This window comes from Cetorhinus maximus, chromosome 5, assembly GCF_964194155.1.
Source record: "Cetorhinus maximus chromosome 5, sCetMax3.hap1.1, whole genome shotgun sequence".
Taxonomy (NCBI): Eukaryota; Metazoa; Chordata; class Chondrichthyes; order Lamniformes; family Cetorhinidae; genus Cetorhinus; species Cetorhinus maximus.
This window is the reverse complement of record NC_135883.1, coordinates 2,146,785-2,290,963: the sequence shown is the minus strand read 5'-3', so window position 1 is coordinate 2,290,963 and position 144,179 is coordinate 2,146,785. Positions and strand designations below refer to the sequence as shown.

At 45.2% G+C, this 144,179-nt stretch overlaps 3 protein-coding genes, 1 non-coding gene and 1 pseudogene across 5 annotated transcripts; 1 reads left to right on the top strand and 4 right to left on the bottom strand.

The window, feature by feature from the left end:
- LOC144680267 (small ribosomal subunit protein eS28 pseudogene) overlaps positions 1–147 on the bottom strand; it is a 270-nt pseudogene extending 123 nt beyond the window's left edge.
- A 37,660-nt stretch (positions 148–37,807) lies between these two features.
- On the bottom strand, positions 37,808–84,593 carry rp1l1a (rp1 like 1a). The gene is made up of 4 exons (XM_078541393.1): positions 84,528–84,593; positions 79,760–80,380; positions 55,496–55,670; positions 37,808–44,022 (listed from the first exon to the last, which is right to left on the bottom strand). Exons 2-4 carry the CDS (start codon positions 80,372–80,374, stop codon positions 38,108–38,110), a joined length of 6,705 nt encoding a protein of 2,234 aa, XP_078397519.1. The 5' UTR covers positions 80,375–80,380; positions 84,528–84,593; the 3' UTR covers positions 37,808–38,107.
- A 4,147-nt stretch (positions 84,594–88,740) lies between these two features.
- Positions 88,741–88,823, bottom strand: trnal-cag (transfer RNA leucine (anticodon CAG)). Its single transcript has one exon. It is a non-coding gene; the product is annotated as a tRNA-Leu (tRNA).
- Positions 88,824–88,894: 71 nt separating this feature from the next.
- Positions 88,895–121,930, top strand: c5h8orf74 (chromosome 5 C8orf74 homolog). Of its 2 annotated transcripts, XM_078541422.1 has the most exons (4): positions 88,918–88,976; positions 97,362–97,554; positions 110,973–111,376; positions 121,666–121,930. In XM_078541422.1, the coding sequence occupies exons 1-4, from the start codon at positions 88,929–88,931 to the stop codon at positions 121,861–121,863; spliced, it is 843 nt and encodes a 280-aa protein (XP_078397548.1). In that variant the 5' UTR covers positions 88,918–88,928; the 3' UTR covers positions 121,864–121,930. The 2 variants fall into 2 exon arrangements, 1 of the variants encoding a protein (XP_078397548.1); XR_013576562.1 differs by lacking the exons at positions 97,362–97,554; positions 110,973–111,376; positions 121,666–121,930 and adding an exon at positions 93,846–93,980 and having other exon boundaries at positions 88,895–88,976.
- Positions 121,867–134,137, bottom strand: LOC144680457 (transcription factor Sox-7-like). Its single transcript, XM_078541421.1, has 2 exons — positions 133,789–134,137; positions 121,867–126,314 (listed from the first exon to the last, which is right to left on the bottom strand). The coding sequence occupies exons 1-2, from the start codon at positions 134,015–134,017 to the stop codon at positions 125,449–125,451; spliced, it is 1,095 nt and encodes a 364-aa protein (XP_078397547.1). The 5' UTR covers positions 134,018–134,137; the 3' UTR covers positions 121,867–125,448.
- Positions 134,138–144,179: the final 10,042 nt, after the last annotated feature.

Genomic DNA, 144,179 nt, shown 5'->3' with positions numbered 1-144,179 from the left:
CGGTCCTTTCACATTTCGAATGATGGATCGGTCGCTGTCACCCATAAATTCCACACGGACCTCAGTACACTATCCCTGGGATCCTGTCCTTCCAAGAACTCTATTTACCCGGGGCAGTTTGACTGTCTGAGTCCGTGGACCCTCCATGATGGTGGTGGCGGTGGAGAAGAAGCTGTAGTTGCACAGCCTGGGCACGGGTGTTAATCACCTGTACGTAATGTTCACTATTGTCAATAAACTCCCAAGAATGACTCCCTGTCTATGGCTCCTTGTTCTGATGAGCAGTGTTCGTGTCACTCAGATGTGAAACCTTTCTGCACAAGATAAAGGCAGGTGTCTCAGTCCAGGGTCTCTTCCCTGTGCTTCAATCAGCCTTCAGGCCAAGGCGATGATCTGGCCTCACGCTCCCTGTTGTAGGGTGGCCGAGTTTTACTATTAGTGATAGAGTTGATCTGCAGACACTTCCTGGGTGGAAACATTAAGTTTATTTACAATATACTCAGCAGCAACTACACATGTGCTTTCAACTCCAACTCTATCTCTATACTGACTGCTGAGGTTGCCTGTGCTACTCTCCTATTGGTTACCACACATTGTTTGACCTTCCTGAACAAGTATTATCCTTAAAGGTACATTACACACTAAGTAAAACCATAATTACTACATTCCTCCCCCTTTAACTCGGTTACACATATATTTACAAGTACATATTTTTCAAGACAACAGTAATATTTACACTGGGTAAGGAATTTACAAGTTCAGTCTTTCAGGCAGTTTCCCGGTACGTGTGGAATGTCGCAGCTCCTAAGCTTCAGATTCTGTGTCAGGAACCTCCTTTTCCAGAATTTCCTGAACATCAGGTGCTTCGATGGGCACTTGCAGTTCTGTATCCTCAACTCTTACAGGAACATCAGACATGTCCGTCCTGGGTTGAGGATCCTCAACAGGAAATGCAGACCTGGTCATGATCACTGGAGGAACAAAACCTTGGTGATTTGTCTCTCTTTTCCTTAAATGGCTCACATATCTACAGATGATCCAGCCTTCTTCCTCCACGTTGTAAGAAAGAGGTCCAATCACCACACTTTTTTCACTTGGTAACCACTTTGGCCCTTCCTCGAAGTTTTTCTCATATACTGGCTCTCTCCCATCTGGAGGAACTATCACTCGTGCTCCCCACAATAAGGTGCCATCCTGGCTGGTTATTTCATGTCTCCTGTTGAAGTACAGTTTCATTTAATCAGATATGGGATCCTGAGATCAACCATGTAGCATTTGTTGTCGTACCTGAGACAGGACAGGGTCCTGACTTGTCCAGTCTCTGATCTGTCGAGCACATACCGGTGAGGAATCTAAGAAATTTAACAGTAAAACAAGTTCCTGTGGAACTGCAATGTGCTCATCATTTTCTTGTAAAGGCAAACGACTAAGGGCATCGACGTTGGTGATTTGATTTCCAGGCCTACGTATGAAAGTGTATTCGTACGCTGACAGAATCAAGGCCCATCGTTGTATTCTTGCTGAGGCTCTGGGTGGTATAGCCTTTTCCTCACTAAACAAACCCTAACAGTGGTTTGTGGTCTGAAATGATTGTAAAATGGCTGCTGTGTACATACTGGGGAAATTTCTTGACACCAAAGATGATGGATAGGCCTTCTTTTACTATCTGAGAGTCTCCCTTTTCCGCTGTGGTGAGTGTTCTTGATATGTAACCTATTGGCCGTTCTGTGCCGTCGTCCATCCAATGAGAGAGCACTGCTCCCACTCCATAGGGAGATGCATCACATGTCAACACCAATTCTTTTGTCTGGTCATAATGCACTAATAGGTTGGACGAGCGCAGCAATTGTTTCACCTTTATGAAAGCTTCTTTCTGGGGCGCCTCCCAAGACCAACGTTGGTTCTTTTTGAGTAGAGAATGCAGGGGGGCCAGCACTGTGGACAAATTAGGTAAGGACCGCCCATAATAGTTGATCATTCCTAGGAATAATTTGAGCTCTGAGGTGTTCTTTGGTGCAGGTGCCTCTCTTATGTCTCTCACTTTCTCCTCAACCAGGTGAAGGCCCTGTGAATCTACCCGGTGACCTAGAGAGATTACCTCCCTCATTTGGAATGTGCACTTTTCTTTTCTTAAACACACTCCAGCTTACAAGAAATGTTTTAAGACTTCTTCTAAGTTTACCAAAAGTTTTTTTTCTGTGAATCCTGTCACCAACATGTCATCTAAATAGACTACAACCTGGGACAGTCCCTGCAGTAAGCTTTCCACTGTCCTCTGAAAGATGTGACAAGCAGGGGAGACACTGAAAGGCAATCGTGTATATTGGTACAACCCTTTGTGGGTATTAATTGTGACAAATTCCCGGGAGGAATTATCCAATTCTAGTTGTTGATAAGCATGACTCATGTCAAGTTTTTATACATTGTCCCTCCTGCCGGCTTGGTAAACAGGTCTTCCATTTTTGGAATGGGTTGCCTGTCCAGTTTGGTTACTTTGTTAACCATCAGTTTGCAGTCCCCACAAATTCAGACGCTTTGGCTGTGTTTAAGGACGGGGACTATGGGTGCTGCCCATTCTGAGAACTGAACAGCTTGTATAACGCCCAGTTTCTCGAGTCTGTTCCGCTCAGTGTAGTGGGCAGGGGTCACAGAGTTCCCTCATTCTCTCTGTGTGCTCTCAGCACCTTTAAGGTGGGGCTGGTCCCCATCCCTTCAGCATTTGTGACCAGTGGCGCTGTGCTCCTGAAGGGGTCAGGTGCTGAAGGCAGACAAAGGATTAGATGCTTTCAAAGATCACTGAGCGCAAGCGAGCTGCCCTCGGCCAGACAGGAGTCAGACATTTTCAGAGGCTTTGTGAAGATCTATGGAGTGTCTTCATTGCATGTTCGTCATGATCCTCCTGCAATCAAGTGACTATTAGAGCCTCCTTTGTGTCTCCATGACAGGAGCACTATCACAGAGGATATGTGCGCTGCCATATGCCAGTGAAGACTGTGGATGTCCAGGGAACTGGCCGGCACATCTGCCAGCTACTGCAGGATTTGGTGCCACAGGGACTGGAGGGCATCCAGTGCCAGTGGCCATGAAAGTGAGTACGGTGCTCAATTTCTATGCCAGTGGCCCCTTTCAGGGCTCCACAGGTGACCTCTGTGGGATATCACAAGCCTCCACCCACAAATGTATTTATGAGGTCACGAATGCCATCTTCCCCAAGGCACACATTTCAGCATCATGCCTGGGACCAGGAGAGCCAGGATGCAAGAGCCATTGGATTTGCCCAGATCTCTGGTTTCCCACATGTGCAGGGTGTGATCAACTGCACTCACATGGCGCTCAGATCTCCATCGCAACACACGGTCAACTATGTCAACAGCAAGGGATTCCACTCACTGAATGTGCAGCTGGTGTGCGACCACCACAAACACATCCTGCAGGTCTGCGCATGGTTCACAGGGAGTGTGCACAGCTACTACATTCTCAGTCCATCACAGATCCCTGAAGTCTTCCAGGTTCCACAGAGGCTGCAGGGTTGGCTCCTCGGGGAGAAGGGTTACCCACAGAGGCCGTGGCTGATGACACCCGTGTGGCAGCCTCAGACTGCAGCAGAGTGAAGGTGTAATGAGGCTCATGCAGCACCTCGCAACTTGGTGGGGTAAACCATCGAGGTGCTGAAAATTAGTTTCCGGTCCCTGGACCGGTCTGGTGGAGCCCTGCAATACAGTCCACAGAGGGTGTCACACATCGTCATTGCTTGTTGCGCCCTTTACAACCTGGTACTGCAACGGGGAGAGGAGCTGGATGAGGAGGAGATGAACGAGCTGGAGGTCTCCTCCGATGAGGATGATGTCGACGGTGATGAGGGTGAGGATGTCCTCGAAGGCGACAATGATGGCAATGAGGCCCTCGCACTGGCCGGACGAGGCAGGCGTGCTCAGGAGGCCCTCTTAGATGCTAGATTTGTGGACGATGATGACAACATGCAGGGAGGAGACACCATTAAAATCCTCACATTGCATTTATGAATGTTTGACTTCATCTGGTCACCTGTGGAGTCCTGAAAGGGGCCACTGGCGTAGAAATTGAGCACTGTGGTCACTTTCACGGCCACTGGCACTGGATGCCCTCCATGTCCCCGTGGTGCCAAATCCTGCAGCAGGTGGCAGATGTGACCGACCAGGTCTCTAGACATGCGCAGTCTTTGGTGACACTGGTTCTCGGTCACCTACTGGAACGAAAAGTGGCATCCATAGTCCCTGGGTCTAGCTAGGCACCAACCAACGATGGCTCGCTGTGGCTCTTCAGCAGCGTCTGTGGGAGCCCCAGCTGCCCCTTCTGCTTAAGGGCGCTGCTCCTTCCTCTGTGCAGTCAGGAGCCTCAGTCGCTCTCTTCTCCATCGTCTTCGCTCTCTTTATGCCACGAGATATACAGCTAGTTCACAAGGCTCCATGATCCTGATGGACTCCTCCTGCAGGATGAAAGAGAGAGATGCGTGGGTTAGCGTGGGTGTACTAAGAACCTCTCTTGGTGAAGTATGAAGGCCCCTTAATGCATCCCGGAGAGTGCTGGCCACCACTTGGAAGATTAGTGCCCTGCATGGCTGCCCGAAACCCCACCCTCCTCCGCCCCACTCCACCTGACCGATTGGTGGCAGCTTTGCCCATTGGGCTGCAGGCTGTGCTCTCAGCTCAGGCACAGACATTCTCCTAACCCGCACTGCAAGGCTGCACTGTTAGCTTGAACCATGGGGGAGACTGGTCCAAACCGGGATGATGACATTGCAAAGAGGCTGTGAGCGTCTCCACCAGTGACTGCTCCACGGCCAGATTTAGCGAGGAGATTGTACAACGTGCCCAGTCATTCAAGTGTTCTGCAGTCCACTAAAATGCCCATCAGTTTGCAGTCTGTGCCTGAGGGGTGAAAAGCTCTGGAACACTTGGTGGCTCTTTGATGCCTCTGCGTTGCTTGAATGGGCAGATCAGCTAGAGACCCGACTCCAATCAGATCAATGTGGCTGTGCCTGAACTGTCTCAGCTGCAGCGGAATGGTCGCTTTATACAAGGTGTCCCTGATGTGTGGCCTCTTCGCTTGTCCACCACCTCCTGACCCCGCGTGTGCTTGTGCATCACATTCAACAGTAGTGTAGCCTCCCCCACCACCAGAGTCACCTCAACCGCGAGGCAGCCTTTGCCCCAACCCCCACCCCCCACCCCCCAACCAATGTGCCTCAACCTTGAAGTGCAACAGGTGTCCCTCACGAGCGCTGTGCAACGTTACTGTGCACCCACCTCCGAGTTACTGTGTACCCACCTCCGAGTTACTGTGCACCCACCTCCGAGTTACTGAGTACCCACCTCCGATTTACTGTGTACCCACCTCCGAGTTCCCCTTAAAGTGCAGCCCGCCAAGTACACGCTTTTTATACACTGTTGTGAAACATGGCGTGAATACACGCCAACATGGGCGGACAATCCAGTGAGGGGGGGATGGGTCTGGTGGGCTAGCTTTATAATGACCGGCTGATGTATTACAGTGAGGTTCCTGACGTCCGATAGCGGGAAACAACCCACCATCGACAGGCTGAGCGGACGATCGCAAACTGGTTTCAGGACGTCGTGAAACTGATTTTTGGCCTTGTTGCCAAATTGTCCACTCACGCCACCCAACATGCCCAATGCCAGTGGGCATGGACGGTTCTGCCTAAAGTCTGTGACTTTTGACAATATTGAATCTCTGTTCATCCAATTTCTAAGTTGTTTTGCACACACATGCGAGGTATTTAAGAAAATTAATAATAGCACCAATTCTTGTGGAACGGGAGTATTTACAATACTATCTGGTAATGTGAGATGACTGAGTGTATCTGCATTGGCAATGTATAGGCCAGGGCGGTACATAAAAGTATACTCATATACAGCTAATGTCAGAGCCCAATGTTGTATTCTTGCTGATGCTATTGGTGGAATGGCCTTATTCTCACCGAACAATCCTGTTAATGGTTTAAGCTCTGACACAATGGTACAATGTTGCCCATGTAGGCACTGGTGAAACTTTTTTACACTGAATACTACTGATAATCTTTCTTTTTTAACTGAGAATATCCGTTTTCAGCTGTGGAGAGGATTCACGAGATGTTGCCACTGGGTCTTTCTGATCCATTTTTCACTTTGTGTGATAAAACGGCCCCTATGCTATAAGGAGAGGCATCGCATGTTAACACAGCTCTTTCAATGGGTCGTAGTGTACCAATAAACACGACGAATGCAGCAATTTCTCTGCTGTCGTAAAGGCTTCTTCTTGCCAGGAACCTAATGAACAAAGGTGGTTATTTTTAGCAATGAGTGTAATGGTGCCAAAACAGTTAATAGGCAGCAGTGGCTTCTCATTTACTTGCACTGTAATAGGCTCAGTTTTCACAACAGTTACATTATACAGAGTGTACACATCATTTTCAGCAGCTTCAGCCTTTGCCGTACCATTAACTCAATCATGTCTATTTGCTGTTTTGCTGGCTAATTGATCTTTGTTCAGCAGTGCCTAACCACGTGTCCCTTCTTATGACAGGAATGACATTCTTCCTCCCTGTATTTACAAGTATCTGCTCTGTGGTCACCTCCACGTTGAGAGCACTTTTCTCTTGAAGTCGTCGATGAAGCTTTTCTGTTAGGCTTCTTAATGTTTCTTACAGTGCACATTGAATTGTGTTTTAATTCTGCAGACTGGGCTTTCGCGCCACGCTCAGAGGCAGGTTCCCGCCCCAGGGGAAGTGCGACGCCATTATCCACGTGTTGCAAACTCTGTGAGTCTTTCGCAGCGCTTTCCATGGGGAGGGAGCTTAAATTCAATATCGATTTCGGCAAGCAAGCGGCGCTGTATGGCATCGTCCTTGACTCTGCATAATAGTCAGTCCCCCAGCATATCATTGAATGTTTCTCCAAAGTCGCAAGCACTCCGCTAACTGCTTGAGGTTCGCCATATAGGACTCTCCTGGGGCACAAACTCTTGAATTAAATATAAAGTGCTGCATTATTATTCCAGCTTTGGCTGGAAGTGGTGCTTTCACTAGGTCCACTAGCTCACTATATGACTTTGGGGTAGAGTTTTTGTGTCGGAGGGTGGCCATGATCGCTGGGCCCGGGAGCGGCCAGGGAATGGACTCCTGACTGCGATCGGGCCCCCGACCGCGATTTCATGCTGGCTGGCCAGGTAACGGCCGGTCAGTGTGCAAGGCGCGCTGAGAGTCTCAGTGCTGCTGGGGTGGGGGCGGGAGGAGGGCGAGCGCTGAAGTCAGTGCGGGCGTGGGGAAACACGGAAGGAAAGCTCCCTGAAAGGCAGAGAGCTACCACAGGGAGCTGGAGAATTTAAAATCAATAAAAACAAAATGTAAAATCGGGAAAAAATGTCCACACGTCCGAATGAGACACCTCAACATACGGATGATGAAAATAGTTTCAAAATATTTTAACCTTTTTTTAAATTAATCACAGAAACCTCATCCTGCCCTTGGCTGAGGTGCAAAGGCTGCCTGGCCGATTTGTACACCTGCCACCTATTATGTTGGACGGGCAGTGAAAAATCGCTGTCCACTGCTACTTTAATGGCCTTGATAGGCCTCTTAATTGTTGGCCTATTGGTTGCTCCCGCCGACCAGAATATCGGGCGCGTGCAGGTTGACATCGGGCATGTCGGGCCCGTGCCCACACACCGAGAGGAAAATTCTACCCCTGGAATCGGGCACACTCAGGGCAGTCAGGTTGTGAATCAGGTTGTATGTTTTACTGCCACATACACTTAAGAGGATCACTTTCCAGTCTTCTTCGGTGGTTATTTCATTTGCTACAAAGTAAAATCCGAGGCGCTTAACATACTGGCTCCAATCTTCAATATTAGCATCATATGGATTGACTTTTCCAAACAACAGCATGACTGGTGAGTAGTTTTGAACATTCGATTTACTCACAGTAACAGAGTGAGGTGCACAGGTGAAGTGAATCTTATCCTCGTCGCCAAATGCGAAGACTCTACGGAGCAGACAGGTTTTGTAAAGGAACATAAAACTTTATTAACGGAGACTTCTAGGAGTGCTTGCACTCTAGACCCGATCTCTCGTCTGAAAACCCCACCCCCCAGATTGCCCACGCTATAAGCTCAATGGTCGAAGCCCCTGCGGTAAATCACATGAGCTGAGATTGACAGGAGGGAGGGACAATACATGCAGTTACCACACACATTTATCACTCCCTTTGGGAGATACTGTTTTAATCGTCTTCTGCTTGGAATCGCCTGAGCACCCGAAATCTTCCAACACATTATGACAGACATCTTGGAGGGCCTTGTAGGTTTTCTCTGTCATATGGATGACATTCTCATCCATGGCTCCACCACACTTGAACATGATCCCAGTGTACAGACAGCACTGTGATGCCTGCAGGCTGCGGGTCTCACACTAAAACACAAGTGTGGCTTTTCCAAACGCACCATCAACTTCCTGGACCACATGTTCGATACCTCAGGAGTCAATGGAGGCCCCCAAAAGACAGCGGCCATCAAGAATTTTCTGCCAGACCTTTAATGTGACCAAATTCCAGCGCTTTATGGGATGGGTTAACCAATTGGGCAAGTTTCTTCCCACCCAGCTCACATCAATGAACCCCTGAGACAGCTTTTAAAACAGGGCCAGGCTTGGTATTGGGATGCACACCAACAACGGGCCTTTGATACAATCAAGCACTTGCTCACTACATCCCGGAACTCCCCGCTATTGTTGCAGCCAACGCCTCCTTCAGTGGTTTAGGAATGGTTTTAATTCAAATCCAGCACAATGGCCCCGACGGCCAGTCAACTACACCTCCAGGACACTAATAGATACTGAACAGCGGCACGCTGTCATTGAGAAAGAGACCCTGGAAGTCACATGGGCCTATGAGAATTTTTCTGTTAAGTTCTCAGACTCAAATACACCTTACAGATGGATCGTAAGTGGTTACTAACCCTCCTCAGTACCAAGGAGTTGGCAAAGATGCCACCCCAAATCCAGAGGTTCCGACTGCATCTTATGCGTTTTGACGCTACCACAGAATACGTTCAGGACAAACTCTAGACCACAGCTAGTCTCTATCCTGCATCCCTGTGGGGAAGCCTGTATGGGATGATGTCTCCTTTGTTGCGGGTGTAGAGTCCTATGCCTCTTGATCGACCAAATATCTCCTAGTGTCTGCTGAAAAATTAGAAGTAATTGGTACAGCTCGGAATGCCAATGCTGAATGTGCACCAATTCAGGATCACTGTATCACTGGCTATTCTGCATACGTTCCCAGTAATTTTATATTAAAATAACACTTCGGGTAACACCATCATCTTAGCCTTAGGGATGACCCTGCAGGTCTATAGGCGACTGCATTGTTATTCCCGGGCTCCTCAGGCTGGACATTTTCCAACGTTTACATCAGGGACACCCGGACATTGCCAAGTGCTGGACATGAGCCCACAACTTCATCTGATATCCGGGCATTTCAAAGGCCATTGAAGACATGGGCTGGAATTTTCCGGCCCCATTGGCGTCGGGGGGGGACAGCAATATGGCGAGAAAGCCAAAAATGGGTTTCACCCCATCATGAAAGCAGTTTGTGATTGTCGGCTCCACCTGTCAATGGCGGCCTGTCTTTCCCGCTGCTGCACATCAGGAACCTCATTTCAACAGGTTAGCATCTCATTATAAGCCCAGCCCACCGGAATCATCCCCCCCACCCCACCCCAAGCCGGATCATCCGAGCACAGTGGTGTACAATCGTGCCGACACGTTTCACAACTGTACAGAAGCAACGAGCACCTGGCGAGCGACACTTTGCTCAGGACTTTGAGGCTTTTTATCTACCTTGCTTTAGGCAGCACTCGCAGCCATCAGCGCCAGGTCTTGCTTAGCAACCGGTCCATACCTTTACACAGCAGTCTGACTATGTCGGAGTTCCTAATGGCTAGGAGGTTACGTACTTCACTCCCACATACTCTTCGACCAGGTATCACTGAGACTGATTTGGATAAGCTCTGGCAGAAGGAGAATCATTATTGCCCAAACCAGGCTCTCGCCTACAACCACTGCCATAAGTTGCAGGAACTGCCAGCCCCCCATCCTGGGCAGTCTGCATTGATTTGGGGCCGGAACCGACCTGGTCGAGCTTGGAGTCCCCTGGTTCACCCTCATTCTTACTTACTCAACACTAAGGGCTGGAGAGTAGGGGTACGATAAAAATGTAAATAGTTTATGAGTAGAATGAAAGACTTAAGGGGATGTGTAGTGTAAAGGGTTAATAGCTATTATGCTAATTGTTAGAGTACATCGTCAGTAAGGTCACATTACACATAGCTGGAATCTAAGAAAGATTCTGATGAAGTTCCTGTGACAGTCTACCTTGTAAATAGTGGAAATGGCCAATGAATGTTTATTAGTTTATAACAGCATGGTTTCCAGCTCTCTACTATCAAAGACATGCAAACCCCAGTCATGGGCCTGAATTTCACACTTGATGTGTGCACCAAGTCGGTGGGATCGGAAGTGGATGTGGAATCCACTCCCGGCCGTTTGGCCAATGAAGGTTCACCCAGTTTGAGACGTGTCTTCTGAATGGTCGGGAAGGGCCAGGTGGGGGTGGGGACCTGACAGACGCGGGTCCAATGGCGACTTGGCAGGCGCTTTAAAAGCAGCAGAGGCAGCTCCCTGAAGGCTGCGAGGGGAGAACCAATGGAATCGGCCTGGAGACTGGAACAATGGCCTCACCCACGGCTGGGACGTCAGGTGGGAGGGCAAGTCGGGTGGGCACTTGGCCCCCCATTTCTTGGACGAGTGCCTCGCAGTCCTCGTGGAGGAGGTCGGTGTCAGGCGGGATATTCTCGTTCCCAGGGGTGGCAGGAGGAGGCCACCCCATCTGAACAAAAAAACCGGGGAGGAGGCGGCAGCCGAGGTCAGCGGCCACGATGTTGTGAGGCGCACATGGGTGCAGTGCCACCTGCTGCCCTCAGCATGGGTGAGTACCGTGTTGGCATGGATCAGTGTGGAGAAGTGTTAAAGGCTGGCCACCCCCTCCCCCGTTGGAGCTCAGGGGTGTTAGAGTCTGAGTGCCAACTGTCAATGTCACCGGAGCTGGCCAAGGGGGTGAGCCCTGGCTGCTTGGACTGAGTGCCTTGCGGCTCGAGGGCCACGACTCAGATGTGCCCTGCAAGGTGCTCCTCAGGTGAGGTTGGCCAGGCTGCAATGGCGCTGCAGGTAGAGAGTGGACTAATCAATGCTCCTCTGTCCTTTCAGGAGAAGAGGTGCTATAACTACATAGAGAGGTCAAGGATAGGCGGAGACCCCCCAAACCTCCTAATCATGACGAGGTTTGAAATGGATGCATTGAAGCTGGAGAGCCACCACCCACCTCGGTCAGCTGGTCATGGAGAGGCTGGAGTGCCAGATGAAGGTAAGAGTGTGGTGCACTGAGGTGAGAGTTACAGATGGTGCAAACGTTCTAGTGTAGTCTCTTCATTGATGGGACCCTCAAAACTGGATTCCAGATTGATCATTGGAAGGCGAGGGCACCATGATGCAGATCCATTGTCTCACCAGGGTACCTGGAATGCACAGTGACAGAGTGATGACTTAAGCTTATGACATGTCCTCGTTCTCCCATAGATTCTCCAGCTCATACTCGAAAGCAGGACCCTGAAGAGCCACCCTTGACATCAGGGGACCACGGGGCTTTAGATGCACCTGCAACACACCCGCTCTCTGAACCAGGCACCAGTGCAGATACTGGCACCTCAGTGGGCATTAGTTCATCAGCTAGAATGTCGGTGCACAACAGTGAGGGCACTTCACACTCGCTTGAGGTGCAGGAGGATTTGCTGAACCAAAGGCAGATGATGAGCCTCTGGAGTCGTCCATTAGGCAGCAGGTGCTGGATGTCCAGTGGGAAGTGCAGGAGGATCTGGCGGAGATCCATGAGGATATCGTCTCTGCTGTGCAGGAGTCCATGCGGACTCAAAGCTGAGCACACTGCCTCCTCCATTGAGAGAGTGGCAACTCTCATAGAGAGGCAGCACCAGGGACAGAATGAGGGGTTTCTGGGGTTGCGCTTGGACCTGCAAGCCCTCACACAGGTGGTCAGTGCCAGTGTGGGAGATGGATGAGGCACCCAGTATGCCAGCTAGGTGCCCATCCATCAAAGGTAAGCAGGGAGGTCCAGAGTGTCCTCACATTGGCGCATGAGCTGCTTGTTGTCTCTGTGGGCTCCTCTCAGGGCACTCTGGATGATGACAGCAGCTCCTCCACCCCTCTGCCTGTGGCTGTGGCATCTGATGAGGCTGCGATGACTGGGGAGATGCCAACCATGGCACTGGCCGCTCCCTCCCAGGCGGGGCCAGCACAGGCTCCACGGGCCAGAGGACGCCCGCCAAGGTCATCAAGGCCAACAGGACACCAGAGTCAGCAGCTGTCTCCAATGCAGTGCCAGCGAGTGGGGGGCAACAAGATGCAGCACACGCAAACGCACTGTGAGCACAAGAGGGACTGTTCATGGGTGATCTTCTGTTCTGCCATATTTTGTTAATTTGTTTGCTGTTGTAGGCATTAACACCATATATAGTTATGTTCATTTGATGTGAGTGCCAACATGATAGAAATTTTGCTTTTGTCTTAATGGCCTGAGTATGTTTCACTTGTTTGGTAGGAGCAGGGCATGGCAGTATCTACAGGGCATGGCAGTATCTACAGGGCATGGCAGTATCTACAGGGCACGCCAGTATCTACAGGGCACGCCAGTATCTACAGGGCATGGCAGTATCTACAGGGCACACCAGTATCTACAGGGCATGGCAGTATCTACAGTGCACTCCAGTATCTACAGGGCATGGCAGTATCTACAGGGCACGCCAGTATCTACAGAGCACGCCAGTATCTACAGTGCACTCCAGTATCTACAGGGCACGCCGGTATCTACAGGGCACGCCAGTATCTACAGTGCACTCCAGTATCTACAGGGCACGCCAGTATCTACAGTGCACTCCAGTATCTACAGGGCACGCCGGTATCTACAGGGCATGCCAGTATCTACAGTGCACTCCAGTATCTACAGGGCACGCCAGTATCTACAGTGCACTCCAGTATCTACAGGGCACGCCAGTATCTACAGGGCATGGCAGTATCTACAGGGCATGCCAGTATCTACGGGGCATGGCAGTATCTACAGGGCACGCCAGTATCTACAGGGCACGCCAGTATCTACAGGGCATGGCAGTATCTACGGGGCATGGCAGTATCTACAGGGCACACCAATATCTACAGGGCACATCAATATCTACAGGGCACACCAGTATCTACAGGGCACACCAGTATCTACAGGGCACGCCGGTATCTACAGGGCATGCCGGTATCTACAGGGCACGCTGGTATCTACAGGGCACGCTGGTATCTACAGGGCACACCAGTATCTACAGGACACACCAGTATCTACAGGGCACACCAGTATCTACAGGGCACGCCGGTATCTACAGGGCACACCGGTATCTACAGGGCACGCTGGTATCTACAGGGCACGCTGGTATCTACAGGGCATGCTGGTACCTACAGGGCACGCCAGTATCTACAGCGCACACCAGTATCTACAGGACACACCAGTAGCTACAGGGCACGCCGGTATCTACAGGACACGCCAGTATCTACAGGGCACGCCGGTATCTACAGGGCACATTGGTATCTACAGGGCACGCCGGTATCTACAGGGCACGCCGGTATCTACAGGGCACGCCGGTATCTACAGGGCACGCCGGTATCTACAGGGCACGCCGGTATCTACAGGGCACGCCGGTATCTACAGGTCACGCAGGTATCTACAGGGCACGCCAGTATTTACAGGTCACGCCGGTATTTACAGGGCACGCCGGTATCTCATGCTGGACGTGAGTGGCTCTAAACTTTATTGCACTGGTACTGTGTGGAATTTGGGTTCAAAGGAAAGGGTCATTTCAAACATCCGGGATGGAGACGGTAGCCCTGGCACAAGGTGGAAGCAGATCCTTGGCAGCCTAGCTGAAGGAGCGTTGGATCCAGGCATCCCTGGTGTTCCTGCCTTCCTGAACAATATAGAGTCCTCACCGTGCTCCTCACCGTGCTCCTCACCGTGCTCCTCACCGCGCTCCTCACCATGCTCCTCACCGCGCTCCTCACCGCGCTCCTCACCGCGCTCCTCACCGCGCTCCTCACCGCGCTCCTCTGGATTCATCATTTGTGGCCTGTGGAGCTGCCTCAAGATCCTCTTCCTCCAGTGGGTCCCCCCTTGCTAATGCCAGATTGTGGAGAGTGCAGCAAGCAACCACTATGTGACATCCGCTCTGGGGGATATCGTAGTGCACCCCCTGAATGGTCCAGGCATTGGAAGTGCATCTCCAGAAGGCCAATGGTGCTCTCTATCACTGCCCTTGTGGAGGTGTGGTTCCTATTATAACACTGCTCTGACTCTGTTCTTGGGTGGCAGGGAGGTGTCATAAGCCACCTTTTCAATGGATAGCCCTTGTCACCCAGCAGCCATCCATCCAGCCGGGCTGGAGCACTGAAGAGCCCCGGCACCTGGGAGTGTCTGAGGATGTAGGCGTCGTGGGAGCTGCCTGGGTACCTTGCACAGACTTGTAGAATCAGCATCCTGTGATCACACACTATCTGCACGTTCATGGAGTAGAATCCCTTCCTGTTGACAAAGACACCCAACTCACCCGCTGGTGCCTTCATAGCCACATGTGTGCAGTCAATTGCACCCTGGACACGGGGGAAGCCAGCAATGGCCGTGAAGCCTCTGGCTCACTCAGCCTGGCTGGACTCATCTGTACAGAAATGAATAAATGTCAGTGCCCGCCTGAACAGAGCATCTGTCACCAGCTTCATACAACTGTGGACAGCTGATTGGGAGACTCCACACAGATCCCCCACTGAGCCCTGGAAAGAGCCGGAGGCGTAGAAGTTGAGGGCCACTGTGACCTTTAGCACCGCCTGCATAGGGTGTCCACCCACACAGTGGGAGCTGATCTGAGGCACAATCACCTGACAAATGGAGGTCACAGTCTTCCTGGAGAGGCGGAGCCTCCTTTGGCATTGGACCTCAGACATATTGAGGTAACGACATCGCCACCTGTATATCCTGGCAGCAGGATAGTGATGTCTTCTGCAGCCCCTTCTGCCTTGGACTACCCACTGGCCCTGCTCCCCTTGTGCCTGTGCCTCTCCTCCCACAGGTCCCTCCCCTGGAGGCTGCACTGGGACACCCGGCCTCCTCTCCCTTCTGCCCCTCTCTTCCTCCTCAGAGAAGGTGCCACCAGCGGAGACCACAATCCCCATTCCCAGGGTAAGGGGAGGCTGTGTGATACCTGGATGGGTCCACATGGTCTGAATCCTCTGGGGGCCTTGGAGACACCAATGAGTCCTGAATTGAAGCCTGGCAATAATAAGAATGAAGCTCAGAACAGAGATTAAGTTGTCAAGTTCAAATAAGCAACTGGCGTCAAACTGTCTTCTAAACTCCTCATTACTCACAGTGGCAATGCTGCTGACCCTTTGAATCCCGCCCTTGTCTGAGGTTTTGTTAAAAGTGGGCGGCCTGCCTGCTCGTTTTGCCTGTGAGACCAGCGCAAAATCGCTTGGGCGATGTGAAATGGTGAACAATTGCCTTTTTAAAGGCCTTCAGTGGCCTTATAATTGTAGATGGGCGTGGATCCAGCACCCGCCGATATGAAGATTGCTCGCCTGCGGGATAACATCGGGACGTTCGCCCAACGTCATCTCACGCTATTCCACGTCCATTAGGGTCGGGCGTGTGCCCGTCTGTGAGGGGTAAAATTCTGCCCACCGTATTTGTGCAGATATAAGAGAAAGAAACATTCCAGTACATTCTCAGTCCAGTCACTGAGCCCTGGTAACTTATTGCCGAGGGATGGAGAGAGTTTATAGGTAAGATGTACAATTAATGTTTGGGAAAAAATTACAAAAATCTTGATATTCTTCTGGATCTAATTGTCATCTCTTGATGGCTAATAATTCACTTTACACCAGCTTTGGTGCTTTGGTAAAGTTGCATTTAATAATTATAGGATATAAATGATGCCATGTGCTAACATGGTGCTAACTAATAAAAAGTCTAGTTTTTCAAAGTCAGAGTCATGGGAGCACATAGCCACACCCTGGCCTGACTTCATGGGAAATTTTAAATGATGACCATGCCTTTAAAAAAATATATATGCAGATACTTTTTATCTTTAATCTGTCAATTAGGAAAAATGAGAAAAATGATATTGTCTGGAACAGGTCATGGGAAATCAATATTTAGCATTCAGAACCTAATTCAACAGTGCTATGAAACTAATTGAATGTTTTTTAACTGAAGCACTTAGAGAAATTGGTTAGTTTATGTTCTATTCTTACACCTTCCATTTCTTCCTTTACATGAACCAGAGCAAGTGAATTGTTACTGAGTTTAATGTTGATATTTTTATATGGGTTTAGTCATGCTACTGATCTAATGTATGGACTATATATATATATATATATATATATATCAGAACATATACCACCAAAATTGTAAAAATTAAAGACATAATATTGCTCCATTGAAACAGTTATTAATCATGTTCACTTTTGTTTCTCCATAGACATGTTTATTGGTAAGATTAGATTGAGCCTGGGTATTATAGCTTATGAAATTTTAATTTACATAACCATGGTTATTTTACATGGACCACCTTACTTGTGATATCCTTGCAAACATTTATGAACATACAAACATACAAATTAGGAGCAGGAGTAGATCACTCAGCTCCACCATTTCAAAAGATCATGGTTGATCTGATTGTGGCCTCGACTGACCTTTCCTGTCTACTTAAATAAAAACAAAGTTCTGGAAAAACTCAGCTGACCTGGGAGCATCTGTTGGGAGAGAAACAGAATTAGTTGACCGGATCTTCCAGATTGTTGGAGACCGGATGTATGACCCAAGATGTGCGTCAGGGTCCCCACGTAAGTCTGTGGGAATTGCCTGGGTGGTTTTGTAATAAATTGGGGTCGTTAATAAAGGGGCATTTTCTGCATTTTACGGGATTAGCTAAAAAGCATCGATTCTCTCTCTGGAAAGAGGATTTCTAAACACCTTGACATCTAAACAGCCTTAGTTCAGGCTGCCATATTGACACCCCTAAGCTGGTAGAAAGATGCCTTGTGCACCCACTTGTCTATGCAAGTGTTTAGAAAGGACCAGTATATGACCCTCAGCAAGATGTAAACTAAAAAGCTGACCTCGAGCAGGGTGACGAACGAGGCAGATGGTAACCACCCTGATGTTTTGAGTACCTGCCCTGTATCCATTGGTCAGAATCGTTAGATAAATGATTAACACTGGATGAGCTGCCAGCAGCACCCCACCCCCCCTCCCCAAAAAGGATATATATATATTGGTGTCATACTGGTGGTCGGGGGCTGAGATGCTGGTGAGGTGTCAGTCCTTAGTGGGCAGCTGCCTTCTTCAGATTGAAGATGGGCCAGAGGAGGAGGTGGAAGATGAAGGAAAGCATTTCCTAACACTTTAACTAGAGAGCAGAATGCTGTTATCACAAGCTACTGAGATCAACACGCTCTGTGAACCATCCATTAGTCCTCCGGGATCGATGAACTGCTCTCAACTGTTACGGGTCGGATACTTTTTCAGCCTAACTAGTTAATGCATTACATCTAAACTGTTGCTTCTTAATAAACTGTCTTAAAATTGTCGACTGCCTGTTTTAGGTATCTGTGGCCCTAAACCCCAAAATCTTACAGTTTCAACTTGCGATGCTGTGGAAGTGAGAGTCCGATGGTGCTGAGGTGTCGGGCTGGGGCTGCCACACTGTCTGTTTGTTTTTAATGTTCCCACCTCGCTGCTTCCCTCTCCTGAACCCTTACTGCAAGTGAGGGCTTGGGAGAAGAGCAACAAGACAGGAGCAACTTCGACCGCCAATTAAAAACAAACATGCAGCCCCAGCTCTTTGTGACGATTTTTTTGTGAGTCCAATATTTTTGCACATTGTTTTAGGAATGTCAGCTTCCTTTACTCGTCATACCTGTCCTGAGTTGTTACTTTACAGTAATATTCATGCCTAGCCTTTGTGCTCTTTTTAAAGTCTTTTTTCAGGCCTCCTGCTGGTTTCCCAAAGTAGTGAGTACATTTCACATTCTCCATGGCATTTTACTAAGTATCAAATTTTCAATCTAATTACTAAGCCATTTTATAAAAATTTGGAGTACTTGGATCAAAGAAGTGTTATCATTTACACCTATGAAGTGGGTATGCATCTGCTTGAAAAGTGTTCGAATGTCATTAGATTACATAAAGTGGTAAGATCATATCGTTTTCTCAATAGTGATTGTTACTCTGGACCAGATGGATTGGTTTTCGCCATCGCACTAAAACTAGGGGTTGCTCCATAGACAACCTTGAAGGGTAATTGACTCCCAGTGGGTCTTCGGTTGTCCAATTTATCGAGGTCCCACTTAAGTGGCTTCTACTGTATTATCTATGTATCTATTATATCTATATACATATAGTGTATGTCAGGTGTGTGTCCATAGGGAAAGGGAAATAATATTTCTTAGGGCAAAAAATAATGGTTAGTTTCTGGGAAATGCAATAAAATCTATCACTATCCTTTCATTTTCACTATGCTTCTTGGTTCAAAGCTCCCAGGAAGTAATAAAACACTTCATTGTGTAATTTAGAGTCTCATCATATCTCTTACAAACTTTTAGCCAGTCCTCCGACTCACTGTGAGCAATGTCACAGGAGAACTACTGAAAATATGAAAGATAGCTGACCATATGTAGAAAGTGAAACTTAGGCACTGTTCACATCATTTGGAGATATGCTTGGGTGTTTTGAATATATTATTCTAAACTTCATATCATTGCTTTCCAGTTAAGCAATACCTCAGTAACTTCCATGTTTTATGGTTGGCACAGGGGTGAAACTGCGGCTTAGTTTATGGTACTGTCACCTCCTCGCCAGACAGCTGTGCGTTCACATCCCATTTCAGAGATTTGAGAACATAAGTCTAGATTTACACCCTAATGCAACATGGAAAGTGTGTAGAGCTGTCAGAAATATGTCCTTCAGAAGAAACGTTAAGTTGTCTGCTCTCTCAGGTGGACATACAATATCCTATGGCACTACTTCGAAGAAGATCAGGGGAGTTATCCCTGGTGTCCTCGTCAATAATTTCCCCTTAATCGGCATTACTAAAGAAATGGAGTGTCTAGTCATTATCAAGTTGTTGTTTGTGGTAGTTTTTCGTATGTAAATTGGATGCTGGGTTTCTTAAGTTACAAAACAGTGACTAAAGTTCAAAAGTACTTCATTGACTGTAAAGCACCTTGGGACCTCCTGAGGCTGTGAGCGCTGCCGGATAAATTCACATCTTTCTTTTTTTGTTTATGGAATGAATGGCCTCCTTATCACATATTTAAGCAAGGCATTCACTAGAAGGAATCTAACTGCAGTATACCAACTGACTTATTGGAAATGTTTTTTATTTATTAAACAGGATAATTAAAGATCGTAAATTCACTTACATTTTGAAGAATATGTGTCGTTTGTTGTTTTCACTGCCTGGGCTATAGTGGTTAGTGATAATGAGGTGTTTAAACGGAACCATTTAAAGGAACAGTTAATAGATTAGCATTTTAAAGGTGATAAATTGAGCTCATTAATCTATCTGCTGCTTAACTGTGAATTGCGTGCATGTGGTATAAAACTGTATATATAATTGGATGTGACCATTCACATGACCGGAAAAACTAAATTCAAGATATTTTGAATTTTAAACTAAGGCTTTCAACAGCATTTGACTTGTGTGAAATAGTCTGGAGCACAGTGATATTTATAGTGTGGTAAAGTTAAAAAGGGGTGTCAGTGCTACCTCCAGGGGATCACTGCATTACTTGGACGTGACTATTATGATGAAAATGATCAGGTAATTTTCACAAATATTTGCTAAAAGCAATGGCCCTGAACATTCACAGATTTGTAATCCCGACAAAGAGGCTGACACCATACTCATTGGGAACCTTATCCACAGTTCTCAGAGGTGGCCATCAAGATGACCTGCCTACTTTGGAGGGGTTACTGGATTCCCCTCAGAAAGTACATTCCCTGAGTAGCCCTTTTTGTATGGACAATATGTAATATGTATTTTGAAATGTCTTTTTTCTTCAGGAGTTTAGGCCACAGATCCTCAGGTAGGGGCATCCTGTGCCCTTCAATGTGTTGGGACATCAGTGCACCTGCCAATTCTATGCCAAGTGCAACTGAGGGCTGCAGATATGGAAACACACATTCAAAGCCCCAGCCCCCACCCTTGGCCCTGGCCCCCACCCCCTCTGACACTGCTGGCCTAATAAAGGATAAGGGCAGACTGCACTGTTGCTAATGTCCTGGAGAATCATCAACCTAAGCTCAGGATTCTGCAGTTTTTTGAGCCCTAGCCTAAGTTTCAGCCTTTCAATTGAGATCCAGTTGGAGTTGAGGCAGGAGCACAGCAGAAAAGCCAAGGATCTTTGGTGCCGGTGCATTTTAACTTGCTAATAAAATGTCCTCACATTGAATAGTTGCAGGCCTTAAAAGCGGAGTATGGTTTTTGGTGTGCATTGTTTTTCCCAGTTTAGGTGTTTATTTTTAGCCCTCCTCGGTTTCACAAAATTCAGTATTTTTTAAGTTTTCCAGGATTATCGCAACCGAAGAAAACAAAATTATTTTAAAATGTACTTCTTACTTGTGATTGTTGTGAGTGTGGGCATCCAGACAATATAGAGAAACAGTGCAAGCAAACAGGTGAGAATAGGTTGTTTCAGAAATCATCAGAGAGGGACAATGCTTCGGCAACTTGAGGGAGGGCCATTGATTGGAGGTGAAGAGTAACTTGTAACTCCATAGACAATCAGTAGGCTGATATGTCAAGTGTCAATGGTTTGTTAATGTTGACAATTCAAATAAAGGTATGAAATCATCAGACTAATGTAATAGTTACCTCTTACTGTGGTTTACACCTGTGAGCATGTTCAAACTCTAGCTCCTTAATAGCTCTCTCACCTCTGAGCCTGAGCAGTGTGGGCTTAAGCCCCACTCCAGAGATGGTGCTTCAATGCACAACTGAGAGAGTGCCCAGTTTTCAGAGGTGGCACCGTTCAGATGAGATGTTAAACTGTAACCCAGTCTGCTGTCTCAGATAGATGTTGAAGATCCTTTGGCATTATTTTGAAGAACTGCAGGGGAGTTCTGCCCAGTGCCCTGGCCAATATTTATACCTCAACCTGTGTCACTTAAAAAAATTGGATCAACTATTTACATACAATTTATTTCATTGTTGTTTGTGGGACCATTTCTTTGTTCTAATTGGCTGCCCAATTTCCCAATGTTACAACAGTGACGACGTTTCAAAAGTACATAAAGGCTTGTGAAACATTTTGGAATGTCTTGAAGTTGCAAAGGATGCTTTATAAATGCAAGTTATATTTTTGTCCAGTATTTGTGTAATATAATTATTTCTCAGGGTAATACTGTGATTGAAGGAACACAGTGACCCCAGTTTTAACTCCACACACCTGGTGGAAACATAGCAGGGGGGGCAGTTAAAGTGAGTCACTTACCCTTCTGCTTCCCAATGCCCTGCTGCTGTGTCATGTTAACCTTCTCTTTTGATGTCACTGGGACCCAATCTGCGGTTTCAGTTGGAGGCCTAAGTGGGAGCAATGACAGCTCCTCCATTAGGCCAGACAGAGGCAAGTCATTCACGTTAATTTAGGTTTCTTTGTGGGCCTTCGGCCTCTGCCTAATCACGCCCAGAGTCTGCCTGTTCAACACTTACAGGTATCCCCGCTGTGCCCTCCTGCCACTGCGTTCCCATTCCTGCCTCCAGCCAGGGATTGAGTCTAACCAGGTGAAGATGGGTCAGGGAGATAACTTACAGTGACAGCGCCCAGTCATTAAGATCAACTGAGCCTCCACATCCCTGAACTCTCCGCGTCCATTGATTGCTTCACATGCATTGGACCCACCACCTCCCCTCTCCCTGCATTAGAATCGGGGCTGAAAGAGTAGTGAAAGGGTTAAGGCAGCTAAAATACTGGAGAGAGCAAGCTTTCAACAGAGAGGGAGAGAAACCTCTAGAAAATGTCTCCTCATTCTCTGCTGTAAGCAGTCACCTCCAGTAGAAGGTGAAGTTGGCTGAGATCTTTACTTCAGTGAACTAATATTAAGAAGTGTTTTGTCAGCTTTTGGCTGTGCCAGCATTTGGCATATGATCAATAGAAGTGACACCAATTATTTGCGCCATGTGTCCACTGGAAGTTGGAGATATATGAAACATCAGTGGAAGACCATCAATCACAGGACCACTGGGGCTCCAGCCTTATCAAGCTGACAGAATATTGAGCGTGCTGGAGGACCCCTGGGGGCTGAGGTCTCCCCTGAACAGGAGATCATCAAAATCACTACTTCCAAAATCAAAAAGTAAGGTGAAAATAAAGTCTCTGACATAAAAGCTTTCAAAATTATCCTCAGTAAAAACAGTGCAATAATAGCCCAGAATGAAATTAATATAATGAAACAAAAATGCATTCTGCAAATCCAGCTTAACTAAGACCTGCACTTGCAACTGTTTAGTTTCAAGTTGATGTATAGTCCCAGAGTTATTATTAATGATTTTATGATTTTTACCTTTAAAATTTTGGGTGGATTATTTATTATGTCAGCACTATGTAGGCATGATCTATGAAAGGCAGCAATAATCTTTGTTCCTGGCCTTACCAATTTAATGCACTCTGGCTATTAATTATATTAATCAAAAAGGAGTGGGGGAAGCTGCAATATAGAGATAGGTGAATCCCATTACTATCACTTTGTAATATGTAGTAGAATTACATATAATTAAAACAAAATAAAATGTTATCAGTAAGTAAGTTTAAAAGCTGAGACACTGCAGGACCATTCTTCATGCTGCAAAGCTCAGGCAGCTCTTATAGAAGCGGGGTTTTGCCCTCAGTAAAAATGTAATTAAATTCTGGGCGGTGTTACTCCATTGCTTAGTCAGTGTTATCTATGTAAAAATGAACGGGGGTCATTTTCACCTTGCCTGTTTGGGTGGTTAGCTAAAGAATTACATCACCTGTCCATGGCAGAACTTGCCTTATGCCCTCTACCAGCTTACATTTCACCACATTTCTATATTTCCTTAGTTCTGATGAAGGGTCACACGGACTCGAAATGTTAACTGTGTTCCTCTCCGCAGATGCTGTCAGGCCTGCTGAGTTTTTCCAGCTATTTTTGTTTTTGTTTCAGATTTTCAGCATCCGCAGTATTTTGCTTTTATCTGAGTGTTTAATTGACTGCCACTTCTCTTCCAGGAATGCCAACCTTGAAGAAGTACTGCTCTTCTCTCTGACAGGATTTCCGCTTGTCTCTTTTGCCCTGTTCACCTTCATTGCTTTCCATTTCTCTCCTGGTGTTTGACAAGGTGTTTACTAAAACCCGCTTTCACAGCCATATTTCCTTTCTCAGTGACTGTCTCTGTCTCCGACTTACCCCACGTGGATTTCAACTGAAGTTCTAACCCTCATATTTCGAATCCACCCAGGATTACAGGTATCTCCAGGACATACAAAGCTCCTCGGACTGCTGTTCTCGTCGCATCCTGAGATCCACACTCAGTGCCATGCGCCGCCATATGAACACACTCGACCTCTCCCTCCAGCGGCACTGACTCATCCTATCTCTAAGCTGTCCTTGTCCCCAGTTTCATTTTATTGTTTTGTCTCATCCGACGCCTCAACAAGGAACTTTGTCTCTTCCTTTCAGATGCAAAGGAACGCAAGCTCCAACAACTCATTGACACCAACACCCATCCAGGACCCTCCACCCCTGCCTGTCCCTCTGTCCCCATCCTGTCTTCCAATCCCAGCCCCGGCCGTGTATTCACTATACCCCCTGACCTTCCCCCTCCGACGCTGAACGTTCAGTGCTCAGCAAAGGACTCAGTTTCATACCCTTGCGCCCTCATCTCAATGGATTTTGGGCTCGGCACGATGCTGAACTCTTCTTCCGCCGTCTTCGTCTCCGTGCTCACTTCTTTGGGCAGGAGTCCTCTCCCCGTTCAATGGATCCTTTTACCCACCTCCAATATTCTCCCTCCACCTGGACCCCTCCCTCTGGATTCTTACCTTCTCTTGATCTTTTCATTGAGAACTGTCGGCGTGACATCAGTCATCTCAATTTCTCTGCTCCTCTCACCCACTCTAACCTGTCTCGCTCTGAATTTGCTGCACTCCGTACTCTCAGGTCCAACCCTGACATTGTCATCAAACTTGCTGACAAGGGTAGTGCTGTCTGATGCACTGACCTCTACCTCGCAGAGACTGAGCATCAACTCGCAGACACTTCCTCCTACCTCCCCCTGGACCATGACCCCACCACTGAACATCAAGCCATTGTTTCCAGGACTGTCACTGCCCTCATCTCCTCTGGAGATCTTCCTTCCACAGCTTCCAACCTGATAGTCTCCCAACCTTGGACGGCCCGCTTCTACCTCCTACAAAAAATCCACAAACAGGACTGTCCCGGCAGACCGATCGTGTCAGCCTGTTCCTGCCCCACGGAACTCATTTCTCGTTATCTTGACTCCATTCTCTCTCCCCTTGTCCAGTCCCTCCCACCCCTACATCCGTGATTCCTCTGACACCCTACATCATATCAACAATTTCCAGTTCCCTGGCCCCAACCGCCTCCTCTTCACCATGGACGTCCAATCCCTCTACACCTCCATCCCCCACCAGGATGGTCTGAGGGCCCTTAGCTTCTTCCTTGAACAGAGGCCCGAACAATCCCCATCCACCACTACTCTCCTCCGTCTGGCTGAACTTGTTCTCTCACTGAACAATTTCTCTTTAAACTCCTCTCACTTCCTCCAAATAAAAGGTGTGGCTATGGGTACCCGCATGGGCCCCAGTTATGCCTGTCTCTTTATGGGGTATGTGAAACATTCCTTGTTCCAGTCCTACTCAGGCACCCTCCCACAACTCTTTCTCCGGTACATCGATGATTACTTCGGTGCTGCTTCATGCTCCCGTCTGGACCTAAAAAAATTTATTAATTTTGCTTCCAATTTCCACCCCTCCATCATTTTCACGTGGTCCATCATTGACACTTCCCTCCCCTTCCTTGACCTCTCTGTCTCAATTTCTGGTGATAGACTGTCCACCAATATTCATTACAAGCCTATTGACTCCCACAGCTACCTCGACTACAGCTCCTCACACTCCGCTTCCTGTAAGGGCTCCATCCCATTCTCGCAGTTCCTTCGCTTCCGTCGCATCTGTTCTGATGATGCCACTTTCCAAAACAGTTCCTCTGACATGTCCTCCTTCTTCCTTAACCGAGGTTTTCCACCCACGGTGGTTGACAGAGCCCTCAACCGTGTCCAGCCCATCTCCCTCACATCTGCCCTCACTCCTTCCTCTCCCTCCCATAACCATGATAGGGTCCCCCTTGTCCTCACTTATCACCCCACCAGCCTCCACATTCAAAGGATCATCCTCCGCCATTTCTTCCAACTCCAGCATGATGCCGCCACTAAACACATCTTCCCTTCACCCTCCCTATCGGTATTCCGTAGGGATCATTCCCTCTGGGACACCCTGGTCCACTCCTCCATCACCCCCTACACCTCAACCCCCTCCCACGGCACCTTCCCATGCAACCGCAGAAGGTGTTACATCTGCCCCTTTACTTCCCCCCTCCTCATCTTCCAAGGGCTCAAACACTCCTTTCAAGTGAAGCAGCATTTCACTTGCACTTCCCTCAATTTAGTCTGCTGCATTCGCTGCTCTCAATGCGGTCTCCTCTACATTGGAGAGACCAAACGCAGACTAGGTGACCGCTTTGTGGAACACCTTCAGTCTGTCCGCAAGCATGACCCAGACCTCCCTGTCACTTGCCATTTCAACACTCCACCCTGCTCTCATGCCCACATGTCCGTCCTTGGCCTGCTGCATTGTTCCAGTGAAGCTCAACGCAAACTGGAGGAACAGCACCTCATCTTCCGACTAGGCACTTTACAGCCTTCCGGACTTAACATTGAGTTCAACAACTTCAGATCATGAACTCTCTCCTCCATCCCCACCCCCTTTCTGATCCCCCTTTTTCCAATAATTTATATTTTTAAAATATATTTTTCTTTTCCCACCTATTTTTAAATCTATCGTTTTATCTCCACCTTTTAGCCCATTTCAATCCCTTCCCCCCACCCCCACTAGGGCTATCTGCCATTTGTTTGTCCTGCTTTCTACCCTTAATGTCACCATTAGCACATTCCTTAGATAATATCATCACCGTCAACACCCCTTTGTCCTTTTGTCTCTGACATCTTTGACAATCTCTTCTTTGCCTCCACCTATCACTGGCCCTCTATCCATCTCCACCTGTCCCACCCCCCTCAACCAGCTTATATTTCACCACATTTCTATATTTCTTTAGCTCTGATGAAGAGTCATCCAGACTCGAAACATTAACTGTGTTCCTCTCTGCAGATGCTGTCAGACCTGCTGAGTTTTTCCAGCTATTTTTGTTTTTGCTTATTTTCATTTCCATTGATTTCAATAGATCAGATAACTTCTATAGCAGACACACAATCCACTCTATCACTCTCAGGTGAAAAGTACCCCCTCAGTAGGATAAACAGATAAACTGTCTTAAAAATATTCCTGTGTCTCATCTCTTGAGTTTCCATCACACTGGATAACAAAATTGACAAAGATAACCTTAAGGATGAGTTCATAGAGCGTATTCAGGACAGTTTCTTAGAATAATACGTTGTGGAACCAACCAGGGAACAGGCTGTTTTAGACCCGGTTATGTGTTATGAGATAGGATTAAATAATGATCTCGTAGTAAAGAATCCTCCAGGGAAGAGAGATCATACCATTTTAGAATTTCACATTCAGCCTGAGATTGAGAATCATGAGTTGGAAACTAATGTCTTGAGCTTAAATAAAGGTGATTAGGTAATTACAAAGGTATGAAGACAGAGTTGGCTAAAGTGGATGGGGAAGTTAGATTAAAAGGTAAAACAATGGATGAACCATGGTAAACATTTAAGGAGATATTTCCTAACTCTCAGCAAAGATATATTCGATTGAGGAAGAAATACTCTTTGAGAAGGATGGACCATCAGTGGCTAGCCATCAAGTCAAGTTTAAGGTAGAGAAAGGAAGGAGAGTAAAGAAAGTACTAAGTGGTGAATTTCAAACGAGTAGAGTACCAGAGAGAATTAAACATGGATATAGACAAGTCTTTAAAAGTTGAGAGACAAGTTGAGAAAGCTGTAAAGCAGGCTTTGTCCATCCGGTGGTCTGCAGGCCGGATTTTGGCCATTCCATGTGGCCCCTCACTAGTGAGCCAATCAGCAGCAAATGTGGGAGAGAAACAACCTGTGACTGGAGGAGCAGTGAATGCCAATGGTGGTGAGTTTGCTGAGGAGAAAGAGATCTTCTCTCAGGGTTCAGCAGCAGACCAGACTGTTGGGGCCCCAGGCGGGTGGACTAAAATGCTGGGGCCTGGGACCAGAGTGGCGGGCCCTCAAAGAGGTTGGAGGGAGGGGGGGAGCGGGTGGTGGGTGAGGCTGCTGGGGGCCCCGGGGAGGAGAGGCTGGCTGTGAGGCTTGGGAGTGAGATGCTGTGGTGCCCAGGGTTGGAGGAGGGGGTGTGGGGTAGAGGCTGGCATGTGTGAGAGATTGAGTGAGTGAGTGAATGTGTGTGTGTGGGAGTGAGAAAATGAGGGAGTGTATGTATGGGATTGAGAGAGTAAGTGAGAGAGTTGAGCTTGTGTGTGTGTGTGTGTGTGTGTGAGATAGAGGGCGGAACTGTCTGGTCCCATTGGCAGTGGGCATCATGGTGGGCGTGAGCAGGCAATATGGCGAGAAGGCCAAAAATTGGTTTTATTTTTCATTGGTTTTACATCATTGTGAAACCAGTTTGCGATCGTCCGCTCCACCCGACAATGCCAGCTATGTTTCCCACCGCTGCACATTGGGAACCTAATTTCAACACTTTAGCATCTCATTATAAGCCCTGCTCACTGGAATCATCGCCCCACCCACGCTGGACCATCCAGGCACAATCATACCTGTTTCACAACAGTACATAAGTGACATCCACCTGGTGAGCTGCACTTCACTCAGGAGTTTGTTTGCCTACCTTGCTTCAGGCAGCACTCGCAGTTATCAGCGCCAGGCTTTGCAGGGAGCACCACATCACTTTTAGGGGGGCTCATGGGTGGGTTTCTAACTACCAGACCAGCCATAAGGTGGAGGTGGCTTTTCAATGGCTGCAGATCTAGGGCTTGCTTGGGGAAGGGGGAGAAGTGGCTTCAGGCAAGGGAAGAGGCTGCAGGTCAAGGAAGGGGGGTATCCCAGGATGTGCGTGGGGGCACATGTTGACCTGTTTAAGAGGCCTCAAGATGGTGAGGGCTGAAGAGGCAGTCTCCAGAGGAGATGTGAGGGTGTGTGTGAGAGAGTGAGTGGTGATGTCCCTTGAGCTGGCAGTGAGTGAGATGTCGGTGAATGTGTGATGGGCTTGTGAGTGTGTGAGTTTAGAGTGATGAGATGGCTGTCTTACCCTGGTGGCACGGATGAGATCATTCATCCGTTTTCTGCACTGGATGGCCGATGTCTTGTGTGCAGCACTGACCATCTCTGCCACCGCCTCCCAAGCCGGAGTGGTGAGACTGATAGGCCTCCTGCGGCCAGAGCGGGGATAGTGGACTTTGTGGTGGTCTCCACGGCACCCAGAAGGTGTCCCAGGGATGTGTCACTGAATCGGGGGGCTACACTCTTCTTGGCTCCTGGGGCCATGTCTTAGGAGCAGTCCCAGGCTGCAAATACTGAGAAATACGTGTGCGGCTGCAGTTTAAATATAGAGCCCAGCGTGAGGAATGGTAATGGCATGGCGGGAAAATCGGAGGCTGCCCGGCAGTCAGGCTGCTTGTTTTCTGTGACTGCATCATTAATGAGGTAGGACGGGGACGATATGATACAAAAGGCCACCATTGCGGTCAGCGGGTTAAATGTGTTTTTTCCTGCCTGTTACCGCACTTTGTGCAAATCTGAGAGAATTCTTCCCAGAATGTGTGTGTGTGGGGAGTGAGAGAGAGAGAAAGAGAGAGTGTGTGTGTGTGTGTGTGTATCAGAGAGTGAGTGTGTTTTTCTTATTATTCATTCATAGGATGTGGGCTTTGCTGGCTGGGCCAGCATTTATTGCCCATCCCTAGTTGCCCTTGAGAAGTTGGTGGTGAGCTGCCTTCTTGAACTGCTGCAGTCCATGTGGTGTAGATACACCCACAGTGCTGTTAGGAAGGGAGTTCCAGGACTTTGACCCAGCAACAGTGACATGGACTGCAATGAAAAATAAAACTGAATTGATGGTGAGTGACTTGGAGGGGAACTTCCACCTTACTCCCAGTCTCAGGTTTCTCACTCACTCTTACCACACACACCATCACATGTATATACCCATTTACAGTGGGTGAGAGTGTGAGTGAGCACCCAGAGGCTGGGAGTGCACCTGCCACATACACTTACCCTCCCACACTCTGGTCATTTTTATTAATTACTCTTTTTTATTGCTATGATATTGCTTTATTTTTACTCACCAATTGTTTCTTTTCTTAATACTTCAACTTTTTTTTGAAATTCAGTTTTTTTTCATTCATGAGATGAGGTTGTTGCTGGCCAGGCCAGCATTTGTTGCCCATCCCTAGTTGCCCTTGAGAAGGTGGTGATGAGTTGCCTTCCTGAACCATTGCAGCCAATGTGGTGTAAGTACACCCACAGTGCTGTTAGGAAGGGAGTTCCAGGATTTTGACCCAGGGACAGTGAAGGAACAGTGATATATTTCCAAGTCAGGATGGTGAGTGGGTTAGAGGGGAACTTGCAGGTGGTGGTTTTGCCATGTGTCTGATGTCTTTGTCCTTCTAGATGGTAGTGGTTGTGGGTTTGGAAGGTGCTGTCTAAGGAGCCTTGGTGAATTCCTGCAGTGCATCTTGTAGATGGTACACACTGCTGCTACTGTGTGTCAGTGGTGGAGGGAATGAAAGTTTCTTTTTTCATGGGATGTGGGCTTCGCATTTATTGCCCCTCCCTAGTTGCCCTTGAGAAGGTGGTGATGAGCTGCCTTCTTGAACCGCTGCAATCCATGTGACGCAGGTACATCCACAGTGCTGTTAGGGAGGGAGTTCCACGATTTTGACCCAGCGACAGTGAAGGAACTGTGATATATTTCCAAGTCAGGCTGGTGAGTGACTTGGAGGGGAACTTCTAGGTGGTGGTGTTCCCATCTATCTGCTGCCCTTGTCCTTCTAGATGGTGGTGGTTGTGGGTTTGGAAGGTGCTGTCGAAGGAGCCTTGGTGAATTCCTGCACTGCATCTTGTAGATGGTACACACTGCTGCTACTATGTGTCAGTGGTGGAGAGACAGAATGTTTGTGGGTGGGGCGCCAATCAAGTGGGCTGCTTTGTCCTGGATGGTGTTAAGCTTCTTGAGCGTTTTGGGAGCTGCACTCCTCCAGGCAAGTGGAGAGTATTCCCTTACACTCCTGACTTGTGCCTTTGGATAGTGGACAGGCTTTGGGGAGTCAGGAGGTGAGTTACTTGCCACAAGTTTACTAGCCATTGACCTGCTCTTGTAGGCACAGTATTTATATGGGTAGTTCAGTTCAGTTTCTGGTCAATGGTAACCCCCAGGATGTTGACAGTGGGGTATTCAGTGATGGTAATGCCATTGAACATCAAGGAGCGAGGGTTAGATTCTCTCTTGTTGGAGATGGTCATTGCCAACATTGTTTAATGTTGTGCCAAGCCTTATCTTTCAGAAATTTGTTCATTGGCCCCTTGAGGGAGAAAAAAATGGAAATGTGTCCCCCACCCATACCCTTCCCAAGTAATAGGCTTAGACAAGTCTGCTGTAAAAAAAAAACTCATAAGGGATCCTTGGTTTTATAAATAAGGGCATTGAGTACAGAAACAAAAAAATTATGCTAAATTTGGACAAAGCATTGGTTAGATGTGGAATTGAATATTGCAACAGTTATTGTATTCCTTTGGCATGGATGTCAAGGCCATGGAGAAGGTGAAAAAGAGATCCACTAGGAGTAAGGCACTAGAATAAAGGTGAAGATAATACAGAAATTATAGAGAAATTATGTGGCTCATTAGAACAAAGGTGAGAAGGTTTGATAGAGCTCTTCAAAATGATAAGAGGTTTGGATAAAGTAAACGAGGAATGACCATCTCTGTCGTAAAATTCATTAACCTTATACAATGGAGTTATATTAAGTGTCACATCTAGCAGCTGAGAATACTAAAAGATCTGTCAGCGCATGAAGGTTCCTAATCTGAGATAGCCTCAAACAGCTGAGACCAAGTAAGTCATTGTCAGCTGATCAACTGTTTTCTCCTTGTTCCTAATCCCCAGGATAAATTTAAGTACATCCGATCAGAAATACAAGAGATTATTTAGTCAGCCAATTGAATGCAACGTATATTAATGCAACTGACTTGATGATTTAGAAACATCAGAACCATTAATGAGTAATGACCGTGTTACCTAATAGAGATTTAGATCACATTTACATTTCCCCACAGCCTTTTATTCTCCGTCCTCTCCTGTTGGTGCTTGTTCATACTGGAATATGGGGATGGTTCGAAAGCTGCGACCATCCTCTGATGCATCATTCAAACAGCCAATCTTCAGAGTGAGATCTGACAACAGGGGGCATAATAATCACAAAAATACCTGGAAAAACTCAGCAGGTCTGGCAGCATCGGTGGAGAGGAACACAGTTGACGTTTCGAGTCCGCATGACCCTTCAGCAGAACTAATTAAAAATAGAGAAGGGGTGAAATATAAGCTGGTTTAAGGGGGGGAGGGTTGGGACAAGAAGAGCTAGGTAGAGGGCCAGTGATAGGTGGAAATAACCAAAAGATGTCACAGACAAAAGAACAAAGAGGTGTTGAAGGTGGTGATATTATCTAAAGGAATGTGCTAATTAAGGGTAGAAAGCAGGACAAGCAAGGTACAGATAGCCCTAGTGGGGGTGGTCCAAGGGCCCAAACACTCTTTTCAAGTGAATCAGCATTTCACTAGCATTTCCCCTAACTTAGTCTACTGCATTCGCTGCTCCCAATGCGGTTTCCTCTACATTGGAGAGACCAAACGCAGACTGGGCGACCGCTTTGCGGAACACCTTCGGTCTGTCCGCAAGAAAGACCCAAACCTTCCTGTCGCTTGCCATTTCAACACTCCACCCTGCTCTCTTGCCCACATGTCTGTCCTTGGCCTGCTGCATTGTTCCAGTGAAGCTCAACGCAACCTGGAGGAACAGCACCTCATCTTCCGACTTGGCACTTTACAGCCTTCCGGACTGAATATTGAGTTCAACAATTTTAGATGATGAACTCTCTCCTCTATCCCCACCCCCGTTCTGATTCCCCCTCCCTTTTTGTTTTTTCCAATAATTTATATAGATTTTTCTTTTCCCACCTATTTCCATTATTTTTAAATGTATTTCCATCCATTGTTTTAGCTCTACCTTTTAGCCTTTTTAGATCCCTTCCCCCCGCCCCACGCCCACTAGAGTTATCTGTACCTTGCTTGTCCTGCTTTCTACCCACCCCCCTTCCCCTTAAACCAGCTTATATTTCACCTCTTTTCTATTTTTACTTAGTTCTGTTGAAGGGTCATGAGGACTCGAAACGTTAACTGTGTTCCTCTCCGCAGATGCTGCCAGACCTGCTGAGTTTTTCCAGGTATTTTTGTTTTTGTTTTTGTTTTGGATTTCCAGCATCCGCAGTTCTTTGCTTTTATATCGGCATAATAATCAACCCTGATCTTGTCCCCCACCATGATGTCTGTAAACATGCACTTCACAGGGTAATGGAAAACCTGCCTGATTTCTACAAACCCTAACCTGGGTACATTGAACCCAACTGTGGTGCATCTACAGCCCCCTGCTGACATTGGCTAAAGCAGTACAAAGTGGTAATTGAACTTGAGAGCTTTCTGGTATGTTTACAGTGGAGTTGCTCATGTTTGTAGTGCATTGCCCCTGGCAGAACCCAAACTGAGCATCGGTGATCATGCTGTTGGGGAGCAAGTGCTGCTTGATAGTACAGTTGACAACACCTTCCATCACTTGGATGATTCTTGACAGTAGCCTGACCATCAGAAAGCTGTTTGAGGCTAATCACCTAATTCCAAGATGAACATGTACAATTAGTCCAAAAGAAGTCAGATTCCCATGCCTACTTATAAATTCTCTAATGTTCTGAAGATCTCTCTGGAGATTAGACAGAGGATTTGATTCAACAATCCTTTTCCTCTTCACACCCTCGGTTTGCCGGGTAAATTCTACCGAGTTTAAGGCAGTACAGAGGCAGGCTGGATAAAATGGAGGAGGCCTTCAGCCTATCTCTGCCAATTTTCAATCCCCTATCCTGCCATATCCGGATCTTCCCGCTCTAAGCCCCATCCCACGTTATGTAAATGAAGTGGGGGGGCTTTCTCCTGCTTTTGCACCAGGTTTTGTCTCCGGAAAGTGCCACCTCTATAAAAGTGCTTTTGAAATCAGTACAATGCCTCAAAGGCCGGAGAAGATGATGAGTGTCAGAAGTCAGGGAAGATGATGTCTTGCAGGACTTTGAATACTGTATGTGACTTCCATCGTGATATTGGAATTTAAAGTTAGCTGCTGGAATCCGTGAAGAATATAAAGTCAGATGCCTACACCCAAGGTCATATACCCATGTAAATGAAGGCTACAGTTTCCTCTAAAAACATTCAGCCAATTATACTCAACTGTTGGAACTAGACTTACATACTCTTTCTACCAGGGGTACAGCTCTCTTAGTGGCTGTGAGACTAGTAACAGCTTTAAGTTCTGACGCCAGCTGACATGTTCAGCCAGCTTCAGGTGATGGAAGTCACATAAATCAGTCAGCAGCACACGGCTGCATTATAAACAGGTGACTGATGGCTTGTTCAAACAGGGCACAAGTTTTCATCCCTTTCCTCGTGGACTCTCGAGAGCAGAGAGAGTGAGTACTGGAGTTTTATTGGCTGGTGAAATTCTCATGTTCAGGATATAACTGATGTCACCCAAGTGACTCCTTCCAAAGTGTTTCAAATCTGTTTTGTCTCAAGTGCAATGGATGCACGATACATAGATAAGAGTTATTTAGTTGCCCTGTAATCTTGATTAGTGTAACCACCTGGTGTTTGAGCTTTGAAATATTGTTAGGAAGCACACTGATCTGTTGCAAAAGAGGTTCCAATATTTTAGGAGTGGATTTTAACTTGCTGTGGGTTTGCACTGTGTGCTGGCAGGAGCAATTTTGACTCTCTCACCTTCGGCAGTCAAAACTGTCAGTAAGCCAGCTAGGGCCCTTAAGGTAAATTAACCACAAGCTACCTCAGGTGGGGGCAGGGGTTCCAGAAGCGTCGTGAGTTAAGGAGAACAGGGTAAGTCAAGGTCAGGGAAGACATTGCTGAACTCCCTGGCACCACAGAACTGTTGAAGAGTCATACGGACTCGAAACGTTAACTGTATCCCTCTCCGCAGATGCTGTCAGACCTGCTGAGTTTTTCCAGGTATTTTTATTTTTGTTTTTGTAATGTTTAACCTGCATTGTGACTGCAGAGCTAAATCATTCAAGTACAGAATTAATAAGGCTCAAGGGAAATTGGAAAGCAAAATAGTTTCACCTGGGCTTACATTGTTAACATTCAGGTCTCTGATTCTGAAGATTGTGGATTCAAGGCCTATCCGTGGGCTTAATCTAAAAAAGGGGGTCAATTTGCATAGGGTTGCTCCCATTGCTACATTATACACTATAGTGACTAGACTTCACAGCTCTATTTTGCCTATAAAGTGCTTTCAAAGGCCATGTGGTTGTCAAAGGCGCTATATATATATATAAAATGCAAGTCGATCTTCTTTGTTTGTTTGTAAGAGGAAAATCCATGTTTACAGCAATTTCCTGGGTTTCCACGGATCCCCTGCCAAAGCCATGAGAATGATTGAGAGAAAGCCTGCAAAAAGTTACCCTCATGATGTATAAGTCAGGTCAGTTAAGTATGGGAGTGTGGCAGTGTCAGAGATGTTTATGAATGAGATGTTACATAGAGATTCCATCTACCTGTTCCAGTTATTCAAGTGGATGAAAAAGACCTGACAGCATCATTTGTCACACAGAAAGTTCCCCAGTGTCCCAGCCAGGTTCCCCCATCAACCAAAAATACCAGAAGTGGATTATCTGGGCATTCATTTACCTTCTCAGAACCTTGCTATGTGCACATTGGTTGCTGTATTGGCCTGCATAACACTGAAATAATTTGAGGTGTCCCATTTATGGAGCAAGATGCAATATGGATGTATGTTCTTTCTTGCTTCACTGGTCAGCATTCTCCCAAATACCAAATGGACGATGAAATCTATTGCGAAACAACAAGATGTATGTGCTCGTGTGATAATTAATTTTATGTCCTTTGATGAGACACTTTATTGTCGAATCCACGAAACATTATTGTCGGCACCCTGGTAGTTGTTCATCTCAAATATCAACTTTCTGTCAGAGCTAATAAGGAATATTCAAACAATATTAGACAATTAAAAGACAAAGATCCATCAACGTATTTATTTTAAATCCTGAAAATGGAATGCAAATTCTAGGTAAAATAGTAGGACAAAGCTGCAGGAACTGCCCCTGTTCTTAGTTTAAAAAGATGTTACACACATTATTGTAGAACATATAGGATTATAACAGTAATGGAGATCAAATCCACTTCAACACATTGTTTCTGGTTAATCAGAGAAGAATCTACTGCCAAGTGAAAAACTATAAAGTCACACATTATTCCTCAGAAATAAAGCTATTGGGGAAGCAGCATTCCAATTAGTGCAATTAGATTATTAATAAAGAATCGGCGAGTTTAAATAATTATTGTCTAAAGCCCTGGGATGCTCATGTGTTTCTGAGTTTCCATTCATTGATTCTGAAGGGGGTTTGATGGGATGGACACTGAGAGGTGGTTTCCCCTGGCTGGAAAACAGTCTAATTGAGGACTGAGATGAGGAGAAATTTCTTCACTCAGAGATTTGTGAATCTTTGGTATTTTCTATCCCAGATGGTCATCAATACTTCATCCTTGAATACATTCAAGGATGAGATTGACAGATTTTTGATAACTCAGGGAGATGGGGGACTGGCAGAAAAGTGAAGTTGAGGCAGAAGATCAGCCATGATCGTATTGAGTAGCACAGCAGGCTTTTTTTTAAATCCATCCATGGGATGTGGGCATCACTGGCTAGGCCAGCATTTATTACCCATCCCTCATTGCCCTTGTTCAGAGGGCATTTAAGAGGAGTCAACCACATTGCTGTGGGTCTGGAGCTACTCGTAGGCCAGGCCAGATAAGGAGAGCAGATTTCCTTCCCTAAAGGACATTAGTGAACCAGATGGGTTTTTACAACAAGCAACAATGGTTTCATTGGTCATCATTAGACTTTTAATTCTGGATTTTTATTGAATTCAAATTCCACCATTTGCTGTGGTAGGATTTAAACCCAGGTCCCCAGAGCATTACCCTGGGTCTCTGGATTACTAGTCCAGCGACTATACCACTACACCATCACCTATTTCTTATGCTCTTATGTTCTTAAGTGCAATGGAGAGAAAAAGTAAGGAGAGACTTGCTACATCAGGTCTTCATGGGTTGTGTATGTTCCATCATTGACTATATTTAAGGCTGGGCTATACAGAACTTTGGTTTCTCAGGGAATGAAGGGATATGGGGAGTGGACAGGAAAATGGAGTTGGAGCCCAAGGTCAGTCATGATTGTACTGAATGGCGCAGCAGTCTCAATGGGCCCAGTGGTCCACTCCTGCTCCTAGTTCTTGTGTTTTGGTTCTTGTGGGACATCAAACATAAGTGTGTCCCGAAACATTGACAATGGCACCAATGTCAGGACATAACACAGGTAGGACAATCTTTGGAATACCAGGCACAAATCGAAAAGGAGCAGTGCACCAGGCAGGAACTCTTTTTTACTTAGGACCTTCTGGCTGCTACACTCCTCTTATGCTGGTTTCCCACACTCCTGTTTCTATCCTGGTTCCAATCCAACCTTTCACAGTGTGCATGAGACAGGAAAATTGGATGGACCGAAGTCTTGACAAATGAAACACATTTGACATGCAGTGCAATGACTTATTCCTGCAAGGAGCTAGAGGAAGAGGAAAAATGGCTCTATTGGGCTGAATTTTGTCATGAGTGACAGGAAGCCAAAGTCAGGGTCATTTCTGGGTCGTGAATGTGCTCAAGGTGGCAGCATGCCTTCTGGCTGAATATTATGGGAGGTGGCCAATTAGGAATGGTGGGCAGATTCCAGAGGCAAGGGCTACAGACAGTAGAGCCCACTGCCATGGAGGCCAGCAACACTCAGTGTAATCAGTGGGAGCAGTGTTGAGACTCAGGTAGCAGGAGTGGCAAGAAAGAATATTTGCTAGGACAATCCTGCTTTGAAAGTCCTGGGAAAATTCAGCCCAATATGTCTGGAAATTCTACAACCTAATCCACTTATTACATATAATTGGATGGAATAATACAGCACAGAAATAAACAGTTTGGTTCAAGCAGTCCAGGCTGATCTTCCTGCTCTACTTGGGCCTTATCCCATCCTTCCCCATCTGATTCTATCAGCATTATTATCAGCTCTTTTTGCAATTTCATTGGTTGCTTCCTTATAATCGAACAGGAGCTTCCATTCATACTTACATTGTGCTTAAATCTCTTCATCCGCTGTTTAATTACAGTACACAAAGTTTGAAGTACCACTTATTGGGCTCTCTTTGCAGTACAAACAGATATTCTACTATCGGCTGAAAGCATTTTTTAAATTGCTAAATTAAAATCCTTTAAATCAACATAACAATTCTGATTAGAATCACTGTCAGTTCCCTTTTTGAATACCTAAAAATCTAAATCATCCTCATCGAACGCACTGTTACCAGGTTCCTTTGATCTATTTTTCATAGAAGCTTTTTGATCTGCATCAGGATCTGAATTGTGCCCTGCACCTTTCTGACCTTCAGGTGCTTCAGGACTTGTGCAACTACCTTTTGTATCTTCATCTGATGAGCTTTCCGGGTACATTTGAGAAGATTTGTTTCCTCGACTGTTTGAGCTGCTACTTGCGGCTTCTTTAGTGTAAACCTGAATATTATCATCTTCAGTGTCCTCTTTTGCAGAATCCTCTGGTGTACCTGTGCCACAGTGCAGTGGGCAACGAATAACATCTAAGGAATCACTCTGTTCTAGAGGTAATTTTGCATTCATGATTTCTACCACCTCCTCATTTTGGTTTTTAATAACGTTAGATTTTACAAGACCATCAGAAAGTTCTGAAACATCATTATTCAATATTTTAGCCTCATGTAGATCTCTAATGTTACTCTCCACTGTTTCCCTTATATTGTTTCCTGGCATCTCGTATTCGTGTTGACTGTCAACAGAATGCGATTCTTCTAATTTGTTAGTATTTTCCATCTCGGGATCTGTAATGCTGCACAATACATTATTTTCTTCATCCTGCTCCTTGTATTCCTCAGTATTAGTGCTAGTCACTTCATTATTGTGTTCAGTGTTATCAGTTTCACACACAAAGCATTTAGAATCTTCTTTGTCATTTTTCTGTTCATTTTCATCTTTATAAACATCATCCGCTTCATCTTCATTAGGTTCTAGAACATCTTCTGATGTTATATTTAGTGATTCTCCTTCACTTTTATCTTCTAGATCACTTTTACATTTATCCACTTGCTTTCCCATTTCATCAATATCCTCCAAATTCGGCTCTACTACATGGTTACCAGTTGGCATTTGTTCCTCACCCTGATCTAGCATTCTATCTAATTTGTGATCTTGACATTCATTATTCACATCAACATTTTCTTGATTCAGATTCACAGGTTCATCATTTTGAATCACATGTTTTATTTCATTTTCAACATGCTCCATGGATTCTCTCTCATCATAATCATGCTCATTAATTTTCCTGTCCAATAACTCGTCAGGCCCATTTGCATCAGTGACATGTTTCTTTATTTGCTCATTAGGTCCATTCATTTTCATCCTAAGGATCTCTCTCAGGTCAAAATCTTTAACAATAGGAACATTTGGCTGCTTTGCATTTGTTGCAAGTTTTGGGGCCTTACTTTTTTCTGCGCAGGAATCACAAGGACAGAATTTATCAAGGTTAAATTGTTCACGTGCATCAGAATTGTCACCTAACATTTCACTAAAAATCGACTCCCCATCACTTATCAAAGATGAAATGTCTTTTGTGTTGTGTTCATGATCTGATTCGGTAGAATGTGGAGAAAAAGTCTGTGTTTTGTACATAGCTTTTAGCCGCTTCCGCCTTTGTCCTGTTTGGTCTGATGATTCACATCCACGTGGTTCCTGTGGAGGTGATGGCTTCTTTATTCCTGCTCTACATCGGACTTTGTTTAGTTCTCTTTCAATGCTTCCTTGGATTCTCCTACTAACATCTTCTCTTAAATCTTCGATCATCTGTTCTAATCTATAATCAGCTTCTAAATTCCACTTAATTTTAAATTCATTCATTGCATTAACATAATCTGTAATAAACTGCTTTTCCATTTTTTTCAGTAGTTTCAGTAACCAGGCTGGATCGGGATTAAATGATTTCCTTTTTGTTGTCTCAGGTTTTTGGGGGGCTATGACAGCTTGTGCTGCACAATGGTGACCTGATGTTATTTGCTGTGGTGTTTCTATTATTGCGGTATCAACACATTTTTCTGTTATTTTGTCATGTACACTTTTCTCTTCCTCTGAATCATCTACATCCACTGTCTCATTATGGTCTTGTGCCTGAATCTGATGAACTATTTCTTCCAAGTCAAAGCTAGCCCCAGCTGATGATTTCGTTCCCTCTATCTCTGAAGCGGATTGTTCCTTTAAGTTTTGGTTTATGTCCTGTGGGCTTTTCCCTGGGTTGTCTGTATTTTCATCCAGATCCTCACCAATATCACTTTGCTCCCCACTGCTCCACTGAACACGGCAAGCTATGTCTGGAGTAACTGGACTGGATGGCGCAACATCTGACTGCGAGATTTTTGAGTTTCTTGACAGGGATCTTTTTTCAATGTTATCATTATCCTCTGACTTGTTCTTTTCATTCCCGTTTTTTGACTTTGATTTCTTACAGGAAGCATCGGTCATGATTGAATCTGCAGATGACACTGAGTGTTCTTCATTTTTCTTATTCTGTGTAATGTGTATCTCAGAATTCTCATCAAATGAGTTTTTCATTAAAGAAGGTTGATTTTGTTTTGATGCATCATCCTCTTTGTTAGTATGAGTTTTTAAATATAAGTTACAATTTTTTTTCTCTGTTGCTAGAGAGGTATCAGTTGCTCCACCTATACTACCATCGCCTGAACCTCCTGACCCACTATTGATATCCACTCCAGAGGAAGACAGTGGGGTGACATTATCATCTGCCAAATTATGGCCTTTAAATATTTTGGAATGTTTTCCAGAAGTTTGTGAAACCTCTCCCTCACCTTCTTTCACAACATCAGTAAACCAGAGTGACTTTAGGATACTTAGAAGATCTTTTTGTGTAGAATTATTTGTATCATTCAGCTTGTTTTCAGAACCTGAGGAATCTTTGTCAAAAAATTGCACAATTTTTGCATTAGCTGAATGGCTTAGTTTTCTTTCAAGTGTAAGATTTAAACTTGGAAAGCTGTTTGACCTATCCAATTTTACTCCCTGTCTAGAGGAAAGGAGAACTTTTATAGCTTCAACAGAAGAATGCACATTGTTTGGCAAAACTTTCTCATGCAGCTGGTTGGTCGAAGTCAATACAGAACAGCAAGAACTCATTGGCTTTGACTGTAAAGTATCCGTCTCTTGGACAATCTCTTGGCCAGAACTCTTGTCTTCTTCTATTAGACTTCCATTGTTTTCCAACTTTACCATCTTCAAATCATTTTTCTCCTCTGATTCCTGATTACTTACAATAGGTTCCATTTCACATGGCTTCTCTTCTAATGTTGTAATTGCCTCTGTTTCACTTATTTCCCCTGCTGACACCACATCTGTTGCAGGTTTTTCGCACTTATCTTGGAATTCCTCTGTGCTGTCATATTTGATGAGCATGTTTTCAGATGGAATTGTCTTCAGCCATTCATGAACAATATCTTCAGATGATGGATTTGGCAGTACACTGGGTATAAGATCATTCTTCCCACAGGCATCTGCACCAGAATGCGTGGATTTTTTATTTTTATTCTTTTTGTTATTATTATTTGCCTTACATTTTTCTTTGCTGTTCAGTTTTTCACTGTTTCTGTCACTGTCACTTTTATTGATGTTTTCTTTGTGAGCTTTGGTACTCTTTTCACTTAGATTAGATGCTGATGTAGTTGGTCTAGAGGCAGGTTTTTCACCTGTTATTTTATCTGTATTTAAGCTGCTTTTAGACTGGGGACCAGGATCCAGTAATCGCTGTCTAGTACTTTTACCACCAGTCATTGCCCTTTGTGCAAAAGACTGAGGTATGCTCTCAGCAGAAGCACATTCTGTAACTGAGTTTGTTTGAGTTATTGTATCTTCATCTACTTTACAAGACAACTCTGCTAGATTTGCCAATTTTGAAATATTGGTTTGATCTAGCTCATCTACTTGTTTTTGTTCTTGACTTTCAGCTGTAGCTTTCTCTCTAGATGCTTTGGAAACATTAGAGCAAATGCTACGAGCTGTTCTACATCGCTTATGCTCCACTTTTATATCATTTTCTATTTGTAAAGCTTCTGAAAAACCTGATGTATATAATGTGGGTGTGTTAGCCTCATTGCTTATTTTTCCTTCTTCACCAGCTTCTACATTTACACCTGAACTACCAGAGATAGATGTGGAGAGCCTGCTTTCATCTTCGGACTTGACCTTTTTGCTTCTACTTTTACTGCTGGAACTGCTACAATTTAATGATTCAGAGTTTGAGGATTTCTTACTTTTTTTAACAGAGTTTGTCACAATGATTTCTGCATGGTCGCTCAGCGACGTTTGTTCAGAATGAATAGAAGTAGTCGGCTGAGATCTTGGTTTCAGTCCATTCTTTTCACTGAAGTCTTCTGAAACTGAAACATCGCCCTGTTTACCTGCAGTGAGTGATGGCAGCATCTCCTGTGCTGCTGAGGATGTAGATAAACAGGAGAGAACAGAACATGCACGGCCTTCATTTGCATCACTATTTTTTGTACATTTATTGCTCTTTTTGGAAGATGAGTAAGTTGTGTTGCTTACTGGTCTTCCATTAGTGTCATTATTTTGGAAATGTAGTTCATCACTGATGCCCTGGGCCTCAGGAGAAGATTGTCTCTCTGATATATTCAAGTCCTGCTTAATATGATTGTCAGTTTTGGATTTTCCTGAAGATAATGAAATATCACTACCTGGCCTAATGTCTTCATATATTTCTCTATTTGGATTATTATCATTGTCGAGGGAGCCACTGGATATATTTGAATATGCTTTGTCTTCTTCAGCATATCCAGCATTCCCTATGGCGTTTGTTTTACCATTGAATTGCTCAGAGCAGCTTGATGCAGTGCTTGAATGTAAATGGTTCAAAGCAACCGATTCTTTACAGCCATCAACTGAATGTTTTGAACAGCTTGAAGGTACATTTTGAGCTCTTCCTTCTGAATCACCCTCACCTTCGATTTGTTTGTTGCATTTTAAATGATGAAATGGTTCAGAGATATTACTTACTTGCTCATCAGGCCTGACTGTACTATCGACTTCTTTTAAAGCCTCTTCTGAGTTGGCGCATGATGTTGCTGGCCTGACATTTTCTCCTACATCCATTGTTTTGACTGCAGCCTTCCTCTTTGAAGAAGCTGTCGAATTGTTTGGTGAAACACCAGACAGCGGTCCATCAGGTGAGTTTTGGTGACTAACGTTTGTAGAAGAATGTGATGAAATGTGATGGTGGCTAATGGCACTGTGACTCCTGGAAATAGATGCTCTACTCTTGCGATATCCCCCAGATCTGGAAGTAGATGTGAAGCTACCACTTCGGCTACTACAGTGACTGACAGAACAATATTCTACTCCCCCGCTTCCATCTTCCACAGTCTCTGAGTGGTTTTCCATCTGCTGTATAAAATGCTCTGAATATTCCTCGCTAGATGTTGTCTGCATGCTTTCAGCAGAGTTTCTTTGATATGCAACTTTCTGGTGGGGTGATGGACTTGAGAAAGAGGAATGAGTGTATGTGTCATTTGTAGGGTTTGCTTTCATAGCTTGATCAGCATACATTGGATTTTTCCAAATGTTGTACCCCTGATCATGCTTGCAACAGTTCTCACAGTGGTTTTCTTCAAGTTCCGTACCATTCAGCTTTGAAATGTAAAAGCCATCAGTATCACATGGATCAAATGATCCATCAAAACCGTTGTCAGTATTTCTTTGATCGACCTGTTCCGTGGCACAGTCTTCTACTGAACATAAACGTTCATTATTGGTTTTCCATGCTAAGCTAGACCTCCTGATCTGTGTTGACCATTGAAGGCTCTCATGGTTGAGCAAACGAAAGCGCACCTTCATTTCCACTGAAAGGCTCCCATCTTTGTTCACGTGCACTTTTTTCTCAATGTCATCATCTATCAAAGAATCAATAAATTCTCCATCTTTTTTGTGTGGGAGCGAGTTGACGAATGAAGCATAACCACTGTTGCTTGGTGACATGCTCAAGCCCTTAGTGTAGGATTTATCTGGTGATGGTGAAAATCTGGATGATCGAGGTGATCTGGGGTGTATTACACTTTTCTTGGCCTCTAATCCAAAGTTAGCTATAAAATACGGAATGGTATTTCACCAGAATAATCCAAGAATCCCAAAAATACCATCGAGGTAATATGTTTGCCGAGCAAAATTTGATGTGGCAAAGGGAGCGAAAAAGACAAAAGGAGAGAAAATATATTTAATTTCAGAAATAATCATATAATTAGCTTGCGTTATGTTTAAACCTTACGTGAAATAATAATTTGAAGCATATTGTAAAGTGAAGCAAGGACAAAATTACAGATATGGGACACAAAATTGGATTCAGTGGCACTGCTGTTACCAGTGCTACAGAAGCCTTGAGGCAACAAGTGGCACTGCCAGTTCTGTTAGCACATGCAGCACTCCGTGCTGGGGAGAATTTAGCGTACATCTATGTACATGAACCACTGAAGGCCTGATAAGGAGGATGACTGCCTGTGCAGCCAGACTTCAGGTCACTGCTGTGCAAACACAATGGAATAAAGTGCAAATCTTACTATCGGGGAAATTAAATTCATATTTGCTGAGTGTGGCAAATAACGCATTTTGTGCAGCCTAATGTAACAATACCTCACAGAGCAGAGTAGGGTACGCTCCTGACCCTAGCCAGTTTTGAAGTGACTATTGGAGGGGGCAGCTGACCAGGTTACTGCTGAGAGCCCCCTGTTAGCCAGCTCAGTTCAGCACTAAAAAGAAGAACGAACTTGCATTTCCATAGTGCTTTTCACAACTCAGGATGTCCCAAAATGCTTCACAGTAAATGTATGTAGTCACTGTGCGCATGTGGGAAATGGTAGGACTGGTTCTATCGTGATGTCAAACAGCCAATCTGGCTGATTTGACTTTAGTTTCAGGGACTTGGCAGGCATGAATCCAAATCGCACCTGTGCTGATCACTCCCTGCAGATCAAACATTCAGCAAATAATACTAACGGCCAGGCACCAACTTCAGCTGAGGTACTTTTAACTTACTTCTGCTTAGGCTAAATTTATGAAAATACTGTGGTGTATTTTGGATGTCTTCTGGAGAGCTGGTGCTTAAGATCAGCAACGACACAAGATTAGGTGACCAAGGTATGGGAACATGGCCATTAAATGGAGCAAAGGTTGCAGAAAGGGGAAGCTCGGTGAAGTGGGAGGTGGGGGAGGGCTCTGCACAAAAGGTTGTACCCACCAAGGTTTTTTTTTTGGGGTGCCCTTCTTCTACCTCCACCTCACCCAGGAGCAGTGCTTGAGGCAACTTAGGCTCAACAAGCAGATGGTCACTCCTACAAATGAATCTGCAGCCTCATTGCAGGATGGGAATAGCCCTGCCAGTGGCCCTCATGGTAACAGCGGTAATCGGAGCTTTATGCAGCTGACTCCCTCCAGGCGGGAGTGGGCGACACCTCCAATGCACCACAGCACACTTCCATTGAAGTATCGGGGAGGTGACAAAGACCATTTACTGCAGAAGAGGAGACATGCCTTTTTTCCCCCTCATCAGGGTCAACCACGGTGAAAGAGCTTTGCTGAGATAGTAGGATTCCTGATGATACAGGGCATCATTGACTGTACACCCATGGCTCTGTGGAGTCCCATCACAAAAGGAAAAGGTACAGGAACCACAAGGGCTAGCAGTCTATCAATGTACAGTTAGTGTGCAACTCCACCAACAGCATGTGTCAGTGGATGCCCGCTATCCCTGCAGCAACCATGACGCATTCGCTCTGTGCCAGTCAGCCTTACCCACCATCTTCAGGCCTCCATGAAGAATTAGAAGCCGGCTCTTCAGGGATGAAGGCTACTCTCTGCACTTGTGGCTGGTAACCCCCTCCAACACTCAGCCATGTGAGGGAAGTGGGAATATGATGTGAGCTACAGAACCACAAGAAACACCTGGAAGCAGACAACCAACCTTGTTTTTTATTGATTTACGGGATGTGGGCTTCGCTGGCCAGGCCAGCATTTATTGCCCATCCCTAGTTGCCTTTGAGAAGGTGGTGGTGAGCTGCCTTCTTGAACTGCTGCAGTCCATGTGGTGTAGGTACACCCACAGTGCTGTTAGGAAGGGAGTTCCAGGCTTTTGACCCAGCAACAGTGAAGGAACGGTGATATATTTCCAAGTCAGGATGGTGAATGACTTGGAGGGGAACTTTCAGGTGGTGGTGATCAAGCGATCTTTCTGCAGCCTTCACCGGTCAGGGGTGAGGGAGGAGCTCTTCAATACACGCCAGAGTGGCTTTCAAAGTGAGTGGTGATCTGCTGCATCATTCATGATATTGCCAATATGAGGGTGCAACCATTTTCTCCAGGAGTCCAGAGATCACCTCGCTGGAAGAGGAGGGAGGAGGAGGAGGCAGGAGGCTGTATCCTGGATACCCTTCCTACTGATCATCTGCGGTTGCAATCCGTGCCAGATAACAGCATGAGGGTGAAGGGAAGTTTCAGAAAGGCATCAAATAGTAACATAGCATCATGTTGAATGTTCTAGGTGATGCTGGATACTTCATGCTCTGGGCAGGCTGTGATAGAGTATTTTCTCAGACTGCATTTTTGATAAAACTATGTCCTTTGACAAGCTTGGATCCCCACTTTCCCACTGTTATATCCTTCTGAAACGCTCTGTCACAACATCCCTTTTCCCACCATCCAACAATAAAGAGCCTACAAAAACATTCTCATTAATATCTTTATCCAACAGCACATCCTATCGTACAAACAGAAAATAATTATTCTCCCTTGCATAATCTTTCCGGAGGCAGCCTCCTGATTGGCTGCATCCGCTGTCCTATTAAGGAGCGTGGGCAGGCACAATCAGATAGCTGGCAACTCTGGAGCCACAGTACCTCACTGGGAGAGGTGGGTGCTGCTGAAACAGGTTGGTAACCATGAGGGTGTCTTAAGATGGAGGAGACCTCAGAGGCGTAGATCAAAAGAAAAAAATATGAGGGTTGAAGCCAGTGGGCCCCTCGGAGTGGAGGAGATAGCCATGGAGGTCAATGCCAGGAGTCTGGCCTCCAGAGCCTGAATACAAGAGCTGAGAAAAATGCATTGACCTCACATGAGTGGTCAAGGTCAGTGAATGCATCATCAATTTTTTTATTCATTCATAGGATGTGAGCATCGCTGGCTGGGCCAGCATTTATTGCCCATCCCTAATTGCCCTTGAGAATATGGTGGTGAGCTGCCTTTGTGAACCACTGCAGCCCCTGTGGTGTAGGTACACCCACAGTGCTGTTAGGAAGGGCGCTCCTAGATTTTGGCCCAGCAACAGTGAAGGAACGATGATTTAAGTAAAGATGTTAAGTGACTTGGAGGAGAACGTCCAAGTGGTGGTGTTCCCATCTGTCTGCTGCTCTTGTCCCTCTAGATGCTAATGGCCGTGAGTTTGGGACGCTCTGTCTAAGGAGGCTTGGTGACTTCCTGCAGTGCACCTTGTAGATAGTAAACACTGCGGCTACTGTGCGTCGGTGGTGGAGGGAGTGGATGTTTGTGGATGTGGTGCCAATCAAGTGGGCTGCTTTGTCCTGGACGGTGTTGAGCTTCTTGAGTGTTGTTGGAGCTGCACTCATCCAGGCAAGTGACTTGAGCCTTCTAGGGGGTGGACAGGCTTTGGGAATTCAGGAGGTGAGTTACTCGTTGCACGATTCCTAGCCTCTGACCTGCTCTTGTAGTCACAGTATTTATATGGCTAGTCCAGTTCAGTTTCTGGTCAATGGTAACCCCCAGGATGTTGATAGTGGGGGATTCAGCAATGGCAATGCCACTGAATGTCAAGGAGTGATGGTTAGGAACTCTTTTGTTGGAGATGGACATTGCCTGGCACTTGTGTGGCTTAAATATTACTTGCCACTTGTCAGGCCAAGCCTGGATATTGTCCAGGTCTTGCTGCATTTGGACATGGACTGCCACCTCATCAAATGCCACCTCTTACAAACCACACCACCAACTTACTGACTGCTCAGTGTACCACACCACCATCACTCACTATCAACAATCTGTAGCAGTCAGAACTCAGACCTAACATTCAGATACTCTACCTCACCCTCACACAACTTCCACTGCTATTAGCATCACGCCCATTTCTAACTGTTTCCATATACCTCCAGCTATAAAGCCATGGCAGGCAAATCATCCAAACACATTGCAACCCGATTACTGACATTCTTTCCTCTCCCTTGCAGGGCAAGATGTCCCAAAACAGGAGTGAGCAGAGCAGAACCAGAGAGGGACAGGTATGCCTGCATCACCTGAGCCCCCTGGAGGAGATGGTACTCTGCACCATGAGTATGGCTGTGACAGAGCCCGTTGTATCCGGCATCACCGAGGACATTTAGGATGATGGTACGTAATTCTCTGATGCCCTTTCTCAACAACCCTCTTCGCTCTCTTCCTACTATCCAGCATGACATGCAAGTTGCAGATGACGTGACCATGGACCTCTTGCTTTCCACTTCAACACTTTTCCCTCACTCCAACTCTCCACTTCTGCATTTAAGCTTTCAGTTACCCAAGATTGGCCAGGCCCATGAGGAAGGGCAGGAGTTGCTCCACACCCCAGATGAGGAAGCTCCATTACTTGATCTGACACTTGAAGCCTTCAGCTCAGGTCCGAGACTACACGTATTTTAGAGGGTAGTATCGAGTTAGGATTGGCATGTGGTCAGTCACCAGGCATGAGTGGGCAGCAGCTCGGACAGGCGAATGGATAAAGTGTGTGCCATCTCACCAAAGGGTGAAGAGGCAGATAGACTTTGCTTCAGGGGACTCAGCTGAAGCCCTTGATGGGAGGCATGCAGGAGAATGCTGATGGGCGTACACACCAAGATGCTGGTGCATTGGCTGCTCTGCCACACAGCCTCCTGCCACTGTCAAGGAGCGTGGAGGAGTCCAGCTCCAACTCAGCACAAGGCTTTATGCAGTGGTCGGAACCCATCTTTTCCAGTGTGGAAGTGGTGGCCAACTCCATGACTGTATTTACGTACCCAGCTGTGATGCAAAGACGAGTGGCTGATGTTTCAGTTATAACTGCAGCACAGGCAGAAGCCACCCACTGTCGGAGTGCTGCAGTGGAACTCAGACTGACGTTATGAGATCCATTCTTATTGGCATGCCAAGCTCAGTTTGGTATCGTGCAGTCTCAGGCTGCTGTCACCATGGCTAGTTTACATTGTTCAAAGGGACTTGCAATGTCTCACAGCGATCCTGCAATCTGTCCTCTAATAGATTACTAGGATTATAGAGGCACTGCCCCAGCAGAGTGCCAGTGATTCCATGGAACATGGACCTGGTTTTGGAGGTCCCACCAGCAGCTGAATGCTTGTTTTGTTTTTATCCATTCACGGGGTGTGGGTTTCGCTGGCTGGCCCAGCATTTATTGCCCATCCCTAATTGCCCTTGAGAAGGTGGTCATGAGCTGCCTTAGAACCATAGAAAAGTTATGGCGCAGAAAGAGGCCATTCAGCCCATCATGTCTGCACCAACCATAAAAAGATTTTAAAAAATATTAGCTGCTCATTTTTCATCCCACTTGCCAGCACCTGGTGTGTAGCCTTGCAGGTTACAGTATTTCAGGTACAGATCCAGGTATCTTTTAAATAAGTTGAGGTTTAAGCCTCAACTACCAATTTTGTCAGTCAATTCCAAATGTCCACCGCCCTCTGGGTGAACAAGTTTTTCCTCATGTCCCTTCTAATCCTTTCACTGATCACCTTGAATCTCTGCCCCCTGGTAATTAACCCCTCAGCTAGGGGAAACAGGTCTTTCCTGCCTACCCTATCTAGGCCCCTGATAATTTTGTATATCTCAATTAGGTTACCCCTCAGCTTCCTCTAAGGAAAACAACCCCAGACTATCCAATCTTTCTTCATAGCTGCAATTTTCAAGCCCTGGAAACATTCTTGTAAATCTCCTCTGTACTCTCTCCAGTGCAATTATGTCCTTACTGTAATGAGGTGATTGGAACTGGACACAAAATTCCAGCTCTGGCCTAACCAGCGTTTTATACAGCTCCAGCATTTACATCCCTGTTTTTGTATTCAATACCTCGTCCAATAAAGGAAAGCATTCCATATGCTTTCTTTACCACCTTATCCACCTGTCCTGTGGACACACACTCCAAGGTCTGTCACTTCCTCAACCCCTCTCAATATCCTCCCATTTACTGAGTATTCCCTTGCTTTTTTGCCCTCCCCAAATGCATTACCTCACACTTCTCTGGATTGAATTCTATTGCCATTTTTCCACCCACTCAACCAAACCATTGATATCATCCTGGAGATAACAGCTATCCTCTTCACTATCAACTACACGGACAATTTTTGTGTCATCCACAAATTTCCCAACCATGCCACCCACATTCAAGTCCGAGTCACTAATATATACAGCAAACAGCAAGTGCCCCAATACTGAGCCCTGTGGAACACCACTGGGAACCACTTTCCACTCGCAAAAACATCCATCGACCATTACCCTTTGTTTCCTGTCACTGAGTCAATTTTGGATCCAACTTGCCACCTTCCCCTGTAGCCCATGGGATCTCACTTTTCTGACCAGTCTGCCATGTGGCACCTTGTCAAATGTCTTACTGAAATCCATGTAGACAACATCCACTACGCTACCCTTATCAATCCTCCTTGTTACTTCCACAAAAACTTTTTAAAAATTAAGTTAGTAAGACATGATATTCCCCTAACAAAGCCAATGTGACTATCCCTGATCAATTTGTGACTTTCCAAGTAACAGTTTATCCTGTCTCACAGAATTGATTCCAATAATTTGCCCACCACCTAAGTCAGACTAACTGGCCTGTAATTTTTTGGCCTATCCCTCGCACCCTTTTTAAAATATTGGTACAATGTTCACAGACCTCCAATCGCCTGGTACCTTGCCTGTATCCAATGAGGATTGGAAAATGATCCTCAGAGCATCCGCTATTTCCTCCCTGGCTTCCTTCAACAGCCTGGGATACAATCCATCCGGTCCTGGTGATTTATCCACCTTCAAGGATGCCAGTCCCTCCAGTACTTCCTCTCTTATTATGCTTATTGTATCTAATATTTTATACTCTTCCCCTTTACTAGAATATCTGCGCCATCCCTCTCCTTAGTGATGACAGAGAACCCAGCCCACATCTTCAGCATCAAAGCACCAGTTACCATGGACATCTCTGATAGACCCTACCCCTTCCTTAGTTATTCTCTTGTTCTTAATGTACTGCTAAAACATCTTTGGCTCTTCTTTGATTTTTACCTGCCAATATTTTTTCGTATCCTCTCTTTGCTTTCCTAATTTCCTTTTTTACTTCACCCCTGTACTTTCTATACTCCTCTAGGCTTTCTATAGCATCAAGCTTTTTGTGACTATTATAAGCTCTCATTTTCTGAACTATCTTACCCTGTATGCTTCTGGATAACCAGGGGTCTCTAGATTTGGTGGTATCACCCTTTTTCTTTGTGGGGACAGGTCTACACTCTGCCTTCTTGAACTGCTGCAGTTTCTGTTTTTAGGTACACCTACACTGCTGTTAGGGAGGGAGTTCCTCGCTTTTGATCCAGCAACAGTGAAGGAATGGCAATATATTTCCAAGTCAGAATGGTGAGTGACTCGGAGGAGAACTTCCAGGTGGTGGTGTTCCCATCTATCTGCTGCCCTTGTCCTTCTAGATGGTAACGGTCATGGGTTTGGAAGGTGCTGTCGAAAGAGCCTTGGTGAATTCCTGCAGTGCATCTTGTAGATGGTACACACTGCTGCTACTGTGCGTCGGTGGTGGAGGGAGTGAATGTTTGTGGATGTGGTGCCAATCAAGCGGACTGCTTGTCCTGGACGGTGTCCAGCTTCTTGAGTGTTGTGGGAGCTGCGCTCATCCAGACAACTGGGGTTTATTCCAGCGCACTCCTGACTTGTGCCTTGTGGATGGTGGACAGGCTTTGGGGAGTCAGGAGGTGAGTTACTTGTCGCACGATTCCTAGCCTCTGACCTGCTCTTGTAGCCACAGTATTTATATGGCTAGTCCAATTCAGTTTCTGGTCAATCTGCCAGGATGCTGATATTGGGGGATTCAGTGATGGTAATGCCATTGAACATCAAGGGGCAATGAATGGTTGGATTCTCTCTTGTTGGAGATGGTCATTGCATGACACTTGTGTCGCGCCAATGTTACTTGCCACTTGTCAGCCCAAGCCTGGATGTTGTCCAAGTCCTGCTCCATTTGGACATGGACTGCTTCAATATCTCAGGAGTTGTAAATGGCGCTGAACATTGTGCAATCATCAGCGAACAGCCCCACTTCTGACCTTATGATGGAAGGAAGGTCATTGATGAAGCAGCTGAAGATGGTTGGGCCGAGGACACTACCCTGAGGAACTCCTGTAGTGATGTCCTGGAGCTGAGATGACTGACCTCCAACAACCACACCCATCTTCCTTTGTGCTAGGTATGACTCCAACCAGTGTGGTGGCCTTGATGTCAAGGGCAGTCACTCTCACCTGTTCTTTAAAATTGTAGAGGAATATCATACAAGTGTATTAATATTCATGCATGAACATTTGAACAGCCTCATTTTAAGGCAATGTATTTTTATAGAACTGTTTATGTTTAATAGAATCCAGGTTAATTACGCGTTGTTGCTTAATTTTATTTGACTCAACTGAGCTGCAATTATATTTATGCAGAATTACATAGAAAATACAACACAGGAACTGAAATAAAAATAGAAAATGCTGGAAATACTCAGCAGCTCAGGATCTGTGGAGAATGTTACAGAGTTAATGTTTGAGTTCGAAGAATTTTCATCAGATCCCACAGGAGCAGTAATTTGGTCCAATCAGTTCTCTACATGAGGAGTAGTCTCAATCCCACATGCTGCCCTGGTCTGTTACCCCTTCCCTTCGACCGCCCATCTCACCTGTTCTTAAATGTTGACATTGGGTTAATGTGCATGGCCTATGGGTGACAGGCTGGCTTGTGGGAGGGCTGGCAATATGACAGGGGAAGGGGGTGGGGGGAGGAGGGGAGCCATATAGACCGCCACTGGCAAAATTCCACCCCTGGGTCCTGATGACCACCAGAGCAGCGTTTGCTCCACTTTCGGCTCCAGCAGGGGACATCAGCATCCTCTGAAACATTCAGCCCATAGTCTCTGCTTCATCCATTAACCCTGGTACTACTTTCAATAGCCGCACAGCTATCAAGTTAACAAAAAAAGTTTATTTGCTGTCTGTCCTAAATCTCTTATACTTATCTTATGTCTATATTACGTTTGATCTTCTTCTCTCTTCCCACACCTAGAGGCACATGAGGCACACAAAGCACTTATGTCAGTTTCCATAGCTTGTTTTTCCTAGAACAGATCACTAGCCTGTCACCAGAGGCTATAGCTTGAGGGGCATCACTCCATATCAAGCATGGCTGACCAGGAGGCTCTCCTGCTCTTACTGCCTGTCATAGGCACATTGGAAGGATTTATAGATTGATAATCAAGCTGCTTGGCCATGTTATGAACATACATCCTGTGGCCATCAAGTCTGTTCCCTTTGTGTGAAAGGTCAGTTACCCTTTGAACGCAGAGCTTCTGGCTTGGAGGAAGAGACACTACCCACTGCACCTCAAGACTGCCCAGATTTGATCTTACTTGTATTTAGATACAATACTGTCCTGATGTAGTACAGCAATTTGTTTGTTTGACTATTTATGCCTGTGTGATATTAACAGGTATAGTTTGGATTGGAAGGTACATTTTAAAACTTTTCCTCTGCCAGTTGTATCCTTTCTCCTTCTCTTCTTTCCTCCTCTCTGGTACCTTGCCCAAATGGTCATTCTTCATGTGTGAGGCAAGAAAGTACAACTGAGATTTTGCGCCTTCTTGACTGCTGCTGATATATTTTCTGGGATTAGAGTAATTGGGCATGTATCCAGGGGGATTCCTACCTGGAGCAGGCGGCCCACCTGATGGAGACAGGAGTAGCGAGGCTCAGATGCTGGGCGGAGTGGGGTGGGACTGGCTGAAGAGGAGAGCTAATTCCTTTTTAAAAATTTCGAATTTGCAGGGTCCTGTAGTGCAATGAATTGACACATGATCAAATGAGGAAGGTTGCTTTGAATTTAGTCTTTGGCCCTTGGAGTTTTCCTAAATTTAAAAATAAGCATCTCATTATCCTTGATTTTCACCAGTGGCAGAGTCCTACATATGTCATGAGCCAATTTGCATCTTGCAAGGCATCTTTTGTGGAGCAGAGACCCCTCTCGCCAAGCATGAGCCTCATTTAAATGGGCTACTTACGTTAATGAGGCTTCACATTGAATTTCATGAGAATGGGCGAAGAATTTGCCAAAGCACAGCTCACTTACTCCTTTTGGGGAGAAGGGAAGAGAACATTGGGGTCGCAAATGGGGGATTGGGAAGGCTGAAAACATCCTCATGAGGCCTGGTGAGAGTACTTCTGCTCCTCTTGGCCTACAAGAAAAGAGCTGATCTTCATCAGTTATCCTGGCCAGTCTGCACCTCATGCCTGGGATCTGCTGCAGGGTCTCCCACAGGTCAGGCCTTCCTTTCACTTACTTTGAGCACAAATTAAAATCCAAACAGGGCCACCCCTTCATTGACCTTTCACACAAAGGGAACAGACTTGATGGCCACAGGATTGCAGTATTCACTGCAATCAAATCTTCAGTCACTTATTACATAACACCACAAACTATGTTGCTTCCTTCATTCAGTCTCCAGAAGTATAACTATAAGCAACTCGCTGTTCAAGATGCCAGCAGTCCTTTAAGAAATGCCAACTCACCCAAATTTACAACCTGCAGCAAACCAGCTTTCCAGATAGACTCACTGGGCACATTTTCCACACGCATGGAAATTATTGAAATGAAGTGAAAGGAGTTTGAAAATTCAGTATGGTCAACCAAAGGACCAGTACATCCCTGATTTTGTTAGACTCTTAAAACTGGGTCTATTGATCTAACTATGGTTTGAACTAACTAAGGTTTGAGAAACTCGGATTGTTCTCACTAGAGCGACGGAGATTGAGGGGCGACTTGATAGAAGTTTACAAAATTATGAGTGGCATGGACAGAGTAGATAGTCAGAAGCTTTTTCCCAGGGTGGAAGAGTCAATTACTAGGGGACATAGATTTAAGGTGAGAGGAGAAAACTTTAGAGGAGGTGTGCGGGGCAAGTTTTTTACGCAGAGGGTAGTGGGTGTCTGGAATTCGCTGCCAGAGGAGGTGGTGGAAGCAGGTACGATAGTGGTGTTTAAGAGGCAGCTTGACAAATACATGAATAGGATGGGAATAGAGGGATACGGACCCCGGAAGTGCAAAATGTTTTAGTTTGACGGGCAATATGATCGGCGCAGGCTTGGAGGGCCAAAGGGCCTGTTCCTGTGCTGTACTTTTCTTTGTTCTTTGTACTCCTGAATTAAAACCTTTGGTTACCCTTTCAGTTACAGCTTTGGTTTTGCTGAGTTGCATTCTGTTTTTACATTTTTTAAAATGAAATGAAACAAAATTACTAACCATTTCTCTTCATATCAACTGGTTCGTTATTAGCATTGGCATGAGATCGCCTTGACAGGCCAGGCAGCTTTTCAGGAAGTCTCCTGAATTTCTCATTCACAATAGGTTTGAATGCTTCATGTCCAACACACACCAGAATACTTGGGCAATGAAAGAGAGCTTGCAGGGTGTCAATCTGTAAAATACAAGGCTTATCTTTTTCAGATTAGGAAATACTTTCTCCTATAAAATGTGTTGATATTTTGTTAGATTATTATTTCTTTAGCAATATGTCACCTTCCAATGAATGAAGTGCCCATCTTCCACCCCATCTCCTTCACCCACCACCCCTCCCAACCTCAGCACAAGCCACAGAGCTTCTGATATCAGCAGCCTGCTCCAGACCACTGCCAAACATGCTTTGGCCAGAAACCAAGGAACACAGGATGAAAGCTGATGGACGTAGCATGGGTCTGAAATTCCAGGGAGCCTTTCAAGGGGTTGGAAGTGCAGTGGTGCAGGACTTCTGCCCACGGGTTTACCCTGTCAGTGAGTTTATCCAAAATCCCAGGGATGAAGTCATTTAAATGTGCAGAGTGGGGATGACACGGAGATGCCTACCTCATTAAAGCGGTGGAAATCAGAGTGAAATCCTGTCACTCCGTGAAGAAGATTCCAAACACTGAAGAATAGGGTCTAAGTTATTTATTTACAAGGAAATGCTTTAAAATGTGGTTGATCCCTCTGGAATTTTGCGACTGCAGTGGGACCTTCCTTCTGCTGGGCCTGAGACATTGCCCTTGAACCTAATGGGTAAAAGAAGCACTTGTTCCTTTAGGGTACAATTTCCAGCAAGACTTACAGTGGTGAGAGGTAGGGGGGAATAAATCCGGTTGTTGGGCTGTCAGGAGAATAGCATCACAGTTTTGCCTTTCCTCAACTTCAGGGCCGATCGTAATTTTCCTGGCCTTTCCCATAAACAGGTTGTCTCCTCTTATAATGTAGCTGGTACTGGGAAGTCACTAGATTGAGGATGTGAACTCACACACTGCACAGCATCACATCACTTTTGGACCATGATTTGATCACAATATATGACTTTTTGATGATTATTCTATATATGTAATGACATAAAGTCAAAATGTGGAAATGCTAGATTGCTCAAAATAGTTCTCACATTTAACTCCAATACTTGCAACGCAAACACACAAATAGCAATAGAATGCAATGCACCGAATGTATAACTTTACCATGTGACAGTAGCCAAAATTTATCAATGTGTATAGCTACAGGTGTAGATTTGGACCCACAGGAGAAGCACATGATGGAAGCAGAAAATTGAATGTAAGTTAAATTTAAAGCGGTTGGAACAATTCAAAAGGTTGACAATAATTCAAAAAGCCTTGGGAAAGGCACTAAAAGATGTAGAGAGCATTTGGAATTGATTCAGTAGGATGATGCCATGAAAGGAAGACTATATTTATGAAGAGAAATCTATGATATTGGTAGCATGTCCATTGGAGGGGAAGTGGCTATGAGGAACTTTAATAGAAGTTTTTTTTAAATTATGAAGGGTTTTATAGAATCATTATAGCACAGAAGGACATTCGGCCCATTGCACATATGCCGTCTCTCTCTATCCACTCTATCCTTATCCCTCATGATTTTGAACATCTCTATCAAATCTCCTTTCAACCTTCTCTTCTCTAAGCAGAACAGCCTCAGCTTCCCCAATCCACTCTCATAACAGAAGCCCCTCATCCCTGGAACCATTCTTGTAAATCTTTTCTGCACCCTCTCTAATCCTGAAGTGAGGTGCCCAGAATTGGACACAATACTCCAGTTGAGGTCAAATCAGTGTGCTATGAAAGTTCACCATAACCACCTTGCTTTTGTACTCTATGTCTCTATTTACAAATGCCAGGATCCCTGGACATATTATATAACTAAATAACCACTTTGGAATCTGCCCTGCCATCTTCACCGATTTGTGCACATATATCCTTAGATCCGTCTACTCCTCCATCGCCTTTAGAATTAGATGCTTTATTTTATATTGCCTCTTCTCATTCTCCCCCTAAAATGTTCACACTTCCATGCATTAAATTTCACCTGCCATGTGTCTGCTCATTCCACCAACCTGTCTATCTTCTCTTGACATCTATCATTATCCTCCTCATAATTCACGATGCTGCCAAGTTTTGTGTCTTCTGCAAATTTTGAAATTATGCCCTGCACCCTTTTGATAGAGTGAAGGTGATAAGATTATTTCCTCTGGGGGATCAGTGATAAGAGGACATCAATTTAAAACTGTCACTAAGAAAGTGAGAACAGTGATTGGAAGACCTTTTACACAAAAAGTTGCTGGAGCATTGAATGTTTTGAGACAGGGAATGGCTGAGCAAAGGCCATTGAATCTTATAAGCAAAAGCAGGAAAAGTATTTGAAATAGAAAAATATACATGGCTAATATACAGCTAAGCACACTAAAAAATTCCACTTGACATTTCATAAATTGCCATCTAACTAGGTCTACTTATTAATTTAGCACTACCTCTAATTCTGCATGAGTTAAATATGACTTTTTACATTAGGTTAAAGCGTTTTATGGAAGACTGAAGATATCACCTATCTAGCTTGGGAAGATGGTGGCGTAGTGGTCAATGGGATTAACAATGGGAATAATATTTCGGCACAGACTAGAAGGGCCGAATGGCCTGTTTTCTGTGCTGTAGTGTTCTATGGTTCTATGGTTCTATGGTAATGTCACTGAACGAATAATCCAGAGGTCCAGGCTAAGGACGTAGATTCAAATGCCACTCTACAGGAGCTGGTAGAATTTAAGTTCAACTAAATTCAGTTAATAAATCTGGAATATAAAGCCAGTCTCAGTAATGACTGGGAAACCATCATGCGCATAAAAGCCCATCTGGTTCACTAATGTCTTTTAGGGAGGGGAATCTGCCATCCTTACCTGGTCTGGCCTACACATGACTACAGATTCACAGCTTGACTCCTAACTGCCCTCTGAAATGACCTAGCAGACTATTCAGTTCAAGGGCAATTAGGGATGGGCAACAAATGCTGGCCTTCAAAGCGATACCCACATCCCATGAAAGAATAAAAAAAAAGTCTAGCTTCTAGATAATTAGGGCTGTACATTTTTCCAATGCGCCTGGAATTTCCTAGCCAGGGAACTTGATGAACTTCATAGAATTGTTCTGCATACATTTTAGGAAACTTCTACACATCTTGTTGGGTCCCCACAATTTCATTGTACTTCAGAGACTTCATGGAAAAATATTCTTTGTAAAAAACATATTCATCTGGAAAAAAAATCAGATAAGCTTTATCAAAAATCAAGGATTGACATTTTTCACCTGGTCCAAATCTTATTTCGGTTGCTTTTAAAAGTTATTGTATGATTTTTCCAAGTTTCCCTGGTGAATCCAATTTTCTTTTCCCAGTCAGCTCCTCTCATTGTCTATGAGAGTTTTTTGAGGGTCGAGCTAACAAGGTAGATAAGGAGGAACCGGTGGGTGTAGTACATTTAGGATTTTCAGAAAGCATTTGAAAGCTGCCACACAGATTAGTGCTCATGGGTTGAGGGTAAAATATTAGCATGGATTGAGGATTGGTTAACAGACATAAACAGGGAGTAGGAATAAATGGGTCATTTTCAGGGTGACAGGGTATAACTAGTGGAGTGTTGAAGGATCAGTGCTTGGGCCTTGTAAGAGTTAAACAGGTACTTCTATTAGTAAAACCAAAGGTCAGCAGAATTCTCGAGGCAAACCTTGTACATCATAGGACCGGTATTACTGGAACTCTCTAGGAAGACCTTGGAGATCACAAGTGATTAACTAGAGAGGAGACATAAGGGGGGGATAAACAGATGAGAAAAAGACAAACAGTACCAGACCAGAATGAGATAAAGAGGCCTTGTTCGGATAAGGATAAGATATGTACTTGGGACTGGGATTATGTACTGACAAGATTGGAATTTGAAAATAATGCAATGTGTGCAAGACTAATTCTATAAAAGAGATGGTTTTCCTGTAATCAGTAGAGTTCTGTTTTTAGCTTGTCTACGACAGACTCTCCCTGTGTTCACTTGAATAAAACGATCATTAACCTGTATCTGAGTCTCCTGTGGTTGATTTTGAGAAAGCACCGCAACAGGCCTCAACTATTTACAACCCACACCATTGACTTAGATGGGAGAATGGTTGGAATATATTCAAGTTTGCTGGTGATACAAGCTTTGTGTGAAAGTAAACTGTGATGAGGTTGTAAAGAAGTTGTAAAGGGATGTAGCCAGGTTAAGTGATTGGGAATGAAGTGGCAGATGGAAAATGATGTGGAGCAATGTCAAGTTATCCACTTTTGGGATGAAGAATGGCAAATGGGAGTATTTTTTGCAAAGGTAAGAGACTAGTAATCATAGATATTCCTAGGGATTTGGGTGTTCTCATATACAAATCACTGAACATGAAGGCACAGCATACTATTAGGAAGGTAAATGTTATGTTAGGATTTATTGCAGGGACTTGAATATAACAGTAATGGGGCTAATAATTGGTTTACCTCACTTTTTGGGTGCAGGGATTGCAATTTGCAGCCTGGCCACAATCATTCTGATCAAGATGGGCAACATGCAAATTGGCATGATTCTAGCATCTGGCCGAGCAGCTCGTACATTGCTTCCTCCCTCTTAGTGCTGACAGCTTCCTCTGCACTCAGCAAGGGACCTGAGCAGCATTACTCACAAACTAGGTGGTGCAGCCAGCCTCAAGGCAAGCTGTCCTTCTTAAAGGGAAGAAAATTGCTGCAACTTAAAACTTGGAAAAGTGAATGCCAGGGCAAAGAGAGGGTTCCAGAGTGATGCATGTGACACTGAAGGCATTGGGAAGGGGTTGGGGACGGGGGGTGAGGTTGGTGGTTGGAGGAGAAATGACATGGTTCTGGCGGTGTCAGGAGGCTCTCAAGGCTCAACCTCAGAAAGGAGTGGGAGTCGATGGCCAGGGAGGTCAATTCCTGGAGTCTGGCCTCCTGGACCTGGCAGCAGTGCCCCAGAAGGTCCGATAAACTCGTGGTGGTTAACATCAGTGAACACACTTTCACATGAATTCTCCTGCTCACCACAGCACCAGCCTCTCATGCTGCTCAATACACTACAACCCCATCACTCACCAAGCAGCACCACTGGAATCAGACCAGACATCCAGATACACCACCCCACCCTCACACACCAATCAATTCTCCCAGCTTCAAATTCACCTCTCACTGCCTCCACACACCCCCACCTATTCAGCTATGACAGAACATCACTCAAACACAATGCAATACAAACAGCAACATTCTGCCCTCTCTCTTGCAGGACAAGGTGAGACACAATAGATGGGACCAGGGCAGAACCAGTAGGGGACAAGGATACCTGCATCTTCTAAATCTAAATGCTATGGAAGAGTTGGCTCTCCACATCATGAGGTTGAATACAATGGTACCCCTGAAATCTCTGCATTTCTAAGAATGTTGAGGATGATGGTATGTTCCTTCATTATGTTTCTTCTCAGCTCCTGGCTCACCCTCAACCTGCTATCTGATATGATGTGCAAGATGCTGTAGGTGTGACCATGAACCTCTTGCTTTACACTTCACCCCCCTTCCCTCATACTAACCTTCCCCTTCTGATTTCCTTCTTTCAGACACCCAAAAACTGCCACATGCCCAGCCACGGGAGTGCTAGGAGCAAGAGATTGAACACCAACAGAGCGCAGGCAAAGAGGACCTGGAACTTGATCTGACACTTGCAGCCACCAGCTCCAAAACTGTCATGACACATAACCCGGAGGTTAGTTTAGAGTTAGGATCAGCACATGGTGAGTCATCCAGGCATGAGCGGTCTTTAGATAGGCCAGGGGTAAAGGATGGATCATTAGCCAGTGCACTGCAGGGTGGGTGGGAGGGGGAGGTTATGAGTTCTTGTGCAGGGGATGCTGAGGAGGTGACCTTGATGGGGTGGCACACAGGAGAACGTTTCTGGCCATGCATACCAAGATGCTGGGTGATGAATTTGCTGATCTGCTGGACAGTCATCTGCCATTGTCAAGGAGCACAGAGGAATCCAGCTCCAGCTTTACAGAACATGTCACAAAGAGCTTGTCCTCTCTCCACAGCCCAAACTCCATCTGCCCGTCATTCTGCAGACCCAAAGGCATTGCCACTGTTGTCCCCCTTACCTATTGCAGGCTTTGAGTGGACAGGCACCCGACTCCTGTGGACACAGCACCAGTCTGCAGCAATTCCAGGAGCCCAATACAAAGGATTTCCTGAAACATTCCGGAGTGCTCCCAGACACTTTGCACTAGGAAGAGTTGTGAAAAATTACCTTTCCTCCAATTTGAGTGCCTGGTCCTTTAAGGACCATCTTGCAGCTTCGTGTCAGATCTTTGAAGAGTGATGAATGACAATATACACAGGACATGTGTCGTCCAAATTTGGAATCCTGGCATCACCTCAGTTGGTTTTGTAATGTCAGGTAGCGCTGATGCAGAACCTGCCAACGCATGCAGGGAATGCACCTGCATGTGCCCTTCTCCATCTGCAACAATGCGTGGGCTGCGTAGGAAGTGGCCAGTGGTACAAGGCACACCACAAAGGTGCGCGAGGCCTCCATGGCGCCCCTGGAACTGGCGCTGTGTAAGGGTATTTCTCGCCCAGGAAATCTGGCTGCAGTTATACAGGACTTCGGCGAGGACACCTCTGAAGAATTGTGAGCAGTTTTTGTCTCTTTACCTAAGGAAGGATATACACGGCTCAGAAGAGGTGCAACCAAATTTGACTACATTGGCAGGGGGCAGGGCTGAGTTATTAAATTAATACTTTGCAACTGTTTTTACCAAGGAGGTAGATGCTGCCCGGGCCATGGTGACAGAGGAGAGAACTCTGTCACTAGAAGCGTTCAAAATTGATGAGGAGAAGGTATTGGATAAACTGCTAGTATTTAAAGTTGACAAGGCACCGGGACCAGATGAGATGCATCCAAGGATATTGAAGGAAGTGAGCGTGGAAATTGCAGGGTCCATAATCTTAGTGTCTTCACTATACTAAGGGGAGGTGCCAGAGGACTGGAGAATTGCAAACATCACATTCTTGTTCAAAAACGATTGTAAGGATAAGCCCAGCAATTACAGACCAGTCAGTTTAACTTTGGAGGTAGGGAAGCTGAGAGAAACAATTATTCAGGATATAATAGTAATGACATGGAAAAATGTGGGTTGATTAGGAAGAGCCAGCATGGATTTCTAAAGAAGAAATTGTTTTTAACTAAAGTTCTGGAATTTTTTGAAGAGGTGACAGAGAAGGTTGATGAGGGTAATGCTGTTGATGTGGTGTATATGGACTTTCAAAAGGCATTTGACACAGTGCCACACAACAGACTTATGAGAGAAGTTATAGCTCATGGAATAAAAGGGACAGTAGCAACATGGATACAAAATTGGCTGAGTAATAGGAAGTAGAGAGTAATGGTCAATGGATGTTTTTTGGGCTGGTGGAAGGTTTGTAGTGGAGTTCCCCAGGGGTTGGTGCTGGGGCCCTTGCTTTTCCTGATATATATTAATGATTTAGACCTTGGTGTGCAGGGGACAATTTCAAAGTTTGTGGATGATACAAAGCTTGGGAGTATTGTGAACTGCGAGGAGGACAGTGTAGAACTTCAAAAGGACATCGACAAGTTGGTGGAGTGGGCAGATAGGTGGCAGCTGAAGTTCAATGCGGAGAAGTTTGAGGTGATGTATTTTAGTAGGAAGAACATGGACAGACAATGGCCGGAATTTTCTGGCCCCGTTGGCGTCGGGCGTCACAGCAGGCGGGAGGGGACAATACGGTGAGAAGGCTAAAAATCGGTTTCACACCGGTGTGAAAGCACAGCGGGATCAGCCAATGGCGGATCATCTACCATGGAGGAAAGCAAATCCCACTGGAGGCCGGTGTAAACCAGCTTTGTGTCCCGCTAATGGGATGCAAATTAAGGCCCAATTGTCCCCGCACGCCACATTTACCATTACACCGGCATGAAAACACGTCAGCCCAGAACAGGTCTGGACAAGGGCAACGTGGCAAAATTTGGGACTTACCATTAGGGCCTTGCTCAGATTGTGGACATCCGGGGAGCAGAAGATGCTGGAGCCCTACAGCTACTGGACCCTGGAGGAACACGTGCATCACATGCTGGGTGGGTTCTCATTGACATGGCTCCGCTGCAAAGCAGCCCTTGGATGGTGGGAGGTCTCTGTTGAAGTCTTGGGTCTGCTTCGGAACATCACAGTCTTGGCCATGGGCTGTTACAGATGATCAGTTGGGGGGGGAGAGGAAGGCGTACCAGTGGGGGGTGAGATTGCGAGGGTGGGCACAGAGGTGCTGAGCGGGTAAGGCTGGGAGGGGGGAAGGAGGGCGTAGGGGGCAGGGGAAGATGTAACAGGGAAGAATGCGGCAAATGGGAAGGTAGGTGTAAGGGAAAGAGTTTGGAGAGGGGAAGGAGTCCGGGCAGGAGGAAGGAGTCAGGGGAAGGAGGGAGTACAGGGGGAGGAGGGAGTACAGGGGGAGGAGGGAGTACAGGGGGAGGAGGGAGTACAGGGGGAGGAGCGAGTATGGGGGGAGGAGGGAGTAGAGGGGGAGGAGGGAGTACAGGGGGAGGAGGGAGTATGGGGGAGGAGGGAGTATGGGGGAGGAGGGAGTACGGGGGAGGAGGGAGTACGGGGGGAGGAGGGAGTACGGGGGGAGGAGGGAGTACGGGGGGAGGAAGGAGTCAGGGGGAGGAGGGAGTATGGGGGAGGAGGGAGTACGGGGGAGGAGGGAGTACGGGGGGAGGAGGGAGTCAGGGGGAGGAGGGAGTATGGGGGAGGAGGGAGTACAGGGGGAGGAGGGAGTACAGGGGGAGGAGGGAGTACAGGGGGAGGAGGGAGTACGGGGGGAGGAGGGAGTACAGGGGGAGGAGGGAGTACGGGGGGAGGAGGGAGTACAGGGGGAGGAGGGAGTACAGGGGGAGGAGGGAGTCAGGGGGAGGAGGGAGTACGGGGGGAGGAGGGAGTCAGGGGGAGGAGGGAGTACAGGGGGAGGAGGGAGTACAGGGGGAGGAGGGAGTCAGGGGGAGGAGGGAGTACAGGGGGAGGAGGGAGTACGGGGGGAGGAGGGAGTATGGGGGGAGGAAGGAGTCAGGGGGAGGAGGGAGTATGGGGGGAGGAGGGAGTACGGGGGAGGAGGGAGTACGGGGGGAGGAGGGAGTATGGGGGAGGAGGGAGTACAGGGGGAGGAGGGAGTCAGGGGGAGGAGGGAGTACAGGGGGAGGAGGGAGTACGGGGGAGGAGGGAGTACGGGGGGAGGAGGGAGTAGAGGGGGAGGAGGGAGTACAGGGGGAGGAGGGAGTACAGGGGGAGGAGGGAGTCAGGGGGAGGAGCGAGTATGGGGGGAGGAAGGAGTCTGGGGGAGGAGGGAGTCAGGGGGAGGAGGGAGTACAGGGGGAGGAGGGAGTATGGGGGAGGAGGGAGTCAGGGGGAGGAGGGAGTACGGGGGGAGGAGGGAGTCAGGGGGAGGAGGGAGTACAGGGGGAGGAGGGAGTATGGGGGGAGGAGGGAGTAGAGGGGGAGGAGGGAGTATGGGGGGAGGAGGGAGTAGAGGGGGAGGAGGGAGTATGGGGGAGGAGGGAGTCCGGGAGGAGGAGGGAGTCAGGGGGAGGAGGGAGTACAGGGGGAGGAGGGAGTCCGGGAGGAGGAGGGAGTCAGGGGGAGGAGGGAGTACAGGGGGAGGAGGGAGTACGGGGGGAGGAGGGAGTACGGGGGGAGGAGGGAGTCAGGGGGAGGAGGGAGTCAGGGGGAGGAGGGAGTCAGGGGGAGGAGGGAGTCAGGGGGAGGAGGGAGTACAGGGGTAGGAGGGAGTACAGGGGGAGGAGGGAGTACAGGGGGAGGAGGGAGTACAGGGGGAGGAGGGAGTACAGGGGGAGGAGGGAGTACAGGGGGAGGAGGGAGTACAGGGGGAGGAGGGAGTACAGGGGGAGGAGGGAGTCAGGGGGAGGAGGGAGTCAGGGGGAGGAGGGAGTCAGGGGGAGGAGGGAGTACAGGGGGAGGAGGGAGTCAGGGGGAGGAGGGAGTACAGGGGGAGGAGGGAGTCAGGGGGAGGAGGGAGTACGGGGGGAGGAGGGAGTATGGGGGGAGGAGGGAGTATGGGGGGAGGAGGGAGTACGGGGGGAGGAGGGAGTATGGGGGGAGGAGGGAGTCCGGGAGGAGGAGGGAGTCAGGGGGAGGAGGGAGTACGGGGGAGGAGGGAGTACAGGGGGAGGAGGGAGTACAGGGGGAGGAGGGAGTACGGGGGGAGGAGGGAGTATGGGGGAGGAGGGAGTACGGGGGGAGGAGGGAGTCAGGGGGAGGAGGGAGTACAGGGGGAGGAGGGAGTACAGGGGGAGGAGGGAGTCAGGGGGAGGAGGGAGTACAGGGGGAGGAGGGAGTACAGGGGGAGGAGGGAGTATGGGGGAGGAGGGAGTCAGGGGGAGGAGGGAGTCCGGGAGGAGGAGGGAGTCAGGGGGAGGAGGGAGTACAGGGGGAGGAGGGAGAATGGGGGAGGAGGGAGTACGGGGGGAGGAGGGAGTCAGGGGGAGGAGGGAGTACGGGGGGAGGAGGGAGTATGGGGGAGGAGGGAGTATGGGGGAGGAGGGAGTCCGGGAGGAGGAGGGAGTATGGGGGAGGAGGGAGTATGGGGGAGGAGGGAGTCAGGGGGAGGAGGGAGTATGGGGGAGGAGGGAGTATGGGGGAGGAGGGAGTCCGGGAGGAGGAGGGAGTCAGGGGGAGGAGGGAGTACAGGGGGAGGAGGGAGAATGGGGGAGGAGGGAGTACGGGGGGAGGAGGGAGTCAGGGGGAGGAGGAGTACGGGGGGAGGAGGGAGTACAGGGGGAGGAGGGAGTCAGGGGGAGGAGGGAGTACAGGGGGAGGAGGGAGTACAGGGGGAGGAGGGAGTATGGGGGAGGAGGGAGTCAGGGGGAGGAGGGAGTCCGGGAGGAGGAGGGAGTCAGGGGGAGGAGGGAGTACGGGGGGAGGAGGGAGTATGGGGGAGGAGGGAGTCAGGGGGAGGAGGGAGTCAGGGGGAGGAGGGAGTACGGGGGGAGGAGGGAGTATGGGGGAGGAGGGAGTCAGGGGGAGGAGGGAGTATGGGGGAGGAGGGAGTATGGGGGAGGAGGGAGTCCGGGAGGAGGAGGGAGTCAGGGGGAGGAGGGAGTACAGGGGGAGGAGGGAGAATGGGGGTGAGGAGGGGGTAAGGGTGCAGGAGGGAGTCAGGGGGAGGAGGGAGTATGGGGGAGGAGGGAGTATGGGGGAGGAGGGAGTACAGGGGGAGGAGGGAATACGGGGGGAGGAGGGAGTATGGGGGAGGAGGGAGTATGGGGGAGGAGGGAGTACAGGGGGAGGAGGGAGTATGGGGGAGGAGGGAGTATGGGGGAGGAGGGAGTACAGGGGGAGGAGGGAGTACGGGGGAGGAGGGAGTACGGGGGGAGGAGGGAGTATGGGGGAGGAGGGAGTATGGGGGAGGAGGGAGTCAGGGGGAGGAGGGAGTACGGGGGGAGGAGGGAGTCAGGGGGAGGAGGGAGTACGGGGGGAGGAGGGAGTCAGGGGGAGGAGGGAGTACGGGGGGAGGAGGGAGTACAGGGGGAGGAGGGAGTACGGGGGGAGGAGGGAGTATGGGGGAGGAGGGAGTCAGGGGGAGGAGGGAGTACAGGGGGAGGAAGGAGTCTGGGAAGAGGAGGGAGTATGGGGCGAGGAGGGGGTAAGGGTGCAGGAGGGAGTATGGGTGGAGGAGAATGTAAGATGGGGGATGTCCAGATGAACATGAAGGGGAGGGATCTGTGGAGTCAAAGGTTGCCTCCTGGGGATCAAACTGAGGGTGGGCATGGTGAGTATGACAGGGGACAGATTGAGCTGGATGTGTGGGGGCTGAGGCTCGGGGGTAACAGTAGAAGGGATGGCGAGGGTTGTTGATGGGGATGCAGAAGCAGACTCGGACCCCGGGGTTTGGAAGGAGGAAGTAGGGAAGGGGGATGGAATGTGGATGGGGTGAGATTCTCAGGAAGGTAGGGAACGTGCATGTTCACCTGGACATCCTGGAAAGATAAGGGTTTGGGTTGGTATGTGACAGTGAGGAAGTGGAAGGTGATGCCAGGGGGGTCAACAGTGATGGGGGAAAGGAAAGGGTGACTGGAGGAGGGGAAGGACAGGGGAGCGCATGAGAAACTTGACTATGACCATGTTTTTTAAATCAAAAGTGAAGAGAGCCTCATCTTGGATGGATGCAGGTGCTGTATGGGAGTGTGGTCAGTGGGTGGGCGGAGACACAGGTCGGCTCAGATGGACAACTGAAAGTGAACCCCAGCAGGCAGTGGTGAAGATGCTCAGGACATTGGGATGAGTGTGGTGGGTGAAGGCTCCGTGTGTGTGGGAGAGTGCCCGCACACGTCTCCGAAAGGCCCTGCCACACAAACGCTTCTCCCTCCAGAATCACTGGTGGTCCAGCTGTGTGCAGCTGAACTGCTGGTGGGGTGGGGGGGGTGGTGGGAGGGGTGGTTGGGGGGGTGGCGGGGATACGGGGGGAGAACTCGCGAAACCTGTCGATGAAGCTGAGAGACACCATTACACACTATTCAGTGAAAGTGAATATATTTTCAGACTGTAAAGTGACAAAATGTGTTCACCTGTGCAAACATCTGTGATCAGAGTTTCTTAACTTTTCTAGACCTACCACTTCTTCTAGGTGCTGCCCTGACATCCGCAGCAGGGGTGGAGACAGCCTGTGCAATGGTTGGCCCTGTTGCCTCTGATGACTTTGGTGTATGTCCCCTGGAGACCCGAGGCCTTGAGGGCCCCGGCTTGCTTTGGCTGTCCTCCTGTGGGCCAGCGACTCCCTCTGCAGTGACAGAGGATGAGGTTGAGGGGGTCACAGGCAAAGGGGATTCGGAAGGAGAGGACAGGGTGAGATTCCTGAGTGGGTGACCCAGGGGTGTCCAGCTGCCGCTCCTCCTCCCTTCGGGTGCCCGGGGTCCCCGGCCTGACTCCTTGAGGGGAAGGAGCAGCTGGAGGGATGTCGAGGTGCCCTGTCTCCCTCTCGCGTTGCCACTATAGGAACTCACCCATGGCTACCGCGATGCAGTACAGGGCTGCATGCATCTCCACGTTGTGCTGGACCAGGGTCTCCAAGGCATCCTCCATCCTCCCCATGGAGACCTCTATACATGCACATGTGGGCACCACTTCAGAGAACAGACTGACGCACTCCTCTGACTCACAAGCCACCCTATGACAGCTTCCAACAGTTCTCCATGATGTTCCCCTATCTTTTGCTGACTCTCCATGATGATTTGGAAGGCTGAATCCAGAGGCTCGTCATCTGACTTGGGCCTGACAGATCCTCTGAGTGCTGGGGAGCTCAGCTGAACCCACCTCCTCCTGCTGCGGACTCGTGTTGATCACCAGATTATGAACCCGAGTCATGAGGTGTGTGTCTCTGCGCTGGTGGAGGGTGTGGGTAAGCGCTGTGACGGGTCTTCCAGGCTGCTTATTTCCAGCTCTTCAATGGAGGAGGTGTCCTCTTGGCTGGAGGTGAGGATGTGGATGGAACTGAGGGGCTGGCTGGCTGAGGGTGTCGGTCACTTGGCAGAGCTCCCTGTGAACCAAAGTAGAGAGAATTAGTGCCTGGCAGCAGAGTCAAAAGCAGGAGAGAGAGCACTCACAGTTGGTTTTAGAGAGGGATGATGTGGTGCAGGATCCCCATTTGGGTGTTCGCTGCTGACCTCACTGTCACCTCAGGCATGGTAAACGCCCTCATCAGTCAGCGCAATGGCCCACTCCTCAAAGTGAGTGAGGGGCCTAACGTGGGCCACTCCACTCCAGTCTGGGACCTCTCACTGTTGTTGTGAGCCAGCTTCTCCTGCATGGAAACAGATGGAGAGAGTGTGAGCAGGACACATGGCCCTGAGTGGAATGTTTGTGTGGTGAGTGGAGCCATGGATGAGATGAGGACATGAACTTGAGAGGATATGAGCCTGATGGAGATGTGAGGGGTGTGTGTGAGTTAGTGGTGGTGTCCCTTGAGGTGTGAGATCCCTGTGGGTGTGTGATGGGTTTGTGAGTGTGTGAGTTGTGAGTGATGAGGTGGTTGACTTACCCTGGGGAACGGATGAGATCATTCATCCTCTCCCTGCACTGGATGGCTGACCTGCCCTGCACTTTGATGGTGCTGACCACTGCTGCCTACGCCTCCCAGCCAGATTGGTGGACCCCCTGTGGCCAGAGCAGGGGGAGAGGGCATTGAGGAGGCCTTCCACTGCACCCAGCAGGTGCCCCAGAGAGACATCACTAAATTTGGGGGCTGTCGTTTTCTTCGCTTTCGGGGCCATCTGATGCCTGGTGTCGTCCTGGTCCGTAGACATGAAGTAGGCTGTGCTCTGATGTGCTTTAAATATGGTGCCCAGAGCGAGGAAGCACTGAGGCCATGGCATGGCGGGCAAATCCACGCCCACCTGCCTGCGATCCGGCGTGTTTCCCGTGAATGCGTTATTAACGAGGCAGGACACCCCGGGAATGGGACAACATGGCGCAAAAAGCAACCATTGCAGCTAGCAAAGGGTAAAAAGCCTTTTTCCTCACCCACTATCGCACTTTGTGCGAATCTGGGATAATTCCACCCAGTGAAAAATAAGGGGTACAATTCTTAAGGGGATGCAGGAGCAGAGGGACCTGGATGCATATGCTCATAGGACATTGAAGGTGGCAGGACAGTTGGAGAGAGCAGTTAATAAAGCATACCAACATACGAACATACGAAATAGAAGCAGGAGTAGGCCATTCAGCCCCTCGAGTCTGCTCAGCCATTCATTAAGATCATGGCTGGTCTATTTGTGTTTCGAGTTTCACATTCCAGTCTACCCCCAACAACCTTTAATTCCTTTGCCTAACAAGAATCTATCTACCACCGCCTTAAAAATACTCAGTGACCCCGCCTCCCCTGCCTTCTGTGGCAGAGAGTTCCAAACTCGTGCAGCCCTCAGAGAAAATATTTCTCCTCATCTCTGTCCTAAAAAGACAATCCCTAATTTTAAAACCGTGCCCCCTAGTTCTGGACTCACCCACAAGAGGAAACATCCTTTCCACATCCACCTTGTCAAGACCGTTCAGAATCTTGTAAACTTCAATCAAATCACCCCTCACTCTTCTAAACTCCAGTGGAAACAAGCCCAGTCTGTCTAACCTTTCTGCATGATACAACCCGATCATTCCAGATATCAATCTAGTAAACCTCCTCTGAACCGCCTCCAATGCATTTCCATCCTTCATTAAATAAGGAGACCAAACTGTACACAGTATTCGAGATGTGGTCTCACCAATGCCCTGTATAACTGAAGCATAACATCCTTACTTTTACATTTAATTCCTCTTGTAATAAAGGACAGCATTCCATTAGCCTTCTTAATTACCTGCGGACCTGCACTAGAACATCTAGATCCTTCTGCAGCTAGGAATTCAGCAGCTGTTCTCCGTTTAAGTAATACTCTGCTTTTTTATTCTTTCTGCCAAAGTGAACAACTCCACATATTCCCATATTATCCTCCACCTGCCAGATTTATCCCCACTCACTCAACCTATCTATATAGGTCTGCAACCTCCTTATCTCTTCTTCACAACATACTTTCCTACCTATCTTTGTGTCATCTGCAAATTTAACTACCATTCCTTCACCCCCCTCATCTAAATCATTGATATAAATTGTAAAAAGTTGAGGCCCCAGTCCAGACCCCTGCGGGACTCCAGTCATCACATTCTGCCAATCAAAAAAAGACCCATTTATGCACACTCTCTGTTTTTTGCCAGCCAGCCAATCTTCTAACCACGCTAATATGTTACCCCTACACCATGAGCTTTTATTTTCCACAATAACCTTTGATGTGGCACCTTATCAAATGCCTTCTGGAAATCCAAGTGCAGCACGTCTATAGATTCCCCTTTATCAACGGCGCATGTCACAGCTTCAAAGAACTCCAATAAATTGGTTAAACATGATTTCCCTTTCACAAAATCATGCTTGCTCTTCCCGATTACCTTGAGTTTCTCTAAGTCCATAGTTATAACCTACTTGATGATCGATTGTAACACCTTCCCCATGACAGACGTCAAGCTAACTGGCCTATAGTTCCCTGATTTCTGTCTCCCTTCCTTCTTGAATAGAAGGGTTATATTTGCTACTTTCCAGTCTGATGGAACTTTTCCAGAATTTAGAGCATTTTGAAAAATTAACACCAACACATCTACTATTTCATTAGCTGCCTTTTTAAGACCCTAGGATGAAATCCATCAGGACCCGGACACTTGTCAGCCCACAGCTCCACCACTTTGCTCAGTACCACTTCCCTAGTGATTGTAATTTCACCAAGTTTCCCTCTCCTTTCCACCTCCTGATTTATAGCTATCACTGGAGTAGTTTTTGTATCCTCTATAGTGAAGACAGAAGGAAAATATTTGTTCATTTCATCCGCGAATTCCTTATTATCAACTATTAACTACCCATTGTCACTCTCTAGAGGACCAACACTCACTTTACTTACTCTTTTCCTTTGTAAATACTTCTTGCTATCTGTTTTTACATTTTTAGCTAGCTTTCTCTCATACTCTAATTTCTTACTCCTGATTAACCTTTTAGTCATTCTCTGCCATTCTTTATAATCTGACCAATCATCTGACCTGCCACTCATCTTTGTGCAGTTATATGCTTTTTCCTGAAGTTTGATGCTTTCGTTAACTTCTTTAGTTAACCACGGATGGTGGATCCTCCCCTTAGAATTTTTCTTCATAGTGGGAATATACTTATTCTGAATATTCTGAAATGTCCCCTTAAATGTCTGCCACTGATTCTCTATTGATCTATCCTCTAGCCTAGTATGCCAGTTGACTTCAGCTAGCTCAACTTTCATCCCCACATAGTTGCCCTTAGTTAAGTTTAAAATACTAGTCTTAGACCCACTCTTTTTCCTTTCAAATTGATGTAAAATTCAATCATATTGTGGTCACTGCTACCTAGGGGTGCCTTCACTCTGAACTCATTAATTAATCCTGGTCACATTACACAACACCAAGTCTAATATAACCTGCTCTCTGGCTGGTTTCAGAATATGCTGCCCTAATAAACTATCTTGAAAGCATTCTACAACCTCCTCAAACAGGCTACCACTGCCAGTCTGATTTTTTGAGTTTATATGTAGATTAACTTCACCCACGATGATTGCCATCTCTTTATAACAAGCACCCAATATTTCTTTTTGTATACTTTGTCCTAAATTGTGGTTACTGTTAGGGGCCCTGTAGACCACTCCCACGAATCACAGAATCACAGAATTGTTACGATGTAGAAGGAGGCCATTCGGCCCATCATGTCTGCACCGGCTCTCTGAGCATTTTAACTTAGTGCCAATCTCCTGCCTTTTCCCCATAACCCTGCACATTGTTTTTATTTAAATAATCATCCAATGCCCCCTTGAATGTCTCTATTGAACCTGCCTCTACCACACTTCCAGGCAGTGCATTCCAAACCCTAACTACTCGCTGCGTGAAAAAGTTTTTTCTCACCTCGCAGGGAAAACAGTCCTAGCTTCTCCAATCTTTCCTCATAACTGAAGTGTCTCATCCCTGGAATCATTCTTGTAAACCTCTTCTGCAATCTCTCCAATGCGTTCACATCCTTCCTATAGTGTGGCGCCCAGAACTGTACACAATACTCCAGCTGAGGTCTAACCAGTGTCTTATATAAGTTCATCAAACCCTCCCTGCTCTTGTACTCAATGCCCCTATTAATGAAGCCTAGAATACTGTATACTTTATTAACAGCTCTCTCTACCTGTCCTGCCATCTTTAATGACTTATGTACATATACACCCAGATCTCTCTGCTCCTGCACACCCTTTAGAAAAGTATCCTTTATTTTATACTCTTTCCATGTTCTTTGTACCAAAGTGTATCACCTCACAATTGTCCACATTGAACTCCATCTGCTACCTATGTGCCCACCCCACCAATGTAGAGTGACTTCTTTCCCCAACTATTCCTCATCTCCCCCAAAACCGATTCTACACCTTATCTCCTGAACCAAAGTATTCTCTATTGCGCCAATGCCATCCTTGATCAATAGTGTTACCCCTCCACCTTTACCTAGCTTCCTATTCTTCTTGAATATCATATACCCTTCAACTGTCATCCTGCAGTCATGTCTCTGTAATGGCTATCAGATCATATTTATTTACTTCAATGTGCGCTAACAATTCATTTACTTTGTTCTGAATGCTACGTGAATTCAGATACAGAGCATTTAGTTTCCTCTTTTTGTTATCTTTGTAACATCTAGTTTTAACTATTGGTGTATTCTTAGGTTTTATCTCTCTGTCCCTTCCTGCTATTCTATGACCTTCATTTTCCATATGACTATTGTGGTTTCCTGCCTTGATTCTACCCTTTGATTTTCCACATCTACCCAAGCCTGATCCCTCACCCCCACCTTGTTTACTTGAAAATCCTCTCTACTTCCCTAGTTATGCAGCTCGCTAGATCACTGGTCCCAGCATGGTTCAGGTGTAGACAGTCCCAATGGTACAGCCCCCACTGTCCCCAGTACTGGTGCCAGTGCCCCACAAATCGGACCCCACTTCTCCCACACCAGTCTTTGACCCAGGCATTCATCTTTCTAATCTTATTTGCCTTAAGACAATTTGCACGTGGCTCAGGAAGTAATCCAGGGATTAGAGTCATAGAGGTCTTCAGCACAGAAAAAGGCCCTTTGGTCCATCGAGTCTGCGCCGGTCAAACAAGTACCTAACTATTCTAATCCCATTTTCCAGCACTAGGCCCATAGCCTTGTATGCCATGGCATCGCAAGTGCACATCCAAATACTTCTTAAATGTTATGAGGGTTTCTGCCTCTACCACCCTTTCAGGCAGTGAGTTACAGATTCCCACCACTCTCTGGGTGAAAAAATTCTTCCTCACATCCCCTCTAAACCTCCTGCCCCTTACCTTAAATCTATGCCCCCTGGTTATTGATCCCTCCACCAAGGGGAAAAGTTCCTTCCTGTCTACACTATCTATGCCCCTCATAATTTTATACACCTCAATCATGTCCCCCCTCAATCTCCTCTGCTCCAGGGAAAATAACCCCAGCTTTTCCAATCTCTCCTCATAACTAAAACTCTCCAGCCCAGGCAACATCCTGGTAAATCTCCTCTGCACTCTCTCTAGTGCAATCACATCCTTCCTATAATGCGGATTCCAGAACTGCGCACAATACTCTAGCTGTGACCTAACCAGCGTTTTATACAGTTCCAGCATAACCTCCCTGCTCTTATATTCTATGCCTTGGCTAATAAAGGCAAGTATCCCATATGCCTTCTTAACCACCTCATCTACCTGTCCCGCTACCTTAAGGGACCGGTGAACGTGCACACCAAGGTCCATCTGAACCTCGGTATTTCCCAGGGTCCTACCATTCATCGTGTATTCCCGTGCCTTGTTTGTCCTGCCCAAGTGCATCACCTCACGCTTATCTGGATTAAATTCAATTTGAGCACTGATCAGCCCTTCTGACCAGCCCATCTATATCCTCCTGTAATCTAAGGCTATCCTCCTCACTATTTACCACCCCACCAATTTTCATGTCATCCGTGAACTCACTGATCAACCCTCCTACATTCAAGTCTAAATTGCTTATATATACCACAAACAACAAAGGACCCAACACCGATCCCTGTGGAACCCCACTGGACACAGGCATCCAGTCACAAAAACACCCCTCGACCATCACCCTCTGCTTCCTGCCACTCAGCCAATTCTGGATCTAATTTGCCAAATTGCCTTGGATCCCATGGGCTCTTACCTTCGCTATCAGTCTCCCATGCAGGACCTTATCAAAAGCCTTGCTGAAGTCCAAGTAGACTTCACCTAGGCTATACACCTGGTCACCTCTTTGAACAATTCAATCAAACTGGTCAGACATAAGCTCCCCTTAACAAAACCACGCTGACTGTGCTTGATTAATCCCTGCCTCTCCAAGTGTAGATTAATTCTGTCCCTCAGAATTGCTTCCAATAGTTTCCCTACCACTGAGGTTAGACTGACTGGCCTGTAGTTCCCTGGTTTATCCCTTCCTCCCTTTTTGAATAACGGTACCACTTTGGCTGTCCTCCAGTCCTCTGGCACCTCTCCTGTGGCCAGAGAGGTACTGAAAATTATTGCCAGCGCCGCTGCTATCTCCTCCCTTGCCTCACTCAACAGCCTGAGATACATTTCATCCAGGCCTAGAGATTTATCTACTTTTAAGCCTGCCAGACCACTTAGAACCTCCTCCCTTTCTATACTAATTCCTTTAATTATATCACAGTCCTTCTGCCTGATTTCCATACCCATGACGTCCCTCTCACTTGTGAACACTGACACAAAGTATTCATTTAGAACCCTACCTACGTCTTCCGGCTCCACACACAAATTACCACTATGGTCCTTAATGGGCCCTACTCTTTCCTTTGAGGTTCTTTGCGATTATTGCCTTTGAGGTTCTGCTTCTTAATTTGGTGCCTAGCTCCTCATACTGACTATGCAGAACCTCCTTCCTTGTCCTGCATATGTCATTGGTACCTACATGGACCAAGACAACCTCCCCCTCCCACTGCAAGTTCCTCTCCAGCCCTCAGCAGATGTCCTGAACACTGGCATCGGGTAGGCAACGCAGCCTTCTGGACTCTTGCTCTTTGCTGCAGAGAGCAGTGTCAATCCCCCTCACTATACTATCCCCTTCTACCACCACATTCATGTTTGCTCCCCAATGCTTGAACGGCTTCCTGTACCATGGTGCCATGACCAGCCTGCTCATCCACCATGCAGACCTCGCTTTCGTCCACACAGGTTGCGAGTACCTCCAGCCTGTTTGACAATTGCAAAGTCTGAGACTCCTCCACTACTGTCTGCTCAGTCCCATTACCTGCCTCACTCACAGTCACATCCTCCTGTCCCTCACTACTGACCAAAACAGATGACCCCATTCTAAGAAGTATGACCGTCTTCTGGAACAAAGTGTCCAGGTATTTCTCCCACTCCCTTATGTTGCGCAGTGTCTGCATTTCAGCTTCCAGGTCAATAATCCTGATCCAGAATTCCTCTAGCTGCTTGCTTTCTGCAGATGTCCTTTAGGGAAGGAAATCTGCCATCCTTACCTGGTCTGGCCTCCAGACCCACAGCAACGTGGTTGACTCTTAAATGTGCCCCCTAAACAGGGCAATTAGGGATGGGTAATAAATGCTGGCCTTGTCAGCGATGCCCACATCCCATGAACCAATATAAAAAAAAGATGTGTTTGTCCTGGATTGTTTTGGTGTCCAAAAGTGCCCAGACTCCACAGTTGCAACATAACACCTGTCCTGCCATTGTTACTTATGTTACTTAGGTAACTTAATTTAATTATATACTTAATTAGCTTATAGCACATCTTTTTCCCACGTGCACTAAATTCCCACATGAACCTAATTCGCTACTTACTCAGTCTCCGACTCACTCCAGTGTAGTTGCCTATCTCCTCGCCTGCCCTTACTGATCCTTGGCTTTATTAATAGGGTCATACAGTACAAGTGCAAGGAGATTACGCTGAACTTATATAAGACACTAGTTAGACTTCAGCTGGAGTATTGTGTACAGTTCCGGGCACCACACTATGGAAAAGATGTGAATGCATTGGAGAGAGTGCAGAAGAGGTTTACAAGAATGGTTCCAGAGACGACAAACTTCAGTTGTGAAGATAGATTGGAGAGGTTGGGACTGGTCTCCTTGGAGAGGAGAAGGCTAAGAGGAGATTTGATAGAGGTGTTCAAAATCATGATAGGGGAGAAACTGTTTGTGCCTGTAAGAAGATAGAGAACAAGAGGGCAAGATTTAAAGTGATTTGCAAAAGAAACAAATGTGATGTGAGAAAATATTTTTTTACACAGTGAGTGGTTCGAGTCTGGAATGCACTGTCTGGAAGGGTGGTGGAGGCAGGTTCAATCAAGGCCTTCAAGAGGGCATTGGATGATTATTTGAATAGAAATAATGTGCAGGGTTATGGGGAAAAGGCAGGAGAATGGCACTAAGTCATACTGCTCGTTTGGTGAGCCAGTGCAGGCACAATGGGCTGAATGGCCTCCCTCCCACCATAACAACTCTGTGGTTCCTGGGATGATAGGGCTGTCCTATCAGGAGAGATTGAGAAGAATGAGCCTTTATTCGCTGGAGTTTGAATGAATGAAGCGTGATTTTATTGAGATGTAGATAATCCTTAGAGTACTTGGCAGGGTAGATACTGAGGGGCTTTTCTCCTAGCTGAAGATTCTAGAGCTAGGAGGCACAATCTCAGGATAAGACCATAAGACATAGGAGCAGAAATTAGGCCATTCGGCCCAACGAGTCTGCTCCGCCATTCAATCATTGCTGATAAGTTTCTCAATCCCATCCTCCCGCCTTCTCCCCGTAACCTTTGATCCCCTTACCAATCAAGAACCTATCTATCTCGGTCTTAAATACACTCAATGACCTGGCCTCCACAGCCTTCTGTGGCAATGAATTCCATTGATTCACCACTCTCTGGCTAGAGAAGTTTCTCCTCATCTCTGTTCTAAAAGGTCTTCCCTTTACTCTGATGCTGTGCCCTCGGGCCCTAGTCTCTCCTACTAATGGAAACATCTTCCCCACGTCCACTCTATCCAGGCCTTTCAGTATTCTGTAAGTTTCAATCAGATCCCCCCTCATCCTTCTAAACTCCATCGAGTATAGACCCAGAGTCCACAAACGTTCCTCATATGTTAAGCTTTTCATTCCTGGGATCGTTCTCGTGAACCTTCTCTGGACCCTCTCCAGGGCCAGAACATCCTTCCTGAGATACAGGGCCCAAAATTGCTCACAATAATAAGGGGTCAGTCATTTAGGACTGAGGTGAGGAAAAATTCCTTCACTCAAAGGATTGTGAAAATTTGGAATTCTCTACCCCAGACAGCAATGGATGCTCAGTCAATAAGTATATTCAAGGCTGATACTGATAAAATGTTTGGGCACTAAGGACAGGAATTTCCTGTCGGCGAGCGGGGGCAAGGCCCGCTCGCTGACGCATAAAATAACGCACTGTGATGTCGGGCAGAACTCCCGATGTCACCGCGCCCCATTTAAATTTTCAGGAATTTTCAGCTGTGCAGTCGCCGAGCCGTCAATGGCCAATTGAGGCCATTGACAGAGTCATTTAAGTAATTGATGGACCTGCCCGTCCAACCTTAAGGTTGGCGGGCAGGCCGGGAGCCCTCGCAGGAACTAGGAAAAGCATTAAACCTCATCCACGGGCGGGATCAGATTTCATGTAGGTTTTAAAATATTTAATTAAAGTGTTTTTAAAAGTTATGGACATGTCCCAACTCTTGTGACAGTGTCACATGAAGGAATATGTCAGGGGATTTTTTTTCTCTATTTTTAATATTTTTACAGTAGAGCCGATCTCCCTGAGGCAGCACTTAGCCTCAGGGAGACGAGTGCGCTCTTTTGTGTGAATTCGCGAAAGAGCGCACTCTCAGGTTTAGGGATTCCCCCACTGCCCGCATAGGGAGCGCACAGCGCTTTCGTGTGGACGTCACGCTGGGCGGGCCTTAATTGGCCCACCCACGTAAAATAGTGGCGATCGGAGGTGTGCCTCCAAGTGCCCACTCTTCAACTTCCCCACCACTGACGGAGGGGAAAATTCTGCCCTAAGAGAATCAAAGGTAATGCAAATAGAGCAGGAAAGTGAAGTCGATGTAGAAGTTCAACTATGATCTTAATGAATGGCAGAGCAGGCTCAAGGATCGCTTTGGTCTACTCCTGCTCTTATTTCATATATTCTTAGGATATTTTATATCCACACTGAAAATTGATCCATGGTTCCAAACAAGTACCAAAATAACAATACCTGCTTTGGCTCAGTAACATTCAGTTAGCTCTTATGAAGCTGACTCATTCATTACTCTGAAAAACTCGGATCAGCATCCAGGATGGGGAAGAATGCAGATCCCAAAGTCTTGGTTGCCGACTAACCTACAAACACATCTGTCAGCAGGATTGCTTTCAACTTATTTCCAAAATTTCTGTTTATTCCTAAGTGCATAGTCAAACTCAGATATACTTTGCAATTGTAAATTGTAAATTTTGCCAGAATTAGGTAGGTACTTACATTTATTCCATCCACTGTATAAAGTTTTCTCACACTGTACTGCATGAGCTCAGAGATTTCATCGAGAAAACTTCGGAAACTGTGTGTATTTCTCTTGTGGAGGACAATTGAGTGATGAATGCTGACATTCCCATTTTTAATGAGCATTATTTTTTTATGCGCCATTTGAGTACGATCCACGTGAGTGTATTCCTGCTTTGCTCTCTGTGTGGTATGTCGCCGGGCACTCATTGGTTTATTGTTCTGCCATGTAACTTTCCCAGCTGGGATTGGCTTAACATGCTTTTTATGAGAACAAATATATGAGCCTCCATCTTCCAGCTGCTCCAGACTGTTGATGTTGTGAACTCCATGAGGGGTTGTTATTGTCCTCACGGCAAATGGAAGTGAAATCTTCTGGGTGAGGTCATCCAAGAGGGCATCAAAGGTCTTGAAGGCCCGTTTGTTTACAGTCATTTTCACTCCAGTGAGCTGAGGTTCTCCACTCTTGTAGAAGGTTATTTTCTTTGCTGGAGTTACTTCAGTGAGGTTGGTGGCCCTGGTTGCTGAAGACAGAGGCTGCTCAAGGTTGAATGGATAAAAAGCAGAAGAATAACTCAGAGAAGCTTTGTTCATGTCGATCTGTTAGATAAACCCAAAAACAGAAACAGTGTTACATCTCTTAGATAAAAACAAATTTTACATCTCTTAGATCTTAATTCAAATGAATTCACTTTCTGTACATCCCAGCTTTACTGGCAGATTATGCCTGAATTTTTCTCCCCTTTTCTTCAACAGTAATAACTCACGCTAGGACCAGCAGTCATTCAGTAATTTGCTCCAATGGCAATTGTTTAGACATGAACCGTGATTTTGTGGGCTGAGTTTTCCTGGCCCATGGTGGCAGGCTTGGAGGCGGAGGGAAAATTAGGGGGGGCTGCATCTGGACAGCTCCCTTAAGCATTCCTGGCTGCCTGGGAACTTTCCCAGGGGCATCTATGAATAGGATCACTGGCTGGTAGCCAATTAAGATGGCTAAGGCCTCAATTGGGGCAAGCGTAAGGTCCCGCTGGCATTTTGCCAGCATGTAGCAGACCCCACTCTGAGCAGAGGTCACCAGCTCAACCAATGCACCAATTGGAATGGTCATTGGAGCCAAAGACCCCAATGATAGGGCCGCAAGCATGAAAGGAACAAATTCCATCTCAAACAATTCCTCTAGGAGGGTTTTTCCTCCACTCTGAGGGGTTGGCTGGCTTTGGTCCTCATAATTTTTGATTTGGATCCACACCTCCAACTGGCGCCTCCATGTTTGGGCACCCCTGAGATCTGCTACCTGCCCCAGCAGTGCCCACCTCTCCTGGTGGGGCTGTCAAGGGTCCAGGTCTGCTATCCCTCTGACTGTGCCGTCTGCATCGGAAGCCCATCCATTGCCCTTAATTATATGATGAATGTTGAGGTAACCAATTAGGAGGCTACCTCTGGGAAATTTGCAGAGTCAGTCAAGCTGCTTTCAAGTGCAGGCTTGGGACCCCATTTTGTCCCCCACATCAAGGTCCTGAAGCTCATGGGAAAACCCATCCCAGTGTGACAATAGATTATTTGGATCATGGGTATACAGGGAGCGTCATGCCCAACATGCAATGCTATGATTGCTGGATGCTCAGTCATGTGCACCTCCTTGCAGTGCTCACCGGAGAATAAATTAGAATTAGATTCATGATCATAAAGGTTGTGGATTGTCATAAAAACCCAAGCGATTCAATACTTTTCTACAAGGAGGGGAACCTGCCACTATTCTGAAGAAGAGTCATACGGGCTCGAAGCGTTCACTTTGTTTCTCTCTCCACAGATGCTGCCAGGCCTGTTGCGTTTTTCCAGCATTTTCTGTTTTTATTAACCCGCCATTTCTATCTGGTCTGGTCTGTTTGTCCTACATTATGTTGTTGACTTTAATGACTTAAGCACAACTAGAAATGGGTAATAAATATTATTTTGCCAGTATTGTCACTATTCCAAGAACAGATGAGAAAAAAAACCGTGCGGGATCAACATGTGGGATGTAGTGCAGGAATCATTTAGGAAACAGAATGTAGCAGTGGAGACTGCAGGATCCTTCTGGATAGAAGAACTCAGATGGGATGAATGGTCTTCTGTATCTATATGTATCTACTAACCTTGTAAGAAGTATGAATGAGAAAAGGCCATTCAATCCATTGTGTCCAATCCATGTAACGTTTTATTAATAAATTGGGATCTCCATGACAATGTTTCCAATTTTCTCATTTCTTAAAACAAATGTTATTTTTTTTAAATCTTGTTTATTCCTAACTTAGCTGCCTTCCTTCAGTTTAGCTGAAATTACTGAATGAATCAGCCTGGCAAAGCTGGCCCTGACAGGCTAACTCTGCCTCCATTTTTACCTTGGTGCCCATATTTTTTTGAATGGATTGATATTGCTGATGAAAATCTTTAGTTTTGCAATATAATTGTTCAATCAAATGTGAAAAAAAACTTCAGGCACGTCTTAGTATAAGGATAGCCGATGGTTCCCACTGTGATAATTATTTTACAGACAGTGTATCTAAACAGTGTTGGCTTATTGCTGTGTCGCTATTTGATGAAGCCAGTGTAAAGCCAGTTTTTCCTCTGTCGCCCACAACTCCTTTGATGGGTCACTTTGGAGACCACTAGATATGTAACAATGGTCCTCTATTGGATAAGGTTTACGTTGGGACAGTTGATGGTTCCTGATGTGATAATTATTTTACAACCTGCATATCCTTGAGCAGTTTGATCATGCTGACCTTCTCCATCTGCTAGTCTGGGTAGTGAATGTTGTCAGGTGTTTTAATATTTACCTGCAGGGGACACAAACCTGTGGATCCTGTAAATCCCACACACAAAAATAGCTGGCATTAAGGTAAGCCACTTTTTAATTTTTGCTGATTAAGAAAACCTGTCTGCTATGGGCTGCAAGTTTATCTTGGTCTTATTTAGTCCCCTGTAAACACTGTCCCTTATACGTATTTAAATTGTATGCACTGTCCCACTCCACTGTGATGTGAGTATAATTGTCATTTCCCTTTTGTTTTCTGCCAAAATTATATCCGTAAAGAAAATCTCTGCATAATATATTACTCTCGCTGAGGTTTTTGTAGTAATGATTGCAAGAACTTGTCTGTAGCATGAATTTCAGGGTGAGTTTTAAGTTAAACTGAAACATCAGGATTCCCGAAGGTTGAGGAATCTACAGTACTTATTTTCCGTGACAACTGATGCTTCTTTTTATGCTCATCAAGATGAGAGATGTTGGTGCATGATATGGTAATTAATACATTTCAAAATTGGCCACTTAATGTGAGAATCAAGAATTGGCAAAGTAGAAATAGTATGTACTTCTTTAGAGTGGAGCTCCCCAGCAACGTGCTTTAACATCAGAATCACAAATAAGCTGCTTTTCACAATGTAGTTAAAAATAACCTACAGAATCCCCTCAGAAGCAGAGGTGGAAATGCATTGCTCAGCCTACAGCTGGACATACAGATCGGAAAAGACCAATACTCCATATTCCTGTGAGCAAGCGGGCTACAATTATCCTAATGTCATGGGCAAAAAATATCATCCAGGGTTTCCGTATTGGTCGCTGTGCGCGGACCACGCTGGAAAGAGAACTGAGTGGGTATCCAGGATCAATTTGCCCACAATACTATTCACAGTGGAATGGCCTGCATGCAGTGGCACATGTTAGGAAGGGCCACCTGCGAAAGGCATCAGAGTATGACCAGCACCTTGAGTGCTGTGCCCCACCCGTGTCAGTGGCGTGACTCAGCAGAGCGGGGTTTTGTGGGGTGGTGAAGGTGGGAGGCCTGGGGTGGGGGAAGAAGAAAATTGGATAAAAATACAAAATACATCAATGTGATTCCTTGCACAATAATGCACCAATTGAATGTATCACAGCAGAAAAATGATGTAAGAGGTTCTCCTGCTAATGACTGCTTTATGGTGGGTGCCACAGATACCTTAGATATGCTTCACATATCAACCTGTATATCCTGTGACAAACCATTTCGATTATAACACTGTGCCTATAAATCAAAACATTCCTTTTGTGGTTTTGTAAGATTTACTTTTGCAACAGATTTTAAGGATTTTTGTGACTTCCTTTGCAACACAAATTACGCTTGGAGATGGAATTTCTGCACTTCTCCCACCTGATGAGCCAGGGGACTGTTCCATCGCTTCAGTCGCCGCCTCGAAGATTGTTCCCCACTGCGTGTTGAATATATCTGCTCAGGTCAGGGTGGGTGCTGAGCAATACCATCCAACAGATTTCTCTTCATTAAAATGCCTTAGGAATGCTAGGCATCAGGAACGCCCTGCGATCTTGGCATCAAACATCGCTAAGGGAAAGGAGGGTGGGTTTTAAATTTCGAGGGCTGCCGTGCCTGGAGCACTAAATCTCAATCTCTTTTTCGCTGGGTGGATCGCTGGCCATGTGTCATGCTGCAGCCAATTCCCCTTCTGGCAGGACCTGCACCTCCGGGATGGGCAACTCAGCAGCAGTGCAAGTACTGCCAGCACTCAGCCACCTGCTGAGGTCAGCATTTACCAAAACTGCTGAGCACAACGCCTGTCCCATCTCTAGCTCAGCAGGATTTTTGCCACATCGGAAAATTCAGCCCAAGGGCTTTAGAGGTTGATATATTCAATAATTATTTTGGAAAGTGCTTGAGTTAACATGGTAAAGATAATCTTTCATAATGATATTTGTTACCTTGATACATACCCGATAGGTGTTATCAACCTTTGAAGCAAGTGTGCTCTCTGGGTTACACTGTCATTTTCATAAGTCCTATTTTGTATTGAAATAGAAGTTGACCTTTCAAAGTGTCCTCTAAATATCAACATCATGAAACAGAAAATTAAGCAAACTGCGTTTTGTTTTTAATCTACACTGGCTTCATGAATACAACGCAAATTCTGCTCAATATAAGTAGTTTGAAACATATTCTGGAATTGCTTTAAAACATATCTACAGGGAAAAATGGATATGTCCATCGTGCAATGTAGACAGTATTACCATTGCTATGTTTTAATTCATGACAAATCGTTTCAAGTACACAACGCCCGCCTGCATTAAACAACAGTAAGAAATTACAGGAATGCTTTATATGCAATCTGAAGACTTGTAAAAACTGCTAAAATTGTATGGTACAATTCAACTTACATCACAAGTATGTTTCTTCAGTCATGCAATTTTACAATAAAAATTAATTGGCATGTTTCAATCTGCAGTGAACAGCTTCAACCTGATGTGCAGTTGCACAGGTGAAGGCCACATCCCAACTGGATCCTTCAACAGGGCTGAGAATCATCAGTCTGCTAATACCAGTCATAGAACTATAAATGACCTAATCTCTTAGCACAAGCTTCAAAAGCTCTGGAACAATTAATACAGTAGTTGAAAAACTGCAATCATGTGCAATGTCAGTTTACAGAAGTTGCGATGAAAATTTACTTTTCATTAATGCTTAGGTGTTTTTAGTTTATATATGTGAAGGCAAATTAACTCGAGGGTCAGTAAAAGAAAATGTGAAGTAAAAGCTATGCATTTAGTCATATCTTTGATAAAGAAAAGAAAAAAAACAGGTTACATTTGGTAATGTTGTTCATTATTCTGATATTTTGCGGATAGCTCTGTAACTTTAGGTCCCACTCACCTCTAATAAGGATTCAGTTCAGTTGCCAAGCCATTTTTTCCTCCATTGTCCTTTTCTGTGTGTGGCCACTGATCAGAATTAGAGCCCAGCTAAGCTTCTATTTAACACTGGGTGAATAAGTGCAAACTGTAACTCGTTTGGTATTCCTAGCTATGCAGGATTTTGCAACATTTCTAAATATAATAAAATATTTCTTTTAATCCAATGAAAAAATCTCCTAAATCATTAAATTCTTCCCTTATAAATTGGTGACAGTTCCTTCTTTGGTCAGGTCCTTGTGGAGAAGATTACCTTGCGCATAAAGGCGATTATTACTTGAGTCATCTGTACTTTGCATAATTAACCCATAGATTACAGCATCTCTATGCAGCTCCGTATATAAAGCCTATAGTCCAAGTATTCTCAACCTGTTTGCTTCTGAGGGCCCCTCTCATGTTATAAAAATTCCACAGACCCTCTATGATGCAACACCTGTATTTTTTCCCACGTAAAAATTCTCTCAGTGTAGTGTTGCTCCCACTCACCATGTTACTGCTCCTGCTGCACTCAGCACTGTAGAAAATACCGGCCCCATCCACACGAGCCCCAGTTACCTGACACCCTGTCTCCCACTTTCCCCCATCAAACCTCGACTCTTTCACTGACTGATTTTCAGCACAGCAACTAGTCCCAGTTGTCTGCCTGATTGCCGGCCAAACAAGCCTTTTACCTCATCTCCATTTTATTTTAAACTAATGAACAAGAGCACGTAATGAAAATGAAAAAGGCATGATTCAAATTGTGCACAGTAGAATCTAGATTAATGTTTTATTCCTGATGACTCCAGGACAACGTGAAAGGTTGAAATCCTAGCTGGATGGCAACATTGGATGTGAACAATCAGGTGTGTCTGCAATGTCCTCCTTGGTGGAGCTAGATTGCTAATGCTCAAGTTATGGTCTTTCACGTGAAGAATGAATGAGGTTAGGTACCAATGAACAACCAGCACCCTATACTACAGTGTGCCTCAACACTTTGAAGATAGCAGGAGAGAAACTGGGGGGGAGGGGGGGCGCGGAGAGAATATCTAAGTAAGTTTTTAACCTGTTTCAGTTTTGCTGGTACTCAGTTTCAATCCTAATAGTTTCCTAATGTTGATATATTTCACCCCTCTTTCTCCATGAAGACAGTGACTCACCATTTGACCCAGCAGCTCCTTCCCTCCTTGCAGCTATTTCCTTGCCCCTTCTTCATTTGATTGACTGCCGCGTCTCCATGAATAACAAAACAGGACAAAAAATATTCACACCTGCAATGGAACTGACATTGGTGCAGGCATGGAGCCACCACTAGCTGATTTTAATAGAAACATAGAAAGATTTATGGCACAGAAGGAGACCACTAGACATGGGATACTTGAACTGAATGGGTTATAATTGTGATAAAAGCAAAATACTGCAGATGCTGGAAATCTAGAACAAAAACAAAAATACCTGGAATAGACAGGCAGAAATCCTGTCGGAGAGAAGAGCAATACTTCTTCAAGGTAGGCATTCCTGGAAGAGAAGTGGCAGTCAATTAAACACTAAGATAAAAGCAAAATACTGCAGATGCTGGAAATCCAGAACACCCCTTTGTCCTTTTGTCTATGACATCTTTGGCAATCTCTTCTTGGCCTCCACCTATCACTGGCCCTCTATCCAGCTCTACCTGTCCCACCCACCCCCCTCTACCAGCTTATATTTCATCTCATTTCCAAACGTCTTAGTTCTGATGAAGGGTCAAATGGACTCGAAGTGTCAACTGTATCCCTCTCCGCAGATGCTGTCAGACCTGCTGAGTTTTTCCAGGTATTTTTGTTTTTGTTCTGGGTTACAATTGTTTCTGATGACAAATGGCGACAGAAGGACTCAGGGGCTGAGGGGTGAAATTAGAAGAGCAATTGCACCAATAAGGCCAGGGGAGGGGGAACGACAACCCACCCCTGGTTGGGTATGGGAAGTTCAGGGGTGATGGTGGTGGAAAGTTGAAATGTTCTCCTGCAGAATGCTAGCGAGGCTCAGCCAACTGAAAATTTCTAAACTGAGGCTGATAGGTTTTTGTTAGAACAAGCTATTAAGGGTTAAGGAACCAAGGTGAGTAAATGGAGTTGATACAGATGAGACATAATCTAACTGAATGATGGAACAGGTTCCAGGGGCCATGGTCTGCTGTCTTCCCATATTCCAATTGTGGTGTGGCCGAGAGGTACCATGGATTGTGTAGAAAGAATTTCGAGTACGTAATCTCATTTTGAGATCGAGGTGAGAGCTATAAATAATTTGAATTTTCTCTTGCTGTTGTGACATTGGCTGAACCGCTCAATGACTCACGATCAATTTCATTCTTCTCAATGTAGTTTTCAAAGCATTTACCAATGGTGCGTTTGAAGATTTACAAGGAATGAGAGTTTTACTATGATAGTAATTGTTTAAGGTTTTCACTGTTCAACAACTACATGTGTAGTACCATTAATTAAATAAGAAGTAAACTTTACACTTGCATGTACTTTTAGTGTACTTGCTGATCTCTGTGTTTACACATTCAAAGTAAAATAAATAGTCATTAATCTCTAGGGGGTCACTGTTTAAAAATAAGTGGGGGGGGGGTCTCTCATTTAAGACTGAGATGATGGGAAAACCTTTTCTCTCAGAGGGTAGTGAGTCTTCGGCACTCTCTTCCTTAAAAGGCGGTGGAAGCAGAGTGTTTGAATGTTTCTAAGGCAGAGTTAGATAGACTCCTGATTAACCAGGGGGTGAGAGGTTCTTGGGGACGGGCAGGCATGAGGTTACATTCAGGTCAGCCATGGTCTTATTGAATGACAGAACAGGCTAGAGGGGCCGAGTGGCCTAATCCTGCTCCTGACTGGTTCATGTAACCTGGCATTGACAAATATCCTGGAGCAGGTTAGTGTGAAATTGCAGCATTATGTGGATTGCAGGATTAACCATGTTATTGGGATATTTGGTGCACACCCTTTTCACAGGGGCTGCGATCAATCTCACCCACTTTCTGCTGCAGGTATTTAGCTCCAGCCCCACAGGAATATAACTAGCTCAGCGGGTCTGACAGCCCCTGGGGAGAGGGACAGACACGGTTAAGAGTAAAACTCCCGCTCCTTTGCAGGTTTGCAGACACATACAAGGACAAAAAGAGATTGGACCAGTTTGACCATTGAAACTAACACCAGCGGGTCGGGTCCCGGGGATGTTCTGGTTATTAATTGGGTCGCGGACGGTCTCTCAATGAAAAGGGATGTTTTGTCAGGAGTGGGATTCGAACCCACGCCTCCAGAGGAGACTGCGACCTGAACGCAGCGCCTTAGACCGCTCGGCCATCCTGACTTACAGGCTCAGGCTGAATGAATCGCTTTAAGACGTCTCGCGAGATCTGTCCCCACTCCCCCTCCACTGTCCCGGATGTGACGTTGACGGGGTGTCTTGGTAACCATGAGCGCGCTGAAGGAGGAGGATGTGCGCCAGGTGGTGCGGCTCCAGGTAACAGCGCCCGGGCCGGGGGTGGGGGAGGAGCTCAGCTCAGCCGGACACTGGAGTGGGGCTGGGAAACTCACTGACCCCCTCTCCAACCCCACTACACCCTGACCTGACTACACCCCCCCACCCCCACCCTGACCTAACTACACCCCCACACCCTGACCACCCCCCCCACCTCCACCCCCTGACCTGACTACACCCCCCCCACCCCCACCCCCTGACCTGACTACACCCCCCCCACCCCCACCCCCTGACCTGACTACACCCCCCCCACCCCCACCCCCTGACCTGACTACCCCCCCACCCCCACCCCCTGACCTGACTACCCCCCCACACCCGACCCCTACACCCTGACCTGACTACACACCCCCACCCCCCCAACCCCCACCCCCTGACCACCCGCCCACCCCCTGACCTGACTACCCCCCCCACCTGCCACCCTACCCACCTGCTGCCTCACCCACCTATCACCCTATACACCTGCCACACTACCCACATACCACCCTACTCACTTGCCATCCTACCCACCTCCCACCCTGCCCACTTACCTCAGCCACCTACCTACCCTACTACCCCTGTCCATTCACTCATTCATCCACTCACCCATTAACCCAATCACTAACATCCATCAATTAATATTTGCATTGCACATTTAAGCTTACCTTATGGTGGTTAGTGTCATAAAAAAGAGTGAAACTTGTCTTCCTCACCACCCCACAAACAACCCCCTGACATTACAGAGCTGTGACAGAGTTCTTCTTGGGACCGTTCGCTCCATATTACCTTGGAAGACCCAGCCAGAAACGCGGAGTACCGTCAGGGCATTGAAAAGCTCATGCAGAATGGCAATCCAACCTGGATTATCTGGGCCAATGTTATCAATCACCTTTGCATGGAAATTTCAAGAACAAACAGATCCTGCCTGTCTCCACAGCCTGACCATATCCAATTCTTCAGTTTTAATACAACAACCTCCCCTTTTAAATCAAAGTCACTTTTGCCTTCATGGTTATATATGTAAGCTTACAAAAAAAATGTTAATGCCAAATAAGTAACACCGTGGTGAGTAATGTTGTAATAATTTATAGGGCATTAACACATTAAAGTGAATACTCTATTGTTGATAGATATTTTTATTTAACTCTGCCTATTATTGACCCTTAATTAAGTGCAGGTAACCTCCTTCTAGAGTTTGAATATGGCTGAAAAGTGAGACGTTGCCAAAGCTTTTTGTCTCGCACTCATCAGGACACACAAGAATGCCAAAATTCAATCAATCACAACAATTGATACTACATGAGAAATGTGTTGTTGATGAAATCAGCCCTAACCTCCTACCCCTTGCATATTTCCGATACAGAGATGTTACATTTTGATCTTTGATTCTGCAGCCATGTGTAAGGATTTCCTTACCTTAATATACTCCATCCCATGCTTGAATTCTCTTTTGAGATGGAACAGTCTAAATCACCCTCTTTCCTCAAAGTGCTCATTGAGAAATCTGCTAATGGGTTCTCCACTACTGTCCACCGTAAGCCTACCTTCATCGGTCAATATATACATTGGAATTTGTATGGCGCCACACACTATAAGAGTGGCCTTATGAGCAATCTTGTAAATAGGGTCCTAGCCATTTTCTCACCTTGCAAACTGAAATAGGGTGCTTCAAAGCTATCCTGTGGGACAATGGCTATTCTGATCAGATCTTTGTCTTCTGTGTATCACACAAACTCACAAATGAGCCAAAGGCTGCCACTTTTGGACCTGAAAAGTGCCTGGTCTACTTCAAATTACCCTGGAAAGGCAAAGTATCTCAAAAAATTAGACAACAGGTTAAACAAGCCATTTCTTGCTGCTACTATGCAGTGGTTACATGAGCGTTTTTTTCCACTAACAGGATGTAGCCTTCAGTCCAAAAGGATGTTGTGCCTATACCACACAACTGAACAACGTTGTGTATGAATTTCAATGCCAGTGCAATGCCAGGTACATAGGCTGCATGTCCCCGTGATTGGTTGATCAAATCAAACAGCATGCTCCTTCGGTGGTACCATACTCAATCAGCCCACACTTTCAAAATCCAAAACAAAACATCTATTGTTAGATGTTATTCTGCTATTGGGCAGCAGTTGCTGAACAATCCTGTTGTTTAATCCTGTTACTACACTAAGGATCGATTTAAGATAATCAGCGGAGCTTGTAACGTGGCCCATTTATACTTGCTAGAAGTAACATGCACAGGGACCCATTCTCCGCAAACAAAAGGTATATGTTCAAGTCTTGTGTCTTTTTTGAATTACCTGGGAGCTTGGGGTGCTTATAATTCCCCATTGCTTTCTCCATAGCAATGCCTCAGCCAATCAGAGTTGACCTACCAATCAATCAGCACCCTTTTCTCCTGTGGTATAAATTGTTGTGATTGTTTGAAATTTGGTATTCTTGAATTTGCAAGATAAAAATGCTTGGCAACATGTCTCTTTTTAGCAAAATTCAAGTTCTGTACAAACAAGCAACTTTTTCTAGAAGGAATTCTTAAGAGAATTTTATAGATGCGGAGAAATTCACACTTCCTCGCAAGGTCTTTTTTCTAATTTTCAGCTCACAAACCAATATTGTATTAAAAGCAATGACAAGAGTATATTACCTTAGCCATCCTATATGATTAAAATAAACAAAATAAAAGAACTTAAATATAATTTTAAAAACCAAAAGCTTTATTGCAGTTCATTCACTGCCTTTCCTTCTTCTTTTGACTTCTCCCATTTTACTTGGCTTTGTCTCAATGCTGACTGATCACCCTTGTCCATCTGCTCCTGTCAGTCACCCATTCCCCTTCTAATCCCACTGTGTTTAAATCTATCGCCACCACATCTTTCCAGCTGGCCTTAGGCCATCCTGGCAGCCCCATCTCCATCACCCACCTCATCACATTTCCTCTTTTTCTCCACAACTGATGACTATACCATTTCAATCTCTTCTCGGTTACTTTCGTCGATGCACCCACAATCTTCACTCACCCTCTGAATTTGTCCTTTCCTTTCTCTCCACCATCCATCTCAGCATCCGCATATCATTAGTATTTGGTCGTTGTTTCTCTCTTCATGATGTTGCCAAAGTTGCACTATATAACCAGGCCAGACTCACAACTGGCTTCCTTTCAGTTTCCATAATACTTTTCTATCACATAACACTGCACTGCACTTGTTCCAAATACTCCAAACAGTCCATTGCTGAATTTCCACTTCTATACTTTCCACATCCACTACCTTTCCTATCAATCTTTTTTTCTCACTCTCCCCTCTGTTCCTATTATTTAAACTTCCACTTAACTTCTAACAAAATGTTTACAATTCCATAATTTGATTGGATTCTTTTCGTGCTCCAAAGAAAGTTTAAATACTTTTACTTACCTGATTCTTCTGCTTCGTATCAGTTTTGGAGGTAACATTCAAATTATTCAGAAACAGATTGCAAGATATTGAGAGGTGTAAATAGGCAACCAGTGATTAACATTGTTAGATATAATAAACAAAATAATCAGACATTTTTGGGGTACTATGACAGTAAAAGAATAATCCAAGAAGTTTAAAGGCAATGAACAGGGTTAAAATTAAGAATGAGCCTTATAAGTTTATAAATGTTTTTAAAAATCACCTTTTTAGCCCAATCCCTAGCAGCCGTTTTTTTTCTTCGGATACTCATAACAGAAACAGGTCAACCGAGATGCATTTAAAGCAGGATTAGATATTTCATTTGCTGAAGCAGCAGCTGGATTGCACCTGGACAAGATGAATTGTTCGCAGGATCCTGTTGGTTAATATGTTGAAGACAAGGTTATTTCATTTTATGTTTCTTTCTCTGTTGTAAACCTTTACTTGTTCAAGGTTTCAAGCTAGTTCTGAAGATATCTGATCTCCAAGCGGGTGTCTCTGTCATCACTGTGTTGACCATTCAGTCATAGAATCACAATGTTACAGAGGCAGTTTAACCATTAAGCCTGCACACGAGTCACTCAATCTAATTCCACTCTCCTGCCCTGCTCATACTTATGCCTTTTAATATTTCTCTTCCTCAGGCAACAATCTCATTTTTAAATTGTTACAATAATGAGCTTTCTAAGGTTATTATATTTTGGGACTGCAGCTTTAAAGTTAGGGTAAATGAAGGGGGCCATGTGACCTGTTTAGCAGTCTGCCTGGCAGTAAACCTGGGTGGTTTGATTGTTCGAGGTCAAAGGAAGCCTTTGATTGTTTTACTAATTTGAAGATGCAAGGTATTTACGCTTGGAGACAATGGCAGCTGTCTCTGAGTTTACAATGAGTAGAATTGCCAATGAATTTTCATCCTTGAGGTTGGTACGGAGAGTTTGGAAAATTGCTGGTTCAACTGCAAAGGTGGGATCTTCATTTCTGGGCCCAGATGTGAGCTGGGGTCAGGCCAGCTGACCGAGGAAGAAGTGCAGAGGCAGCCACAGGAGCTGCTGGGTGCCCAGGCAGGCTATTTAAAAGGCCTGCCTCCAGGCTGTGGAACTTTGTCCCAGTAAAAAAAATCAAAGCGCTCACCTCTCACACCCTTTCATCCTTCAAACAGTCTCCATTCTCCATCTATGCCACCTAATTCCCCCCACACATCCCTTCAGATCCCTCATGCCCCCATGCTAATCTCTGCCCTTCCGCCCACCCTGTATGTCCCCCCATGCCTTCATGCCAAGCTCTGGAACTTCTATTTCCTATGGCCCACTGCACACTTTTTGGAGCCAATGAACATCACAGTCTAAAGTGGTATGTATTAAAAAAAGCTTTGAAAAAATGTAATCATTTGCATGGACAACAGAAGTATTAATCATTTGGCACATAATTGAAACTGACTTAGGATAACAGTTCTTAATACTCTAAGAACCAGCCTGGAGAGAAGTCGGTCTGGAGACCAATGGGACACTAGAGGGACTATCCTCCAACAAGAAGAAAGGAACCCTGCCAAATACAACCAGTCAACCCAGGCAGTGAGAGAGGGGCAAATTTGTCCTCACCTGCAAGGATTCATCTCAACAGAAACTCAGCCATAACCTTCTCTTGAAACCCAGAGACATCCAAATTTCATTAATCTCCAAAGAATCTCCAAAGAGAGAATTCATCCAGGTTGCATCTTAAAAAAGGATTGATTCAAACATGTGATTTTTTTTTGCTTCTTGTTATTCCATTAAAAACCTAAGTGCATGATTCATCTCTAGAGTTCATCCTTTCCTGTGTGTGTGTTTCTGTGTTTGAGGGAGTGAGTGTTTTCGTTGTGTTTACATACCGAGGTGTTATGTGAATAAATGTTTATATTTTCTTCTGATTTATATTGATCAGAAAGCTTGTCTCATGTTTATTATTAAAAGTCACAACAATAAAAGGGTTTCAAAACACCCCCTTTAAATACATCTTGTTATGGACAACTGAGAGATGAGGAGCAAGGGGAGAAGTTATCCCACCATCTCTCTCCCATCTGTAACAAGTTCTCAAACATGCAATCTTGTCGTGTCATTCTTTCAGCAAGTAACTGGAAGCTTGAATCTTTTTAAAAGATGTCGGTCTGTACAGAGATTGTAACAAAATAGATTTTCAGAACTTGGTTTCACCAAAAGTTTGTGTGGAAAATATATAATTCAATTGACCCTCTGTGAGGATTTTCTTTTTGTTAAGCTTGCCTTTAATTTTTTATGATTATCTTAGCTGTTTTCCTTTCTGACTCTTTCTCTGATTAGCACTCTCAACTATCTGAAAATAAATGCTTTCGTCACCAGATATTATAGCAGTTCATTGAAAAAAAAAACCTCTGTTCCCCCAATGGCTTAGTGATTTGATGGAAATACTCAGTTACGTGGAACTGGAAGGTGCTGTGTTCTAAATGGAGACTGTGGTAGAGGAGCTACAATTCACCTCGGAATACCAGAGTTGGAAGGGAGGGAAATTTTTGGCATTATAGAGTCATAGAGGTCTACAGCACAGAAAAAGGCCCTTCAGCCCATCGAGTACCTAACTATTCTAATCCCATTTTCCAGCACGATGCCCATAGCCTTGTATGCCATGGCATCGCAAGTGCACATCCAAATACTTCTTAAATGTTATGAGGGTTTCTGCCTCTACCACCCTTTCAGGCAGTGAGTTACAGATTCCCACCACCCTCTGGGTGAAAAAATTCTTCCTCACATCCCCTCTAAACCTCCTGCCCCTTACCTTAAATCTCTGCCCCCTGGTTATTGATCCCTCCACCAAGGGGAAAAGCACCTTCCAGTCTACCCTATCTATGCCCCTCATAATTTTATACACCTCAATCATATCCCCCCTCAATCTCCTCTGCTCCAGGGAAAATTACCCCAGTTTTTCAAATCTCTCCTCATAACTAAAACTCTCCAGCCCAGGCAACATCCTGGTAAATCTCCTCTGCACTCTCTGTAGTGCAATCACATCCTTCCTAAAATGCGGATTCCAGAACTACACACAATACTCTAGCTGTGGCCTAACCGGCGTTTTATACAGTTCCAGCATAACCTCCTGCTTTTATATTCTATGCCTCGGCTAATAAAGGCAAGTATCCCATATGCCTCATTAACCACCTCATCTATCTGTCCCGCTACCTTAAGGGAGCGGTGGACATGCACACCAAGGTCCCTCCGATCCTCGGTACTTCCCAGGGCCCTACCATTCATCGTGTATTCCCATGCCTTGTTTGTCCTGCCCAAGTGCATCACCTCACACTTATCTGGATTAAATTCAATTTGCCACTGATCAGCCCTTCTGACCAGCCCGTCTATATCCTCCTGTAATCTAAGGCTATCCTCCTCACTATTTACCACCCAACCAATTTTCGTGTCATCCGCAAACTCACTGATCAATCCTCCTACATTCAAGTCTAAATTGCTTATACATACCACAAACAGCAAAGGACTCAACACCGATCCCTGTGGAACCCCACTGGACACAGGCGTCCAGTCACAAAAACACCCCTCGACCATCACCCTCTGCTTCCTGCCACTCAGCCAATTCTGGATCCAATTTGCCAAATTGCCTTGGATCCCATGGGCTCTTCCCTTCGTTATCGGTCTCCCATGTGGGACCTTATCAAAAGCCTTGCTGAAGTCCAAGTAGACTACGTCAAATGCATTGCCCTCATCTACACACCTGGTCACCTCTTTGAACAATTCAATCAAATTGGTCAGACATGATCTCCCCTTAACAAAACCATGCTGACTGTTCTTGATTAATCCCTGCCTCTCCAAGTGTAGATTAATTCTGTCCCTCAGAAATGCTTCCAATAGTTTCCCCACCTCTGAGGTTAGAACATTGCATTGGGGATCTCAAAGAAGGAAAAAGTGCATTTTAACATTGCGTACGTTAACTGTGAACAGACCAAGCAGTAAATCGGTATAGCATCACATTCTGCAGTACAGAATGGAATAGTCTTGTGCCTTGTGGTAGGTTGTATGGGAAAGGACTGATATTTGTTGCATTGGGTTATGTAATATCTTGAGACTTTGTGCACAGTTAGAAATGTTCCATGGGCCGGATTTTATGGAGAGCCGTGTTCCCCACCCGCCATGGCTGATAAGTTGGTCTGGAGCCCACTCACAAGAAAGCCGGCTAGCGACAGCCATTTTGCATTCAGTGGGGTGTTAATTGTCTCAGGGCAAGACTTCCGCCCCCTTCTGGGGAGCAAGTCCCACCTTAGTGAGCTGCTGGCAATCAGACAGCCAACAGTTCTGTAATTCCAGCAGTACCAGGTTTGAGTGGTGGCCACTGCTGGGACTACAGACAATCCCCGAAGAAGAGGAGGTTAAGGAAACTGGATTTAATGTAAGTCCGGGGTATCAGTGGGGCTGGGTTGCCAGATCCTGGTGAGGGAGGTGGAGGGCCAAGTTTGAGAGGCCAGTGGGGGAGGAGGGTTAAAGGGGGGTAAGTCTTTGGTGGGGGGGGTGCCTCCGACGGACACAAGAGATCCCCAAAGGTAGTCCCCACCCTTGCCTGCCACCAGCTCACCCAGTAAAAGCTGCCGGGTTACCCACTTGGCCTGGGCCTTCATCTACTGCAGGTAAAATAGCGTTGGGGTGGGCATGGCACTTAAATAGCCATTAATTGGCCAATTAAGGGCCTGAATAGGCCCAAGGACAGGCGAGCTGCCCAATGCCTTCACTCCTCCCCCCCCCCCCCATAAAATGGGAGACAGATCAGCAGTTGTCAGGAAGCTAGCGGACAGGCCAGGTGCTACATTCTATGAGCTCCCTGCCTTCAAACACACCAGCAAGTTCCCTAAAATCCAGTTTTATACTTTGTTATGTAATCTTAATTCAATTTAAAAATTGTTTGAAAAGTTTATCTCAAAATAAACTTTCTATTTGTTTGCTTTTAGAAAGAAGATGGTCGCTGTCTCTTAATTAAATTGCTAAAATGGGAAACTTTTGATGAAGAGAAAGATTTAAAACCAGGCATTCTTCTTGACTATCTGTACAATACTATTATATTTGCTGCTGAGAAAGGATTTCCGTGGCCCACTGTGGCACTGGCAGTGTGTTTTTCAGAGGAACTACTTCACGAAACTGAAGGTAATACTAAAATGCAAGTTATTGTCATGATTTTTTTTAGAATACTGTTGGCGCAGTGACATTGCTGTTTAAATAGCAGCTCCTGATTCATGATTAAGAGTTATGATCCCCAACTGAGGTTACCCCTGGACAAGCCTGAACCCAGAGTGGAACCCAGCTTAATAGATCCTAACTTTAAATTTATTTGTTTAGATACATGGAGAGTAGCTACTGAACAGAGTCACGGGAGTCAGCTGATGAGCTTTTAACAAAAGAATAAAACATTTATTCAACAAAAGAGATAAACTATATTATAATACCCCTTCACCCACAACTATACCTTTACAGATATATTCAGATTTGAAAGGATAACAGAAGTTAAAAGAGCTTTCTTATATTCTAATGTTCACAGTAAGCACACAGTCCATGCAAACCTATGGCGACCTGTGATCAGAAACACCACACTGAAACCAAGTGACAGATGCCACCTCAACCAGGTGCTATGGATCTCTCCTCAACTCCCCCCAGATGCTTGTCACACCATGGTCCAACCAGTCTCACTGATCTCTGTCTTTCACATGAGGGTTTTCAATCTCCACTCTTCAAGACCTCGTCTTGGAATCTTCTCCCAAACCGAAGCTTTCTCTCAGGTGCCTTCTGCAAGGGTTCACCTCCAGGGTTTCAAACTCTCCTTCCGATGTTCCTCTTCCCTGGGTCACCACATGCATTCAAGCTGTCTTCCATGCACTCTCTTTTACTGATCAGCCATCAACAGTACCACCGCTTCGCATGCCCCTAGCAAAGAGTTACAGACCGTCAGTTGTCTCGTTGGACCTTCTTGCCTCTTGCAAGCTGTTCTCGCTTTAAATCTGCTTTCTGCAGATTTTGTCTCTTTAAATCTGAAGCTTGGAGCCTTTCCCTCTACCCTTCACTCTTAACTTCATTAACAAGACCTTTTGCAGGTTCCTGTTCTTCCTTTCACTAGAAGGTCTGCTTGGGCCTTTCCCCTGTTTCTGCCTTACTTCTTTGGCCTTGGAAACTTTTGGTCTTTTGAGAAATCTACAGCTCCGTCTCCCAGTGTCCAGTCTGTCTGGAGTCAAGGTTTCAAACTGAATTTAAACTGCTGCTTCTTTAGTTTTCCTGTGTCTGTGGGAGGGACCTGCCTCTCTGGACGCCTGTTGCTGGGCAACAGCACTGTTCTTCTACTCTTGTTTGTTTAACTTAGCTCACAGCCATAAAACTCTCATTAGAAATGCAAGCATCTTTTAAAATAAAATAAAACTCAATTTGACCTTAACACACAGAAACAGAAATACAAATCAAACTTAAACTTTAAAGCTAAAACGCATTCCTAACACCCACAAAATACAAATATAACATACTTAAACTGTCTCTATTTCCTAACATTAAGAAGCATAGGATGATACCCTTTGCCATGTGGGTGTAGTACCAGCAGCGGCCACCACTTTCCCTGTGCCGAGCTTTGAAGAGCTGCTGGCCTCTGATTGGCTGGCAGTTCTTGGTGGGTGGGACTTCTACTCCCAGAGTCCTTGATCCCAGGGAAAGCCTGCCGCTGTCCAGTTAAGTGCCTGATTAGCACTTTATGCAGCGGGCCTCCTTGGAAAGAGGCAAAATACAGCTCTCACCGGCTGTTCAGCAAGAACTCCGTCACCTCCATTCAATACCTCCCTAAGATTGCTGCCCAGTCAAGTTTCTTTAGATCATCCCTGTTTCCTCAAAATTTGTCTCTCTAAATGTTTCTGTTGCACTTAATTGGTTTTCCATCATTAGTCTAACCTTAAATTTTATAGCAGGGAACATTTACCTCCTAGTGTTGCCCGACTAATGCCAATTTTCTGTCAAGGTGTTAACATCATGTTCCATTATTCCAATTACTGTCTCTATTTGTTTGACTTCATTTCTAATGCTTTGCATATTGACACATAAACAATAACGGTAAACACTGTAACCCCTAATACATTCATGCTCCTTAGTACACTTTATCTTCTATTTCTTCTTCCTTTCATTACCTTTCTCCAGTTGACCCTGCAGTAACTCTCCATATCATCCTTGATATCTTTACCCACTTCCCCTCCTCCTGACCATTAGCATGCTATTTTAGTTTCCTTTGATATTTCACTATCTTATCTCTTCCGTATGTGTTCCAAGATTTGCTTTTTCCCAACCTCACTGATTTAAATCCTTCCTCACTGCTTTATCTAACCTCCTAAAGCTTAAGTTTGAGAATTTTCCAATGCCCTATAAATTATCCTAATAGCTTAGAAGCCTGAAATCCTTCCCAGCACACCACTTATCTAGTCACATTTCATCTATCTAATCTACTCACTAACAGCAGTTCCTGAAAGCACTGTGGGTGTACCGACACCACATGGCCTGCAGTGATTCAAAAAGGTGGCTCACCATCACTTTCTTAAGGACAGTTAGGGATGTGCAATAAATGCTGGCTTAGCCAGCGACACCCACATCCCAAGAAAGAATGTAAAAAAGCTGGCACCTCAGAATCCTTTTTATTCGAACCCCAAAATCCTCAAACTCCCTCTGCAATACCTTTATCCTGTTCTTTTATTATGTCAGTAGTTTTAGTGTAAACCAGGTTGCTCACCTTCCATTTTCAAAACCTTCACATCCACTCATTTGTATCCCTTACTCTGTGACCGAGGAGGCAACAGACCATGGAGGATTGCTAATCATGGCTGCAGAAAATTACTACTGAACCTTTCATGGTTCCATCCCCATCCATAATCATTCTGCATGGACCCATGGCTTGGATCATAGATTCACTTTCCATATAACAGTCCTCATTTGCGTTTTAGATATTCAGTGCTGTATACATATCAAACAACTTCAGATCTTGTGGTTGACATAGCCCAGGAAGTATCACCCCTGAAGGATGTTATCAATGCTGAGCTTTGAAAATACCAGCAAAACTAGGGTGACCAGGTTTTCAAAAGTGAAATCCGGGACACCCTGAAGTAATGCTCTCCCAACAACACGAGGATTTCCTTTCGCAGCTCCTCACCTTCTCCTGAAACAAGAGAAATAGTCATAAATCAGTGCCATTTCTTCTTTTCAAAGATGATTCCCTGCCAAGTCCTGAGGAAACCACATTTTGCAGATGTAAACAACTCAGATAAGCATCTCCTACCTTCCTGCCAGTCTCACCTGGAAGTGCTTTCCAAGCGTTACCTGGAAATGTAATGCTGTGCTGTGAGGCAAAGTAGCACACAAATTGCACCCACTGTGGGGCAAAGAGCCAGACCTAGGACAAATGCGCAAATCTAAATTCAATTTGCCCTCATTTTGATCCTGCGGAACAAATGCAAAAGCTGAAAACCGGACATTTGAACCATTTTGAGGAAATTGTTGGGTCATTGGGATGTTTAATGATAAACTGGGACTGTCCCAGCAAAACCGGAATGTCTGGTCATGTCATGATAATAGTTGATTGTGGTAGTGGACTCCAGTATTAGATACTATATGGTACTCTGTACTAGATAGGGGGTCACCTAACATGGGGATTGAAGGTCAGAAAGCACATGTTGAAACCTGTCTTGATAGAATTCAGTTACTGCAGATATGTGTCTATGTTAGGAAAATGTGTTATCAATAAAGTTAGTTCAGCTACAATGTCGACAACCTGTGTGCATCATTGAAACAAAAAACAAGACAGGTCACACAAAGCAACACATGACTAAACTCAGTGAAGCTAAAGCTCAGTTACAGGTCGGCATGTCAGCTTTCCATTGGACCATGTAGCTGAAAAGTAAACAAGGACTGGAGAAATTTTGAAGATCTCACATTTTAAGTTAAAAAAATATAATTGAAAGAGTAGGAAGTAAGCCCTGTCTTTCTTTTAATCGGTCGCAACTACCTGCTTTTGAATGTGTCAATATGTAGTGTCACAAATATTTAATGAGAACAGGATTTAGGAGCAGGACGAGGCCATTCGACCCTTCTAGCTTGCTCTGCCATTCAATAAGATCATGGCTGAACTGGTTGTGGTCTCAACTCCATCTTCCTGTCTGCCCACGACAACTCTTGACTACCTTGTCTATGAAAAATCTATTTAACTCTGCCTTGAATACATTCAATGTCCCAGCCTCTACATTCTGGGAAATACTGGGAAACAGAATTCAACGTACTAATAACCCTCTGAAAGAAAAAAAAAATTCTCTTCATCTCCATCTTAAAAGGGAGGCATCTTATTTTTAAACTGTGTCCCCAAGTTCTAGTCTCCCTCTCAAGAGGAAACATCCTCTCGGTATCCACCCTGTCAAGTCCTCTCAGGACCTTATATATTTCAATAAGATCACCTCGCATTCTTCTAAACTCCAATGGGTTTAGGCCCAACCTGTTTAACCTTTCTTCACAAGATAAGCCCTTCCTCCCAGGAATGAGTCGAATGAACCTTCTCTGAATTGCTTCTAACACATTTATATATTTTTTCAATGAAGGAGATCAAAATGTACATAGTACTCAGATGTGATTTCACCAAGGCCCTGTACAGCTACAGCAAAGCTTCCCTACTTTTATATTCCATTTCCCTTGCAATAAACGCTAACTTTCCATTTGTCTTCCTAATCACTTGTACCAACATACTAACTTTTTGTGATTCATATACCAGGTCACCCAGATCCCTCTGTACCACTGAGTTCTGCAATCTCTCTCCATTTAAATAGTATACTGCTTTTCTATTCTTTCTCCAAAGTGGACAAGTTCACAATTTCCCACATTATACTCCATCTGCCAAATTTTTGCCCACTCACTTAACCTGTCTATATCTCTTTGCAGGCTCTCTACCTCCTTTTGACAACTTACTCTCTTACTCTCTTACCTATCTTGGTGTCATCAGAAAATTTACCTTCCATACATTCAGTCCCTTCAGCCAAGTCATTGATATAGATTGTAAATACTTAAGGCCCCTGCACTGATACCTGTGGCAATCCACTAGTTACAACTTGCCAACCTGAAAAAGACCCATTTAATCCCTACTCTCTGCAACCTGTTAGCTAACCAATCCTTTGTCCAATTTAATACACCATGTGCTCTTGTGTAGTAACCTTTTATGTGGCGCCTTGTCAAATGTCTTTTGGAAACCCAAATACATCACAGCTACAGGTTCCTCTTTAACCACGTTATTTGTTACTTGCTCAAGAAACTCTAATAGGTTAGTTAACCACAATTTCCCTTTTACAAAGCCATGTTGACTCTGCCTGATCACATTATGATTTTCTAAGTATCCTGCTATAACCTCCCTAATAATGGATTCTAACAATTTCCTTATGAAGGATGTTAGGCTAACTGGCCTGTGGTTTCCTGCTTTTTGTCTAAAGGTGTTACATTAGCTATTTTCCAATCTGCTGGGACCCTTTCGGAATCTAAGGAATTTTGGAAGGTTATGATTAACACATCCACTATCTCCGCAGCCATTTCTTTTAAGACCCTAGGATGCAGGCCATCTGGTCCTGGGGACTTGTCAGCCTTTAGGCCTAATAGTTTTCCCATCAGCTTTTCCCAGGTGATGTCGATTATTTTAAGTTCCTCCCTCCCCTTCACCTCTTGATTTTCAAGTATCTTTGGGAAGTTTTCTAATTCTTCTACAGTGAAGACAAACACAAAATACCTGCTCAATGCCTCCGCCATTTCTTCGTTTTCCATTATCAATTCCCCAGACTCACTCTCTAGAGCTTTAGTTACTCTTTTCCTATTTAAATACTTGTGGAAACTCATCTATCTGTCTTGATATTATTAGCTAGCTTTCTCTCATACTCAACTTTCTCCCTCTTCATTCTTTTTGTAGTCATTCTTTGCTGGTTCTTAAAATCCGACCAACCTTCTGACCTACCACTAATTTTTCAAATTTATTTCTTTCAAATTGATACTGTCCTTAACTTCCTTAATTAGCCACGGATGATGCTTCCTTCTCAAAGAGTCGTTCTTTTTCACTGGGATAAATCTTTGCTGAGAGTTATATATCTCCACAATGTCTGCCACTGCATCTCCACTGTCCTACCTTTTAACCTAGTTTCCCAGTTCACTTTAGCTAGCTCTGCCTTCATACCCTTATATTGGCATATTAGCTTTATTCTGGTTTAAATCACTAATTTTAGATGCACACTTCTCCCCTTCAAACTGAACGAGAAATTCTATCATGTTATGATTGCTGTCACCTAGAGGTTATTTACCATGAGGTTATTGATTAATCCTGTCTCGTTGCTCATTATCAGGCCTAGAATAGCCTGCTCCCTGGTTGGTTTTAGAATGTACTATTCTTAAGAAATTGTCTTGAATACACTCTATGAACTAATTTTCAAGGCTACCTTTGTCAATCTGACTCGCACAATCTATATGTGGATTAAAGTCACCCATGATTATTTTGCTACCTTTCTTAGAGGCCCCATTTATTTTTTCTTGTACACCTTGTCCTACCCTGTAACTACTTTTAGGGGCCCTATAACCTACTCCCACAAGTGACCACTTCCCTTTCCTATTAACTCTACCCAAACTGATTCTACATCTTATTCTTATGAGTTAAGGTAATTTCTCACCACTGTACTAATGACATCCTTAATTAACAGAACCACTTCCATCACCTTTTCCTAGCTTCCTGTCTTTTTGAAATATCAAACACTTTTCAATATTCAGGTCCTAGCCTTGGTCAGCCTGTAACCATGGGGAGAATTTTCTGTATGTCGGAAGTGGGAGCAGGCGGACGGGCACGGAGCAGATCGCCGCCCGTGATCAGCTCCGTGCCACCATTTTACGCGGGCAGGCCAATTAAGGCCTCCGGGGACAGCGGGAGGGGGCGGGCGGTGGCGGGACTACAATGACTGCCGGGTCCAATGGCGACCCGGCGGCCTGTTTGAAGAACGCACAGGCAGCCTTCCAAAGGCTGGAAACGATGGCCAGCAGAAGGGCTCCCGAGAGCGCTGTTGGAGAGCAGGCCAGACAGGAGGGCACCTCGAGGAGGTGGCAGCACAGCGTGAAATCCTCGTGCTGAGGGACGGGAGGAGGAGGCCCCTCCCTACATGATGAAACGTGCCTGGGAAGGAGGTGGCAGAAAGGGTCAGCTCGCACGATGTGGTGAGACACACCTGGGTGCAGTGCCGCAAGTGTTTCAATGACTTGTTGCGATCAGGAAGGGTGAGCCCCGTGTTGGCATTGGTCATTTAGCACAGCAGTTAGGTTGGCCCCCCCTGGCCACCAGCCCCCCCCACCCCGAATGTAGTTACTGCATTGAATCATTTACGACATGTGGCCTTTGCTGGCTGGGCCAGCATTTATTGCCCATGCCTAGTTCACCCTGAGAGGGTGGCTTCTGTATCCGCTGGATGTGGTGCACTTACACCTGCAGTACTGTTTGGGGGGGCGATCTCGAGGATCTGTACCCAGGCACAGTGCTGGAACTCCGAAACATTTCAAAGTCAGGCTGCTGACCGACTGGGAGGGAACTTCCAGGTGTTGAGGCAGCCATCCATCTGCTGCCCTTGCCCTTCTAGGTGGTAGTTTTTCGTTGCTTTGGAAGGTCATACCGTGTGGGTGGCAAATGTGATGGGGGCAGCATCTGGGCAAGCGGGTCAGCCCTGGTTGCTTAGTGTGAGTGTGCGGCTGCTCCAGGGTCACCATTCACTGGAGCCCTGCAACGTTTCACTCAGGTGGGGATGGCAGGGCTGCAATGGCAATCCAGGTACAGGGTGGACTAATCAACGCTCCTCTCTCCTTTTCAGGACAAGACCACACACAATAACGCAGAGCGGCTGCGGACTGGTGGAGGCCAGGCCCAGTTGGCGATTATAGCCAGATACGAGCAGGAGGCGATGGAGCTGGAGAGGCGCCATGTGCCCAGGTCAACTGGTAGCGGTGAGGTTGGGGTTCCAAGGGGAGGTCAGAATGCTGTGCATTGAGGTCACAATGTCTGTCAGTGCAAACATTCCACTGTTGACTGTTTAGTGAATTCAGCTTCCAACATGGATTTCCCATTGATTATTGAAGGAGGAGTGCATCCTGATCTGGGGGCCAGGCATGCACATTAACAGTGTCTCGACTTCAACTAATCAAATGTCCTTGTTCTTCCTTTCACCCTCACCGGAGCAGGGCTGGACTGAGGAGGCAGAGGGCCCACCTCTAACACCTGAGGGCACTGACAGCTTACAAGCACCAGCGTCACACCCTCTCTGCCAGGCAGGCACCAGCGCAGATACCAACACCTTGGTGGATGAGATCGACGGCTAGTGTCCCAGGGCACAGCGGTGAGGGCACTTCATACTCGCTTGAGTTGCAGGCGGAGACAGAGAGTGCCCATGGCACCGACAGTCAGAGGACTGCAGGAGACCAGGAACATGCTCAGTCGGTGGTTGATGATGTGACTCTGGAGTTGTCCCTGAGGCAGCAGACGCTGGAAGTCCAGCAGGATCTACAGGAGGATCTGGAGGAGATACATGAGGAAATGCGTGGCATGGTCTCTGTGATGGAGGAGTCCATGTGGAGCATCAGCAATGCATTGACCCTCATGGCCAAGAGTAATGCTTCCTCCATGGAGAGAGTGGCAACTCTCATGGAGAGGGTCCTCCAGGAGAACAATCAGCGCTTCCTGGGGATGTGCTCGGACCTGAAAGCCCTCAGTGGCATTGACCTCAGCTGGTCAGTGTCAGTATGGAAGATGGATTGGGCACCCAGTATCCCAGCTCGGTGCCCATCCATCAATGGTGAGCAGGGAGGTCCGAAGTGACCTCACGTCGGTGCACGAGCTGCCTGTCGTCTCTGCGGGCTCCTCTCAGGGCGCTCTGGATGAGGGCAGCAGCTCCTCTGCCCCTCTGCCAGTGACCGTGGGATCCGATGAGGCTGCAGTGACTGGGGAGATGCCAGCTGTGCCACTGGCCCTCCCAGGCGGGGCCATCACAGGCTCCACGGGCCAGAGGACACCCGACAAAGTCATTGAGGCCAACAGGGCAGCAGAGTGAGCAGGCTGTCTCCAATGCCACTCCCAGCTAGGGGGAGCACCTCGATGTAGCACCCGAAAACGTAAGCACTTAGGCACCTTAGGCACACCACGGGCTTATCACTGGTGGTTTTCTGTTGCCCCCGTATTAGTTGATTATTATTTGGTGTGCAGCTCAACACCTGTGAATGAACTTTCTTCTCTGTTTTGTTTTGTAAAATCATTAAATGCTTTAGTTGTGAACAAGGCTCAGGGTGTTTCCTTCTGCAGGTGGACAGGAGCCCATGATGTTATGAGTGACTTGTCTGTCATTGAGCTTTATTGACAAGGCACATAGTTAATGTTACTAACCAGGCAGGTGTTGTTCTCAGGTATCGAGTATGGAGCCTTCAGCCCTGGTATGTGTTGAAGCACACCATCTGTGGTGTGCTAGCCGAAGGTTTGTTGGATTAAAGCCTCCCGGGTGTCCCTGCCTCCCTGGAGTATGCCCGGGTCAGCGTCTACCCCCTCAGCATTCTCCTGTGCGTGTTCATCCTCAGCCTCACTACTGGACTCATGGTCTGCAGCCGGAGCATCTGCATCTACACCTTCCTCCACTGCGTCCCCCCTTTCCAGCACCAGATTGTGGAGAGCGCAGCATGCAACCACTATCAACGACACACGATCTGGGGGGTACTGGAGTGCGCCCCCTGAACGGCCCACGCATTGGAAGCGCATCTTGAAAAGACCAATGGTTCTCTCTACCATAGCCCTTGTGGTGCCGTGGCTCCTATTGTACCCCTGCTCAGCCTCTGTTCTTGGATGGCGGAGAGGTGTCATGATCCACCTTCTGAGGGGATAACCCTTGTCACCCAGCAGCCATCCATCCAGCCGGGCTGGAACACTGAAGAGCCTTGGAACCTGGGAGTGTTTTAAGATGTATGTGTCATGGGAGCTGCCTGGGTAACTTGTACAGACTTGCAGAATCTGCATCTTATGGTCACACACTATCTGCATGTTCATGGAGTGGAAGCCCTTCCTGTTGACGAAGGCACCGGGCTCACCTGGTGGCGCCTTGATGGCCGCATGTGTACAGTCTATAGCACCCTGGATACAGGGGAACCCAGCAATCTCTGCAAAGCCTCTGGCTCGCTCAGTTTGGCTGGCCTTGTCCCAGTGGTAGTGGATGAAAGTCAATGCACGCCTGAACAGAGCGTCTGTCACCTGCTTGACACAAGTGTGGACAGCTGATTGGGAGACTCTGCAAAGACCACCCACTGACCCCTGGAAAGAGCTGGAGGCATAGACATTGAGGGCAGCCGTAACCTTCAATGCCACTCGCATGGGGTGTCCACCCACACAGTTGGAGCTGATCTCCTGGAGCTGACAAATGGAGGTCATTGTCTCCCTTGAGAGATGAAGTCTCCTTCAGCACTGCACCTCAGACATATTGAGGCCACTGCTTCGCCGCCTGTAAACCCTGGCAGCAGGATAGTGACGTCTTCTGCGGCCCCTTCCTGTTGGTCCTGCGCCTCTTGTGCCTGTCCTTCCAAGGTGACTCCCCTGGAGGCTGAATATGGACTCCTGGCCTCTGCCCCCTTCTGGCCCTCCCTCCTCAGAAGATGTGCCTCCAGTGGAGAGCACAACTCCCATTCCCAGGCTAAGGGAAGGCTTCCTGAAACCAGCAAGGCCCCATGAATGATGTTTACTCTAGAGTCCTGACCTGAAACCTGTTATTCCTGTCCAAGCAGCTGTGAAGAGATTTGAAGCTCTGCTGTTCACTCAAGCAAGTAGGCGTAAATTTAAAAATTAAATGCCTAACGAACACCACTCACGAGTCCACTCACCCCTCTTATCCTGCCCTGGATAAGGTTTTTAAAAATGTGGCCTACCCACCTGCCTGTGGCCCCCGTGCGATGCTCTGAAGATCGCACGGGCTCCTAAAAATCACTGTCTATTAATGGCTCGAGGGCCTTAAGTGGCCCGTTAGTTAATGGCGGGCGTGCATAGGATCTCCTAGCGCGCCCACCCACTGAAATATTGCTATGGCGCGCGGTGACATCGGAACCCACGCCCAACGTCCCCGCGCGTCATTTTATGCGTCGGTGTGTCGGGCCCACCCCCGTACGCTGACTTCAAAACTCTGGCCCATGTCTCTGTGATGGCTATTAGGTCTTACATATCTATCTGTGCCTACAATTCATCCATTTTGTTATGAATGCAGCATGCATCTATCCCTACCTACCACATTCTGGTTATCCTTACCCAAATTGTTACCCTGCTATGTTACCTTATTGTTTCCCTTTGATTTACCACACCTCCTCTCACATGATCCCATCTCCCACTATTTAGCTTAAAGCCCTCTGTAGCATCCTAGTTATACCCGCCAGAACACTGGTCCCAGCATGATTCAGGTGAACCACTTTCCCCAGTACTGGTGCCAGTGCCCATGAATCAAAACCCATTTTTTTCCACATGTGTCTTTGAGCCACACATTCATCTCTCTAACCTTTTTTACCCTATGCCAATTTGCTCACCGCTTAGGTAATAATCCACCTGTGAGGTTCAACCTTTTAATTTAAGCCTAGCTGCTCATAATCCCTAAGTAGAACCTCTTCAGTCCTATCTACATTGTTGGTACCCATGTAGACCAGGACAATTAGATCCTCCCCCTCCCAATGTATGTCCCTGTCCAGCCAAGAGCAGGTATCCCAAATCCTGGCATGGGGCAAGCAACACAGCTGTCTGGACTCACGCTCTCAGCTGCAGAGAACATTGTCTATCCCTTTGACTATACAATCCCATACTACCACAACATTCCTATTTACTCCCCTCACTTGAATGGTCAGTTCACTCATTCACCTTGCAGTCCCCGCTCTCATCCATATAAGCTGCAAGAACATCAAACCTGTTGGACAATTACCAGGGCTGCGGCTCCTCCTCTCCTACCTTCTTGATCCCCATACCTCCCACCACTTTATGGGATTTCTCCCTGAACTCCCTCTGCTTTATGGGCTTTCTCCCTGAACTCCCGCTGCTTTATGGGCTCCCTCCGAGCTCCCGCTGCTTTATGGGCTCCCTCTCGCTCTCTCTGTCTGAACTTTTGCTGCTTTATGGGCTCTCTGAACTCTCGCTGCTTTATGGGATCTCTCTGAACATCATTTGCTTTATGGGCTCTTTCTGAACTCTTGCTGCTTTATAGGCTCTCCCCCTAAACTCTCGCTGTTTTTTTCACTCTCTCTCTTTCCCTGAGGATGTCTTCTGGGGGAAGTAAAGTGAATGTATTAGGATTAGGCTAATTTGCACACTATTTTGAACTAAGTCCTCCTTCCATCACAATTGTTCACCCACTTGCCTTTCTCAAGCTCATTGTTTCTTATAAAATGTGGAGTGAGCAGCTTCTGGAACATGGGCTCGAGGAACCCTTAAGCATTCTGAGTTACATGGATATTTTTCGACTGTTTCTCAAACACCATGGCCTGAATCTTATGTTTGTTGGGCACCAGCAATCGGCAGGCCAGAAGTGGACGTGAATTGCGCTTCCACCCGCGATTGGCCCCTGAACACAATTTCACGCTGGCTGGCCAATTAACGGCCAGTCAGCATGAAATGTGCACTGAGAGAGCCTCAGCGCTGCTGGGGAGAGGCGGCGGGAAGAGGAGGGCACCGACATAAGTGAGGGTGCGGGTGGGTGCTTCTAGCGAGCTCCCTGAAGGCAGGTAGCTGCTGTGGAGCTGCCTCAGGGAGCTGCAGACCTGGACGGATTAAACGGCAAGAAAAAAATGCACCAACCTGTATCTATGCAGCACATTCAAGCACCTGACAGCAGAACTCGAAAAACATCAGTTCCCAGACATCTTTTTTTATTATATTTCACCCCGGACATTTCATCCCGCCCTGGATCAAGGTTTCAGTGAAAATGTAAAGGCACCCTGGCCGATTGGCACGTCTGCCAACCATGGAAGTGGATGGGCCACATAAAATCAATTTCAATTGCTTCCTTAATGGGCTTAATTGTCTGCTCAATTGTCGTTGGGCGCGCTTCCGACTGCCGCCTGCCGAGTGAAATACTGTGCGAGTGTGCAATAATGTCAGGACACGCACCCAACGTCTTATCGCGCAATTTCACGTGCTGTTGGGTCAGGCGCGCGCCCACACAGCCAGCGTAAAATTCTGGTCCATGTCTTTGAGCACATTCAAGTCTACTTGAAGATACTTCTTACACCGTTTGTTTTACAAAGCCGTGGTTTCCAAAAAATTACACATCACTCAGGTTCTGCACAACACAGTTGGTCCACTGTGTTACGTGAACTCCATGGGCTCAGAAACGTACTTAGCTGCTTTCCCACTCTGCTGACTTCGGTTTCCATCCTATACCCCCTTTACCATTCTTTATTTCTATTCCTTCTAAAACTGTTATCCATGACCAAAATTACCATTAAGTTGGTAAGTAAATTGAGAAAACAAATAATAAATTATTTCATTTTGTTTTCATTCTCAGGGAAAACTATGCAAGAGGCTCTTCAAAAGTTGAGAGATAAATGTAAACAGTACCAACATAAACTGAATCCTAATTTCCTTGAACATCTAGTCAACCACTTACTTGGAACTTTCTTTAAACATTATCGTCTCTACCAATTTGTACTGTGTGAACCCAGAGAGATTGACCAAACCATATATCACCTTGAGGTCCACATACCCGAAGAAGTACCACCTCTGAAGGATGGTATAGATGAGAAGCTTTGGAACTACCAGAAGTACATGACTGAACTCAGTGAGGCAGAAGCTCAGTTACGGGCCGATATGTTAGCTTTCCGTGAGACCATGCAGCTGAAAAGTGAGCAAGAACTGGAGAAATTTTATGAAGATCTCAAATTTCAAGAGAAAGAAGTGGTTGATAGAGCAGTAAGTGAGCCTTTCCTTTCTTTTAATTAGCCACAACTACCTGCTTTTGAATGTGTCAATCTGTAGTGCACAAATCTTTCCCTGAGACGATTTTCTGGAGGAAGTAAATTGGAGGAACTAGGGTTAGGCTAATTTATTATGGCAGGCAACTAATTGCAATATTAACGTAAGCTTCCAACAGGAACAGGCAAGAACCCCATAAAAATTGGTTTCATGATGACCTTGTCTCCTATTTTTCAATTGATGTAAAGTGTGTTGGCAAATGGGGTTAAATTGGAATCAGAACTGTTAAAGCAACCTCAGTTCACTTAGACCCTCATTGTTGCTTTTTAGCATTGGTCAAAGCAAAACTGGTTTGTGCTGACATTAATTGCAGTGTAAATGTAGTCTTAATGTACTTTCGGCAGGAAGATAGTACACATTCATTGTCTATTCAGTCAAGAGTCAAAAGAGTTTTTAAAGTTGGTTTTTTAAAGTTGAATTCTTTTCATATCATAGGGGGTGTTAAATTAGATAGCTCCCAAAAACTGGTGTGGGGAATCACAATATGCGATGGACCCTTGCCTGTTCATTGCATTGCCGGAAGCATGCTAAATTTGTGATGGCTGCTGTTTTAAATGATTGCTGCATGCAGCCAGCTACACCCGCACTGTCCATTGGCTGCACACATCAGCCAGGAGTACCATATTGTGGATGGTTAGTGCCACTTAAAGCCAATGTGCAGCTCTTAAAGGGAAGGTGCATTGTACCTACAAGAAGTGGTGAAAGTCATTTCAATAGTGAACCTTGTGCTGTGATACTTTGAGGAATGGCTGAACATATGAGAGAATGCGCACCAAGAATTCTTGACAAAGCACCGGAAGTCTTGGTGCAAGACCTGACAAGATGGTGAGACACCGTGTATGCAGGAGACAGGAGGCCCTCTCGCCATATGTTTAGGAGGCAATGGGAAGAGCTAGCTGCAGAGACCAGTATCAGGAATATAGCTCCAAGAATATGGATGCAGTGCCAGAAGTTTAACAATCTTGACAAGTTGTTGAAGAGAATTAGTTCAGTCTTCAATCACATATCCTGTTCCTTCAAGTCTTCACCTGAACCATACTGGGACCAGTGTTCTGGCAAGTCATATAACTAGGGTGGTAGAGAGGGCTTTAAACTAAATAGTGGGGAGAAGGAATCATCTGAGAGGAGATGAAGTAAATCAAATGGAAACAACGAGGCAATAGTGCAGGGTAGCAATTTGGGTAATGATAACCAGAGTGTGGCAGGGAGGGACAGAGAGTACAAACTTAAGAGTGCACCAACAGATAAGACCAGAGAGTGCAAAAATGGTAAAAGGACAGAGTTAAAGGCTCTGTATCTGAATGCGTGCAGATTCATAATAAAATGGATGCATTATTAGCATAGATGGAAATAAATATGTATGACCTGATAGGCATCACAGAGACATGGTTGCAAGGTGACCAAAGCTAGGACTTGAATATTGACATTTCGAAAAGATAGGATGTTAGGAAAAGGCGGTGGGATAGCTGAGTTAATTAAGGACGTCACTCATACAGTAGTGAAAGATGACCTTAGATCAAAAGAGCAAGATGTGGAATCAGTTTGGGTAGAGATAAGAAACAGTAAAGATAAGAGGCCGCTTGTGGGAGTAGTTTACTAGCCCTACAACAGCAGTTACATGGTAGGACAAAGTATACCGGAAGAAATAATGGGGCATGTAAAAAAGGTGCAGCAATAAACATGGGTGACTTTAATCTACATATAGATTGGGTGAATCAGATTGGCAGAGGTAGCCTGGAATATGAGTTCATGGAGTGTATTCAGGACAATTTCATAGAGCAGTAAGTTCTAGAGACAACCAGGGAGCAGGCTATTCTGGACCTGGTAATGAGCAGTGAGACTGGATTTATCAATAGCCTCATAGTAAAGGAGCCCCTAGGCAACAGCGATCATAACATGACAGAATTTCATGTTTAGTTTAATGGGGAAAGTGTGGATTTAAGACTAGTTTCTTAAACCTGAATAAAGGTAATTATAAGCATATAAAAGCAGATCTAGCTAAAGTGAACTGGGAAACTAGGTTAAAAGGTAGGACAGTAGAGATGCAATGGCAGACTTTTAAGGAGATATTTAATAACTCTCAGCAAAGATTTATCCCAGTGAGAAAGAAAGACTCTTTGAGAAGGATGCTTCGTCCATGCTGAATAAGGAAGTTAAGGATAGCATCAAATTGAAAGAAACACTGTCCGAATCTGCATAGATTAGTGGTAGATCAGAGATTGATTAAATTTTAAGAACCAGCAAGAAGTGACTGGAAAAAAAATAATAAAGAGGGAGAAAGAAGTGTATGAGAGAAAACTAGCTAGTAATATAAAAACTGATAGTAAGAGTTTCTACAAGGATTTAAATAGGAAAAGAGTAACTAAAGCTAATCTTTGTCCTCTAGAGAGTAAGTCTGGGAAATTGATGGTGGAAAACAAGGAAATGGTAGAGGCATTGAACAGGTATTTCATGCCTGTCTTCACTGTAGAAGACTTAGAAAACTTCCCAAAGCTACTTGAAAATCAAGATGTGAATGGCAGGGAAGAACTCAAAACAATCAACACCACAAAGGAAAAGCTGATGGGAAAACTATTAGACCTAAATGCTGACAAGTCCAGGACTTGCGTTCTAGGGTCTTAAAAGAAGTGTCTGCAGAGATTGTAGATGCATTGGTATTAATCTTCCAAAATTCTTTACATTCCGTAAGGGTCCCAGCAGATTGGAAAATAGCTAATGGAACTCCTGTATTCAAGAAAGGAGGGAGACAGAAAACAGGAAACTACAGCCAGTAAGCCTAACATCTGTCATAGGGAAAGAACTAGAATCCACTAATGAGTTTACAGCAGGAGACTTAGAAAATCATAATTTGGTCAGGCAGAGTCAACATGGCTTTGTGAATGGGAAACCATGTTTAACTAATTTAGTTTTTGAGGAAATGACAAGCAGGATGGATAAAGGGGAACCCCCCGTTGTGGTGTATTTGGATTTCCAGAAGCCATTTGATAAGGTGTCACATCAAAGACTCTACACAAGATAAGATTACATGGGCCTGAATTTTTCCCACGTTAGGTGGGCTCAGCGGGAGCGGGCAGAGGCGGGAGGGAAGACGACCGCCGCCCGCGATCGGCTCCGTACCACCATTTCACACGAGGGGGCCAATTAAGGCCCGCTCTGCGTGGATCGCGAGCGGTAGCGCTGAGCGCTACCTGTGCGGGCGGGGGGAGGAGGGAGAGCGGGCCTGGCGCGCAGTTCTGCTGCCTCAGGGAGCTTGAAGCACTTTTTGAAAAAAATTAATCAATACAAGAAAAGTTCAATGAAACATGTCCCCACATGTGACTGTGTCACACGAGATGGGACATTTCACAAGGAAGTTTTTATTTAGTTTGTAATAGCTGTAGGAAACCCCATCCCGCTCATGGGTGAGGTTTCCTAAAAAATGGAAAGGCCGCTTGGCCTTTTCACCCGCCCGCCAGGCAGCATAAACTTCAACTTAATTACCCTGTTAATGGCCTTAATAGGCCTTTCAATTATCAGCGGGTGTACAGTTGACTCCAGTGCCCACCTGCCCAATGAAATACCACGACAGTGCGCGGCGATGTTGGGATGCACGCCCGACGCCATTGTTCATCATTTTACATTCCTGCGTTTCGGGCACGCGCCTGCATGCCGAAGGTAAAATTCTGGCCATGATGTAGAGGGCAACATTTTAGCATGAATAACTGGTTAGCTAACAGGAAGCAGAGAGTAGGGAAAATGGGTTTTTTTCAGGTTGGCAAGCTGTAACTAGCGGAGTGCCACTGGGATCAGTGCTGAGGTCTCAACTATTTACAATCTATATCAATGACCTGAATGAAGGAACCAAATGTGTGTCAGCTAAATTTGCCGATAACACCATGATAGGGAGGAATGTAAGTTGTCAAGAGGAAGTAGAGAGTCTGCAAAGGGATGTGGATGGTTAAATAAGTGGGCAAAAATTTGGCAGATGGAGTATAACGTGGGAAAATGTGAACTTGTCACCTTCTGCAGTGAGAATAGAAAAACAGTGGGCTGAATCTTCCGGTCGGTGTGCGAGGGCGGGCCCGACAAGCCGGCATGTAAAATGACGTGTGATGACGTCGGGCGTGCGTCCCGACATCATCGTGGGTCTTTTCGATATTTCGTTCGGCGGTCACGCACTGGAGGTAGCTACGCGTCCACCAAACTGTCAACGGCTTATTAAGGCCATTAAAAAAGTAATTAACCTTGTTAAGAACGCTGCCTGTCCAACCTAAAGGTTGGGGGGCCAGGCGAAGACCTTAAGCGGCCATCGCATTTTTCAGGAAACCTCATCCACGGGCGGGATGAGGTTTCCTGAAGCTGTTATAAAATAAATAAATAAATAAATTTTACTAACTTCACAAACATGTCCAGCTCGTGACACTGTCAAATGAGGGGACATGTTTAAATAAATTTTTACTTTATTTATTCAAAAGCTTTCTAATCCATTCAATCTCCCTGAGGCTGCACCGTGCCTCAGGGAGATTGCTGCGCTCTTTCGTGCGTATGCGTGAAAGAGCGCAGGCCCCAATTCTCCCTCCCCCACCCCCTGCCCACACAGGTGGCTGAGCGCTACCAGCCGCGCGTTACACTGGGCGGGCCTTAATTGGCCCGCCCGCATAAAATGGCGGTGCACAGCCAATCACTGGTGACAATCGGCTCAGCGCCTGCCCCCGCCTGCTCTCGCCCAGCCTGCCCGCCAAAGGAAAAATTCTCCCCAGTACACTATTTAAATGGAGAGAGATTGCAGAGCTTGATGGTACAGAGGGATCTTGGTATCCTGGTACGTGAATCACATAAAGTTAGTGTGCAGGTACAGCAAGTGATTAGGAAGGCATTGAATGTTGGCATTTATTTCAAGGGGAATATAATATAAAAGTAGGGAAGTTTTACTCTAGTTGTACAGGGCTTTGGTGAGACCACATCTGGAGTACCATGTACAGCTTTGGTCTCCTTTATTTGAGAGAAGGATATAGGGCTGCATCTTCCGGTTGGTGAGCAGGGGGCGGGACCTGCTTGTCGACATGTAAAATGACGCGGGGCGGTGTCAGGCGGGCGCCCCGATATCACCCCGCGTCATTTACATTTTCAGGTCGGTGCGTGCGGAGCTGAGTCACCTGCGCGCCCACCGACCTGTCAATGGCCACTTAAGGCCATTAATAAAGTAATTGAGGTAATCAGTGGACCTGCCCATCCAACCTTAAGGTTGCCAGGCAGGCGAAGAACCCAGGCGGGCTTCTGAAAAAACATGAAACCTCATCCACGGGCGGGATGAGTTTTCATGAGGGATTTTAAATGTTTACAAAATGTTGAAATAAAAGAAATTGACATGTCCCAGCTCATATCAACATGTCACATGAGGGGACATGTCAGGAATTTTCTTTTTCACACTTCTAAAAATTTTTGAAACTCCCAGAGATCTCCCTGAGGTGGCACTTTACCTCAGGGAGATCTGTGTGCTCTTTCACGTGCATGAGCGAAAGAGCGCACTCCTGGCTCAGGGAATCCCCCCCATCTCCCCCACCTGCACAGGAGGCGCACAGCACTTCCGAGAGGATGTCACGCTGGGTGGGCCTTAATTGGCCCGCCCACGTAAAATGGCGGCATGTCCACGTAAAATGGTGGTGCGCCCACGTAAAATGGCGGCATGCCCACGTAACATGGTGGTGCGCCCACGTAAAATGGTGGTGCACCCTCGCCTGGGGGCGCCGATTGAGAACCCACCCACCTGCACCCGTGCCCGCTCCGCACATCCCCCCCCTGACAGGGAGAAAATGTTGCCCATAGGCTGGAATGTTCCGGCCCTGCCAAGGCAGGACCCGCCACAGGGGATGCAGTGGGCCAGCCAAAAGCTCATTGACGTTCGGTGGGACTGGAAGACCCCAGTGGTGGGCAGTGCCAGAAAACCCTGGCCATAATTGCATTAGAAGCAGCACAGAAAAGGTTCACTCGATTCATTCCTGGGATGAGGGGCTTATTTTATGAAGAAAAGTTGGTCCTATACCCATACGAGTTTCGAAGATTGAGAGGTGACCTCATTGAAACATGTAAGATCCTGAGGAGATTTGATAGAGTAGATAACGGGAGGATGTTTCCACATGGCGATGGTGTAGTGGTATTGTCGCTAGATTAGTAATCTAGATCTTATGCTCTGCGGCCTCAGGTTCAAATCCCGCCATGGCAGATGGTGAAATTTTAATTCAATAAAAATCTGGAATTAAATTTGTTATAAATTTGTTATAAAAACCCATCTGTCACCTGGCCATGTGACTCCAGACCCACAGCAATGTGGTTGACTCTTAAATGCCCTCTGAAATGGCCGAGCAACCTGGTACAAAGTCACAAAAAAGGAATGAAACCATAATGAAAATGGCGAATTCAGCCCTGTATCGCCGTTCCTTCACTATCACTGGGACAAAATCCTGGAACTCCCTTCCCGACTACACCACATGGACTGCAGCTGCTCAAAAGGCTGCTCACCACCACCTTCTCAAGGGCAACTAGGGATGGGCATTAAATGCTGGCCCAGCCAGCGAAACCCACATCCCGTGAACGAATGAAAAAAAACGTGGGGACACAGTTTAAGAATAAGAGGTCTACTGTTTAAGACGGAGATGAGGAGAAAATGTTTCATAGGTGGAATTCTCTTCCTAAGAAAGCAGTGGAGGCTGGGTCACTCAAGTCAGAGTTGGCAGATTTTTGATAGACAAGTGAGTCAAGGGTTATGGAGTACAGACAGCAAAATGGAGTTGAGACCACAATCAGATCAGTCCTGATCTTATTGAATGGCAGAATAAACTCGAAGGTCTGAATGGCGTACTCCTGCTCCTAAGTCCTATGTTCCTATTCCTACCAACTGCACTACTAACCTCATCCACTGCTTAATTTGCTCCACTTCCATCATCCAGTTGGCAACAATCACCATCAGTCAGTACTCAATCCTTCAATTTGTCACTTATTTAGCACTGGTTCAAGCCTCGCTCACATATCTCACAGCTCACACACAAGCACATCACCTAAACTTTTTGCAGGACACTCACTGACCTACTTCTCTCTTACTTTCATGAGAATTAGGTGAATAACAGATTGTAACAGGAGAGAGCTGGAGAAAGGCAAGGGAGGCCTGCATGTTTTAACCCCATGAGACAGTGCTGGCCTTCATGGAAAGGGACATCGCTGAAGTGATGGTAATTGATGTTGCTGAAGGGATTGATGATGAGGGTATCAGCATATCTAATCCTCATCCTTTCTTTCCACTTCTCCCTCATCCCATCTCCTCCTCATCACACAGTGTCTTCTGACCTACAGACTATGTAAGCATGCACTTCTTACTTTCTCCTCTCCTCTCACCACAACCCAATTGTTGTCCCCTTTTCATTTCAAATACCCAAGAACTAGAACCTTCCCAGTCAGAGGAGGAAGAAGAAGGAGGCAGTGAAGATGAAAATACACCATCACTCAGCCTAATACTTGCAGCCACCAGCTAAGAGACTGATGCTGTATATACTTTAGATGCTGGGATAGATGGGGAATTTGCACATGGTGAGGCACTAGGCACAAGTGCACAGGAGCCACAGCAAGGGAAAACAATCACACAGGTACCAGCCCATCAGAGAGCAAAGTCATCTGCTGGAGAGGAATCAGATGAGAACATCTATGAGCCAGGCTACAGAAGAAGGCAGGCGGGTATATACAACCAAATTATTGGTGTACTGGGAAGCCTGCCAGAAAGGCTGCGTGTAATGTCCAGGGGCATGGGCAAGTCCAGCTCCAACTTGGCACTGGGCTTTATGCAGAGCTTGAAGCCCAACATTTTCAACATGGCATGGGTGGCTGCCTCCATCAGCACACCATGGTGCTACGTCAAATATCACAGCTCCCATCAAAGGTCTCAGTGCTGCTGTGCGAGCTGAGACTGCTGCATTGTGCTTTGGATGTCACAAAGAGGCTTCCAGGACATTGCAGCTGGATTGCTTAGGTACCACCCTGGGAAGGTGGCAGTGATTCCATGAAACACAAACCTGCTGAACTTTCAGAATGGCAGCATTCCTTCTTCCACCCCTGCCACCCCACCCTTGCTGTTGCCTGGTAACCAGCCAGCTGACATGGTGCAGTCTGAAACCAGGCCCAGGGCAGCTCAAGGTTTTGAGCATGGTGCTGCTCAGCAGATATATAATATTCAACTTAGTGGCCTGAATTTTTTGCTTGTCGGGCGCGTGTGATCGGTGGACCCAGGAACGGACAGGAAACGGCCCCCCGACCACCATCGACCCCCAACCGTGATTTCGAAGCTGCAGACCTCCACAGAATAAACAAAACAACAAAAGTGCTGCAAAATATGTCCATGCAGCATGATCTGAAAGCATACCACATAAAAACAAGCTCCCAGATATCTCTTTTTATTTAGTTTCCCCACAGAGACTCCATCCGGCCCGGGATCGAGGTTTGAGCAAAAATGTAAAGGCCGCCCGGCCGATTGGCCCGTCCGCCAACCGGAAAAGTGGACAGGCCACGAAAAATCGCTTTCAGTTGCCTCCTTAATAGACTTAGTTGCCTGCTTAATTGTCGGCGGGTGTGCTTCTGACTGCTGCATGCGTCCACCGAGCGAGATATCGCGCGAGTGCACGATGACATTGCGACGCTCACCCGATGTCACCTCATGCTATTTCGCGGCCGGACAGGTTGGGTGTGTCCCCACCCGTGGGACATAAAACTCTGGCCAGTGAGTGGATCAAGTATTCATAGGATAACATCACAAAACATACCATTCAATTTTGATTCTGAAAAGTCTGTTTTTTATATTGCATTTGGCAACTTTAACAGTAGAGGGCAGGACTGTCCTGCCTGCAGACCTCCCCGCAGACAATCCCAGTGACAAGCACTTCAGGAAGCTCAGTTGAGATTTTGCTTGATTGTGCTCCCCTCTTCATTCCTTTCTCTTCGAGTGGATTTTCATCCTTCTTCAGTTGATCTAATAAAGAACTATTCTCCTTTCAAAACAAATGACTTAATATTAAAGTTAATGTTGCAAAGCACTGCAGCCAAATTGAGGAACACTGTTCTGTGTATGATAAAACTCATTTTTGCTGTCATTCTGAATGTGTAATAGTAATGTTAATGAAAATGTATACCAATAATGAATTACCCTGTTAGCCATGTATTATTATTTGTGTTCTAGTTATTTATTAGAGAATTCTTATTCACTTGTTAAGCTGATAGAGTCAGAACTGCAACAGAGTGAGAAGTTTGGTGCACCGGAGACCTGCAATCCTTCTCATGCAAGAGGTTCCAGGGCCCAGATGTTTAAGTAAAAAAAGGTGGGTGCCTACACCAGTAGGATGCACCTTGGGCACTCAGTAGAGTGGCAGGTAGGGGTGGGAAATTTAGAACCACATTGTTGTGCGAGAGCCCAGCCTACAGGCCCACCTTAAAAGCCCAAGAATGTTCGCTAATCTGTCCCTTCATTCAATGTGCTTAGAATGCTTTATGCCTACAAATTCTAGGGTCTCCCTGGACATGGCTGTGGTCTGGAAACCTCTCTGGACTCCACTTCAGCAACTACATTAACCTAGATGCTAGGATTATGTCTGGCATCTCGGTTAGTTGACGAAAGGAGATAGACTTAGTGTAAAACTCAGCACGAGATGTCATTTTGCCACGTTTCCTGTCTCCTTCTTTACATCAGGTCTTCAATGGAGCAGACAGATCCTGTACCTAGCCCCACAATCAGTAAGAATTTCTGGCAAATTTTCTTCAGAGTGGAGACCCGTGATCCCAAGCTCATTTGGAACCATTCCCTGGAACTAGTGCTGTGTTACATGTTGCCCATTCCTTTTGCTTTATTTCACAAGTATGCACTACATGAGGTAGAAGATCTACAGATCCTTAAATAGACCTGTTTGTGTTCTGAAGTAAATTTTACAAGATTCATGGTTTAGCTAGTACAACCATTAACAGTATGAAGCTATTTGGTCATCCATCAGAGACACTCAACTAAGTGAATAATTGTTGGACAGTTTGACTGAAGAAAATGTTTCTGTGCCCAGAATTTAGGTAACAAGAAATGTAGAATTTCGTGAGTTAAGCTCATTGAAGCTCCAGCAGATTAACTGCAAAGAGTAACTCTCTTTCAGTGAGTTAGGTTAGTGTTTACTTACTGACTTTGAAACTACTTATTATTGCACTGCAATAAATTGTTTAATTTTCAGAATCTGGAAAAAATTGTCAAGGATGCTCACACTATACAGATGACGATAGCTTCTGAAATTCTGCAAAAAGAGATTGAAACTACATTTCAAGTCCTAGATGTAAAATTCCAGAAGATAACTATGCCCTTTCCAGTTTCCAAATCGTTTCACTCTTCAACAAAGGGAATTAAAATTGTAACAATGAGAACAAAGAAATAGGAACATTTCAAGAACAAAATTTATTAATTGTAACATTTTTAACAAGAAAATAAAGTAGTCTTTATATACATTGTGAGAAAGTCTGATTATTCCATTGAGTGAAAGTCAATAATCAAAGCTATCTTCATTTGCATACTTATTGAAAATTTCCTGTTAATTGGCTTGCATTATGTTTATATATCTAAAATTGTGTGGTCACATTATGTATAACATAGCTGCTATACTTTTTCACCATTTTTTCCTGTGAACCAAATTACAAGCTTCTAAAATAAGCATTTGACGTAAGCTATGAACTTACGGTATCTTTAAAACCAAACCAGAAACAAATTTCTATCTCATAATTATACTACAGTCTGTGATTTGTCTTGAAATTACTCTGATTTATTTCTGCTTGTTGCACTGTTTAATCCAATTGTCCTGATTCTTCACCCAAGTTTCTCAGCACAATGGGCCTTACTTTAACTCTGACAAGTGGGCAGGATATGAATGAGTTAATATCTTGCTCTGTACATTTTTTTGAACTTCATGGTATTTTTGTATCTTATTGAATTGCTTACACTTATAAGTAATTTGGAATAACTAAAACCTTGTGATTATATTATACTAAGGAGCTAATCTTGAACCTCAATTTTATGATACATGATGAGAAGAAGTAATTTTATAACCCATACAAATTTATTAATAAGAGATTATCTGTATTACAATGTGCATTATCTTGAGAATTTCATCAGTATTTGTTACTTCACCTTTTATGGGCCTTATGAATCATAAATATGCAGTTCTGCTAATACTTAAGCTTCAGTTTGGTAGCAAAAAAAAATCCTTTCTTAATCTTCTGGTGGAGTCACTGGTCCCAGATGATGTTAATCAGTGAGTTTTTTCCCCAGATTGACATCACCAAGTGTTCGTTCCTCAGTCTGATGACTGTAGTAAAATAACTGCAAACATCCTGATGGAGAGGCAATGCCGAGTAGAAGCTGTGTTATCAGGCAGGAAACAGAGCTCTGTCCACATCCGTCAGCTTCAAAATCAAATTCCCAAACTCAGGAAAACAGACAGCGACCATGGTTAGTCGATTGCATTCCTTTTTATTCTAAAATCAGTTAAACAGATTTCAGTACAATCTGGTTCTGTGAACAAACTTTAAATTGCAATCGAGCTTCTACTTCACAAATCTATATTGACTAACCAAGAGATCATTTTCTGAATTTATATTTATTATTAGTAGCCCCGTCGGCAATAATAATCCAGTTGTGGAACTGCCAAAAATGTCAATTTTAACTAATGCAATTCATCAAACATTTTTAACAAATTAGTTGAATTGTTAAACTGGAACAGGGAAAGTACTATACATATTTAGGAATATACATCGTAAAGTAGGACATCTCAAACAAGATGTGGATAAATTTCAGCACTAATATACATTCTACAGATCTAATTTTTCATTTTGAAATTTCTTGTGGACACTATGTATATTTCCACAAAGTAGAAAACAATTCTTGTGATTTAAGAACAAAATTACTGATGACCAATTGACATATCAATGCCAGGTTTTGCTACCAATGTGAATGAATTTCAAACACTTTCTGATAACTGAAGAAAGTTCACTAGGTAAATGAATAATTGAGCACTATTAATTGTTCAAGAAATAAGAAAGAAACTTGCATTCATATAACGCTTTTCATGACCACCAGACGTCTCCGTGTACATCATAGCCAATGAAGTACTCTTGAAGTGTGGTCACTGTTGTAATCTAGTACAATAGGATCTAAATGCTGTGACGATTTCAGTCTAGCAGTCTCCTAAAAGCATTTCATTTTAATTATATATTTCTGAGAACTCAAAACATTCTCAATAAGCCCACTATAACTTTGACGAACAAAACCATTAATAAAGTGCATAAGGCTACATTTAGTTTCCAAATAGTAATTTGCCACCTGCCTTGCCACAGCATATATACAGTAACCAGAGGCAAATAAATTCCATTAAAGCTTTTCAAACTTTGTTCAACAATGATCTTTTATTATCTAAACAATACAAAGTTTGTATTCCCCAGTATAGTGAAAAGTCAAAGTATACAAAATCTTTCTCAGGCAATTACAACCTCTAGTGCATGACCTCCAGACTTACTGTTAGATGTTAGAAATAGAATATTACATTTATGTGAAATTATGCTTTTTTTTTCAATTTAGATATGCACCTTGCTTATCTAAAATCAGCAACAATTTTTAAAAGAAACAAATTTTGTCTTTAATTTTCAATTTAATAATTGTGACATTTTGTAATTTAATTTTTAAGGCCGCCAAGCTTGCTTTCAACAAACAAGGAAAGAACTTAAAACTTTTATGAAAAACTAATTTTAAATATTTGTGAATCAGCATTTCATTTAGTGACAAGCAAGTTAGAACACTTAAGGAAGGTGAAATTCCTTTTTTAATCAAAGCCATCTTCATCTGCGTATTAATGATACTAATAACTAATGACATCGTGGGACTGCATAACTTTGAAATGTGCAACCCTTGAGCCTGATTTATAGAGAAACATAGGGCAGAATTCTCCCTTCGGTGAGTGGGGGTGGGGCCCGCTCACCGGGCTGTGCGCCCGCCGAACTGTCAAAGGCCTATTAAGGCCAGTTAACGAGAAATTAAAACAATCAACTGAGCTGCCCGTCCAACTTTAAGGTTGACGGGCAGGCGAAGAGCCCAGGCGGCCTTCAGAAAAAACATGAAACCTCATCCCGCCCATGGATGAGGTTTCATGAGGGTTTTAAAATAAAAAAAATTGATATGTCCCAGGGAGATCTCTGTGCTCTTCCGTGTGCATGGGTGACAGAGCGCTCTCCCTGCTCAGGGAATCCCTCCCCGCCCACACAGGGAGCGCACAGCGCTTCTGGGCGGACATCACGCTGAGCGGGCCTTAATTGGCCCGCCCACGTAAAATGGCAGCGCGCCCCCGACTGGGGGTGCCGATCGGGAACCCACCCACCCCCGCATAACCCCCCCCTCCCCAATGGGGGGGGGGAACCTGCTGCCCATGGGCATACTTTTTTTTTCAATTGGTCAAACTCCAGGGCCAGGGTTTTATGGCCCTGCCGCAGAGTGTCCCCCCCCAGCGGTTCCAGCGAGCCAGTTAAACCTCCATTCAGTTTGCCGTGACTGTAATATCCTGCCGGGCAGGACGGGCCATAAAATCCTGGCCCAGTTTGCTTTGGCTGCAATAAAACAATCACAGGTGAGAAGGCTAATATTTATGAATTTATTCAGAGATAAATTCATTATCCATTATATTTATTCAGAGCGTAAAGGCTTACAAACCAACAATTTTTAAAAAGTCACTGGATATTAAATACGCCTTAAACTATTTACAAACAGAAAAGCTACAGAAAATGAAGAGCTACGGAAAGAGGTGGACAGAGTCAAGTAGGTTTTTCGATTTTTGAAAGTGTCTTAAGAATTTATTTACATAAATATTTTGGCGGTCCTTCATTACTACTATATTTGGCTATCCTGAGGATATTTCAATGTCCAGCAATCTTTGTAAATAATACTGTTGTTACTCAGAAAAGTTCAGGTCTATTTGTTTGGTCTAGGAGCCACTGTAGCTATTGTAATATGCTGCAGTAGCATCTGCTAACACAGATATAAGGCTCCTCTCTGAACTTGTGCCTCCGGGTAAACTGACGTCAGGTAGATGTGAATTAATTACCATCCCTGCTTGATTTAGATGACTAGAGGTGTTCAAATACTGATCAAACTCATTGCGGTCCACTTCTCCTAACAGTTCAGCCTGGCTGATGTGTTCCAGGTTATCTAGATGATGGTGGTCATGAGGGGGAGAAAGGTGGACGGATGTGCCTGAGTTGATGGACTGGAAGGCTGGATGTTGGAGTCGGTTATAATAAGGAGGTGGTGGAGGATGGCTGGCTGCAGGGTGCATTCTGGTAGATCTATTCTGGGGGATTGAAATCTGACTGAGATGTCCACATGGAATGGGGCTTTGACTGTAATCTGGCCGATACATTATTCCATTCATCTGAGAAGGTGAATCTTCTGTACACTGAGGTGGAAAGAAACTGTGATCAGAATCAATCACATCTAAAGGGGACATCTCAGGAGTGGGTAGTCCATAGTTGTCGAAGCTGTTGTTTGTTGGCTGTGTTTCCCTGAATCTGCTGATTGCAGGAAGTCTTGAGGCTGGTGGATAGCCTTTATCCTCTTCCTCCTCCAGAGGTCTACTGCACATTCTTCCAGTGTGGACAGGAGGCTGATCATGGGGGAAGTTGTTGAGCAGGAAGCTGGGGTCTACACGTTTGCAGAGACGTTTGATCTGTTTTTTCCTCCGTGGCCTGTATTTGTAATTAGGATGATCCTGCATATGCTGGACTCGCAATCTTTCAGCTTCTTCCACAAAAGGCCTCTTCTGTGAAGGACTGAGTGCTTTCCATGATTTGCCTAAAATATATCCCATGATTTCAATCAGAAGTTGCAAAAACATATTTATCTACAACTCATAGTTAAACATCATTCCTTTATGGCTTCACTTGTTCCATTATGAATATTTTTATAGACTAAAATATTTATTGTTTTTAAAAATGTTTGAAATGTACCCAAGGTATTTTTTCCCCTCAGTGCTATGACATTTAAAAAAAAAATAAACCTCGATAATAGTCAACTTAATTGTATTAAATAAAATGAAATTAAAATCGGATTAACAAATTACCATGCTGGCATAGATGTTTCACTGCACTGTGAGTCAGTGTTTCTGGCCACATAATCCCTTCATAAATAAAGGCTAATCTAACCTGATTGTGACATGAGAGAGCAGAACTAAGCGAATGCCAGGTACTTTTCCAGAGGTCACTTGCATGCACTGTGCTGTCGGCTAGCTTGAGTTTAGAACCCGCCTGCCTGCATTGTCAATTGGGCTTAGAATAGAAAAATTAATTTAATACGTGGCATAGCATAATTTTGACATTAACAAAATTTGATTCAAATAGTTGCTTTATTTTGTCTCAACAGAGGTAAGAGTTATTAACAATGACTGTGGCTTCATTGCTACAATATTTTGATTTTGCATATTATGTTTTTGAAAGTTATTTTTCATTTCTGTAGTTTCAAAATGCTTAATGAGTACTTCAGTAAACATTGTTAACAACTTTTCAATTCTGTTGACATTTCAAGAAGGTTTAAACATTCCGTGATCCAGGATGCATCTTCACAGTTCCAATCATTGCTGCGATTTGAATTCTTACTGGCACCTATTTAATTCTAAACTTAATATCTTATTCATTTACTGAAACTCTAAAAATGTCTGTCAATTTTATTTTTTTCTTCTATTTAAGCAGACAGAACCCACGATATTACTACCATAGAATTCCAAACCTCAAAGTGAATGAAAATACAACAATAAATGATGTTCTACTGCCTGATCTTCAAAAACGGTGACAGTTTCTCTGCTGCCTAAATGAGGGGCATTGTGTATGTAATCAAAGTAAAATACTGCGGATGCCGGAAATCTAAAATAAAAACAGAAAATGCTGGAAAAGCTCAGCAGGTCTGGCAGCATCTGTGGAGAGAGAAACAGAGTTAACGTTTCAAGTCCGTATGACTTCTTCAGAAGAATCTGAGGAAGAGTTATATGGATTCGAAACATTAACTCTGTTTCTCTCTCCACAGATGCTGCCAGCCTTGTTGGGCATTGTGTGTGTGCTGTGTCTACCAACAGAGTCTGCTTTGCTCTCCCAGCAGACACCAATAGGGAACTCTCCAAATGACCTGGCATGTAGGCGCACTGACAAATGTAATGTTGAGCCAAACAAGACCTTCTAAGACTTGATTCTTGATCTGTGCTGAGCAAGTTGACCTCAGCTGGTGGGCATGACAAGCCTCAGCACTTATGGGATAGGAAGAAGAAAAATCATGTGCTCTCCTTGTCTGGCTGTCCAGTGACCCAGCTGGATAGTCCGGCCTGTGTAGCTATCAGACGACCACTGTTTTGGGCTCAGCTGTAAAGCATGCAATGGACAAATAACCTGCTGCAACTCACTGCCTAGGATGAATGGCCAAATGGGAAGATACTGGAAGGCGCATGGTACCTAAAGGCCTACTTTTCTAGAGGGATTTTCTGTTTTGATTATAACTGGGGTGACGTCCCACAGCACTGAGATGGGCCTCCACACCTGTCAATAAAAATGTCAACTGTCATTTAAAGTATCAATAGCTGAAACTGCAAACACTTGAAACCTCTGCGCCTTGTGTAAATAAACATTGTGAAATTGACAGCAGAGATTAGAGAGCTAGAGCTATCAATCAAACAATGTTAATATATAAGGAGGCTGGGCTGAGAGCCCATAAACTTATTAGTCTGTTGAAACAACTGAGCCTCGTGGGATGCATGAGGGGCCATAGGGGATGGGTGGGGGGCACACCTTGGCATGGGGGCATGAGGGGCCGTAGGGTGTGGGTGGGAGTGCATACATTGGCATGTGGGTCATGAGGGGGCATGCCTTGCTATGGGGGCATGAGGGACCATAGAGGTTAAGGGCATTGCTTGGCATGGGGGGGCATGAGGAGCCATTGGGGGTGGGTCGGGGGCATGAGGTGGCATGGATGGGGCATGGGGAGTGTGTGAGGGGTGAGGGCTAGAGGGATTTTCTGTTTTGATTATAACTGGGGTGACGTCCCACAGCACTGAGATGGGCCTCCACACCTGTCAACCCTTGTGGCAGCCTGTTGACTTTGTTCTGGGTTGGCTGGTCTGACTGCAGCCCGCACCCGTACCCCACAATGTAAATCCTGTTGTTGCGGGCACTTTGTCCGAGCCGAGAAGACCAAGCTGGGAATCTCCCCAACTCCCCGCTACCTGCTTCGAGGATGAAAGTCCAGCCCAACGTCTTCAGCCACCTACCTACCTTATCCTTTAGTTCACTTATTTCTATACTTGCGCCTACAGAAACTGCCTTGGGATGTATTCTACATTAAAGGTGCTTTTTAAATACAGGTAGCAACCCTGAATGGACAGGTAGCTTACCTATGCTTTGTGCTGGAAAACGGCATAATTTTAGCCAGTTAAACTGCACCAATGCTCTTACACATCCTTGGACCTTAAACAGTGTTCATGCAAATATGTTCTGAAACTCTATGGACTTTGTTAAATGGGCTGCATCTAAATTGGGAGAAAATGTCTACTCCATACAGGGCAAACAAAATAGCTGCCAAAAATAAATCTTCAATAGAAGTTGAAAATTTGTCTGTACTAGCTTAACTAATATTTATTGTTAAGACTTGGTCAGTGGCAGCCTGACTCCTGTTGACACTCCTGACCTGAATTGACTCTAGCTGACAGTTTGAACAATCCAAGTGAATGAGCTTACAGATAGCAAAACCTCCCAAAATGTTTCCACCCTGACTTAATGGCTTTTTTTTGTTGTAGGGTTGGAATTTCCGGGTCCCGACCTCACATTGTGTCAGCACCTGATGCCTGACCTGATCTTTGACCAGGAGGCCAATTAGAGGCCAAGGCGCATGCTCGGCATCCAATTATAGACGCTGAGTGGGCTCCCGAGGCTCGAGGGCCAATTGGGGACCTGTCAGCAATGACACATTGGCAGCCCCACCATCCACCACTCTCTGAAGCAAACTTTAAACATTTTAACATTAAAATGCTGCCAGGCTGTTATTGTGGAGGGGCAACCCCACTGGATGGTCAGTGGCCAAGTTGTGGCCTGATAGCCTAGCGGGTGCAGGGGGATTCCCTAGCAAAATGGAGCACTGCCCTGACTGAGATCCCACATAAACAGCTTCAATTTATACGTGACAGAAGCAGGTGGATTGCTGAAATTCTTCATCTGTTTTGCTGAATTTAGTCCTTATTTTAACTGATTTTATACTGGGATAAGTGCCATGCTCCCCAATGCCTGGCTCTCACACAACTGACAATTCCAGAATAAGCTTACACAAAAGCAGAAAATGCTGGGAATAGTGAATCAGTCACTATTGGTGGAGAGAATAAATGAATTAAAGTTTTAAGATGAATTGGTAAGGGGTCCACCCCCAAAAGCATTAACTCATCTCATCAAATATTAACTCATTTGCCTTCTGAATTCTGCTGATTGTTTCCAGCATTTTCTTCTGTCTTCGTTTTAGATTTCCAACATCTGCAGTTTTTTAAACTTTTGTTTTCAGAGTAAGCTCGCCGGAGATTTCTAAGCTGCCATTGGATAGTTTCAACTTCCCTGATGACTGTGGTCAATAAAGCTCTGTTAACTTATTCCAGTTAAATGGGACAAAGTAGAGGTTCCAGCTAAATACTGAGAAAGCCCAGTCACTCCACTCTGCACACAGCAGCAGAGCAAAGCTTAAATCAAATACAGCCACCTGAGTCACAGAGTGTATTTTATATATGATGACATTTAGGGCTACACTTTCTACTAATGGACTTTAGTGCATGTGCAATGAGATAGCAAGACAAGACATTATATTACCTAAAACCCATGCTGTTTCCATTGGTAATTGAGCTCCTGGCCCCCATTACAGTACTGATAAGGGGATTCAAATTATGTGCTTAATACATATAAGATTCACATTTCTCCTGGAATTAGCATGAGTCTTCTAATTTTTATATCCAAATCAGCTGGGCTATATAGTTAGCAAATCACCTTTTGAAGGTCTGAGCTGATATCTTGGATAGGGGATATAAATGAGAGAAATTGGTTGATTACTGGTAAATCATTTTACCACATTCCAAAATCTCCTTTTATGAATATACCAGAAAAAGCACTGTTTCCTCTGCTGGCCTTTCAAACTAGTACAGGTATCTCATCTATCTTTTTGACTCATTTTGTGGAATTATGCAGTATCATTTTGAAGCTCAAAGCTACCCTAAGGTCTGTTAAATTGCTCACGGTGTTCTATGGTTTTCTTTTGTTTTTATGGGAGCACTGAAAAATAATTGAATTCATCTACTGAGGGATTGTAAACATTCACAAAAAAGAAGCAAATGTAGTGATAATCCCTTCCCCATATGTCAATACAGAATCATTTCTTTTAACTCCTTCTACCTTTTCTGAAGCAACCTGATCTCTCTTCCTGTCTTTTCTTTCTTTGCAGTTTATGTATTCTGGGATTTAGCCATGCTAAACTCCCGCTAATTATAGTGATATTAACTACAAAGACAATGGAGGACAATAGTCCAATATCTGGACATTTCCTTCCCAGTTTTATCCCCAAATATTCTCTTTCCTGTTTTTTTTCTTTTTTGCTGTAGCAATTATATTTTTCCAAAACAATATACATTTATCAATTTGCATATTTCTGTCTCCCTTTTTCGAATTCTAAAAAGCTGTTTCTAGAATTTAATGTATTTCTGGCTATATTAAAAGAACATCCATTTAGGGGTGATGATATGGATTTTTAAATTTAATTGCCCACTTAAATCAAAACAGGAGACTGTAATGTGACCCAAAATATCTACAGTGCTGATTGCCACTTTGTGCTTTGAATGAAGGAATTGTTGGTAGAAAGTAATCCATTCAAGAATAAGCCTGGTGTAATTTTGAAATTGAGCACTAACATTAAAATATTGTATCTTCCATATGAATGAATGAAAAATTGCTCATTCTAACAATGTTTTGCTGCTGTTTTCTCCCTTATAGACCTGATTAAAATCATTTGCAGAACACCAGCCCGAGGTGCAGTCATTGATTTGTACTGATTTTAGTCACAGCAATCAGTGAAGGGACACACCACAATCAGGCTCACTATCTGTGAGCTAGCTTTCCTACACCTGATCATTAAATTACTCCTGCAAAATTATGCTTTAGTATGGACTTTGCTAAGGACAAGACTTCTGTCCACTATGATGCACTTGGCGATTGAATAGCCTACATGATAGTCACACTGTAGTGTCATTCATGACGAATGACTACTTGGGTGAAATACCAAACAGCGGTGAGACTATCCTCATAGAAATCATCGAAATCTATGACACAGGAGGCTAATGGGCCAGCGTGTCTATGCCAACAGAAAAAGAGCTGTCCAGCCTAATCCCATCTCTTGGTCTGTAGCCTTGTAGATTATAGCTCTTCAAGTGAACATCCAAATGCTTTTTAAATGCAATGAGGGTTACTGCCTCTGCCACCCTTTTAGTTAGAGTTCCAGCTCCCCACCATTCTCTGGGTGGGAAAATAAATCAACTGGCTTTTAACCCTTCTACCAATTACTTTAATCTAGGCACCCTGGTGATTGACCTCACTGCTAAGGAAAATAGGTCCTTCTTATCCACTCTATCTAGGCTCCTCATAATTTTCTACATCTCAATCAAATCTCCCTCAGCCTCCTTTGTTCCAAAGAAAACAACGCCAGTCTTTCCAATCTTTCTTCATTGCTAAAATTTCCCAGTCCTGGCAACATCCTTATAAGTTTCCTGTAACATCTAAAAAGAATGGGAACCTTCAAGAAAAGAGCAGAAAGAAATTAATCACCCATGCAAAATACGTATTTTCACCTGGAAATTAGACTGGTGAATTCATTACCATGAAAATACTTCATCTGGAGTAATTACTTTCTAATTGGCTCATATTACTAGGCTTCTTCAAAAAGAGGGGTTATCATTCTCGTTGTTGGATTTTTAAGATTAAACCACATTAGCCATCCATACTGTCCAATCCTGCTTCTGTTAGAAATTTTCCCTGCCTCCTGGAGAAAGACCATATCATACTATTTCATGTGTTCATTTTTTTTTACATTTTCTTGGTTATCTATTTCTTTGATATGAGATCATTTTGATAGATTCTGTCTGAAAGCATCAGACAATAAAGTTGGTACAAGCCAATACCATGTAAACCTCAAATTAAAGTTAATCACTGGATACTCTGTAAATACCATACCAGCTATAGATGTTTGAAAATAGTATCTAAAGATTTTTTTTTAGTTTGGGTGAATTAGCTTGAGATGATTGAAATGCTGCCAGCTAATCAACTGGATCACTTCAACATCAGTGTGACTGCAGTACCTGGGACTGGATGTGATTTCCAACAAGTTGAATATGGCTCTCAATCAAATAAAGCAGGACAATTCATTAGTGTTCACTGATTGCATATGTTTACTACATATTAAAACTACTGCTCGAGTGCCTTCATGTTTCGAAACAGGTTTACGGAAAGAAACAAATGTACTTTCTTGAAAAAGCCAAATGTAAAAACATCTACATAAAAAGCCCTATTTAATTCTACCAAGCAAATTAAACTCTGACAAGGTTTTCTGGTCAATTGTTCTGTCCTGAAGCCAGCAAAAATTTAGCAGAGTGTTGATGCATTTTAACATATTCCATTTCTGAAATAATTTCACATTTTGGTTGTAAAGAAATGTAATTACATATGTTATCTTTCTTTCATGTATAACATAACGCCGAAATGAAGAATCACAGAATCACGGAATGGTCCTTACAAGTAGTTAAATGTCAACATATCCAATTTTTTTAAAAAAACAAAATTAATTAGAGCTCTATAACTTTTTATCTTTGTTTTTTTAAAAAAAACCTTATGGTAGGAAATGAAATATTAATTATCAAAGGGAAATCTTTCAGCTTATTGCCTAGTCAGATGTAGACACTTCATAATCATTTGTGCCTGCTTTAATATAATAAATACTAATTGGTGGCACTTTCTATTTAGAAACAAAAAGACTAGTAAAGATTTATCCTGTGACAAAACTGGTATTTAATTCACCTTTAAATGTTTCCGATAGTTTTCTTGTATTTATGCTAAACAAACTTATAACTCAAAATTGAAAAACACATTCTGTAAATGTTAAAATTTAAGAATCCCTCTCTCTCTCTTGCTCTCTCTCTCTATATATAAAGTCTGATAGACACTTTTTAATCAGAATTAAAATTTATATTTAAAAAAAAGCATTTACGTATACTCACCCAGCATTTTGCTGAGCTCTGCATTGTGTAGATCAGGGTTTTGGATTGCTAGTTGTTTCCTCTCGTCCTTAGCCCAGACCATGAATGCATTCATGGGTCTCCGGATCCGTGGCTCAGCTTTGTTCCTGCCTGAAGATTCGTGAGCTGTGAGCCCAGCCCTGGGCTTTCCTTCTCCAGCAGGAGAGTCCAGACCCTCTGTCCATGAGTATGGGCTCATTATTGTAGCCATCACTGTGGGTCGGATCACTTTAATCAACAAAAAAAATAATCCGTACAACTTTTGGAAATGTATGTAACAGTGAGTAGGATTAAATCACGGTGCTGTTGATGCTTAAAGCTGGTGAGATCAACTCCCAGATCAGGAAGAGAGTCCCTGATTCATTTATTCCCTCAGTGTCAGTTGATGGCAATTTTAACCAATGATCATGAGGCTGTTTTTAATAGAAGCTCCTCCCTTAACAGGTTCTGCAATCAAACAACTCAGACTTTTGTAGCAACAAACGTAAAACTACAGAGCAATAAAAAAGTTTTCCTTTAGAGTCTTTAAACTTTCAATCAGGTTATTTTCCAACTATCAGTGTTAAACTGAAGTGGATTCAGTAAAATTCAGCTTCCTTAAGCATTGTTGCACATTATTATAGCAGCATTCAGTTGTGAATATATTACTAATATTGCTTTTATGATTTTGGGCATAGGACAAGATGAATTTTTTACTTTATTGATTATATCTGTATGATCCAAAATTGGCACATGATATCCTTATGTGGAATTTCCTCTGTTTGTTAACAGTTTCATTGGTCTGGAAAGCACTGCCTGGGAGGGTGGTGGAGGCAGGTTGCCTCACATTCTTTAAAAAGTACCTGGATGAGCACTTGGCACATCATAACATTCAAGGCTGTGGGCCAAGTGCTGGTAAATGGGATTAGGTAGGTAGGTCGGGTGCTTCTCACGTGTCGGTGCAGACTCGATGGGCCGAAGGGCCTCTTCTGCGATTCTGTGATTGTAATTGTTTGTTCTATTTTATGTTGTTGTTATTTAACTAGCTAGCTAGTTAGGTACATGTACGTGTACATGAGAGAGGCAGAGTGAAAAAGAAAAGAGTACAGGGTGGGCAGAAATGATTGCAAGGAAAAATCCATTTAGGGCTCAGGTGACGTTACAAATCAGAAAAACAAAGCTTGACTGATAGTTAGCCATCGGATCCCAAACATTACATTCGTTAAAATAATCATTCCTGTGCACCGCTTTTATTTAAAGTATATATCAGTGCAACTTTAAACTTGTTGAAGTAAAGCTTATTCTGCTAATGCCCACTTAGGCATTGATTGCTGACAGGTCCTTAGGTCTGTTTCTCACCAATTCACCACTCCATGACAAGATTGTGTTTTGAGCAAGACCATTCACAAATTTTGTGTAATATCTTAATTAGGGTTTTGAAAAATAATCACCTTTTTTTTTCATTAAGAATTTGTTCACAGGATGTGGGATTCGCTGGCTATGCCAGCATTAATTTATTGCCCATCCATAATTCCCCTTGAGAAGGTGGTGGTGAGCTGCCTTCTTGAACTGCTGCAGTCCATGTGGTGTAGGTACACCCACAGTGCTGTTAGGAAGGGAGTTCCAGGATTTTGACCTAGTGACAGCGAAGGAACGGCGATATATTTCCAAGTCAGGATAGTGTGTGACTTGGAGGGGAATTTGCAGATGATGGTGCTCCCATGCATCTGCTGCCCTTGTCCTTCTAGGTGGTAATGGTCGTGAGTTTGGAGGGTGCTGCTAAAGGTGCCTTGGTGAGAAGCTGCATTGTAGCTTGTAGATGGTACACATTGCCGCCATTGGGTGAATGTATGGGATGTTTCAAAAAACTTTCTTTTGAAATAGTGTAAAAGAGGGTAACAAAGCAAAAGTCAGGAACTGTAGTTACCTTCAATCAGAGCTACTCTTTCTTGCAATCTTACTGTCTTCTGTCTTATGTTTTGTGCCAGGAGAAGGAACAGGGTCTTACAGTTTGGAACTAATGAAAGAGTTACCTCCATTTTAAACCCCAGCCATTGCAACTTTAAAAGACAGAAATTCATAATTTTGTCACAGTCCTATGTCTCCATTGATGCTGAATAGAGGAGGTACTAAACCCAGCGCTCATCTAATAAACATTTATCCTAATTTCCACCACTGCCTCTTAATGAGGAAATCTGCCCAGTTTTCTGTTACATAATTATGCTACCTTGGCCAACTATAGCACTCCCATTGCATTCCCCTCTCAGTTCAGAAAACTCACCAGAGACTATGGGGCCTTGCTGGTCTGTATGCCTTGGTAATTGAGCCCATGGACCTTCACTCACTGAGCCAAGGTGCCTGTGAACTTATAATATTTGGATTTGTTATGGAGCAGGTGTTCTTGTTTTTCTTCTTTCCTGATCTCCCCCTTTACCAAAGCATTCCTGTTTTCACATTCTCTCCACTTCTCACTCACTTTATAGCCACGTGCGCGAATTAGTTGTAGTACTGGAGCTGATTCCCATCCCACTGAAACCACTCTACCAGCTTATTAGAGAGGTTTTGTATATGCAACAAACATGGTGCTGGATTCTCCTCTACAGCCAAGCACAAATTGGGTAGGAAAGTGATAGAAAATGCAAGAAGTGTTGACAGTCAGGCCTACCACCTAACCTGGATGCCTCTAGCCACTCCTCCCAGACTGCTGCTGGACCTTGTGTCACACATGTGCAAATGGAGAGACTGTGAGGACGGGTAGGAGAGCATACCCAGGTTCCTGGTGGATTTCCTCCTGGAGCCCATGTTATTGCTATTTCTCAGGAACACCATCACTTATTTTGTTTAGCTGAAACAGGCACAATGTGTGTACATGATCTTTCTGTCTGTAAAGAACAGGGCCCTGTGTACTAATATATGTAGCTTCCAGTACATGCAAATGTGCCACACTGCGAGACCAACTGGCAATCTTAAATTGGTTGTCAGCGTAATTCTTAGCACACTGAGGATTATTGAGCAAATGTTGATCACGGAATCACATCTAATATTGGACACTGTGTTTTGAGTTTTGCGAGCACAGGTTAGTTGGGTTCGGTCTGTACCCTGCCCGTTGCGAAGAGTGGAAGGGACATGCTGTTTGATACGATCCACCAGTCTTTGGGACATACGGCCCACATACCTGGCATCACACTGGCACTGAATTTCATATACCATGTTACTCATTTGTGTGATAGGCAGAACTTCCTTTTGGCTTAAAGGCAGCATCCTCTGAGTGGCGAATACCACTCGTTTTGTTAATGCACAGTAGCAGCGTGAATCAGCTAGCTTTACCTGTTGCTCAGATTTTTGAGATACCTTGCCCTTCCAGGGTAATCTGAGGTAGACTGGGCACTCTTTAGGGCTGAAACTGATGACCTTGGGCCTGTTCATGAGTTTGTGCGATACACAGTGTGAAATGATCTGATCAGGGTAGCCATTATCCCACAGGATGCCTTTGATGCCCCTATTTCAGCATCGAGCTTGCATGGTGTACCCTGTCAAAACATGTTTGCTGGACTTGGTAAGAGCAATGAGCTGCCGCTTGATATATGTGACAGGGTTCGTCCTCACGGCTCGCTGCATCTGTGTATGTATGGGCTGCCCAAGACACACAAAAGTGATGTCCCTTTACGTGCTATCTAATCTGTCTTATCTTACAAAAAGATGTTCTGCCTATCAAATAAATGAGTAATGTGGTATATGAATTTCAATGTCTCTGTGACACTAGGTATGTAGGTCGTATGTCTCAAGGACTGGCGGATCAAACAGCATATCCCTTCCACTGTTCACAACATTGAAACTAGGAACAGGAGTAGGCCATTCGGCCCTTCGAGCCTGCTCCGCCATTCATCATGATCATGGCTGATCATCCAACTCAATAACCTGCTCCCACTTTCTCCCCATATCCTTTGATCCCTTTTGCCCCAAGAGCTATATCTAACTCCTTCTTGATCTCAACTACTTTCTGTGATAGTGAATTCCACAGGCTCACCACTCTCTGGGTGAAGAAATTTCTCCTCATCTCAGTTCTAAATGGTCTACCCCGTATCTTCAGACTGTGACCCCTGGTTCTGGACTCCCCCATCATCGAGAACATCCTTCCTGCATCTACCCTGTCTAGTCCTGTTAGAATTTTATATGTTTCTATGAGATCTCCCTTCATTCTTCTGAACTCCAGCGAATATAATCCTAACCAACTCAATCTCTCCTCATATGTCAGTCCCGCCATCCCAGGAATCAGTCTGGTAAACCTTCGCTGCACTCCCTCTATAGTAAGAACATCCTTCCTCAGATAAGGAGACCAAAACTGCACACAATATTCCAGGTGTGGTCTCACCAAGGTCCTGTATAATTGCAGCAAGACATCCCTGCTCCTGTATTCAAATCCTCTCGCAATGAAGGCCAACATACCATTTGCCTTCTTTACCTCCTGCTGCACCTGCATGCTTACCTTCAGCAACTGGTGTACAAGGACTCCCAGGTCTCGTTGCACATTCCCCTCTCTCAATGTATAGCCATTCAGATAATAATCTGCCTTCCTGTTTTTGCTACCAAAGTGGGTAACCTCACATTTATCCACATTATACTGCATCTGCCATGCATTTGCCCACTCACTCAGCTTGTCCAAATCACACTGAAGCATCTCTGCATCCTCCTCACAGCTCACCCTCCCACCCAGCTTTGTGTCATCTGCAAATTTGGAGATATTACATTTAATTCCCTCATCTAAATCATTAATATATATTGTGAATAACTGGGATCCCAGCACCGATCCCTGCGGTACCCCACTAGTCACTGCCTGCCATTCGGAAAAAGACCCGTTTATTCCTACTCTTTGTTTCCTGTCTGCCAACTAGTTTTCTATCCATCTCAATACACTACCCCCAATCCCATGCACTTTAATTTTACACGCTAATCTCTTATGTGGGACTTTGTCGGAAGCCTTCTGAAAGTCCAAATAAACCACATCCACTGGCTCCCCCTCATCAACTCTACTAGTTACATACTCAAAAAATTCCAGCAGATTTGTCAAGCATGGTTTCCCTTTCGTAAATCCATGCTGACCCTGTCCGATTGTGCCACTGTTTTCCAAGTGCTCAGCTATTAAATCTTTTATATTCCCCACTACTGACATCAGGCTGACTGGTCTATAATTCCCTGTTTTCTCTCTGCCTCCCTTTTTAAATAGTGGGGTTACATTAGCTACCCTCCAATCTGTAGGAACTGTTTCAGAGACTATAGAATCTTGGAAGAATACCACTGATGCATCCACTATTTCTAGGGCCATTTCCTTAAGTACTCTGAGATGTAGATTATCAGGCCCTGGGGATTTATCAGCCTTCAACCCCATCAGTTTCCCCAACACCATTTCCCTACTAATACTGATTTCTTTCTGTTCCTCCCCCTCACTAAACCCCGTGTTCCCCAACATTTCTGGTATGTTATTAGTGTCCTCCTTTGTGAAGACAAAACCAAAGTATGTATTTAGTTGGTCAGCCATTTCTTTGTTCCCCATTATAAATTCCCCTGTTTCTGACTGTAAGGGACCTACGTTTGTCTTCACCAATCTTTTTCTCTTCACATACCCACAGAAACTTTTACAGTCAGTTTTTATGTTCCCTATAAGCTTACACTCATACTCTATTTTCCCCTTCTTAATGAATTCCTTGGTCCTCCTTTGCTGAATTCTAAACTGCTCCCAATCCTCAGGTCTGTTGTTTTTTCTGGCCAATTTGCATGCCTCTTCCTTGAATCTAATACTATCTCTAATTTCCCTTGTAAGCCATGGTTTGGCCACCTTTCCTGTTTTACTTCTGCGCCAGACAGGAATAAACAATTGTTGCAGTTGAACGTTTGCCATTGCCTATCCACCGTCATCCCTTTAAGTAATGTTTCCCAATCCATCATAGCCAACTCGCGCCTCATACCATTGTAGTTTCCTTTATTAAGATTCAGGACCCTAGTCTCAGAGTCAACAAGTCACTCTCCATCTTGATGAAGAATTTTATCATATTATGGTCGCTCATCCCCAAGGGGTCTCAGACAACCAGATTGCCAATTATTCCTTTCTTATTACACAATACCCAGTCTAGGATGGCCTGTTCTCTAGTTGGTTCTTCAATGCATTGGTCCAGAAAACCATCCCGTATACACTCCAGGAATTCCTCCTCTACGGTATTGTTACTAATTTGATTTGCCCAATCTATATGCAGATTAAAGTCACCCATAATTACAGATGTTCCTTTATTGCATGCGTCTCTAATTTCCTGTTTAATGTCATTCCCAACATCACCACTACAGTTTGGGGGTCTACATACAATCCCCTCTAACATGTTTTGCCCCAACAGGCAAGGTACAGACTGTACCCAACCTGCCCGTACTTGCAAAGCTCAAAACACAGTGTCCAACATTAGATGTGATTCCGCGATTGGACAACATTTGCAAAATAATCCTCAGTGCGCTAAACATTACGTTGACAACCAATTTAAGATTGTCAGTTGGGCTCGCAATGTGACACATTTGCGTGTACTGGAAGCTACATATATTAATACACGGGGCCCTGTTCTTTGCAGACAGAAAGAACATGTACACACATTGTGCCTGTTTCAGCTAAACTAAATAAATGACAGCCATTCGCTGGTTCATTTCTCAGGGCAATGCCTTGACCAATCAGAGTCAAGCTGCCTGGTTTAAATTTCAAACAATATTTGGCAGTTAACTGTCAGTCACCATTAACTGGTGCATTCTGCATGGCAATTAGAGCCCACTTGCCAAACAATAGCACTCTCTACTTATACAGTATAAAGTTGTTGCTTCCCCTGACATTGCTATTCTTGTTATTGTCCTGATGAGTACAAGACGAAAATCTTCGACAAAATGTCTTTTTTCAGCAACACTCAAGTTCTGTATTGTGAGAGTGACTGCCCTTAACATCAAGGCAGCATTTGACTGAGTGTGACATCAAGGAGCCCCAGCAAAACTGGAGTCAATGGGAATATGGGGGAAAACTCTCCGCAGGTTGGAGTCATACCTAGCACAAAGGAAGATGGTTGTGGTTGTTGGAAGTCAAACATCTCAGCTCCAGGACATCACTGCAGGAGTTCCTCAGGGTAGTGTCCTAAGACCAACCATCTTCAGTTGCTTCATTAATGACCTTCCTTCCACCATAAGACCAGAAGTGGACATGTTCGCTGATGATTGCACAATGTTCAGCACCACTCGCGACTCCTCAGACACTGAAGCAGTCCATGTCCAAATGCAGCAAGAACTGGACAATATACAGGCTTGGGCTGATAAGTGGCAAATAACATTCACACCACACAAGTGCCAGGCAATGAACATCTCCAACAAGAGAGAATCTAACCATCGCCCCTTGTCATTCAATGGCATCACCATCACTGAATCCCCCACTATCAACATCCTGGGGGTTACCATTGACCAGAAACTGAACTGGGCCAGTCTTATAAACACTGTGGCTACAAGAACAGGTCAGAGGCTAGGAATCCTGCGGCGAGTAACTCACCTCCTGACTCCCCAAAGCCTGTCCACCATCTACAAGGCACAAGTCATGAGTGTGATGGAATACTGTCCACTTGCCTGAATGAATGCAGCTCCAACAACACTCAAGAAGCTTGACACCATCCAGGAGGAAGCAGCCCGCTTGATTGACACCCCTTACACAAACATTCACTCCCTCCACCACCGACGCACAGTAGCAGCGGTGTGTGCCATCTACAAGATGCACTACAAGAACTCACCAAGCCTCCTTAGACAGCAACTTCCAAACCCACGACCACTACCATCTAGAAGGACAAGGGTAGCAGATAGATGGGAACACTACCACCTGGAAGTTCCCCTCCAAGTCACTCACCATCCTGACTTGGAAATATATCGCTATTCCTTCACTGTCGCTGAGTCAAAATCCTGGAACTCCCTTCCTAACAGCACTGTGGGTGTACCTACACCACATAGACTGCAGCGGTTCAAGAAGGCAGCTTAACATCACCTTCTGAAGGGCAATTAGGGATGGGCAATAAATGCTGGCCAAGCCAGAGATGTCCACCTCTTGTAAATGAATTTTAAAAAATGACTAAACAATTTTGTTAAAATTGCTAATGGAATATAATAATGAATTTTCAGCCAAGGAGGTTTCTTATCATGATTTGTAGGTATATTTGTTTCAAAATTTAAAAAAAGCAAAATAATTAAATGTTGAAAGCTTCTCAGGCAAATGGAAAAGCTGATTGTCATCATCTGCCCATTTGCTGATAGTTGGACAATATAGCTATTCCTATTCATAGGTATCCTGAATCACCTGGGTGCAGCATATAGAAGAAAAGCTGGTGCAGAGGGTTACATATCCTGGAGAGAGAACCCCCTCCCCTACCCCCATAAGAGCTCCCTGTCCATTTAGAGAAATGGACAGAAAATCCTGACTGACGGACACCGTCGATGAATTTTGTTGGGCATTCCACAGCTTTTCCGATGGAACCTCAATGGAAGAAGCCTGGAAATCCCAGGAAATTATGTAAATTGTGTATATGCCTTTTTTGTAGGATTTCTATGGCTCAGCTACCAAAGTTATGGTAAAGTTACAGGAGAACCATTAGAAATAGGAGAAGGAGTAGACCATATGACCGTTTGAGGCTCCTCTGCCATTCAATAAGATCACAGCCGATCTCATATTGGCCTCAATTCCACTTTCCTGTCTGCTACCCATAACCGTTGACTCCCCTATAGTTTAAGAATCTGTCTAACTCGGCCTTGAATATATTTACTGACCCAGCCTCCATAGCTGTTTGGAGGAGAGAATTCCAAAGATTCCTGACCCTCTGACAGAAGAAATTTCTCCTCTTTTCTGTCTTAAATGGGTGACCCTTTATTCTGAAACTATGCTCCCTAGTTATTCATTTCATCATGAGGGGAAACATCCTCTTAGCGCTAACCTTTGTCAAGACCCCACAGAATCTTATATATTTCAATAAGATCACCTCTCATTCTTCTCAGCTCCAATGAGTATATGCCCAATCTGCTCAACGTTTCCTTAAAATACAACCCCTTCATCCCAGGAATCAATCTAAGGAACATTCTTTGAACTGCCACCAATGTAAGAATACCTTTCCTTAAATAAGGAGACCAAAATTATAAGCAGTACTGTATACGTGATGTCACAAACGCCAGTTGTAGTATTACTTTCCTATTTTTATACACCATCCCCCATTGCAATAAAGGCCAACATTCCGTTTGGCTTCCTAATTTGTTATTGTATCTGCATGCTAACCTCTTATGTTTTATATATGAGGATACCCAGATCCCTCTGTATGACAGAATTCTGTAGTCTCTCTCCATATCAACAATATTGTTTTCCCGTTTTCCAATCAAATCGATAACCTCACATTTTCCCACATTATAGTCCATCTCCCAAATTTTTGCTCACTCACTTAACCTATCTATATCCCTTTGCAGACTCTTCGGGCTGAATTTTTCTGAATCTGTGATCTTGCCACCAAAGATGTTGCACCTTGCAGCACTGGTCACCACGCCCTGCCAATGGTCATCGAAGCCACAGTGGCCTTGAACTTTGTCACTTCTGGGACCTTCCAAGGATCAGCTGTGGTCCTTAGTGGCATCTTATAAGCAGCTGCTCACCACTGCATCTCACAGGTCACTGGTGCTATCTTTGCCAGAGCTGAACAGTGCATTCAATTTATGACACACAGAGCCTTGCAAGGACAGAGGGCATTGGGTTTTGCCTCCATTACTGATTCCTCAAGGTGCAGGGCATCATAGATTGTATCTATGTGGTCATCAAGGCATCCAGCGAATGGCCTGTGAGATCCATCAACAGGAAAGGCTTCCATTCCCTTACACCTAACTGGTCTGTGACCATAACAAGAGTTTCCTCCATGTGTGTACTTACTTTTGTGGCAGCTGCCATGATTCCTTTATCCTCCACCAGTTGATGCTGCCTCAGATCTTCACTCCAACCCCCAAAGTGCATGGACAGATCCGAGGTGATATTATTTGAAGACATGGCTACTCATCCCTCTAAGGGAGTCCCAGAAAGAGGCATAGAGACAATACATCCAATACAACCTGCTCAGTAAGACCACCATTGAGCAGGTCATTGGGCTTCTTCAGATGCGATTCCAGTGCCTGGACTAGTTGGGTGGTACTCTCCAATACCCTGCTGCAAGAGTCTCTGTCATTCTAATGGTTTGCTGTACTCTCCATAACATGGCCCTCTAGAGACGCGTGGACCTTGTTACAATTATGAGGTTTATAAAATCATTATATTTTGGGATTGTGTCCTTAAATTTAGAGTAAATGAAAGGGGCCATGTGACCTGTTTGGAAGTC

Coding starts and splice junctions, on each gene's coding strand:
- LOC144680457 (XM_078541421.1), bottom strand. CDS start 134,017: ATGGCTACAATAATGAGCCCATACTCATGGACAGAGGGTCTGGACTCT. Junction 126,315..133,788: donor AGAGCTCAGCAAAATGCTGG/GTGAGTATACGT, acceptor GATATATTTTAG/GCAAATCATGGAAAGCACTC.
- c5h8orf74 (XM_078541422.1), top strand. CDS start 88,929: ATGAGCGCGCTGAAGGAGGAGGATGTGCGCCAGGTGGTGCGGCTCCAG. Junction 97,555..110,972: donor ACTACTTCACGAAACTGAAG/GTAATACTAAAA, acceptor TTTCATTCTCAG/GGAAAACTATGCAAGAGGCT. Junction 111,377..121,665: donor AAGAAGTGGTTGATAGAGCA/GTAAGTGAGCCT, acceptor TTTAATTTTCAG/AATCTGGAAAAAATTGTCAA.
- rp1l1a (XM_078541393.1), bottom strand. CDS start 80,374: ATGAACAAAGCTTCTCTGAGTTATTCTTCTGCTTTTTATCCATTCAAC. Junction 55,671..79,759: donor ATACAGTGGATGGAATAAAT/GTAAGTACCTAC, acceptor TGTATTTTACAG/ATTGACACCCTGCAAGCTCT. Junction 44,023..55,495: donor AGTTGATATGAAGAGAAATG/GTTAGTAATTTT, acceptor CGTATTTTATAG/CTAACTTTGGATTAGAGGCC.